The following is a 144,179-nucleotide window of genomic DNA, read 5'->3' as shown; positions in this document are numbered from 1 at the left end:
GTGACTGATCCAAGGTCACCCAGCTGACTTCAAGCGGAGGAGTGGGGAATCAAACCCAGCTCTCCAGATTAGAGTTCTGTCGCTCTTAACCACTACACCAAACTGGCTCTATTTCAAAGTTTTACGCAGTGAGAGCAGCAGGGTAAAAGCTCTGGAAGGGGAGACAGTCTGGAATGTTAGAGGAGGCAGAGGGCTGTGAGAGAAACCATCCCCTCTGGAGCGATCTCTGCCGGCTCTGTCTTTCAAAACTATGCTTCCCAGCTAACATTGTGTCTCTTGACACTTGACGAACGTGCGCTCCGGCATCTCGTGCAGAGAGACTCTAAGTGTGGCGGAGGTGAGATTGGTACAGAATTGGTTCCAAGACTCAACAGCTTTCCTTCTCGGTCACCTATGCTGCATAATCTTTTCATTGGTCTGTTTCTCACCAGATCTGTATATTCATACAAGAGATCATGCAATATTCATTGTGGAGGGTGCGTTTGCCAGCGGCCTTTCTGGAGACGGATTCTCATTCAATTCACAGCTTTGCTGTCAGCCGCCGGAGCGGATGCTTCGTTTCCTGATCCGGCTTTTCCAGTAATTAAGATCAGTCCTGACCTTGGGCTTTATGTGAAGCACTAGGCAGGCGCTCTCTCCCTCCTCTGGAGGAGAACACCCCCACTGTAATGAGGATTGCTGCAATCCTCCTGCCTCGGGGCTTGATTTGTGGCCTTACTGGGTGTCCGCTAAGGACTGGCCACTTGTTAATTTTAATTGATGGCCGTGATTTACATCGGAGCAGGGCCGCCACACAGGCATTTTCGGGGTTGTGGACTGAGAATCAAGGGGCTTTACCTTTGCAAAGCGGCTGGCTGGCAAATGATTGGCAATAAATAAGAAACTCATCCGGGAGGGACAAAGGGCCTGTTTGAGAAATGGGTCCATTCATTAGATGCGATTGCATAGCTGCAAAGGGAGGGGGAGGGAGAGAGAGCCTGGTATAGATTGATCCAGAGGAGTTAGCCGTGTTAGTCTGTAGTAGCAAAATCAAAAAGAGTCCAGTAGCACCTTTAAGACTAACCAATTTTATTTTATTGTAGCATAAGCTTTCGAGAATCAAGTTCTCTTCATCAGATGCCTGGATCAGTTCGGATCAGGCATCTGATGAAGAGAACTTGATTCTCGAAAGCTTATGCTACAATAAAATAAAATTGGTTAGTCTTAAAGGTGCTACTGGACTCTTTTTGATTTTGGTATAGATTGAATAACTGGATGCTCAAAACTTTGCTCTGGATTTCTTTGGCAAGAGCGGAGCAGGAAAACGTGCATGCACGCATGTGCCCACGCACACCGTAAAATCTTTTTGCCCCCTGCCTTATTGAACTTTGCAATGCTGTCCCTAAGGAAAACCAACATCTGGGATGAGAGATGTTGCTGGGTTACCATCCTCCAGGTGGGACCTGGAGGGATTGCAATTGATCTCCAGATGACAGCGATCAGCTCCCCTAGAGAAAATACCTGCTTTGGAGGGTGGTGGACTCTGTGACATTATACCCTGCGGAGGTCCCTCTCGACTCCAAATCCAGCGCTCCCCAGGCTCCACCCCCCCCCAAATCTCCACGAATTTTGCAAACCGGAGTTGGCAACATAGATGCTTGCAAAGTGCAGTTGGCAACGTAAACTGTGACTCACGAAAGCTCATACCCTGTCACAAATTTTGTTAGTCTTATAGGTGCTACTGAACTCTTGCTCTTTTCTACATTTGGCAGAATCGCCCAGTGAACTGAATGAGTCTCCCTGTTCCATGTTTGACCCAGTCATCTTCAAAAATAACATACAAACATCCCTTTAATTTTGGGCAACTGTATAGTACTTTCGGTGATGCAATTGCTTCACACGCCCTTTGATCGAATCCCTGTGTTATTGGGGAGCTGAGTTTGCAACCAGGGACCTAAAAGATCACCGTTCCTTCTCTTAGTCCCTGTCTTGTAAAACAAGCTACACAAACACAAGCAGCAGGCCATCTCATATTAAAACAGGGACAACTAGGTCAGAAACCAGACTGGGATTAAAAAAAATTTTTTATTGGTGCGTATACTTTTCAAATTTGATACATACATTCCCTCAATATCTAATTAACTCTAACCCCCACCCTTTTCCTCCCCCCTCCCTATTGACTTCCAACAGCTTTCCAACCCCTAACCCCTCTTGTTACTTAATAAAATCCCTTACTCTAAGCACATTCTAATTTTTTTCCAGGTATTCTATTATATATATCCAATATCCTATCAATATAGTATACTTCTATCAATTATACTATCAAATATTCTATCAATATAATATATATATAATATAATATACATCTATCGGTTATACTATCAATATAGAATAGGTCTTATACCCCTCAATATAGCAGACCAGTATAATATAATATAACGAAAATCTTAGTTTAAACATATACTATATCTCTTAAACATATATTCTATCAAATATACTACTGTCAATATAATATGCATTAAAAACCCTACTGTGTGCCCTGCCACCAATGTGGCACAGCACACAACACCATATTACACATTCATTATATAATATACAATCTGATCCACTAACCTAATAGTATATATAGTATACCCCATCAGTATATTTATTTAACTGTTCCCTTATTCATATACTCTGAAAAAGAATTCCCCTTATACTAGCTTAGATTATAGTTACATTTCCCCTATATGGTAAGATCCCCTCTCTCTCTCTTATCCTTATTTTTCTTTAAAAGTTCTCAAACTGCCACAGTTCTCCTTTTACATCCCATTTTTTTTCCAAAAATTGTTTCAATTTCCCCCAATCAGTAGTATATGGCCCTAGGTCAAGGTCTTTAAGTTTCCTTGTCATTTTGTCCATTTCTGCCACGTACAGCAATTTGTAAATCCAGTCTTCTACAGTTGGTATTTCTTGTGTCTTCCATTTCTGCGCATACAAAAGTCTTGCCGCAGCAGTCATGTAAAATAACAGAGTCCTATACTGCACTGGAACAGTCTCCATTCCAAGGTTTAGTAACAACAGTTCTGGGTTCTTATTAATTTGGATTTGCAAAATCTCATTAATTGCTTCAATTATTTCTCCCCAGTACTGCTTGGCTACTTCACAAGTCCACCACATGTAATATAGTGAACCTTCCAGACTGGGATTAAAATGCCTCCATGCGTCTCCTACCAAATGCAAATGAAATTGTTCAGGGTGGTGAAAGCCAGAGAGGATTGTGAGGCACTCCAAAGGGATCTGTCGAGGCTAGAAGAGTGGGCATCCATGTGGCAAATGAGGTTCAATGTAGCCAAGTGCAAAGTAATGCACATTGGAACCAAAAATCCAAAATATAAATACAAGTTGATGGGGTCTGAACTGGCGGAGACTGACCAAGAGAGAGATCTTGGAGTCATGATAGATAACTCACTAAAAACGTCAGCACAGTGTGCGACTGCCATAAAAAAAGCTAATGCTATGCTAGGGGTTATTAGGAAAGGGATTGAAAACAAATCAGCCGGTATCATAATGCCTCTGTATAAATCGATGGTGAGGCCTCATTTGGAGTACTGTGTACAGTTCTGGTCGCCACACCTTAAAAAAGATATCATAGCACTGGAAAAAGTACAGAGAAGGGCAACTAAAATGATTAAAGGGTTGGAACACTTTCCCTATGAGGAAAGATTGAGGCGCTTGGGGCTCTTTAGCCTGGAGAAAAGACGACTGAGGGGAGACATGATAGAGGTTTACAAGATAATGCACGGGTTAGAGAAGGTAGAGAAAGATGTGTTTTTCTCCCTTTCTCACAATACAAGAACTCGTGGGCACTCTATGAAATTATTGAGCAGTCGGGTTAGAACAGATAGAAGAAAATACTACTTTACACAAAGGGTGATAAACACATGGAATTCGTTGCCACAGGAGGTGGTGGCAGCTACAAGCATTGCCAGCTTCAAGAGGGGACTGGACAAATATATGGAGCAGAGGTCCATCAGTGGCTATTAGCCACAGGAGATAGATGGTATTCTCTTTGTGGGGAGGTGGTGCTCTGTTGTCTTGGTGCTGGAAGGAAGGCAGTGGGAGGGCTTCTGGTGTCCTGGCCTCACTGACAGTCCTTTAGATGGCACTGGATTTCTAGCCACTGTGTGTGACAGAATGTTGGACTGGATGGGCCACTGGCCTGATCCAACATGGCTTTGCTTATGTTCTTATGTTCTTATGTTCAAGACAAAGAGGGTTTGGTTAATTTTCACAGGACTGGCATGGCCCTGTTTGGGAGTGAACTAGTCCTAGCTCAGACAGAAGCGGCAAGCAGAGGCAGGACATCCTTAATATAATAATTGTGTGCTTATGTGCCATCAAGTCGCAATCGATTTATGATGACCCCAGCAAGGGGTTTTACAAGGCAAGTGAGAAGCAGAGGGGGTTTGCCATTGCCTTCCTCCGCAGAGTCTTCCTTGGTGGTCTCCCATCCAAGTACTGACCCTTCTTAGCTTCCGAGATCTGATGAGATCGAGCTATATCATGCTGCCTTCCTTCCCAATATAATAATTAGATGCTGTCAAGTTGCAACCAACTTCTGATAACTCTCATAGTGTTTCCAGGGCAAGAGATGAGCAGAGGTGGTTTGCCATTGCCTTCCTCTGTATAAAAACCCTGATCTTTCTTGGTAGTTTCCTGTCCAAGTTACTAACCATGGTTAGGTGGGTAGCCATGTTGGTCTGCAACAGAACACCAGGTTTTGAGTCCAGTAGCACCTTAGAGCCCAACAGGATTTTCAAAGTGTAAGCTTTCAAGGGGTAGGTGTCTGAAGAAGGGAGCTTTGATGCCTGAAAGCTTACACTCTGAAAATCCTGTTGGACTCTAAGGTGCTGTAACCATGGCTGGCTTTGCTTAACTTCCAAGTTCTGATGAGCTCAGGCTAGGAGCAGAAAAATGAATGGCATCAATCCATCATTCAAAATCCAAACCTTCCAAGGCTCCCCCCCGCCCCACACACACACACTTCATTTCTTTTTAAAAGAAATATTTGGGGGTTTGTTACATCTATTTTGTATATACTGATCTGTTTAGCCTGTTGGGTCTGTGGGCATCGTATTTGAGCTTATCACAGACCATTTGGGACTCATCCTGCCAGTAGACTGTCCGCTTGGCTATAATTCTGACAAGATTCGGTTTGCCACTTCCACTGTAAGCACCTGTAAGTGTCAGAAGTCAACAGTCAGGCACTGACGGTCCAATGTGGTGTGGTGCAGTGGTTAGAGCTATGGACATTCCCAGTTGCTACCCTGCTGGGTCTCTTCCTCTTTAGCTCAAAGAAGCTGGAGCAAAGCTCACAAGGGCCTACCTCCAAAGCTGTGGTCTTTTGCCTCTCTGAGGGAAAACCCTGGGGATGCGTACATACATACACACAAAAGGTCAGAAACCTGGAAGATCTTTTGCGGTAACTTGGGGGGCTGTGGAGTCCTGACAAATTCATTTTGGCTGAGCTTCCAAGAGACATTGTGGCTCATTCAAGGGGATCTGTGGGAACTGGAACCATTGGGGAAAATATGATCCAGCAATGCCGCCTCTCAAACTGCTATACAACGAGGAGGGAAGGCGAGGGACTGCCGCTTGAGAAAAACAAGTCTCTTTTCTCTGTTCTTTGGTCTCCTGGCCTTTCCCCCTTCCTTCTCCCCCTTCTGCAGACAGAAGAATCCATGTTTTTAAAAACCTTCAGAGGCTTGGAAATGAACATTGCCTCATGCCTAGTGAAAGAAAGAAAAAAGCTCTTGGAAATCTCTTCTTCTTTACCTCAAGTATAATATGCTGTTTTGTTAAAAAAATAATAAAAGGGAATGCGAGACCTGAGGAAAAAAGAAACAACAAAAGAGCAACTTTTAAAAATTTCTCCGTCCCCTCCTGTTCCTCTTAAAAGAAGCTTATTTAGGTGGGTAACTGAAAGATGCACCACAGCCCCAGAATCGAGAGATTTCTTTTCCGAAAGCCCAGAACTGTGACTCATAATAGGCAGAAGAAAATGTTTGTGGTATCCTCTGAGGCAACGTGCACTGAGAGTGGTCAGTAATGACAACTTTAGGGGAACCATGATATGTCCTCCATCGCCCACAAAGTAGATCAGGGGAGGGCACGGGTGGCTGTGAATGGCTTTCTGGCATTAAAATGGCAAATGTTCTCTTTTAACCAGATATTCTGTGGACTCCCAGCAGGGAAGTCCTGGCTGAGTTTGGAAATAGTTCGATAGTAATACACAACGGTTTAACTTTGTCACTTTTTTTAATCCTGTAAGTGGCCAAAGGCCCTGTCCTGGATAGCCCAGGTGAGCCTGCTCTCGTCAGATCTCAGAAGCTAAGCAGGGTTGGCCTTGGTTAGTAATTGGATGGGAGACCTCCAACGAAGACCAGGGTTGCGCAAGCAAGGCAATGGAAAACCACTTCTATTAGTCTCTTGCCATGAAAACTCCACCAGGGGTCACCATGAGTCAGCTATGGCTGGAGGGCACTCTCTACCACCACAAGTGGCTAAAGAAATCATTTACACCAGCCGCTAGGTGGCAGAAAGCTATGGTATTTCAGATGGGGCCTCCTTCTGAAAAGAGGCTGCTGATATTCACCTGGAAATACACATCCTTGACCTGAGATTCCTTCTTATAATCACAGAGGTGTGTGGTTTCGTTGGCACACTAAGGGCCAGAGGGAGGATTCAGAAAATGCAGTTCTCACTGCCAAATCTTAAAATGTGGCCCCTGGTCCAGAGCACAAAATTCTAAAAACAGCTGTCCACAGGTGCTGGAAAACTTTTGAAATGAGCTTTGGCTGCTGGAAGAAAGAAACTGTTGGGTGCAACTTAACTTTTTCAGTTGTGTTAGGAGAGCCAGTTTGGTGTAGTGGTTAAGAGCAGCAGGACTCTAATCTGGAGAGCCAGGTTTGATTCCCCACCCTTCTGCTTGAAGCCAGCTGGGTGATAATGGGTCAGTCACAGCTCTCTCAGAGCTCTCTCAGCCACACCCACCTCACAGGGGGATTGTCGTGAGGACAATAATAACACACTTTGTAAACCTCTCTGAGAGGGTATTAAATCGGCAGAGGCTTTGGGGAGGTAAAGAGGAAATTAACAAACCCTCTGAGGAGCAATCTTTGCCAGCTCTGTATTCTCTTTCGTTCTGTCTTATTAAACTACTCTTCCCACCTAGCACCGTGTCTCCTCATACTTGAGTGTTCTCGTGTTAGATGTCTCGTGTACAGAAACTCTCGGTTTCAAACCAATTGGAACCCGCTGGGCTTTTTCTTTCCTTTTCTGGCAAGTCATTTAGGCAGATGATGAGTGATTTTGAGATGAATACCCTTATTCCCACATTTGTGCAGAACATCTGTTATGAATTTTTTTTAACATCTTCAGTTCCAAGAACTCGAAGGCAGCAAGCAACCTTTTCCAAGAATGGGTAAAGTCTTAATTTGTCTGCCCTTAGATGTCAGGCGGATGACACGCTAGTCACTAACATATGGGGACTGTTTGGAAAACAGGGAATAAAGCGAATATATGAATTGATAAAAATGACAGAGGGAATGTTTTAGATTTACGGGAGGCTCTACAACCGCCTCCAAATTCCATAATTCCAGATCGGGCCCAGAAAACCATATGAGAGCTCCTGACACTATAATAGATCCAGAGAAGTTAGCCGTGTTAGTCCGTAGTCGCAAAATAGTAAAGAGTCCAGTAGCACCTTTAAGACTAACCAACTTTATTGTAGCATCAGCTTTCGAGAACTACAGCTCTCTTTGTCAGCTGCATCGTCAGCTTTTGAGAACCACAGCTCTCTTTGTCAGATGCATTGGTTCTCGAAAGCTGATGATGTGTCTGATAAAGAGAGTGGTGGTTCTCGAAAGCTGACAATGCATCTGACAAAGAGGGCTGTCATTCTCGAAAGCTGATGATGCATCTGATGAAGAGAGCTATCGTTCTCAAAAGTTTATGCTACAGTAAAGTTGGTTAGTTTTAAAGGTACTCTTTACTATTTGACATTATAATATTGTGGAAAGGGAAGAGGTGTACATTTGAACCATACCTGGATAAGAGGCCATCCAGAGACCCACGGAAGCTGTTTTGAGGTCTTAAATTGAAGGGAGGGATACGTTTTTTATAGCAGAGGGTCTGAACAAGATTGTGTTTCTCAATGGTCTCCGCTATACAATATAGTATCTTTTGAGTTTATTTTAAACAACTTTTACTCACATATTCTCTGGGTTCTGCTGATCCAAAATGTGCTGTGATTTCCATGTTCAGAACTTAGAATGTACTGAGGCATGTGGGGGCCAGCGGGGAGCATGCCCACGGCACATGGGCATTAAGCCTCCCCGCACATTATTTTCTCAACCTGAAAGGGTCCCTGGTCCGGGGACGTTTATGCACAGCACACCTGACTGCATTACCTGTCATTAGGGCAACAGTTATGAAGCCTAATGAGTGATTTCCGGCCAGTCAGGGTCACACTACAAGTGACGAATGACACTTGCCTGGCAAGTGAACAGACTCATGTGTATTCCTCCCTGTTCACTTGCCATCCACTTGATCACGTAGTGATCGTCATTCGTCACTTGTAGAGCGACCCAGTGTCTCTCTTTCTCAGCCTACCTCACAACAGTGTTGTGCGGAGAAAATGGGAGGGGAGATTCCTGAATTGTATCCTCAGTTCCATGGAGGAAAGGCAAGATAAAAATGCAATAGAGACATCGTGCAGAACTTTGGGGAAACCCAAAATGGCCTCTGAGAACAGAACGTCCTTCCAAGAATCCCCTGCAAAACTCTGGGATTCCCATTTGGAAAAGATTTCTGTTGCTGGTATGCTTAATGAACCCTTGGCTTCAAGCGAGTAGATTGCTTCTCTCACCCGGTCTGAAGTGTGGGCTTAACTGTACAGCGCAAGGCTTGCCGCCGCATAGTTGCAGCTTTGTGTAATGGCACAAGAACTCGCTTCTGTGAATGATAGGCAGAGAAGTTGCAGGACGAAAGGCCTTGGTGGGGGAGGAAAATGTTCATTCAAAAGGCAGGTGTTTGTTTGCTGCAGCTGCAGGACATCTCAAAGGGAGCATGTCTGCCTAGGGAGGCCCTGGGTGACGGAGCATGTGCCAGGATTAACGGAGGCATTGCTGGTTTGATGGATTATCTAAATGAAAGGGGAAGCGTGCTTTATTGAGACCACCATTTGCTTGATTACTAGATACAAACAGGCTGGCCCCCACCACCTTTTGCAGCAACTCCCTGAAGGCTAAGCTGCACCAGTTGATTTTTGCAAGTTAAAAAAGAAAAGAAAATGTGACAAAACTCTTGGGAGTCTTTACTACATTGCAATGAGTGGGCCTGTAGGTTTTACATAACATGCAAAAATTTTATATGTTTTAGTTTGTATATATTAGACAATTTAGGTAGGACCATAGCCAACCTAGATATGGGGGGGGGGGCGTATATCTGTCCTGGGCAGGAGTACGCTCATAATTTGGAATGTTCGCAAACCCAGCATTTATAATTTGGAATGTTCACTTGTAATTTGGAACATTCATAAGCCCAGCATTGATAATTTGGAATGCTCATTCAAAATGTGGCATGTTCATAAACCCAGTATTGATAGTTTGGAATGCTCGCTCATAATTTGGAATGTTCGTAAACCCAGTATTGATAGTTTGGAATGCTCGCTCATAATTTGGAATGTTCATAAACCCAGTATTGATAGTTTGGAATGTTCGCTCATAATTTGGAATGTTCATAAACTCAGTATTGGTAATCTGGAATTTTCGCTCATAATTTGGAATGTTCGTAAACCCAGTATTGATAGTTTGGAATGTTCGCTCATAATTTGGAATGTTCATAAACTCAGTATTGGTAATCTGGAATTTTCGCTCGTAATTTGGAATGTTCGTAAACCCAGCATTGATAGTTTGGAATGCTCGCTCATAATTTGGAATGTTCATAAACCCAGCATTGATCATTTGGAATTTTCGCTTGTAATTTGGAATGTTTGGAAGCCCAGCATTGACTCTGTATGGCTGGGGGTTGAATGGTAACCTGTAGCCAGGAATATTTTTCAGCCACTTCTGCTGTTGGACGGACTGTCCTCACACTCTCATATTTTCTCAGTTTAGTTGCTTGAAAGCCAGGGTGAGGTAGTTATTAGGCTGTTGGGCAAGGAAGATCTGGGTTCACATCCCTGCTCAGCCATGAAGCTACCTGGATGACCATGGGCCAGTCACTCTCTCTGAGCCTAACCTACCTCACAGGGTTGCTATGAAGAGGGAATGGAGGGGGGGGAGACCCATGTACAGACCACCCTGAGATCCTTGGAGGAAGGAAAATATGATGGATAGACTACCGATAGACGTTTTGTATGGGGCTGCTCTTGAAGGCAGTCCAGAATGTCATCTTGTCTGTTATCTTGTAATAACTGCAGCGGTCTGAGTGGGGCATGAATCTGTCTACAAGAGCAGTATATAAGTGCACAGCAATTTCAGCGGAGTAGAAGTATTTCCCCCAGAACGTTTGTTTTCTGATCCTGTCCTGTGCCATTCCCCACCCCCACATCCACCAGCTGTTTTTTTCTGCTGCCTGGATAAGTTACGTAGATTATCCCAAACCATGAGTGAGCACATCGTGTACTGAATTATGTCATGATGTTCTGTAGCAAATCATATTTGGCCATGGGGTGACATTACTGAAGAAGGTATTGAAAGTGAAGGCACCGTTCTCCTTATCCTAAGGATCTTTTCTAGTTCCTTCATAGCTACCCTTCCCAGTCTTCATCTCCTTCTGATTTCTCGGTTGCAGTCTTCCATTCGGCTGATGACGGATCTGGATTAGTAGCGGAGAACAACCTGTGTGGCCTTCTTGTACAGACATGCGCTCATATTCCTTATCGGTCTACGCTAGATCCAGCCCCCCCCCCTTGCTTGTTTGAATCTGGCATGCTCTTTGCAGGCACCATGGCTCCCAAACAGATGGTGAAGATTGCTGAGAAGCCACGGGCGCTGAGGCGTACTTCAGCACTGGAGCGTCAGAGCACGGCAAGAGGTCTCGAATGGCCGTCCAAGCATGTCTCACTGGCACCTGAGGCAAAAGGGTTACGTCAGCTCTGGCAGAGATGACTGCAAAGCTAAAAATACCTGTTGTCATGGCCGTGCCTAGTTTGGAGCAGGGCAGAATGAGGCAGAGTCATTTGGGTCATGGGGTGAATGACCTATCGGCAGGTTGTGGCTCAAAAGGCGGAAGTTTGAGGTTGTGCTTAGTTCTAATTTCACTCCTTTGGTGCTCGGGTTCTACTAGTGGATACCCAAGGAACGTATCTCCCTTTCAGGCGAACGGGTGTCATACCTCAGAAGGATACAAGCCTCGAGAGTGCTGGCCAAGTAAATTCAGTGCAAATTATCACTGGCATGTCTTTTCAGGCGAGACTCAGGCAAGGGAATGTTTCCAGGGAAGAGAGCCAAAGCTGAGAACAGCAAGCCAACAAGGGAAGGGAAGGAGGCCATAGAGCGCATGGTTTCATGCGAGGAAGATTCCCCTCTTGGGCTTTGGCAGCTCCAGTTACAAAGGTCTCAGCGAGCTCGGTGGGGAAAGATATTTCCCTGAAATGATTAAGAAGACAGACTGGATTAAGTGGTCTTCAATCTTACTGTTAGGTTATTTTCGATATTTTCTACCTCATATTTCTCCCCAATAGGGACCCAAGAAGGCATATAATGTTGTTCTTTCCCTCTTCCATTTTATCCACACAACTGATAAATAAATCGTTATGTAGGCCCCAGAAACCTAATTAAAGGATTCCATGTTTGGGCCATTAGCAGAGTCTATTGTGTGGCATCGAAAGCGTGATTATAGGTGGTTGTGAGCTTGTTCTGCTGGCTGGTGTGTGTGCAGGAATGAAAATAACAAAAGGATACACTTGGTTTATATTTAGAAAAGAAGTAAGAGATCTTTATTGCAGGAACTCCATACTCTGATAGGAAAGGAGGAGAGACAGATCCTAACTACCTATCTAGTCTAAGGATGGGCATGGATGCTAGGACAAGGCCTGCATCCCTGCTGCCAAGATGGAGGGAGGAGAAGGAGAGAGATGGTGCCTGGAACAAAGCCAGGAAGAGGAGGAGTGAGAGGGAGGAAGTCAGGAGGAGGAAATCCTGAGAATAGCAATCTGCATATTAAAGGACAGTCAGAGCAGTAAACAATAGTAAAACAGTAAACAAACGGCCAAACTACAAGTGACGAATGACACTTGAACAGCAAGTGTATTCCTCCCTGTTCACTGGACCTCCACTTGCTATCCGCTCAATCCACTTGCCGTTCAAGTGTCATTTGTTACTTGTAGCTTGGCCCAGAGTGCCCTGACCTCTCTATCTTTCTAACTCTTTGGTTTGTCCCCCTCTGAAACCTGAGGAGAGAGACAGCGCTGGATTCTCCCCTTCCAATGACAACCACCATCCTGTGAATAGGGAAACCAAGTCTCTTGCTATAACCTCCCACCTCCAGCTGCCTACTGCTACATGGCAGGAGCAAATTGGGATAGTTCCTTGGCCACATAATCAGAAGTGACATCACGTGTTGCCACGTTGTTCTAGCAATCATAGAGATTTGGGAGCTTGCTATAGCATCGCCACAACACTGTGAAGTCACGTACAGTTACGTGGCCAGAAGTGACATCACAGCATCTTTGATGATGAACCATGCCTTGCCCCATCACCCAAACGTCCTGGGTTGTGAGGTGGGTTAGGCTGAGAGTGTGTGAGTCGCTCAGGGTCAACCAGCAAACTTTCATGGCAGAGTTGGGATATGAACTTGGAGTCTCCCACATCCCTGTTTCAGATACGTAGCCATGTTGGTCTGCAGTAGAACAGCAGGATTTGAGTCCAGTAGCACCTTGGAGACCAACGAGATTTTCAGAGTATAAACTTTCAAGAGTCACGGGAAGAGTCACAGGATCTTTCTTCACTTCTCCCTGTATCTGAAGAAGGGAGCTGTGGGCCAAGCTACAAGTGACAAATGACACTTGAACGGCAAGTGGATTGAGTGGAGCGCAAGTGAACAGGGAGAAATACACTTGCTGTTCAAGTGTTATTCGTCACTTGTAGCTTGGCCCTGTGACTCTCGAAAGCGTATACCCTGAAAATCTTGTTTTTGTTTGTTTGCTTGTTTCGATTTCTATTCCACCCTCCCCACATTAGCAGGCTCGGGGCGGATTACATTTATGCACATTAAAAATGTACAGTTAAAAACACAAGAAATACAATATAAATATTTAAAATACAAATACAGCACAGCACTAAATTAATTCAGTTACATCATTTCCACTTTCACTAAACTTTCTTTGGAGGGGGATGTTTTGATAGGGAGGGCTCCATTCTACCCTATTCGGCTGGCAGGGGCCACACCAGGGATCATTTCATAGAAAAAGAGCTGCAGGAACTCATTAGCATAATTCATTAGCGTAACTCATTAGCATATGCCACGCCCCTTGACACCACTAGAAGTGTGTCATTAGCATAACTGAGTTGTATATGCCACACACTCCTGACACCACCTATCCTGGCTGTTTTGGACCCAATCCTGGCCATTCAGGGCCGAAATTGGGCCCAAAATGGTCAGAATTGGGCTGCTGCAGAGTGGGAGAGTGATCCACTACCTGTCAGAGGCCCAATCCTGGCCATTTGGGGACCAATCCTGGCTGTTTTGGGCCCGATCCTGGCTATTTGGGGCCCAATCCAAGCTGAAACAGGCCCAAAATGGCCAAAAATCAGATGGGTGGAGCCACCTGACGTGACCTCTGTGGAGAACTACCAGAACTGTGTTCCTGCATGTTCCCCTTCAAAATGAGCCCTGGGCCTGACCCAGCATCAACCATACGCCTGGCAGAACAGCTCCATCTTACAGGCCCGGAGGAACAATAACAGATCCTCCCGGGCCCTGGTCTCATTAGACAGAGCGTTCCACCAGGTTGGAGCCAGGACTGAAAAGGCCCTGGCTCTGGTCAATGCTAGGCGGGCCTCCCTGGGGCCAGACCCCGTTTTTCACTAGATCGAAACATCCTCTGGGGCACATATGGGGTCTCTAATGTGCTACTGGGCTCAAATCCTGCTGTTCCCAGTTCCCAATCCATCATGCTTTGGTAGACAGATGGGGACTGTAGACTATACTACTAGGTGAACAAGAGCTTTTTCAAGTGAATCCCCCCCAATGTACATCTGACTGCAAGTCCAGTCGTGCACCTGACCAGCATATGTCAGGCTTATCATGTAGCTTGACCCTGAGTGATGGATTTAAGAATGCAAGGAGAATCTCCGGGTTGCCACCTGGCATTTCTTTCCCCAACCCAACTGCAGTGCAAGCCCCCCGTCAAGGTTTCTGCCTTTTGGACAGGCTCCTGTTAACTACAGACTGGGAGAGTTTTCCCTGGGTTGAAGTTCGTAGATCGAAAAGCTTATGAAATCTATGGCGATGCGGTCTGTTGGCTTCCAAGTTATGCCGTCGCTAGAAGGAAAAACATAAATCCATTTCTCCCTATAATGAATAATAGAGAAAAAGCCATAAAGAAGATGGTGGAGAGGGGTGGGGGGAATTAACCTTACTAACTCTGGAGACAGCAGGCAGCAATTCCTGCAGTGTAACCATGTTATAAGAACGGATGAGAAGCCTCGGACATAAAGGAGTAATGAAGTCGAGGGCCGTACTTTCTGACCGAGCGCTGGGGAGCAATACCGGTGACGGACATAAATCTCTTGCAAGGTGAAAAGCAGCAATGACATTAAGGTGAAGGTGGAAATGATTCTCTTTAATATGCCGCTCAAAGGATGCCGCAGATGCCTGATGTATTGGGAAGGGAATTGCTCCGAGAAAGAAAAATGGACGGCAAAGTAAAGTAGGAATTCCTCTCTCTCTCTTTCCCTCTCTCTCTTTCCCCCCCCTCTCTCTCTCTCTCACACACACACACACACACAGAGGTTTTCTTCGCAAGAACATCCTACTATATAAAAGGCAAGCCATATTGGTGACGACTCACTTTTTATCCTCCTGCAGGCGCACCCACAGTCCCCTCTGCGGGGATAAAATACGAATTGTCGGCAACACGGCTTGCCTTGGAGCCCCCTGCAGCTGCAGGAAGACCTGGTGTGGCTGTCTGGAGGCCCCGAGGAGGCCGCCATTGTGGGGAACAGGCCTGGCTTAGTGGCACGGCCCTCCGTAGGCCCTAAGGAGGCCACCGCAGTGGCAGGAAGGCCCAGCATGGTGGCATGGCTGCTGTAGGGCCATGGTAGTGCCGCATCACCACACTGGGGCTCCCTGCCCCCTGCACCAGGCCTCTGAGGGGAGGCTCGGTGCAGCAGCGCAGCCCTCTGAAGGCCACGGAAGAGGCCTGGAAGCCTGGCATGGCAGCGCAGCCTTCCTAAGTCCCCACAACATGGGGGGGATCAGTTTTCTAGAGCCCGTTGTATTTTTCCACACAAAAGCCTCTGTTGCTAGTATGAAAATAAAATGTTACCTCTTTATGACTCGTCCCAGTTCCCTGAACAAAAAGATCTAATGACTTTTTCTCCCTCTCGTAACATTAGAGCTTGGGGGTACCCAATCAATGGGCAGTGTATTTCGGTTGGACAAAAACATTCAATGGTGCACTGCCAGCAGATTGTTGCCAACCTCCAATTGGGGCCCGGAGAACTCCCAGAATGACAACTAATATGTTTCCCTGGAGTTAATGGCAACTTCAGAGGCAAACTCTACGGTATGCCATAGATTCTAAGTGAAATCCTTCTCTGGATTTCCCTCATCAAATTGCCAGGAATTTCCCCAACATAGAGTTGGCAATGAAAAGTGGGTGTTGTTGAAAGATGAGGATTCAGCACTGTTCCTTTCCTCAGGTTTCAGAGGGGGACAAACCAAAGAGTTAGAAAGATAGAGAGGTCAGGGCGCTCTGTTTACTATTGTTTACTGCTCTGACTGTCCTTTAATATGCAGATTGCTATTCTCAGGATTTCCTCCTCCTGACTTCTTCCCTCTCTCCTCTTCTCTTCCTGGCTTTGTTCCAGGCACCATCTCTCTCCTTCTCCTCCCTCCATCTTGGCAGCATGGATGAAGGCCTTGTCCCGCCACCCATGCCCATCCTTAGACTAGATAGGTAGTTAGGATCTGTCTCTCCTCCTTTCCTATCAGAGTATGGAGTTCCTAAAATAAAGAACTCTTATTTCCTTTCTAAATACAAACAAGTGTATGATTTATTATTTTCTCTCCTGTACACACAGCAGCCAGCAGAACGAGCTCACAACCACCTTTAATCACACTTCCTATACCACACGATAGACTCTACTAATGGCCCAAACATGGAATCCTTTAATTAGGTTTCTGGGGCCTACATAATTTATTTATCAGATGTTATGATGGCCGTGAGCCTGGGCAGCTGGGGTTCAGTGACAGAGCATCTGCTTGTCAAACAGAAGGCCCCAGGGTCAGTCTCCGGCATCTCCAGTTAAAACGACCAGACAGTAGGTGATGGGAACGACCGAAGACCCTAGAGAGCTGCCGCCAGCCTGAGTAGACAATATTGACCTTGATGGGCCAAGAGTCTGATTTGGTATAAGGCAGCTTTACATATATATGTGTGTGTATGTGCATGCCTCCAGATAGGGTTGCCAGGTCCAGGTTGGGAAATTCCTGGAGATTTGGGGGGTGGAGCCTGGAAAGAGTGGCGTTTGGGGAGGGGAGGGGCCTCAATGGGGTATAATGCCATAGAGCTGACCCTCCAGAACAGCCATTTTCTCCAGGGGAACTGATCTCTGTGGCCTGGAGATCAGTTGTAATTCCAGGAGATCTCCAGCCACTACCAGCAGGCTGGCAACTCTGCCTCCAGAGTGGTCTGTGGCGGCAGCAGCAAGGAGTGCCAGAATGGATGAGAAAGGCGTCCCGTGCCCTATTCCCACACTGCTTTCTCTGCTCCCGTACATCCAACCACTGCTCCTCCCTGTCATGCCTGTGCATTCTTCAGGGGGCATCTCAGAACTCACACAACCCCCTTCTAGAGAGCTTTCCTCCTTTCTTTTCCCCAGCCACATAGGGTTGCCAGCCTCCAGGTGGGGGCTGGAGATCTCCTGGAACTACAACTGATCTGCAGCCAACAGAGATCAGTTCCTCTGGAGAAAGTCATAGATCCAGAGGAGTTAGCCGTGTTAGTCTGTAGTTGCAAAACAGAAGAGTCCAGTAGCACCTTTAAGACCAACCAACTTTATTGTTGCATAAGGTTTTGAGAACCACAGCTCTCTTCGTCAGATGCATCTTACGAAGAGAGCTGTGGTTCTCGAAAGCTTATGCTACAATAGAGTTGGTTAGTTTAAAAGGTGCTACTGGACTCTTTACTATTCTGGAGAAAGTTTGGAAGGTGGACTCTAAGGCCTTATACCCTGCTGCGGTCCATTCCCTCCCCAAACGCCAGTAGGGATCCCAGGGTCAATCTCCCAGCTGCAACAATGTCATGGAGCTTAGACCCTGAGCCTTTTAAAGTCTGTACAGCAGGCAAGAGGGTCACCACCTCTGGCTTATTATCACTGCATTTCCTTGCTGCAAAAAACTCCACCTTCTGAGACTCAGCTTGCTGCAAAGCTGTTAAAGGCATGAGAGCTCAGTTCTGTAGGGTGTCGGTGGTGCTGCTGGGCGGTTCCTTGTTCGCCATATCTTAAATGAAGATGCAGTGCCAAAGAGACTTACGAGGGGGGGGGCGGGATGTCCCACTAAACTCAGTAGAATGTCCCTCAGAAGATATATCCTTCGGATTGCACCGAGCAGGTGCAATATAATGGCTAGAGCATCAGACTAGAGATGTGCGAGACCCGCGTTTAAATCTTCATTCAGCCAAGAAGCTCAGTGGGTGACTTTGGGCTAGCTGCGCACTTCATCTGAGCCTCAGCCTACCTCCTAGGGTTGTTGTGGGGATAAATGGAGGAGGGGAGAACCATATACACAGCCCTAGGATCCTTGGAGGAACAGCCAAATTAAAACAAAAGTCATAGATAGATGGCTGGGAATCCGCATGCTTACACAGAAGTAAGCCCCAGTGAATGCACATAGTTCTAAGTAAACATGGTAGGATCAGGTGGGAAGAGACAGTCGAACAGCAAACTTGCAAATGTGTTACCACATCAGCACAATTCAGCTGTTCTATTGTTTCCAGGGCACATAGTCTCTTACAGGCATAATTATATCTTCCATTCCGTTCCCCCCCCCCTTTTTTTTTTTTGCTTCTTCCCTTTTTTCCATTTTCAAATTATGGTATTTGCAAAGGAAGGCAGAGGCTGACAATTCAGTAAACACAAGAGAAGCTGCAGGTGTTGTTGTGAGTCAAAGAAAGGGGCAGTTTTGTCTGTATCCACGCACACAGGATCCTCCGATTTGCTCTCATTGCCACTATAAAGGAAGGCAAAAGAAAAAGAGCCGGCCACGGTAGCCAGATCTAAACAAAAACAAGAATCCGCCGCAGCGGCACAATGTTCAACAGTATGACCACAATACACATACCAATTGTGATTCAAAAACACGCTTGATACAAATGGATAATTAAATCCAATCCATAGCTTCCAAAAGTAAAGATAAAGGTATTTATGTCATTGTTCTCATGACCTAGTGTAAAGTGACACGTGCAACAAACAAGGGCCCTTTTCACACGACTTACCTGCTTCTGGAACATCACAAAATGTCGTGCAAAAAATGCGGAAGATAGTGTCTTCTCGCAAGAGTTTTGCGCGATGTCGCGCAAAACTCTTGCGAGAAGACGCTATCTTCCGAGGTTTTTGCGCAACATTTTGCAATGTTCCGGAAGCAGGTATGTAGTGTGAAAAGGGCCCAGAATAATGATAAATACATAATCAAAGTTATAACTATTCAAAAGTTCTAGTCAAAATTGATCAGGGTGATGTACACTCAAAGAATCCACCCTTCACACAAAGGTCCAAAATCAGAACGTTGAAATAGCCAACAATCAAAAGTCCATTGTAAGCAGGTAAGTTATAGTCCATAAAGTGTTGTAGTGCAGAAGAAAATTTTATTTTTATTTTTTGCAGAAAACCTTCCAGTATTGCAGATGGTGTTTCCACGGTTCTCCCAACGAGGGGGGCCAGCTTGTGTGAAATCTCGTTTCAACTATCTTCCTCAGGAATATACTGCACCCGTACCACTTCAAAGGATGCATGGTTCCATTCTAAAGTTAAGTATCTTCTGCAGAGTGCATATCTCAAGGGCCATCTTCAGATGCCTCCACATTGAGACGATCTGTAGGGGGTATTGACCATCTACCCCCCATATATGAGCGACCATGCATAGTTAAGCTGCACCTCCACCTCTGTCAGATGTTAAATGGTTTTTATACGGTGAGCAGGTGTTTTATTAGAAAGCTGTGTTAATTTATTGTGATAAGGGCCGTTTCCAGACGGCTCCCCGCTGCTCGGAAGAAGTCGGAAGATCACGAAAAAAACGCGGAAGATCGTGTTTTCTCGCGCGAGATTTGCGCGACGTCACATGACGTCGCGCAAATCTCACGCGAGAAAACGTGATCTTCCGTGTTTTTTTCGTGATCTTCCGGCTTCTTCCGAGCAGCGGGGAGCCGTCTGGAAACGGCCTTTATCTTGTATATTTTATCTTCTGTTGTAACCCGCCCTGAGCCCGCTTGCGGGAAGGGCGGGATATAAATATAATAAATAATAATAATAATCCTTCATTTTGCTCTCACTGCTACCACAAATGCAGTGGTACTAGCACTGATACAGAAGCATTCATGTGGGTGTTTTATGTGCACTTTCCTTCCTCAGTCATTCCCCCCTACTACATCAATGGTGGGTGATTGCTGTGTCACTGTAACGCACTAACATTATAACAATGTGTTGCCTTGATCTACTAGCACCCTCTGAATTTCTAGCTTTCATTTAAAGAAAAATTGCTCACCATTTTCATTGCAGATCTTTAGAATAAAAAGCTCTGGAAATTTGCTTTTAAAAAAAGAAAGAAAGCTGGGAATTGAGAGGAAGTAATACATCACCGCAACTGTAGTTCCTACAGCGGGCTAGGAATTTCAAGAGAATTCTCAGCGTTGTCATCAAGGTACAATCACTAGGATTCCTGGAGAAGGGGGAGCCATAACAGTTAAAGAAGAATATATCAGAGGTACAAGCATTCCTAAGAGACAAATGAAGTCTGCTGTTGTAGAAGAAGAGCACATATTTTTCAATTACACTTTAAAAAATTGGTTCACATTAAGTCTCTAAAAGCCTATAAACACACAACCTACGCCAGTGAACCCAAAATAGAATCAATGGACATTTCAGAGAGAAACATGGATTAACTTTAAATTTAATTCTAATACATTGCAGGTGTTACCTGAACACATGTTGCATCGAACTGAGGCAGTCATTTCAGTTTTTCACAATGTTGCAGTCTGAAAAGGATGGAAAGCTCTTCAGGGCCTTGGTCCAGCATACCTACGGGACTGGCTCTCCCCCCATGTTCCTCCACAGCAGCTTCACTCACCTGAACAGGGTCTCCTGCAGGTGCCAGCCTGCACATGGGTGAAATCAACAGCTGCCCATACACGGGCTTTCTCTGTGGTGGCCCCTGCCCTGTGGAACGGCCTGCCTGAGGAAGTCAAGAGAGCCCCCACTCGCCTGGTTTTCTGCAAATTATGCAAAACTGAATTTTTCAAAAGGGCCTTTTACACAGATAAAAAGGCTGTATTGTAGGGAGAGGATCTCAAAGAGATCTTTCACTAACAAGTTCGGGACCATAGACTTGAACACTATGTTGCCTTATGTCCTATCTGTCGCTTTAAGTATGTGCTCCTATGTACTACCTGCCGCTTTCTTTCTTTGTTTCTTTGTTTCTTTGTTTCTTTGTTTTGAATTTCTATTCCGCCCTCCCCGCAAGCGGGCTCAGGGCAGATAACAACATATTAAATTACAAAATACAATAAAAACAACATATTAAAATACAATAAAATCCATACACATTTAAAACAGGATGGTGGACAGCCTTCACAGGGAGGGTTAAGATTTTATACACCCCTTTTTTCAGGCCGGCGGAGGCCCAGCCTCAGCCATATGCCTGGCGGAACAACTCTGTCTTGCAGGCCCGGCGGAAGGATAGTAGATCCTGCCGGGCCCTGATTTCAGCAGACAGAGCGTTCCACCAGGTGGGAGCCAGGACCAAAAAGGCCCTGGCTGTAGTTGAGGCTAGGTGGGCCTCCTTGGGGCCAGGGACCACCAACAGCTGTTTGTCCCCTGATCGGAGTGTCCTCTGGGGAATATATGGGGAGAGACGGTCCCGTAGATATGCTGGTCCCAGTCCGCACAGGGCCTGATAGGTCAATACCAGAACCTTGAATCTGATCCGGTACTCCACTGGCAACCAATGCAGCTCGCGTAAGAACGGTGTTATATGCACCTTATTTGGCATTCTCATAATGATCCTACTGGTTAGTTCTATGTTGTCTAATGTCAGTCTTAGAATTGTTGATGCTCTGTTTCAGCATTTCTTCATTTTTGTACTGGATTCTTGCTAATGTTGCGTCTTTGTAAACTTGTACTAATTCACCCTATGGCATTGTTTATGGAAATGTCTTTGATATTGACTGTACTAATCTCACACTATGTAATCCGCCTTGAGTCTCAGAGAGAAAGGTGGACTGTAAATAAATAAATAACTCTCAATTCATATCCTCACAATGCAAAAAGTTAATGCAGGAACCAAATTCTGTGCGAGTCAAAAGTGAGATTCCGCTTTCAATCTCTGCTTTCCTTGGTTCCAGGGGATAATTCTGGTGCCAAACCGTAGGGGATACAAATTTGCTCAAGGGATTTATTTTGAAATTTTCACATTCAGCGTCTTTCCATTGGAACCACTATGTGGATTTTTATCTATATTTCAGCTCTGTACTCTGGACAAGAGGCTACTGTCAGGACAGAATATGGGGAAAGAGAATGGTTTCCAATTGGCAAAGGTGTCAGCAGGGCCGGCTCCAGCATCGCCGGCACCTGAGGCAGCTTAAGGGCTGCCCATGTGCACATGCGCGTGTGCACCGGACTACGTGATGATGTCACTGCGTGTGATGTCATCACGCAGAGCTGGGTGCACGCACGGGGAGCCTTCCAGCCCTCCCGTTCAGTTGCTCTGCGGGCCAGGCACAGCTGGCCGCCCTGGCTGCCGACTGCGCTTGGCCCGCAGAGCAACTGAACGGGAGGCTTGCCCACTCATTCCCCCACACTGCTGCCGCCAGCATGCACTCCTGGCTGGTGGTGCTGGCGGTGGCGGAGGCAGCTCCGTGGGGCGCGCCCCTCAATGGGTGGGCTGGCCCTGGGTGTCAGACAAGGATGCATATTATCTCTCTATTATCTGTTCAACCTCTATGCAGAGCATATCACAAGGAAAGCTGGATTAGATCTAGAAGAAGGTGGAGTGAAAATTGGTGGGAGGAACATTAACAATTGGAGATACGCAGACGACACCACATTACTAGCAGAAAATAGTGAAGGCTTGAAACGACTACTGATGAAGGTTAAAGGGGAAAGCGCCAAAGCAGGATTGCAACTGAACATCAAGAAGACAAAAGTAATGACTACCGAGGAATTACACAATTTTAAAGATGAGAATGAGGAAACTGAAGTTGTTCAAGATTTTCGATTCCTTGGCTCAATCACCAACCAACAGGGAGACTGCAATGAAGAAATCAGAAGAAGATTGAGACTTGGAAGAGCCGCTGTGAGGGAGCTAGAGAAGATCCTTAAAGAAGTCCCTCTGGGAACTGAGATCAAGATAACCCACACTATGGTATTTCCCATTGCCATGTATGGATGTGCAAGTTGGACGGTAAAGAAAGCTGATAGGAAAAAAAATTGATTCGTTTGAACTGTGGTACTGGAGGAGAGTTTTGCAGATATCATGGACAGCCAAAAAGACAAATAAGTGGCTACTAGATCAAATCAATCCTGAATTCTCCTTAGAAACTAAAATGACAAGACTAAAGCTATCGTACTTCGGTCACATCATGAGAAGACAAGATTCTCTGGAAAAGTCAATAATGCTAGGAAAAGAGGAAGGTCTAAAACGAGACGGCTTGACTCAATAAAAGAAGCCACATCCTCCAATTTGCAGAATCTGAGCAAGTCTGTTAATGATAGGATGTTTTGGAGGTCTTTCCTTCATAGGGTCGCCATAGGTCAGAGGCAACTTGACGGCACATAACACACACACAACACACACTGCCAAGAATGGATGGGTTTGTGAAACAAACATTACAAGAGGAAACTAGATAGGAGTATGAACATCAAACGATGAAAGAGATACAGTTTAAACAAATCACTAATTACCAAATTATTCTGGCAGATGATAATTCGGAATGGCACATTACAAAAGCCATCTGCTGGCTTGCCTACCCTTTCATGTCGTAAGGCTAACGATCTTTGTTAAACTGCCGTGAGAAAATAATTAAAAACTGTATAACAAGATATTTTATTAATGACACACTCTTAACGCGCTGCTTTCGGAACACAGGGGCCTGCTGCTTGCCGGCCGTCTCCTGGGGGGCTGTGTTTGCCACTGTTTTAATAAAAACATGAGAAACAGCTGTGTAAACTTGAGATAGGGCTTGCGCGGGGAAGGAAGACGAAATCCCAACACAGAGTCATATGCAGATGATACCATCTTTTATTTATCAAAGACTTCCAGCAGAGAGTCACTTTCCATGAGAGCTTATTCAAAAAGCACACACCAAGAGCTGCATAGGACGTAGAATTCCATTGAAGCACTCTGATCTTGAGGATGATTCTAATATAGGACCCCCAAGCTTTTCTTGGTGATAAAGCAAAAGATCGGGCCACAATATTACTATACGGTGTATGCTTGCACAGTATCTAGGGAAGTCATATTCCCGTTTATCTCCCCTTCCATCTCGCTGGTTTTCTCCTACTGCACAGCTGAGATGGGGTGTGTGATTGGTGTCCCTGACACAATGACACCAATTCTGGTGTAACCTGAAAGTGATGTCATCACATCAGGTGATGCTCTAGCATTTGCCCCAAACTCTATGGTTAAACTATAAAGTTTGGGACAAATGCTAGAGCATCACCCCTGGAGCGATGACATCTCTTCTCAGTGGCACAAGCAGTGATGTCATTGTGCACCCCAACCGACCTGAAAATTCCTGTCTCCCCCATTTCCCTCCAGTTGACAGAATGCAGTCTTAGCAAAGTCCAGCCCTACCTGGGATGTAGAGATCCCCGTAGCCTAAGCTTTCTACTTCTCAGATGCTAAAATTCATTGGGTGAAAAAGGGATGGTGTCAAGGGGTGGACCATAGTGGGCTAGGCTCAGAACCTCGTGGCACCTGAGGAAGTCAATAGTTGGTACCTAGTTGTGTTTGGTGATGGGTCAACATGTAGGGTTACCATTTACCAACCTCCAAGTGGGGCCTGGAAATCACCTGAAATTACAACTGATCTCCAGTTCCCCTGGAGAAAATGGCTGCTTTGGAGGGTCTAGAACACCTTCCCCCCAAGGAGACGCAGATGGTCCTTTCACCGATGGCCTTCAAGGTGTCAGTTAAAACAATTTAGATCTGAACAGTCTTTGAGGGTGGGGGGAAATAGTAAAGAGATAGAGCTGTGTCAGAGAGCTGTGGTTCTCGAAAGCTTGTGCTACAAATAAGTCGGTTAGTCTTACTTGCAGCATAAAGGTTCTACTGGACTTAAAGTCTTAAAGGTGCTACTGGACTCTACTGTTTTGCAACTGCAGACTAACATGGCTAACTCCTCTGGATCTATGAGGGTGGGGAGTTATTATCCCTTAAAGTTTGTTTCCTACCAAATTTTATATTATATTTTTGGTATATTAAGACAGGTGGGTTTTTTTTAAGGAGGGATCTTCTGTAGTAGTGCTGCTTTTCAGGTTTTTCAAGTAAGCTGGGACAGGTCCTAGACGTCATTCTGACTGCTGTTTGTTGTATTGCTTTGCTTTTGCTTTTATGGATTTTAATGTAAAGGCTATTGAGGTTTTTGCAAAACTCATTGTAAACTGCCACGATTTTGAAAGTAGAACGGTCTCAGTCTTATGAATAAATTCATTAAAATATTGAAATGGAGATTATTTCCACTGAGTTCAAGAGGCTGTATTAGTGCCAAGCATACTGTACCATCTTTAGATCTAAGAACACATCGGTGATCTCTGAGAAGATGCTATGGGAGTGTGAGTGTCAATAGGCAACCGTTTGCCTAGAGAGCCAAATTCCTTTTTGCTTTCTACCAAGCAGGGCTTTTTTTAAGCCAGAACGCGGTGGAATGGAGTTCCGGAACCTCTTGAAAATGGTCACATGGCTGGTGGCCCCACCCCCTGATCTCCAGACAGGGGGGAGTTTAGATTGCCCTCCGCAACGCTGGAGCGGCACAGAGGGCAATCTAAACTCCCCTCTGTCTGGAGATCAGGGGGCGGGGTCACCAACCATGTAACCATTTTCACCTAGGGTAATTTAAACTTTTAAAAACTCCCCACTTGTTCCAGCTGACCCAAAGTGACGTCATTGGCCCTGGGAGCATGCATGCACTTTGCCCACACACACGTGGTACCAGGGGCACCAACTCCCGCCAAGAGTTGCCCCCTGTGCTGACAACCCACTAAGTTCCACCACCTCTTTTCCCAGAAAAAAGCCCTGCTACCAAGAGACTGCAAGCAAAGACTCTCCTCGTCACTGGTCATGTTGAAAGTTTTTCCAGTTGGAAGCCGAAGTTCCTTGGGCATCAACGTCCCCGCAACGGCCAAATCCTTTTAAAAATATCAACAACAATGCTTGATTTATATACTGCCCTTCAGGACGACTTAACACCCACTCAGAGCGAGTTATTATTATTATCCCCCCAACAGACACCCTGTGAGGTGGGTGGGGCTGAGAGAGCTCTGAGAGAGCTGTGACTGACCCAAGGTCACCCAGCTGGCTTCAAGCAGAGAAGTGGGGGATCAAACCTGGCTCTCCAGATTAGAGCCCTGCCGCTCAGCATAACCACTACACCAAACTGGCTCTTAAGGTTGTGAGATAAACATATGGAGCAGAGGTCCATCAGTGGCTATTAGCCACAAGCTGGTATAGATGGAACTCTGTCTAGGGCAGTGATGCTCTGTATTCTTGGTGTTTGGGGGGGGGCAATCAGTGTTCCTTCCCCACTGATAGACCTCCTGAGGACACCTGGTTTTTTGGCCACTGTGTGACACAGAGTGTTGGACTGGATGGGCCATTGGCCTGATCCAACATGGCTTCTTATATGTTCTCTTATGTTCTTATGGCGAAGACTTCTTCCCTCAAACCAGGGAGCCCATGGTAGCAGAAGAAGTTCCCTGCCCCTCCCCAGGGTGGTGTGAGAGATCCTGCCTCATTGCATCTCAGAGATCTGGAGATCTTCCAGGGTTACAACTGAGACAGATTACGGAAGTCAGTTGCCCTGGAAAAAAATGGTTGCTTCAGAGAGTGGATTCTCTGGCGAATACCATAGGATCCTGTGTTTCCAGGCTCTGCCTCCAAATCTCCAGGAATTTCCAACCTACGGAGCTTCAAAGTTACCTCAGCATGAGGCCTCTTTCCGAGCTTCAGTGCTAGCCACTCTTTGCCACACCGTTGAGGTGCTTCTCCCCAGCTGAGCTTCTGACGGCCATTTTACATCTGCCACATTGAGAGGGGTTACATCACTTCCTGCCTAGTCTAAAGTGCTTTGAAGCACACTGTATAGATAATACCTGAGCTATTGGCAATTGTCACTAATGCTTTAGCTAGCTGTGGATTTCCTTTAACCAGGAAAGGAAATATGTAAAGGAAATAATAACAACAACAACAACAACAACATTCGATTTATATACCACCCCTCAGGATGACTTAACACCCACTCAGAGCGGTTTACAAAGTATGTTACTATTATCCCCACAACAAAACACGCTGTGAGGTGGGTGGGGCTGAGAGAGCTCTGAGAGAACTGTGACTGACCCAAGGTCACCCAGCTGGCTTCAAGCGGAGGAGTGGGGAATCAAACCCGGTTCTCTAGATCAGAGTCCTGCGCTCTTAACCACTATACCAAACTGGCTCCCTGAATCCACCCCGGATGAGATTACACACATACCCCGCACGTACATTTTAAAAAGATGGAAACATTCATATTCTAAAAGGGGGGACCAGTGCAGGTGTACGAACAAGAAAGATTGCATGCCTTCCTTCTGTTTTGTTCTCCACATGAGCAAATAACGAAATTTCGGTCTCAACGTAATTATCATGCCCAACACGCGTATTCGGTAGCTTTGATGGCTTACCAGTCTGAAAAGCTGAGGTCATTGATGTCTGAAGTCATCTGGAAGCTGCCCTGTTGTTTAATTGTACAGAGATGCAAATGATTTATGGACAGAGTGATTATTTATTGAACTGCAGGTGGGGTGTGTGTGTGTGTGAAATTAATAAAGCTGAAAACCAAACCGAACAAGATTTACCAGAACTATAAATCTCAGGCTGCATTTCACCGAGGTCAACAAATTGGACAGACTGAATGAGAACAAGGGTTCACCGAAGGAGGGGGGAGAGAATGGACATTACTTTCTGGACGCCCCCCCCCCAACTCCACATGTCCCCTGGAGCCACAGAATGGCTTACTTTTAACTAAACAAGGTGGATCCTATTAAAACCCACTTCCAAGCAAATCTGCCTGTTCTTTAATGCCCAGGTGGGTGTGGTTTGGGCATATGGGTGGTGAAGGGACTATATGGGTGATAAAGGTTACTATTCCCCAGCTCTGACTAAAGACCACCCAGTTTCTAGGACTGCCACATAGCCAAGAATTTTTTATCAGATTCTGGGCGTGTCTCCCAGTACACATTAAGTGGCCCAGACTCCCACATTTATTTTATAAAAACATGCATGTTTCTAGTCCTCTATAGACCCAGTGGTGGTGTACACACTCTGATGCCCAAACCCATTCCTGCCATCCACAAACCTAGGGTCCCCAATGTAGCATCCATGGGCACTATAGCTCCTGATGACACCTTTCCTGGCACCCAACAAGTGTATTTAGAAAGTGGGCGGGGCCAGGTGGGGCTTCTGCCCAGCAGGGCTTCTGATTGGTCATTGGAGATCTGATTGGCTGTGCAGATTAAAAGGCCTCCTTTTTAACAGAACTTCTGCCTGAAATGTTGACCAGTGACTATTACAGTTATGCATGACCTCAGCCCCTGATATTTGTGGTCGGGTCCGCTTCCCGTGGCAGCCATTTTGTAGCTGCGTCCACAGACTCAGCCAATCAGAGAAGGCACAGGAAGAATCGAGATGTTTGCTACATCTCCCCCCAAGACAAGCTGTTGCTGTTGTCTCAGAAAGAAGCACGAGCAAGTCGTGATATAACACCTCAGCTAAAGGGATGCTTCCTTGGACCTTTCCCCAATTTTTTGTTGCAGCTGCAAACTCATAGACAACACGGTGATACAGAGAAGTGGTTAGAGAGAGTAGACCTGACGTTAGTTGGGTTTGAAGTCTTGCTGGGTGTTAGAGTTGTTGAATCTCGGAACTAAGCTACGAGAGATGAATTACACGAGGATGTGCACGTGAAGGGAGTCACAATGTTAGCCGGGAAGCTGAGTTTTAAAAGAGATCGGAAAGCTCTGTCAATTTCCCCTCTCTACAGAGCCAGCAAAGATCACTCCTCAGAGGGTTTGTTAATTTCCTGTTCACCTCCTGAAGGCTCGGTCAGTTTCACTTCCCCTTCTAGGAGGCAAAGAGGAAATAAACTCTCTGAGGAGTGATCTTTGCAGCTCTGTAGAGAGGGGAAATTGACAGAGCTTCTGATCTCTTTTAAAACTCAGCTTCCCAGCTAACATTGCGACTCCCTTCACCCGAGTCTTCTCGTGTAATTTGTCTTTTGTAGTTTAGCTCTCAGCCTTAGCCTTCCTTTGTCAGCTTCTAGTTTGGCTGGACAGCCTTGTTTTTTCTTCTACAGATTCCTGATTTCAGATTTGGGCACAGAACAGAGATTGCCCAGGTTCAGAATTTTAAGTGTTTTTTTTTTTTTTAACCAAGGAGTTCCACAGACTCAGGTTGTCAGTCTCCACGTGGTGGCTGGAGATCTCCCAGAATTACAGTTGATCTCCAGGCCATAGAGATCAGTTCCCCTGGAGAAAATGGTTGCTTTGGAGGATGGATTATACCACGCTGAGGTCCTTTCCCTCCCCAAATCCTGCTGTCTCCAGTCTCCAGTCCCAAAATCTCCAGGAATTTCCCAACTTGAAGCTGGCAACCCTACCACACCATCCTGGGTTTGATGTAAAGGGCTCCCTTTATCTCTGCAGAAGGTATTTTTTATAGAGGGGTTCTCTTTTTGCCCCACCAAATGCTCACATATGATACTGTTCTGAAGTGACTTGAAATCCTTCAGTCTTTCAGGGATTTCTGCAACAATTCTGTGACAAAAATTCCAAGGGAGATAGCAGTATGAAATGGCGGGATCTAAGCTCATCAAGAAATTTGATTGCATTTCTCGAGGCTTGAATAAAGACCGTTCTGTGCTGACTCCGACGCTGGGTGGACACTTTCGGGAAATCAGTAGCGTTAGCTGTGCTCTCGCAAGGCTTAGCTGTCCAAGGGGAAACAGTCCACTTGCTGTCAATTTCCTCCTTAGCAAATTAAAGAGAGGTTTATGGGCTCCACGGTATGATCACATACATTACGAACCAGGGCTGGGTTTCAAATAAACTTTGCTCCCGTTAATTAATGTCCTGTAATTGCAAAGCAAAAAAAAAAATAAAAATCCAGAAGCTGCTGGCGAGGACTTCTGCAGTGAAGGAGAGCCGTGAATGAAAAATGAAGTGTTTCTCTTTTTGCTCACTCACTGCTGGGTTTGATGGATTTAATTAATTAAATCCATCCATTTAGATTTATAAATATAACTCATTCCAAGAAATTAGGGCAGGCAACAATATTTAAGATGTTAATTCCCCATCGGTATCTCAGAGCCCTTTTATGCACGGGGGAAATTCTGTTAGCAGAGTGTATAAGAGGCAGAGAAACGTGGGGTGTAGGAACTTGTGTGGTGTGTGTGTGGGAGACAGAAACTTACACTCCGAGGCTTGCTTAAGTTTTAGAAAAGGAATGAGTTCTTTAGTGTGTGGACTCCATACATGATAGGAAAGATGAGATAATAACAACAACTACAACTACAACAACAACATTCGATTTATATACTGCCCTTCAGGACAACTTAATGCCCACTCAGAACGGTTTACAAATTGTGTTGTTATTATTCTCGCAACAATCACCCTGTGAGGTGGGTGGGGCTGAGAGAGCTCTGAGAGAGCTGTGACTAACCCAAGGTCACCCAGCTGGCTTCAAATGGAGGAGCGGGGAATCCAACCCGGCTCCCCAGATTAGAGTCCCGTACTCTTAACCACTACACCAAACTGGATCTCCCTTATCTAGTTAGACCCTTATCTAGCTATCTAATCTAAAGATGCCAAAGGATGGCGGGATGGGAGGTGCTGCATCCATGGTGTAAGGTGGAGAGGAAAGAAGGAGAGCGTGACAAAGAGAGGAAGATGAAGAGTTGCGAGGAATCGCAACTTACACATCAAAGGATAGTGCCGGGGCAGTAAAGAGCAAAGTGTGAACAGATTCCTAACCTCTCTGTAAACTTTCTGGTTTGTCCCTCTCTGAAACCTGAGTAAGGGTCAGTGTTAGTCATTCTCTTCTTACAAATTCATTTATTTGAAGTACTCATCCCCAGAAGATCCTACTTGGTATGTCTCTGTATGATTCACTGCAAGAGAACCCTGTTGGGGCCACAGACAATTCTGCTACTTTTCTGTGTCAGGTGTCGTCGGATCCTTCAGTCGCTCCCAAAGGAGTGATTCACACAGCCACAAGACAGCCAGTGCGGTGTCACGGTTAATGTGCAGGACTAGCACTAGAGAGACCCGGGTTCAAATCCACAACTCAGCTGTGAAGCTCGTGCAGTGCACTTGGGACAAAGGCTCTCGTTCTAACCTAACTTGACAGCAGGAGAGGGGAGATTTGTACACTGCCTGAAGCTCCTTGGAGGAAGGGTAAGAAAGAAACGTAACAGACCAGTGGTGGCTGCAGAAATATACTCCTTTATAAACTGCACATGGCGGCCATACAGCTAGGGTTGCCAGGTCCCCAGTGGGAGGGGAGTCCTGGCACTTACTTTGTGCTTTGGCCGTGGTGCGTGTGTGCACTCCCGGTGCTTGCATGATGACGTCACTTCCAGGAAGTGACACTATCACACTGGCCACGGGCATGCTCCCATGCTTTGTGTAGGGCTAATTCTGCCCCATCTGGGGCCACAGTTGGCTCCAACAAAGTGCAGGAGCATGCCGGCAGCCAGCATGACTATGCCGCTTCCCACCTCCCCTGGGAGTGCACGCTCCATGTGTGTCTCCAGGGTGCCTGCTGATGGTTGGTGATACCTGCGAGCAGCCCAAAAACTTCCTGCCAGTTGCCGGGACTTGGGATCCCTACATACAGCCCAGAGCAAAATCCTGGGCAGAACTGAGTTTTCAATGTGCGCTGAAGAAATGATCCCTTAGTCATGTGCACTGAAAGCCGGAGCCCACAGGGGATGGTGGGCTTGCACACTCCGCTTTCCGCTGGCTGGTTCCGCCATATGTATGCTTCCTCCTTTGCCTCAACACGCCTAGAACAGAGCTGTATCTTGGGTTGCCAGCAGCCAGGGCAACCCAAATCCAGCGGCGCCCCTGTATCCACACATGCACATGTGCATGTGTGCATGCAAAGTGTGTGCAGGCTCCTAGGAGTGCATGATGATGTCACTTCCATGACGTCGTCACACAGGGTGCCCCTCCCCGGGAGCATGCTCGCCATTCTGGCTGCCACAGCTCTCGCAGCCCTGCCGCGCAGCTGCCTGTGCTGCCGCCAGTGGGCTGAGAGCGTGAAGCAAGCAAGCTGCCCCGTCAGCGTGGCAGGCAGCCAGGGCAGCACAGGCGGCCTCCCAGCCCTCCTGTACAGCCACCCATGCTGTCACCGGAGGGCCGGGGGTGCACACTCCCGGCCAGCAGCCACTCCCAGCACCCTCTGTTCGGTGGTGCCTGGGGCACAAGCAACCCCCCTGCCCTCTCCCCTAAATCCAGGACAGGATTCAAATGTTTCCCATGGCAATTCTCATGTCAGGTGGAACAGAAGTGCAACCAAGTATTCACACACTGGCTTTGTATGCAGAAGGTCGAATCCTTGTCCTGTTTTTTAAAAATCTCTGGTAGCAGATGTGGGAAAGACCCGTCTCTGCTGGACACCCCCAGACAGCAGCTGCCAGGTAAATGCACCAGTTTTATGACTCAACGTAAGGCAGCTTCATCTCCTGTCTGGGGCAAACCAAAAGAGCTGGACCCCCCTAATATCAGCACTAACTCCCACAGCCATTGGCTCTTCCACAACAAGGTGTGGAAAATCCTACGAAGTATACACAATCAGGTTTCCCCCCCTGCTAACTTGCACATGCTCAGAGTGCACACTGGAAATCTGTGGCACCAAAGGTCTGCTTATGCCAGAAGAAGAACGATGGGGAATTGGCTGAACCTCGTAGCTCTACACAACTTGGCAGCTTTTTCTAGCCAAGCTGGTCACTGGCTAACTGAAATGGGTCTGCTGCTTTTTCTAGCCAGCCTGACCTGGATGGCTGTAGCCTGGTCTTGTCAGATCTCTGGAGCTAAGCGGAGTCAACCATGGTTGGTACTTAGATGGGAGACCACCAAGGAAGTCCAGGGTTGTTATGCAGAGGCAGGTAATGGCAAACCACCTCCAAACATCTTTTGCCTTGAAAACCCTACAGGGTCACCATAAGTCAGTTGTGACTTGATGGGACTTTACACACACACAAGTTGCTAGCCACCACCAATGCTTAGGGTCAAGCGTCACATGATAGGAGGCCATGTTTGTTTATCCCCATGGCTGTTTCCACACGCCCTTGAAAGGACGGCCCACTCACTGAACGCTGGCATCTTTTATTTATTTATTTATTTTATTCGATTTATATTCCACCCTCCCTGCATCAGTGTGTATATATATATACACACAAACACACATATGTGTATATATACATATGTGTATATATAACACAGTGGCACATAATCTAGACGACCACCTTTTTAGCCATCTCTGAAGCATTTTGGCAGGGAAATATGAGAGATGGAGGTATCACTGGTAGGAAGGGCATATGTTGTACTACCCTGGCTAGGGGGCACCGCCTCGCATCAACCAAATGCCTGGCGAAACAGCTCTGTCTTACAGGCCTGGCGAAAAGCTAACAAGTCTCTCCAGGCCCTGGTCTCATTGGACAGAGCGTTCCACCAGGCTGGGGCCAGGACTGAAAAAGCCCTGGCCCTGGTCAATGCCAGGCGGGCTTCCCTAGGGCCAGGGATCTTTAGTAGATGTTTATCTCTAGAGCGAAGAGTCCTCTAGGGTTCCCCAGGAATACAGATGCAAAATGCTTTTGGGCTGTTTGGCTTCCATTTTTTCGGCACCTTTTCTGGAATGCCATTTCCATGGTCACAGAAAAGGCGCCGAAAAAAATGGAAGCCAAATGACTCACAAACATTTTGCAAATGGAGACGTTGCCAAAGTTCCATGAGTTGGCCGACCTTTTAAGGGTACGTGGAAATGGACCATGTCGGCTATGTTCGTATTGGAAGCAGCAGGATGGATGTAATCTTTACAGCGAAATAGGCATGTGGGTGAGAGAAACTACTCCCCTCTTTTATTTCACAGTTCTTGTTATCCCAGCTCATTGCTGGTATCGGATGCAGGCTGGGTGAAAATTTTCTGCAGTGGCGATGGAGTGTAGGGAGGAAACGAAGGGGAATAGGCAGGGTTCGTTTTCTCTCACTCGCCTGCACATTTTATCCTAAAATTGAGAGCCACCCCATGCCCTCCTACAAATATGAATGAAGCAGACATGATGGAGAAACATTACTCTTTGGTGCTCCCACGGTATACGTTAACCTTTTTTGAAGTGAGAGGTTACTGGTCCTAAATGTCAAGCACCACTGAAGGACTTCAGGTGACTGCTGAATTACCAACTGGGAAGGTGGAGAAGCCAAGAAATCCACACATTCTAAGCAACATAGCCCAGGCCAAATAAAACAAGTCCAGTGTAAAAAGTGGCCATAAGAAGTTCACATACTAGGAGGATCTCTTATGCCAAATCACACGGCAGGGGAAAGGAGACCCTGGGATTCGGCCAGAGCTCTGGTGGGTCAGTTCAAGGGCCCATCTGGCTAGCATCCAATTGAGCAATAGCCAGCCAGACAGGGACCAGAGTCCCACACAGACCACGTAAAAACACGCTTCTAATTGACTTTGCAAATTGCAGCAGCCTCTTGGCCCGCTCTTGTATTTCCCTGCCAGCGTCCCTGTGAATTCCAGCACAGATTAAAGGTAGGCTTGGCACAATCTCCTCTTGGCTCTTTCTGTGCATCTGAGTGTGGTTGAGATAAGGCGGCTGCTTGAAGTTTTTCACCCGGCTCTGCAGTTGGGTGACTCTCCTAGGAGAACGTGCTGATTGTTCGTCTTCTTGGGCCAAGCAAGTGCAGAGAGGGTAGCAGCTGCTGATCTCTCGCCCTTCTAGGTGTTGTCACTTAATCATACCTCTGCTTATCTCCAGAGACGTGGTGGAATGTGCATTCCTGGTGTCTGCGGACCGCTACAGAGCAAGAACTCTTTTTCCCAGTCACTCCACAGACAGTGGCTCTCTAAAAAAGAACAAAGACATCTGTCTCTAAGACGGTGCTGGTCAAGATAAGGCCCGATTCCAGACGGCCCTCCGCATCCCGAAATGTCACGCATCATAGTGCATCGTCGCGCGGAAAATGCGAAATATCGCGTTTTCTCACGCGAGTTTTGCGCGAGGTCGCGCAAAACTCGCGCGAGAAAACGTGATATTTCGTGTTTTCTGCGCGATGACGTGCAACGTTTTGGGATGCGGAGGGCCGTCTGGAATCGGCCAAGGTCTAGGAAATCCATGCAGTACCACTGTTTCGACTGTACGAGAGTCAGGGATCATTTCGTAGAAAAAGAACTAGAGGAACTCATTAGCACAACTCATTAGCATATGCCAGAAGTGTGTCATTAGCATAACTGATTTGCATATGCCACGCCTCCTGACATCACCTATCCTGGATGTTTCGGACCCAATCCTGGCCATTCAGGGCTGAAATTGGGCCCAAAATGGCAAAAAGGGGCTGAAAATGTCTGAAAGGGGGCCCAAAATGGACAGGATCGGGCCGCTGCTGAGTGGGAGAGCGATCCACCACCCGTCAGAGGCCTGATCCGGGCAATTTCAGTTCCAATCCAGGCTGAAACGGGCCCAAATGGCTGAGAGTCCGGTGGGCGGAGCCACCTGACATGTGACCTTTTTTGGAAGCTGCCAGAACTGCGTTCCTGCGCGTTCCCCCTCAAAATGAGCTCTGATTGTGACTCAGGAAATGTGGAGCCCTAGAAAGGGGCTAAGAGGGGTCTTCCGCAACTGTTCCTGCTGCTAAAAACAACACGGGAAGGAAGCCTGCAGCCCCTCCTATTCCCCTCGCAATGGTCGGAGCTGCACTGAGTGATGGTGCACTTTCTAAGGTGAGTCCACCTCTGGACATGTGCGTGGCTGTAAAATGGGATGGGGGAGGCCCAACGCAATTCATGACACTTGTATCCTTTCACTGGGCTCTTCTATATGTGCTTACGGTGAACTCTCGAAGGAATTGGGTGCCAGGTCCTGCTCTGTTGCCCTTGGATAGGAATTTTCAGGATTATTCCACAAAATTAAAGCATGGTAGAAGCAGACTTGCAGGGCTAACCAGGATAAGCCTTAGCAGTTAAGAACCAGTTGCTAGGAAGGTCAATTGAAATGGCCAATATTTCCCTTTGTAGTGAGTAGCGACGTCACCTATAGACGCAGGCACATTATTGGCTCAGAAATGCCTCGGCTTCCATTTCCTTCCCATGCCCTTCTTCCTTTGCACAGTCATCCTCAGCCGTCCCCCTCCAACAGAGATAATTATTCCTGCTCTATATTAAAGCATGCTTGCCTTCCGCATCTATAAACATAGCCAATATCCATTTCCAGAGAGCAGAGTTTTTTAATTAAGGCAATGTCCTTTAGAAAGGCATTTCATAACAACCAATTAGGTTTTAACAAAGAAGGCAACCTCACAAAATGGGAACGGCGATCAGAGAAACTGTTCAAAGAAACTGACGTCGCACAAATTTCTGTCCCGTAAGTCTAGATTAATCAGTTGGATCCTTTTTCTATTGTCCATTTGGAGCAAGGAAGGGACCCAGCCCAACATTGCCATATAGGATGCACAAACACAGCCAGTGGTAATATGGGGAGTTTAATTATATGCCTTCACTGTAGGGTTGCACTGGATAAGAACACGGGACTCTAATTTGGAGAGCCAGGTTTGATTCCCCACTCCTCCACTTGAAGCCAGCTGAGTGACCTTGGTTCAGTCACAGCTCTCTCAGAGCTCTCTCAGCCCCACCCACCTTACAGGGTGATTGTTGTTGTAGGGATAATAATAACATACTTTGTAAACCGCTCTGAGTGGGCATTAAGTTGTCCTGAAGGGCAGTATATAAATAGAATGTTGCTGTTGTTGTTATTATTATTGCCAGCTGAGAGTTAGGAAATTCCTGGAATTTGGGGTGAGGTCTGGAGTGGGGTGGGGGGGTGCAAGGGGAGAGGAGGGTCCTTATTCGAGTAGAATGCTTAGAGTCCACCCTCCAAAGCAGCCATTCTCTCCAGGAGAACTAATCTCTATGGCCTGGAGATCAGTTGTAGTTCTGGGAGATCTCCAGCCAGCCCCTGAGGATGATTATGAAGAAGATTTTTATTATTGCTGAGAAAGTGATTCATTGGACCTAGGTTGTTGCCCCTGAGGAAGTATGCTTATGAAACATGTGGTTTAAATAGCTGGCCCCTTGTCGGGCGGGGGGTTCGCGGCTCCGCCGTGCTTCTAGTGATTCACGGTCCAATCTGAAAAAGAAAAAAGAAACAATGTGATTATTCACAGACCTTATGGAAACCAGTGACTAGTGACTTACCTTTGTCTGATGGTTTTCCACTTCAGGAGTTCCTCCATGGCACACCTAAAAAAAAAAAAAAAGGAAGGGACTTATTTCGTTGGACTTGACAAATAGTGGCCAATGTTTATTGAATGTGGAATATGAATTTGTAATACATCATTGTTTATGTGTATACGGTTTTTGTACATACTGAAATGTTAGACTTTGTATGGATTTTAAGAATATTTATAAGTGTTTATATAAGCACATAGTCACTTTGTATAATTAATTAATTGCATCTATAAGCTCATACTTGGATAATTATCAATTATTGTCAATTGTCAATTGATATCCATTTCGGAGCTGGAGGAGAGAGTGCAGCTTTGTGGAACTGCACAACCACCAGTATATAGCACTCTTGACAAAGAAGATACGAAACAGGAGCTCAACTTGCGCCCTGTTGAGTGCACGGTGGCTTTCTGTCCTCCCTGCAGGGTTGGCGTCCTCCTTGCGGAATCTCCTGACTGAGGGCTGGTCATTGGAATGTGTTCATCATTTGACCACCGTGATTAAGAAGAAAGGAGTGACTCGCTTCATTAAGAGACAATTTTGGGACGTCTTCCCCGGAGGGGAGTGTGGACTTTTTGTTGTGCAGTCCTTGTGTTCATTTTGTATTGAAAAGGAACAGGCTAGTGGCCTTTATGATTAATATTGTTCATAAAAGTGGTCAGTAACTTACACCATAATTGTGTGTTGTACTTTGTAGACTTTATGTTAAGTTGCTAGTCCTTACTGTTGTGGGTCTTTTGATTTGTTATCTCTGTTACCACACAGTGTTCCCCTCTGTATTTTTTTCCACCTGGAGGTTGGCAACCCAACAGCCCAAACTCCTGATGCTTGTTTGGCACCCAAGACCCATTTCCCCATAGGAAGGAGCTTATTGAATTGTTGGCCCTGACTGGGGGTATCTTGTAGTCTATCTGCCCTTCTCCCTGGCACTACTAAATAATAATCTTTTCCCGTATTTCCATTCTCACTTCCCTTTTGTGCGCAATCCATGTCCCTAAGATTACATCTTTACACCATGGCCAAAGAGATTTGCTTTCCACCCTTCAGTCTTTTAAAATCTTGTAATACCCAGCCTGATGAAGAATCCTGGTAGACTTGAAAGCTTGCACAGTGTTTTGTGCTAATTTGGTAGGCCCAGTAAAAGGCACGCCATGGATTTTTTGTTTGTTTGGGGGTTTTGCAAGGACCGATATGGCTGTACAACTTTTTCCCAATGTTAAACACCAGGCAGCATCTCTCATTTGCTCTTAGATCCAGAGGAGTTAGCTGTGCTAGTCTGTAGTTACAAAATAGTAAAGTGTCCAGTAGCACATTTAAGACTAACCAACTTTGTTGTAGCATAAGCTTTCGAGAACCACAGTTCTCTTTGTCAGATGCATCTGACGAAGAGAGCTGTTCTCGAAAGCTGACGATGAGTCTGAAGAGCGCTGTGGTTCTCGAAAGCTGACAATGCGTCTGATGAAGAGAGCTGTGGTTCTCAATAGCTGACGATGCATTTGACGAAGAGAGCTGTGGTTCTCGAAAGCTTATGCTACAATAAAGTTGGTTAGTCTTAAATGTGCTACTGGACTCTTTACACTTTTGCTCATCGCTCTCTTGGGGTAAGGAAGGAACCACCTTCTCTTGAGCCCTGGATCCAAGCACTGGTTGACTACTTGGCACCACTCTTGGGAGCTGACGGAGGTCTTATAACCTTCTCTAGTCCTGGTGTGGTGACGCCATCACGCTGCCCTCCTAACTACATCTGGACATCACTTCCAGTTGTTGAGAATCCCCTTCCAGTTCGGTTAGCACAACAGTCTCAGGCTCCGGGGTAGTCTCACCTAGCTCACCCCCACCTCCATCACAAACATGCGCCCAGAATACAAACAGAACTGCTGAATTGAGAGCACAAAGCAAACTGGTTTAAAACTGCCAAACTGAGAGCCAAAAACTGGTTTAAAGTATGATTGAAAGCAGGGCTTTTTTTCTGGGAAAAGAGGTGGTGGAATTCAGTGGGTTGCCCTAGGAGAAAATGGTCACATGGCTGGTGGCCCCGCCCCCTGATCTCCAGACAGAGGGGAGTTGAGATTGCCCTCCGCACCGCTGAGCGGTGCGGAGGGCAATCTCAACTCCCCTCTGTCTGGAGATCAGGGGGCGGGGCCACCAGCCATGTGACCATTTTCAAGAGGTTCCGGAACTCCGTTCCACCGCGTTCCCGCTGAAAAAAACCCTGATTGAAGGTAAAAAGACATCACCGTGACCTGGATAACCCAGGCAAGCCAGACCTCATCAGATCTAGGAAGCTAAGCAGGGTCGTCCTTGGTTAGTAGTTGGATGGGAGACTTCTGGAGAAGGCCAGGTTGCTACGTAGAGGCAGGCAGTGGAATATCACTTGAAAAAAACCAACAGAGGTCGCCATAAATTGGCTACAGCTTGATGGCACTTTTCCACCTTCAAAAAGAAATCAAATCTGCTCCTCCGTAGTAATAAGGAAAGAAGGACAGCAGCAAGCAGTATGACAGTTCAGAGACAATCCTGAAAGTATAACCTCACCCTTTATGAACAGTTTCCCCAGTGCAGATACCATCGGGCTCCTCCGTCTTCAATAGGCATTTGTCTGCCTATTGCTCTCATCCCACCTTCCTCCGAAGATCCCAGGTTTACATGCAGGGCCTCCCTTTCTGCATTTTGCCCTCACAACAACCTTCTGAGGTAGGCCAGGCTGAGAGACAACAACCGGCCCAAGGTCACCCAGCAAGCACCCAATGGCAGACTGGAGATTTGAACTCTTCCAGATTGTAGACCAACAACCTAACCACTTACTTTCCACTCTAGCCTCCTCACTAGTTGACGATGGCTGGGTCAGGAATCTTGTACAGAACTGAAGACCAGAAAGTCACTAGGAGAACTAAGGTGCTTTCCGTAGTCATAGATCCGGAGGAGTTAGCCGTGTTAGTCTGTAGTAGCAAAATGGAAAAGAGTCCAGTAGCACCTTTAAGACTAACCAAGTTGACTGTAGCATAAGCTGTCGAGAACGACAGCTCTCTTCGTCAGATGCATCTTTGTCAGATGCATCATCAGCTTTCAAGAATGACAGCTCTCTTTGTCAGATGCATCACCAGCTTTCAAGAATGACAGCTCTCTTTGTCAGATGCATCATCAGCTTTCAAGAATAACAGCTCTGTTCATCAGATGCATCGTCAGCTTTCAAGAATGACAGCTCTCTTTGTCAGATGCATCATCAGCTTTCAAGAATGACAGCTCTCTTTGTCAGATGCATTGTCAGCTTTCGAGAATGGCAGCTCTGTTCATCAGATGCATCGTCAGCTTTCGAGAATCACAGTTCTCTTTGTCAGATGCCAAAGACGAAGCGAACTGTGATTCTCGAAAGCTTATGCTACAGTAAAGTTGGTTAGTCTTAAAGGTGCTACTGGACTCTTTTCGATTTTACTAGGAGAACTAAGAAAGTGGTTCTTCTCCATCCCGTTGTGTTTTCGTTTAACATGCCAAAGATAATTCAGGGCCGAAAGTATTTGGAATATCTCGTGGCACTGGAAGTACAAAGGTCACATTCCAGCCCTGACCACTCGGCACCCTTTGTATCTGAAAGTTAAATAAATTGAGTGCCATGTATTTTTTGGGGGGAGGGGGGGAGAAGGTGGAAGGAAAAGAAGGGAGTTACAACACTCCTGTGTCATTTTCTTTTAAGGCTGGAGAAATGAGATAGAGGGTTTTCTTCTTTTTCTTGTAGAGATCCTAAGGCAGTTTGGAAAATGAGAGATTGATGAACAGCCTCTGTTCACTCATCCCATCTTTGCCTCTGGTTTGTAAGCTCTTCATTTTTTCAACAACAACAACAACAACAACAACAACAACAACAACAACAACAACGTATTGTCGAAGGCTTTCACGGCCGGAGAACGATGGTTGTTGTGGGTTTTCCGGGCTGTATTGCCGTGGTCTTGGCATTGTAGTTCCTGATGTTTCGCCAGCAGCTGTGGTTGGCATCTTCAGAGGTGTAGCACCTCAGTGACACTGAGAGATCCTTGTCTTTTGGTGCTACACCTCTGAAGATGCCTGTCACAGCTGCTGGCGAAACGTCAGGAACTACAATGCCAAGACCACGGCAATACAGCCCGGAAAACCCACAACAACCAACAACAACAACATTCAATTTATGTACCGCCCTTCAGGACAACTTCACACCTCAAAAAAGATATTATAGCACTGGAAAAAGGGCAGAAAAGGGCAGCTAGAATGATTAAAGGGATGGAACACTTCCCCTGTGAAGAAAGGTTAAAGCGCTTGGGGCTCTTTAGCTTGGAGATACGACGATTGAGGGGTGACATGATAGAGGTTTACAAGATTATGCACGGGATAGAGACGGTAGAGAAAGAAGTATTTTTCTCCCTTTCTCACAATACAAGAACTCGTGGGCACTCCATGAAATTGCTGAGCAGTCGGCTTAGAACGGATAAAAGGAAGTACTTCTTCACCCAAAGGATGATTAACACACGGAATTCACTGCCACAGGAGGTGGTGGCAGCTTCAAGCATAGACAGCTTCAAGAGGGGATTGGATGAACATATGGAACAGAGGTCCATCAGTGGCTCTTAGCCACAAGGTATAGATGGAACTCTCTGTCTAGGGCAGTGATGCTCTGTAGTCTTGGTGTTTGGGGGGGGGGGCAATCAGTGGGAGGGTTTCTAGTGTTCCTTCCCCACTGGCAGACCTCCTGAGGACACCTGGATTTTTAGCCACTGTGTGACACAGAGTGTTGGACTGGATGGGCCATTGGCCTGATCCAACGTGGCTTCTCTTATGTTCTTACGTTCTTAACACCCATTCAGAACAGTCTGCAACATTATCATCATTAAGAAGCTGAAAAACCTCTTTGACAAGAGGTGATTAAAAATAAATCTTGCTTTTGACACCATGCAACCACTGAGGCTGCAATCTGAAGTGGAAAACTGGTGTGTGGGGACATAGTTGCGAATTTCCTGCATTGTGCAGGGGGTTCGACTGGATGACCTTGGAGGTTCCTTCCAACTCTATGATTTTATGACTCCTTGATCTCCTTCTCTCTCCCCTAACATCATTTTTCTACTGAAAATCCACCCCATTGAGCTGTTTTTACTCCCCTTGGGGAAAAGACAGTGCTGTATAGTGGTTAGAGTGTCAAACTAGGATCTGGGAGACCCAGATTCGAATCCCCGCTGTGCCATGGAAGCTTGCTGGGTGATTTGGGCCAGTCACACACTCTCAGCCCAGCCTACCTCACAGGGTTGTTGAGAGGATAAAATGGAGAATGGTGCCAGCTATTCTGAGGCTACATTGGGGAGAAAGGTGATAAATGAGGTATAATAACATAATATCATGGAGAGTTGCTGCAGCATAGTGGTTAAGTGGTCGGGTTGTGAATCAGCACTCTGCTGGTTCGATTCTCACCATTGCCATGAGCTCAGCAGCTGGCCTTGGGTCAGCCACTCCTCTCAGCTCCAGCTCCCCAGCTGTATTGTGGGGATAATAACAACACTGACTTTGTTCTCCGTTCTGAGTGGGGTACTAGTCTGTCTGGAAGGGCGGTATAAAAATATAATATCATTGAGAGCTGCTGCAGAATAAGTGGTTGGGGTGTGAAGCAGCACTCTGTCGGTTCGATTCCCCCTACTGCCATGAGCTCAGCAGCTGGCCTTGGGTCAGCTATTCCTCCCAGCCCCAGCTCCCCAGCTGTATTGTGGCAATAATAATAACACTGACTTTGTTCACTGCTCTGAGCGGGGCACTAATCTGTCTAGAAGGGCGGTATATAAGCACACCATTGTTATGAATAATAAGGATGGATTGTATCTGAGGATACTTCCTATGCATGGATCCAGAGGAGTTCGCCATGCTAGTCTGTAGTTGCAAAATAGTAAGGACTCCAGTAGCACCTTTAAGACTAACCAACTTCATTGTAGCATGAGCTTTCAAGAACCACAGTTCTCTTCGTCAGATGCATATGTTCTTGAGAGCTTATGCTACAATAAAGTTGGTTAGTCTTAAAGGTGCTACTGGACTTTTTCCAATGTATGTAGACTCCTTGCTTGGAAGCCAGGAATTGCTTTTAGGCACAGGCAGGGCCGGCACCAGAGGTTTTGGCGCCTGCGGCGGCGTGCGTGCGCCCTGCGCGCGCGCGCCACGGACTGCGTGATGACATCATCGCAGACGTCATCACGCGCCGCAGTGGGGCTGGGCAGCACGCAGAGGACCGCCGAGCGCAGAAGCCGTGAGCTGCTGCTGGAGCGGCGCACGGAGGCTGCTCCGTGCGCCGCTCCAGCAGCAGCTCACGGCTTCTGCACTCCGCTGGGGCGGAAGAGCGCGCAGTGGAGCTGGCGTGGCTGGCTGCAGTTGCTGCAGCCAGCCAGCCAGCCAGCCCCATGCTTACACCGCCACGCGCCCCAGCCGGGCGCAGAAGCTGCGAGCCACTGCTGGGGCGGTGCATGGAGGCTGCGCCCAGCTGGGGCGTGTGGCAGCGGCAGCGCGCCGGCCCTGTGCAGAAGGCACGAGCCGCTGCTTGAGCGGCGCACAGAGGCTGCGCCTGGCTGGGGTGTACGGCGGCAGCGGCGGCAGCAAGGGGCTGGCTGGCTGGCTGGCTGCAGCAGTAGCTGCAGCCCAGTCATGCCAGCTTTGCTGCACGCGCCTCTGCCCCCAACACCCCCTCCAGTGCCCGTGCGCCCGAGGCCACCGCCTACCTGGCCTCCATAGGCGCGCTGGCCCTGGGCACAGGGCTGGGCCGGTGCACTTGCGCTTCCCCCCCCCCTTTGTATCTGTTGCTTTCAGCACACATACTGTCATGTGCAGAGCTTTTTTTCTGGGAAAAGAGGTGGTGGAACTCAGTGGGTTGCCCTTGGAGAAAATGGTCACATGGCCGGTGGCCCCGCCCCCTGATCTCCAGACAGAGGGGAGTTGAGATTGCCCTTCATGCTGCTCCAGTGGCACAGAGATCAATCTCAACTCCCCTCTGTCTGGAGATCAGGGGGCGGGGCCACCAGCCATGTGACCATTTCCAAGCGGTTCCGGAACTCCGTTCCACTGCATTCCAGCTGACAAAAAAAGCCCTGGTCATGTGTATGGGACTCCTACGGGGAAAAAATCAGGCGACTTCCTTGGCCACACGGCCCTCTGGAATTTGATGCCCCTAGTCCCCCTCCCTCCATACATAATGCCATTTCATAGTTGTGGTTCAGAGCAATTATATTAGTGATGAGCTGGACTCTCCCCCCAATGTACAAAAAAACAACCGAGGAAAGTACTAAAAGCCATGGGTTGATTCCAACATGTTGCCATGGCGTGATAAGTACATTAGATAACCTCCCTGCTGATCAGCACGCCCTGCACAGTAATTTGCTGAGTACATGCTATAATAACTGCAGCCAGGTGGCCATTATTTTTCTCCTTAGGAAACACGACACGTGCCTTGACTGATGTGATGCAAAGTACATTTATCAGCCTTGCATCCCACCTGCTCGAACAAGCGCATTTGGGAAATTAAGTGGCAGTGCCAGGAGAGAAGATCTGCTTTCACTCAAAATCCTTTCCCCTCGGCCTCCCCCCCCCCCATTTCCTGCCCTCCACCATGACCTTCAGAAAGCACTCCTGTGGTGCTCCAAGGGTCACAAATTAGGGACCAGGAATGTCAGTTCTGTTCCCAGAGGGTGGTGCTGAAATGCCCTGTACTGCTCTGCCACCATCGGAGGTGGGTGAAGGGCGATATTGCAGCTACCAGCTGAGCGAGGGTCAGGTGATACCAAGAACCAATAGGATCCCTCCTTGCCCTATAAAACTACAGAATGGCCAGGCTTCTCAGTCTGAGCAACGTTGTGCTTGGGCATCTTTTGAGCTGGTTAGTCATAGAATTATAGGGTTGGAAGGGATACCTAGGGTCATCTAGTCCAACCCCATGCACAGTGCAGGAAATTCACAACTACCCTCCCAACTGCTGCAGGAGATGGGAAAACACCTCCAGGATCCCTAGCCAAACTGGCCTGTGGAAAATTGCTACCTGACCCCCCCAAGGTGGCGATCAGCATTACCCTTGGCATGAAAGAAGGCCACGAGAACTAAGCTCTGATTTAACCCAGGGCAGAAATTGAAAGCCACTCTCAAAAAATTTGGCAAAAATTAAAAGCAACTCTCATTCGCACCTCCACTTACTTAATATTGGTAAATATTGACTCGGAGGGTCAGAATGGGCTTCGGTCTGATAATGGTTACTTTGTGAGCAGAGAGGAAGGTGGGGCAGAATGACACTCCAGCATAATTTTTGGAGGCTTAACGCTTGACTGCAGCTCCCTCTGCCAGCAGCGCTTATGAATGAAAGAATGTCCCCTCTGGATGGAGCAACATTGTAAGTGGCCATATTCAATAACAGCCTAGGGATCAGTTGGTCAGATGGCCCTCGGAAGGCTGGGGCTTAAGTGGGGCCAAGCCACATCCCTTGCTCCGGATTGGCTCTGCGATGCTCAGACTGGACAATCCGCTGCTCAGATGGCACTCGGAAGGCTGGGGCTTAAGTGGGGCCAAGCCACACCCCTTGCTCTGGATTGGCTCTGCAATGCTCAGACTGGACAATCCGCTGCTCAGATGGCACTCAGGAGGCTGGGGCTTGATCCTGATTGGCTGTGCGATGCTCAGACTGGACAATCGTTGCACATTATGGATTACCATCAAGCCCACCTTTCAGGACAAACCCAAGGATTTTTGGTACTTTAGGAGAATAATTTTGCCAACTCCCCATGCTGCGGGGAAGTTACCTCCCACTTGCCCTCCGCCTCCTTACCCCCCTGCACTATGGGGAAGCTGCCCCCACTCATGCCACCTTCACTGAAGCTGTGTCTTGCCACCGTGCCATGCCTCCCAACAGGAGTGGACTGGAAGGACAACGGCTAGGGTTGCCAATCCCCAGGCATGGCCTGGCATTCTCTCAGAATTACAACCGATCTCCAGACTGCAGAGTTTCCCAGGAGGAAAATGGCACTTTTGGAGGGTTGAATCTGGGGCGTTATACCCTGCGGAGGTCCCTCCATTCCTCAGAGCATCCCATCCCCAGGATCCACCTCCGCATCTCCAGGAATTTACCAGGATGGAGTTGGCAACCCTAATGGAATCACTTCCCTCCCCCCCTCAAATCTGCCCTCCTCAAGTACCATCCCCCAAATCTCCAGGAATTTACCAGGATGGAGTCGACAACCCTACAGACAGCCCTGGAAAGGGGCTCTGCCCTGGCCCATGCCTGTGAATGGGGGAAAGGAAGACGGAAGAGGGTCTTCCCCACTCCCCTGACTGAGGGAGGGAAGGGGGGCTCCCAGTGCGGCCTGGGTTCTGCTTGGGGATACTGCTTGCCACGGCAGACCCCACCAACATGGGCAGGCGGGTGAGGCAGTAACCGGGCTGGTTTGGTCTCCCCTCCAACCCTGTAAAGAGTCCAGTAGCACCTCTAACACTAACCGACTTTATTGTAGCTTAAGCTTTCGAGAACCGCAGTTCTCTTCGTCAGATGCAATGTCAGAAATCCAGAGGTCCATAGCTGTGTTAGTCTGTAGTTGCAAAATAGTAGAGTCCAGTAGCACCTTTAAGACTAACCGACTTTATTGTAGCATAAGCTTCCGAGAACCACAGCTCTCTTCGTCAGATGCATCTGACGAACCTGTAGCATAAGCTTTCGAGAACCGCAGTTCTCTTCGTCAGATGCAACGTCAGAAATCCAGAGGTCCATAGCTGTGTTAGTCTGTAGTTGCAAAATAGCAGAGTCCAGTAGCACCTTTAAGACTAACCGACTTTATTGTAGCATAAGCTTCCGAGAACCACAGCTCTCTTCGTCAGATGCATCTGACGAACCTGTAGCATAAGCTTTCGAGAACCACAGTTCTCTTTGTCAGATGCATGCATCTGACGAAGAGAGCTGTGGTTCTCGAAAGCTTATGCTACAATAAAGTCGGTTAGTCTTAAAGGTGCTACTGGACTCTTGACTATTTTGCGACTACAAACTAACACAGCTAACTGCTCTGAATTTATCTCCCTCCAGCACTGACACCCTAGGCGATCACTTAGGTGTACATAATGGGTGGTCCAGTCCTGCTCCCTCTTGTTTCTGATTGGTTCTATGATGCTGGGATTGAGGAACTCTGGCACGTTGCGAAGCCGCCCTCCTTTTTCTAGATTATTTCTCTCCTGCTGAAACCTCCGGTAAGAATCCCGCCTCCACCGCTCTGTGCATTTGTTCACTGCTGGCATGTCCCTTTGCCAACACAAACAAGTACAAATTTTTCCCTCGCTCCAGAACAATGCCTCGCTGTGATCTGCCAATAGGTGCTTCGTTAAGCACTAAATCTTATTTGCCTGCGCTGCAAAAACAGATCTACGGTACGATATGCGCTGCAAACTGTTTTGGGTGAGCTCATAATCTTGGAAGGGGTCCAGTTGTTTTTTCATTCCCATCTTAATTCATTGTTTATATTTGTGCCTGGCAAACTGCGAACCTGTGGAGAAAGAATAGAAATGGCTGCCTCTGGGAGAACGCTGTGAGTCAGAAAAAATGGAAGTCCGAATGGAACTTCCGTGTTCAGAGACAGTGAGCAGGTGCTGGGGAGGGGCAACAACATATAAATATATATAAGTATATAAATCAAATATTGTTATTATATTATTAACAGGGGAATGTTTAGGCGTTCCACAAGCACCTGAGCTGTTACTGTTGGAAAGAGAATGCTGGCGTGGGTGGGCCGCTGTTGGCCGCTGTTATCCAAATTCAACAGAATTAGGTACGCTTATAGACATACGCAGGGCTTTTTTTCAGCTGGAACGTGGTGGAACGGAGTTCCGGAACCTCTTGAAAATGGTCACATGGCTGGTGGCCCCGCCCCCTGATCTCCAGACAGAGGGGAGTTTAGATTGCTTTCCGTGCTGCCAAGTGGCGCTGAGGGCAATCTCAACTCCCCTCTGTCTGGAGATCAGGGGGCGGGGCCACCAGCCCTGTGACCATTTTCTCCAAGGGCAACCCACTGAGTTCCACCACCTCTTTTCCCAGAAGAAAAGCCCTGGGCATATGGGAGTGGAACCTATTGGAAGAGGAAGATTCAGCGCTGCCAGGTTTCAGAGGGGGACAAACCAAAGAGTAAGAAAGAGAGGTCAGGGCACTCTGTTTACTGCTCTGACCATCCTTTGATATGTAGATTGCTATTCTCAGGATTTCCTCCTCCTGGCTTCCTCCCTCTCACCTCTTCCTGGCTTTGTTCCAGGCACCATCTCTCTCCTTCTCCTCCCTCCATCTTGGCAGCAGGGGTGCAGGCCTTGTCCTAGCATCCATGCCCATCCTTAGACTAGATAGGTTGTTAGAATCTCTCTCCTCCTTTCCTGTCAAAGTATGGAGTTCCCACAACAAAGAACTCTTATTTCCTTTCTAAGTATAAGCAAGTGTATGCTTTGTTGTTTTCTCTCCTGCGCACACACCAGCCAGCAGAACCAGCTCACAACCACCTATAATCACGCTTCCTCTGCTAAATGGTAGACTCTGCTAATGGCCCAAACATGGAATCTTTTAATTCGGTTTCTGGGCCAACATACGATTTATTTTATCAGAACCTATGCACACCTTCCATTGAAACACGTGCACTGCAGTTTACTGTTGCATTCCCACTTCCCTTACACTCACATTCATTCTTCCCTGAGCATCATGCAAAAGGGCCTTTGACTTGCCCACAGTGCCCCAACATCTCTCATTGCCAGCCCCATTTAGAAAATGCAAGCGTCGCCTCTTCGGAGCCCTGCTTGAAGTGGCTTATCATTAAGATAATGAAACAGCCATCAAAGCACAGCCATTCAAAACATAGCCATTAAAACACAACTGTTTTAAAAAAAAACACTCCGGCTGACACAATTAGAAGAAGCCTGAGCATAATAACAGTATCAAATATATACGGGAAATAAGGTACCCCAAATTTGCTCGTGATCTGTGTTCAACAGGAGGATTGCAAAGAAAAGGCTGGACTGAGTCATAATAGCCACATATTGGTTCCTTGGCTGCGCATTTATTGAGCGATAAATATTTAATTTAATTTATGTTCAATCCCTGGGCTTGTTTTTCCTTGTTTTGTTCTTGAGTCCAGTGTTTTAAAATCCTGTTTTTTATTCTAGTTCCTTCCTCTCTACCACACCCACATCTCTCCTCATGGGGCCTTTCCTTTTATAGCTTTAATTTTTAAATGGAAAGGGGTTCTCATAGACTAGGGTTGCCAGCCTCCAGGTAGTGGCTGGATATCTCCTGGAATTACAGGTGACAGAGATCAGTTCCCCTGGAGAAAATGGCTGCTTTGGAGGGTGGACTTTATGGCATTATATAGCATTCTGAGGCCCCTCCCCTCCCCAAACTCCGCCCTCTCCAGGTTCCACCCTGCAAATATCCAGGAATTTCCCAGCCTGGACCTGGCAACCCTATCACAGACAGACAGACAGACAAGAAAGTTATATTTTATAAATAGTGTGAGCCACTTAGAGGGATTCTGGTTGAGAAGTCAGATTCTAACCACCACCACAAGTGTGCTTATATACCATTTTGCTAGACAGATTAGTGCCCACTCAGAGCGATGAACGAGGTCAATAGTATTATTATCCCACAATACATTTGGGGAGCTGCGGCCAAGAGGAGTGGCTTGCCCAAGGCCACATACTGAGCTCATGGCAGTAGTGGGATTCAAACCAGTAGAGTGCTGATTCGCATCCTAGCCATTTAACCTCTACGCTACAGCAGAGAGATGGATGTTTCTGGCCAAGGCCAAATTCTGATCTCGTTTGTATTGCTTTCTAGGTACCTTTCAAGTGCCTACAGTCCCAGCTTCTGTTTGCCCACTTGCTTCCTCAGCAGTGCCCAGGAACACAAGATCTACCAGAGCCAGTTTGGTGTAGTGGTTAAGAGCGGCAGGACTCTAATCTGGAGAGCCAGGTTTGATTCCCCACTCCTCCACTTGAAGCCAGCTGGGTGACCTTGGGTCAGTCACAGCTCTTCCAGAGCTCTCTCAGCCCCACCCACCTCACAGGGTGATTGTCATTAGGATAATTATAACACATTTTGAGAGCCAGTTTGGTGTAGTAGTTAAGAGCGGCAGGACTCTAATCTGGAGAGCCAGGTTTGATTCCCCACTCCTCCATATGAAGCCAGCTGGGTGACCTTGGGTCAGTCACAGCTCTCTCAGAGCTCTCTCTCAGCCTCAACCTCACAGGGTGTTTGCTGTTATGGAGATAATAATGACATACTTTGTAAACTGCTCTGAGTGGATGTTAATTCATCCTGAAGGGCGGTATATAAATCAAATGTTGTTGTTGTTATTATTATAGCATTTCTGACAGAGTTCTGGCCCTATTCTGCTGGGACTGAAACCACAAAGAAAGAATGGTGGGTGGATTAAGTTTGGCTTTTCCAACCTGAATCAGACCAACAAGGCCATTATTTTTTCCACTGGGGCAAACATGTCATGGACCCATACTCCGGCACCTGGTGATGGAGCAAATATTCAGGTGCGCAAATTCAGTCTGTTTTCCCCTCCTTGCTCAGACCGGCTTCAAGATCTCCCACCAGATCTCTGCCACAACTCTGGTCTAATTCCGCAGGGATATGTATCTCTGCTTTGCCGCTGGCTGCCCACAACACAGCATTGGCACTCTGTGATATGTGCTGTCAGGGAGAGGTAGTGTAACATCACCACCAGAAATCATAGAAGGCATGCACCTTTCCTGGGCTATTCTCTTCCACTCAGGGAAACAAAGTGACCAACCTTGAAAAGAGTAATTTAATGAATCAGCCTTCATTTTAAGAAAATTAAGATAACGGCAGTCAGAGCCATTAAAGATAAAGGCTTGTTGGACTCGCATCAATCAGCGCAGTTAAAAGCAATCAAACGCACAGCCCTGGTTTGCAATTCTCTCTCATTCATCCTTGCCTCTAACGTTTCCATGCAAATGCTACCCCTTTGATGCGCTTGGGTGAGGCCACCTAATGGACTTGCATTTCAGATCTTTTCCTCCCATATTATCTCCTCCATGTTTTCATAAAAGGATTTTTCTCCCCAGATTATGCACTTAGATGACAATTGCATCTTCAACGGCTCGCATTAGTGGCGCGAACACTTCATTACAAAGAGGGTCACCGTAAGCATGGCTTGGTATCGGGCAGTATCTCATTACCAATATACACCACCATAACAGGACTGGGTGGGACCCAAAGAATGGACTGCAAATGGAAAATTAAGAGATCATCCCTATCACTTTGAAGTGTTCAAAAACCATAAACAGCCGCCAAGGCTCATGATTTAATAGCCATGGCAAAGCTGGTAAGCTTAATCTATCAAGCTATTTACTGGAAAGAGTACGGCAATATGCATTTGTAGTGACGTTTATGCGCTTTTAGAGCTTTTCTTAAAAAAGGAACAATATTTTTCTTTTTGTAATTGGCAATGCTGCGTGGTGTGAAAAATTCTAATAAAGATGGCATGGATCTATTTATCTGGCTTAGTATCAGGGCTTTTTTTCAGCTGGAACGTGGTGGAACGGAGTTCCGGCCCCTCTTGAAAATGGTCACATGGCTGGTGGCCCCACCCTGATCTCCAGACAAAGGGGAGTTTAGATTGCCCTCCGCTCCGCGGAGGGCAATCTAAACTCCCCTCTGTCTGGAGATCGGGGCAGGGCCACCAGTCATGTGACCATTTTCGCCGAGGGCAATTTATACTTTAAAAAACTCCCCCCTTGTTCCAGATGACCCAAAGTGACGTCATTGTGTGGTCCTGTGCTGGCAACCCACTGCTTTTCCCAGAAAAAAAAAGCCCTGCTTAGTATTATTGCTGTTTATGAATACGCGAAGCTGCCTGGCGCAAAGACAGACTCCTGGCCTGGCCTGTTCGATATTATCTGCTGTGACAGACAATGGCTGACTAGGGTCTCAGGAAGAGAACAGTATTCTCCAGCCTTGCTGCCTGAGACCAGCCCGGCATGCTGTGAGCTGTGACACAAACATGACCACCCGGTGAACTGACCTTGCTTGACTTCCACGATTGCACACGAGGTGAGCTCCTGATCAAATTGCCTCGACGGTCGTTGCTGGAATTCGTCTCAAGCAACCTGTGAGGAAGCTGCTTGCTCTACAGGCCAGGTTGCTGCACCTTGTAGAGGATTCCGTCCAGTCTGAGAATTAAATTTTCTCAATGGAGGGCTTTCCTTACAGAGGTATGTATCCCTCTGAGTCATGGTCAGTTTACAAATAGTGACCTATTTGTATTGCAAAACAGAGAATCACTTGCAGTCTGTCTCTTCTGGGCATTCACACAGTCAGATGCATCTTTTAAATGACCCGTATTGACTAGAGTGGTAAGCGGCAGTACTGCAGCCCGAGCTCTGCTCGCGACCTGAGTTCGATCCTGGAGGAAGCCAGGTTCAGGTAGCCGGCTCAAGGTTGACTCAGCCTTCCATCCTTCCGATGTCAGTAAAATGAGTACCCAGTTTCCTGGGGGTAAAGGCAATGGCAAACCACCCGTAAAAAGTCTGCCAAGAAAACGTTGTGATGCGACATCCCCCCATGGGTCAGTAATGACTCGATGCTTGCACAGGGGACCACCTTTACCTTTGTACCTATTGACTAGATAGCATTGGCTGCTTGTACCTGCATCTGTAAGAAATATTCACAAGGTATGTCTCGAGGAATCCTTGGTAATAAGTTTCCATTCAAAAATTTCAAACTGAAGTTTTGAGAAACGTCATGACTTTGAGAACTGGAGGCAGGAGACTGGTTGCCATGTGATTGTAGAAGAAAGCAATATTTACATGAAAATGGGCATATACGACTTCATATGGACACATCTGATTGGATCTGAGCAAACAGACAGAAAAGTAAGCAATAGAGACCATTAAGGATAGGGAGTTTCTAGTGGCTGTAGAAGGGGATGGAAAACAAGGGCAGGGATTTGAGAGGGGCATCGTGTAAAAGAAATGGGGTTGGGGATCTAGCTGAAGGATGCAGCACGCGCTCGATATGCTGAACATCTTGGGTTCAATCCCCCATTTCTCCAGTAAAAAAAAAAAATCACAGATATCACAGGTGTTATGTGCTGTCAAGTCACCTCCAACCTTTGGCAACCCTATGAATGAAAGACCTCCAAAATGTCCTATCATTAACAGACTTGCTCAGATCCTGCAAACTGGAAGACGTGGCTTCTTTTATTGAGTCAAGCCATCTCATTATAGGTCTTCCTCTTTTCCTATTGCCTTCCATTTTTCCTAGCGTTATCGACTTTTCCAGAGAATTTTGTCTTGTCATGATGTGACCAAAGTACGATAGCCTCAGTTTGGTCATTTTAACTTCTAGGGAGGATTCAGGCTTGATTTAATCTCGTACCCCACTTATTTGTCTTTTTGGCTGTCCATGGTGTCCACCAAACTCTCCTCCAGCACCACATTTCAAATAAGTCAATTTTCTTCCCGTCAGCGTTTTTCACCATCCAACTTTCACATCCATACATGGTAATGGGGAATATCATAGTTTAGATTATCTTAATCTTGGTTCCGAGAGAGACATCTTTATCTTTAAAGATCTTTTCTAGGTCCTTCACAGTTGCTCTTCCAAGTCTCAATCTTCTTCAGCAGAGACCCTGGAAAACTGCTGTCCATCACAGTAGTCAAGGCTCAGCTAGATGGACCATTAGCTGAACTCAAGAGTAGGCACCTCCTATGGCCTGAACACTGGAAAAGGTTTTGGTACATCTGCATGAGCCGAGTGTCATGCAAACCCACTGTAAGTCAACTAGAATAAAAAAAAATCCAGAGGAGGAGGAATTGGCCTGCATTGTGCCAACAGGCTCCTGTCAACCCTGAACGTATCTCATGGATCATCAGCACCTAATAGTTAATCTAATTGCTAAAAAGTATGCAAATTCCTGGCTGCTGGCTAATAACGGCTACCCACCTCCCTACACCCCTGTGCTTGGAATTCAGATTAAGAGGAACAGGGTAGGGATCAAGTCGTATCAAGTACTAACTTATTTATTGTATTTCAGGCATTTTTTTTCCGATTTAATTTTTACCGTATCTCAAGACCCAGGGCATGTTCTAGCACTCCACAACAGGAGAAAGTTTCTCTTTTTCTTCGAGGTTCACACAGTTGAAATTACCCAACATTGTCTGAGTAAAAAAAAAAATACAATTTAAGGCAGGTTTTTTTTTTCTGGGAAAAGAGGTGGCGGAACTCTCAAGAGGAAAATGAGGAAGAAACACATGGGATTCTTTGAAATCATATTATTTTCAAGCACTATTGCCGAGTATTTTCAAGAGGTGCCGGAACTCCGTTCTCTGCTGCCTTCTGCAAAATGCTACAGTCACCCCCGGCAAACAGCACCCGGTTTGCTTCCAGGCTCGATTCAAGATACTAGTATTGACCTTTAAAGCCCCCATCCAGCTTGAGGCTAGCATACCTTCAAGGGCCACGTCGGAGGTGACTTGACCGCACATAACACACACACACACTCCCATCTGAATCTACCAGATCACTACCAGATCAAGGTCCCTCCTTCAGATGCCCCCGCCATCCAAAGCTAGACAAGGAGCAACCTGAGAAAGGGCCTTCTTGGTCGTAACACCAAAATTATGGCATTCTCTCTCTAGAACAATTTGTCGATCTTCCAGTATCATCGTCTTCCGCCAGCAGGTGAAGACTTCTGTCTGGCATTGCCTCACTGCCGGTCCTCCTGCTCATGTGTTTTAATTGTTTTTCATTTGTTTGTGTGTGTGTGTGTGGTTTTAATGTTGTTCTTGGTTGGTAGAAAGGAGGCTTGGAAAGGTTTTAAATAAAAATCAATAAATACTCTCAAGTCTCTGCTCAGCCCTGATCTGTGCGGCACAGTAGTTAATACTGAGGGGCCGTTCGCCCTCTCTCAGTCAGCCCAACCTACTTCACAGGGCTGTTGTGAGGATCAAAAGGGTAAGGGAGAGCCATGTACCCCCCAACTTAAGCTCTGAAGAGGAAGGGGCAGGGTAAAAGTGTAAAAATTATTCCAGCTGTTCGTGTACTGCTTGCCTGTTTCGAAACCATAATGACACAGCAGGCAAGGAATTGAATCATGTTAAGTTTGGCTGGAGATTGTGTTTGGATGGAAGTTCTCAGCAACCCTTCTATAAAAGGGACCATCCAACTGATTCCTTGATTGTTGTACAGCCAAATAGGTCTCCCGATCTGAGTTCAACTTCCTTACTATTGCACACTGACTCTCTGCTACTAAGATCGACTAAGCGAACACCGCTGAGGAGCCACCGTCCAAGAAAACGTTTGCAAATACGTCGTTCCTTAGATTGTTAGATCCTGAACAGAAAAGTGTCGTGCATCCTCTCTTCCACTACCACACTCCTCTGTAGCACCACTCGCATTATGTGATAGTTCCATAAGAGATGGGTGCTTACAATATCCCTTCAACCATGTGAGAAGAATCATATAACGATTACTGTTGTCATTGTTTATTTATAGTCCACCTTTTTCACCGAGATCCAAGACAGATTACAATACTGCAAGTGAATACAATATAATCAACAGGACATTCACAGAGCAAAATACAACATGATCAACAGAGATAAAACATTGTCTATTTTTATGCGGAAACCCCTTATTGACTTTTTGCCTGACACACACACACACACACAAAATGAACGAAGGATTTGTGGATTTGATTTCTAAGAAGAAAATAAATTTGGGAAAAATAAATAGAAGGGGGGCAATAATGAAAAAGTAAATTCTGGAGGTATCAGAACTATAACTACATTGTTTGTAAAAGATATGATAGGTTGTCAAAGGCTTTCACGGCCGGAGAACGATGGTTGTTGTGGGTTTTCCGGGCTGTATTGCCGTGGTCTTGGCATTGTAGTTCCTGAACTACAGGAACTACAATGCCAAGACCATGGCAATACAGCCCGGAAAACCCACAACAACCATAGATATGATAGGTGTTGTAGAGAAAAATGGAAAATGAAATACATATTATTTTTCTTTGTTTTCTTTAAATTGTTGTTCTTGCCTTTTCTTCTGCTCTTTTTCTATTCTTCCCCCCCCCCTTTACTTCCTTTTTTTCTCTCTGCCCTTTTTATTGGGTTTTTATTCTTATTAATAAAACAATAAAGTATTTGCCAAAAAAAGTCCCACAGGAAATTCAGTGAAAACAAATACAACAGGATATGGTAACTGCAATTTTGAAAAACTAGCAGAAAGCCAAACATATAGATGAAATCTTTCTGAATTTAAGCATCAATAATTAACATGACATCTTTACCAATGTGGGACTGCCCACATTGAGTAAACATTACATTTTATTCATATTTATTGTATGCTTTTATGCTTTTATTTGTTCACTGTATTATAGATTTGTGTTGTGACCCGCCCTAAGCCCGCTTGCAGGGACAGATCCAATTAGCTGAACTGAACTACTTATGACATAATCCTATAATCTGAGTAGAAAGCCCTCCTGAATAATTCAGTCTTGCAAAGTTTGCAGAAAGCCAGGAGAGTGGGAGCTTCCCCGATCTCCTTGACCGGCACAGCAAGTCAGCTGAAATTATAGCTTGGTTTTGCATCCTATGAATGAGAGTCTCTCTACACAAAACGTCTCGGTGCGTGTTCTTCAAGTGCAGGGAGACACAATGTTAGTCGGGAAGGGTAGTTTAAAAAGGCAGAGCTGGTGGAGATCTCTCCTCAGAGGGTTTGTTAATTTCATCTTCACCTCTCTGAAGGCTCTGTCAATCTCACCTCTCAAATCTAAAATGGTGAGGGATGGCAACCAAAGGGCAGCGACGAATGGAAATGGGCTGGAGCTGCCTTCCAGAGCTGGGCGTGGACCTGGAGAGGTTCTAATGGGCTGAAGTTTCCCTTCTGGCATTTCACAGCCCCTTCACACAGCTCCAGTGTATAGCGAAGCCTTTGCCCTGCCGCTGGCTCTATTAAAACTACCCTTCCCAGCTAACATTGCATCTCCCAATACATGTTCTTCACATGTCAGATTCATGTGTCGAGAGAGTCTGAGTTCCATGTGCACTAGATAGCCTCAACCATGGAGCATACTTCCTGTTGTAACACCACTTCTGTTAGCTCAAGCTTTATTGAAAACCACTGATCGTGTGCACTGATCGTTATCCTTCTACCCCTATTTATTTACTTCATTTATATCCTGCCTTTCTGCCCAGTGGGGACCCAAAGCAGTTTACATTGTGTCAGGGCTTGTCGCTGCTGCCGCCGCTGGGCGGGGCCCCCGCTGGGCCAGTCCTGACATCAGAGGGGCACCAGGGATGCTGCAGGACCCTGCTCTGTGGAAGGAGGGGCAGTATACATCACCCAGACTCCCTCTCAGTCCACTCGCTGGCCTGCTCAACCTGGTCTGCTTTCCCTCTGCACCCTCCATCATCTCCTCCTCCCAGAACTCTCCTCCAAGCCTCCACTCTCACTCTGCTCTCACTCCACACCATCACTCCTTACTCACACCCACCACCTCAGAGCTCTTCCCAGCCACCTTATATAGGGTTTCCTTTCTCCGCCCCGCCCTCCTTCCAGGCTTGTTCCCTCTCCTGACTTGGCCCAGCTGTGCCTCCCCTCAGGTGTTTCCCTCCTACCACTCATCCCTTCTTGGCTTCCGTGCCTTGCTGGCAGGGTGGGGTTGAATGCGAGCCATCCCCAGCTGAGGTCTCCTTGGCCTTGCTCATGAGGAGCTGCCCCAGCCGGCTTCTGTGCTGCTGAACCTGCCTGGCCTTGCTCACGAGGAGCTGCCCCAGCCAGCTTCTGTGCTGCTGAGCCTGCCTGGCCTTGCTCACGAGGAATTGCCCTGGCCAGCTTCTGGGCTGCCTGCTCATTGCTGCCAGGCAGGGATACCCATCTCCTCCCCCAGAATGCCTGTAGCAGCTCCACCTGGAGGGGCTTGGCTCCTAGCACCTCCTGAGCCAGGCTGCTGTCCTCTAGCCAGGGTGTGGCTCTGGGCTATAGTGGCTGCTTCCCCTCCTTGGCAGGTAAGGGCTCTGTTTGGGCTGTTGCTGGGTCCCTGTTCCCCCTGCCTTGGCCCTTTTCCTCTAGCCTGCTTAGCCCCCTATCCTCCCCCTGGAGGGTGGGACTAGCTGGTCTCTCCCTGCTCCCTCCAGCCTTCTGAGGCTTTGGCCTTTCGCCCCTTCCCCTTGGAGTAGGCAGGTTCTGGCTCTGTTTGCCAGTCAGAGCGGTTGAACTGCTGTCTCCCGGCTGCCCCCTGCCGCTGCCTGTCAGCAAGTCCGGGGGCTGGGCTGCTGACCCCAGACAAATTGTTCCTCTTGCCTTCATTTTAGCCTCACAATACACCTGTGAAGTAGGTTAGGCTGAGTGTGCATGAGTGGCCCAAGGTCATTCAGTGAGCTTCCATGGCAGAGTGGAGATTCAAAAGCACACATGCACTCTCCCATACAATTATGTCCTAGAGATAATTTCCTAAAAAGATGAATTACAACTTTGAAACTGCCAAACTCGTCCAATATTGTATCAACAATGGCATCCATTCATTGCTAGTGGTTTTAAGAAACATTGAAGCACCTTTAGAAATGAAAATGTCAGGTTCTGCCATGGGCGTGGCCGTGCTCAGCAGTCCAAGCTTCTGCTCGGTTAGTCCCAGAGGCATCCAGGTTCAGCATAGGCTCCCGCCTAGTGAAAGGGGGGTATACACCACCCTTGCACCCTCTCCACCACTTCTGGGCCTACTTCGCTACTTGCCTCCACTCGCTTCCACTCCTACGCTCTCCACCCCTGGCTCCTTACTGAGCCGGCTTATATAGGGCTTCCTGCTCTGCTCTCCACCCTTCTTCTCCTGGGCTGATTGCTCTTGATCTTGGCCAGCTGGGGAGGCTTCCAGGTGTCTCTTGCTAGCTCCAGCCTCTCCTTTCTCCCCTATTCCCTACTTGGAGGATAGGGCTGGCAGGGCCTTTCCAGGCAAGGTGGCCTGGTAGTTGCTTTTCCATGGGTGTGTGTGTGGCTAGACAGGTCCCCAGGGCAGGCAGCATCTCTGTGGGCCTGACGCCCAGCTTGCCGGCTCCACCCAGTGTGTGCATGGGTGGGGGGATCTCCTGCCTGTCCACTTGGCTGCTCGGGCATGTGTTTTGCCCTTCAGTGCCTTGCGCCCAGAGACAGGTCTGGGGCTTGTTTTTGGCTGCTCCCCTGGAGTCCGCTGGCTGCCTTCTTACCTGTCAGTGGCTCCCCCCGGGCACCAGTGTCCCACTCAGGGCCAGATCTAGGGTTGCCGGTGCCCAGGGCAACCCAAGTCTGGCCTCCCTCCCCCTGTGCGCAGCGCGCGCACGCTCCCGATGCTGTGTAATGATGTCACTTCTGTGACATCATCACGCAGAGACCAGAGGAGTCAAGTCAGCCACCCCGGCCCACAGTGTGCTGCAGCGCTGGTGGCAGTGGATGGCTGAATGGAGGGCTGGGAGACCACTCACGCCATTTGCCTGCCCCACTAATGGGGCGGCTGGCTTTCTGCGGAAGCGCTGATGGTGCCATCAGCTGAGCAGGCAAATGGCGCAGGCGGCTTTCCAGTCCTCCGCTCAGCCACCCACTCAGCCGCCCATGCGCTCCCCGCAGCCAGCAGCTGTGCCCAGCACCCCCTCTTTGGTGGCGCTGGGGGCAGACTACCCCCCCTGCCCCCCCATCGATCCAGCCCTGGTCCTGCTGCCCTCTGTTTGCTGGGGCTGTGTTGTACCTCCTCCGTATGCCAGCGTCCAGCCACCCTCTACCCACTGTGGCGGTGGTACGCCTTTTGCAGGTGCTGAGTGCCGTGGCTGCAGTAAGTCCGGACAGGAAAATTTTCCATAGAAAAATAAAAATGTGTAAAATTGTTTAGGGAGAGATAAATCACTGGAAAAGTTTCCATTCCGTAAAACTTCCCTTCCCATATCTCTGCTTCAAAGATTGAACAAATTCAATTCCCATCAGTGTTGTAGAAATTGTGGCTTTAAAATATGTATTGAAATGGTGTTTCCACAGAGCACTTTTAGCTTCAGTTGTGAGACAGAAAGAGAAGGAAATTGTGGTTCTTATTACAGGGGAGAAAATAATGAGAATTTTGGATTGGGGTCCAAAGTATGTCCCTTCTTCACAAAAAAGGTGTTTCTTAAATATTATGGAAGAACAAAAACACCTATGATATGCCCGAGGAAGAAGGCTTTTTTGTTATTTTCGAGGGACTTTATGTGTTGAAAGATATTTGGTGGCTGTTATTAGAGTATATCACTCAAAAGGACTTCAAAAAGATTTCCTCAATAACGCACCCTTGTTTTCCTCTTCACATTTTTCAAAATTATCACAGGTGTAACCCAACAAAAGGTTCCTGTGTTTTGTGTTTATAGACATTATTCTTAAACAAAAGTTATATTAAAATGACATCCTCCCAATCCAGGAGCAGCATAGAGTATTATTTATTAATTGTTATTTACTAGCACCATCTCTGAATTTTGAACTTTACAGAAAAGAAATGTATCGGAGCAGTTTACAATCGAAGGACAGAACTGTTGTGAAAAAATCTTTGGGTTTTAGGAAGAAACAGGCCTGCTTTTTGAGTCTACAGTAAACAACAACAACACCTCTGCTACACCTCTGAAGATGCCAGTCACAGCTGCTGGCGAAACGTCAGGAACTACACTGCCAAGACCACGGCTATACAGCCCGGAAAATCCACAACCAACAACAACAATCCTGTATTTATTTATTTATCATTTATTTATTTTTATCCCGCCTTTCTCACTGAGACTCAAGGCGGATTACATAGTGTGAGATTAGTACAATTAGTGGCAAGGACAAGGGCAGGCATTTCCATACAGTGTCAAGGACATTTCCATAAACAATGTCATGGAGTAAAAGCAGGGCTTTTTTTCAGGGGGAACGCAGGGGAACGGAGTTCCAGAACCTCTTGAAAATGGTCACATGGCTGGTAGCCCCGCCCCCTGATCGCCAGACAGAGGGGAGTTTAGATTGCCCTCCGCGCTGCTCCAGCGGCGCGGAGGACAATCTCAACTCCCCTCTGTTTGGAGATCAGGGTGTGGGGCCACCAGCCATGTGACCATTTTCTCCAAGGGCAACCCACTGAGTTCCGCCACCTCTTTTCCCGGAAGAAAAGCCCTGGATAAAAGAATATAAGCTTACAAAGGTATAATATTAGCAAGGATCCTGTATGGGGTTGAGGAACTGCTGAAACAGAACATAATCAAGATTAAGCACAGCATGTAGCCATCCAAGATTTTGGGGGGCTGTGGAGGGCTGTGATTATATACTGGTGAAAGAGAAGGCATGTCGCCCATTTCAAAGTATAGTTAGATGGGCGGCCACCTGAAAAATGGGTCGAATCCACATTACTCATTCTAAGTCGCATGTTCCCCGCATTCCCCACGCAAGCCCGAGTGCCGGTCACATTACCTCATTAAACAGACGCATTTCATTCACATTTCTCCCGAATATGTGGTCACAGGTTTTCAACGGGAGTTTCACGGTGGCCGTGAACGGGCCAATGCGCAATTTATGCGTTTTTTTAACCCCCCCCCCACTTCCTGTCTCTCCAGCCGTTCTGAGAGTTCCTATTGGCTGATTCAACTTGCAAGTGCTCCGTAGTCTGCAAAGACTGTTTTTGACTTCATAGCGTTGGATTTATTGATTATGCTGTTTCTGAATCAAATCTGGTAGTTTGAAAAATCATTTTGGGGTGAATCCATTCTCAGAACGGACTCGTGAAACTTCCTTTTTAACTGTTTTTTATTTTTTTATTTTATATTACTGTAATATCGAAATTATGAAATATCGAAATAATGACACTCCAAGGAAGTGAAACTTCAGTAAACTTCAGGCACTGAACTGTCCTGCATAGGAAATGCCCACGAAAGCTTCCCACATGCTTCCAAATTTCCAAAAAAGAAATGGGAGGGAGCCATCAGTGCTGTCAGTGGGGGAAAGAGAGGCATCATTATCTTCAATGATGTTTCTTTATAAGGCAAGATCGAAATAACGGAAAAGTGTGCTAAAAAAATTTTTAAAAAAATGGGCGGGGAAAAAAGGTCCCGCCCAAAAAAGCGGTTTTTGAGCGGCCATGTGACCGGAGGGACGCGCAAGAAAGACGGATTGGAAGCAGGGATGTGAACGAAGAGGAAAAAATCACGGATTGGAGGCAAACGGAAGATATCCGATAAACATGCGGGTAATGGGTGAATGTGGATTCGACCATGGTCTTCGGGGTCATGGTTCCAAAACCCTGTCTATTGTTACCTTCGATCAGCAGGTGAAGACTTTTTTTGTTCTGTCTGGTATACCTCAATAACTGTCATTGGCCTCCTCCCTGTTTTTTGGGTGCTATATGTTTTTATTAAATTACTTTCTTTTGTGTGTGTGTGTGTGGGGGGTGCCCCTCAGTCAGAGTTAACTTATGGCGACCCCTGGTGGGGTTTTCATGGCAAGAAACTCTTAGAGGTGGTTTGCCATTGCCTGCCTCTGCAACCCTGGTCTTTGTTGGAGGTCTCCCATCCAATTACTAACCAAGGCCGACCCTGCTTAGCTTCTGAGAGCTGATGAGATCAGACTCACTTGGGCTACCCAGGTCAGGGCACTGTATATCTACTTTATTTTAAATGTTTTTAATATTGAAATGTTTAATGTTTGCTGCCTTGGGAACCGTGTTTGGTTGGAAAGGTGGCACAGAAACGTTTTAAATGAATAAATGCTCATTGTTCACATGGAAAGGCAGTTTGTGCAAGGTGGGTGGGTGGCCTATTATTATATGGGGGAGACATACTCCGCACATGTTCAGAAGCACTCATAGAAGAGCAAGATTTGGGTCCAGTAGTATCTTAAAGCCCAACTAGATTTCCAGGGTATGAGCTGTCAACAGTCAAAGCTCCCTTCTTCAAATACCTTTATAAACACTCATGTTTCCCACAGCTGAGAGGCTGAAGAGATCATTTTTGATGAGAACCTCTAGGAGGTTGGCAACGGTGGAACTCAGCCCTCCCAGCCTCTTTCCCGAGAGGCCACGCCCACCTCTTCCCCTCACCTCTTCCCGTCCCGCCCACAGAAAGCGCTTCTCAGGGAGGCCCCTCCCCCTTCTCGCGCCCATCGAGTGATTGACAGCCGTGCGGCCCGTTGTTTACCAAGTGCCACCGACCCTCCCATGACCCACTCTTAATTGACCTGTAATAATCAATCAATCAATCAATCTCACAGTCAACATCAAAAATAATCTATTCTATTCTCTAAAGTGCAATAAGTGACCCCCTTTAAAATGCTTTATATATGCACTGCACGTAAGTGCCTGAAAAGCGTTCACTTATTACACGTTACAGAAGAAAGATTCTTTTCGCTGCGGACCCCCCCCGGGAGGTTGGCAACCTTCGAACCCAGCCCTCCCACGCCTCTTTCCCGGGAGGCCCCGCCCACCTCTTCGCTCCCCCCCTTTCCCGTCCCCGCTCACAGAAAGCGCCTCGCGGCGAGGCCCCGCCCCTCCCCCGTCTATCGGCGAATCCCGCCCGGGGTGATTGACAGCCCTCGAGGCCCCGCCCCGTTGTTTACCGCTCGACGGGGCCTGGCCGGGCGGGCGCGCGCGGCCTAGCTTTCCCTCGCCCGCCTCCATGTCATTCCCTCAGGCGGCGGCGGCCTTCTCGCGCGCCCCTTCTCTCCCCTCGGAGGCCGCGCGCGCGGGGCCGGGCGGGGAAGGGGCCGGGGAGGCGGAGGCGGCGCTTGGCGGGCGGCGCTGACAGGCGGGCGAGGAGCGCGCCCGCCCCGCCCCGCCCCGCCAGCCAGCCAGCCAGCCAGCGGGCTGAGGAGGGAGGCTGCTGTGGCGCAGCGCGGAGAGCGACGCCGCAGGCAGGGCCCCCTCCCGCCCCGGGCTGCCTCGGACTCCCCTCAGAGCCGCCGCGGGAAGGGGGCAGGGGCGGGTGGGGGCGAGCGCGATGAGGTAATCCCCCCGGGGGGGGCGCCAGCAGGGGGAGGGGCCGAGGGGGCAGTTGCACCGCTGGAAGGGGGTCTTGGGGGGGGGTAGGTGACTTTAGGGCGAGGGGGGGATGAGGGGGCAGGGGCGTCGTTTTTTAGGGGGGGCTTATGTGGAAGGGGATTTGGGGTAGGGTCTTTGGGGGAGTGTGAAGGCTCTTCTGAAGGACAGGGGGCAGCTTGGGGGGGATTTAGGCAGCGGGAAAGGGGGGGTTGAGGTGGGCAAGCATTCTTCTCCCCCAGCCCCCTTTTTAAAATATTTTTTTTCAGCTATCCTATGGTGGCTGCTGAAGGTTTTTTGACAAATATTTTCAGCTGTCCTATGGTGGCTGTTAAGGAGGTTTTAAAAACATTTTCTGCTGTCCTACAGTGGCTGTTTCAGAAGGTTTTGGACAGATTTTTCAGCTGTCCAAAGGTGCTGTTGGAGGAGGTCTTAAAAAAACATTTTCAGCTGTCCTATGGTGGCTGTTTCAGGAGGTTTTGGGGAGATATTTTCAGCTATCCTAAAGTGGCTGTTTAGAGAGGTTTTTAAAAACGTTTTCAGCTGTCCTAAGGTGGCTGTGTAAGGAGGTTTTCAACAGATATTTTCAGCTTTCCTAAGGTGGCTGTGTAAGGAGGTTTTAGAAAATCATTTTCAGTTATCCGAAGGTGGCTGTTTAAGGAGGGTTATTTTATTTTATTTGGGTGGCTGGCGTAGGGATTTTGGAGTTGTGCCAGGTTTATTTTTCTCGTTCGGGTTGGGACAGGGTTTTTTGGCTTTTGGTGGTGTAAGTCTTTTTGGATTTGGGTCCCCCCCCCAACCGTTCCTCTCTTTTTTAAAAAAAACTCCCTCTGCCTTTGAAGAAAGAAGAGAGGACTAGGCGCTACAGAAGGGACGTGAATGCATGCTGCCTTTAATTGCAATTTTTTTATGTTTTGGGAAGAGAGGGCTTGGATTTGTTCCTAGAGTGTTTTTTTCATGTAGAAATCCGCCTATTGATTTCCTGAAAGGAAAACAAATAAGAGAACCCATAAACGCACACCGAACCTGCCTCTGGGAGGGAGATAGTCAGGTGAAAACGCGCTCTGTTTCCATGGACAACCCGTCCATTATCACCCAGGTGACTAACCCCAAAGAGGAAGAAATCCTGTCTTGCTCTCAGGATAAAGGTGAGAAGCTCTAATGTACGGGTGCATCATGCTGTTATAATGGTTGCCTACAAATGTTCATAAATGACGTTTGAGCATGCTCCTATAATGCTGCTGTCAGCGGTGTGTACGTTTGTGGCTTGAAGTTTCTGGATTAGCAGTTGCACCTTGGACCCCTTTCAGTTGGAATTTATGTAACTTGTATCCAGTGGTAAATCAAGATGTGGCTACAGTTACTGAAGTGTCTCCGTCTACATTTGTTTCAACTTCAATTGGAGGCTTGCATAAGGTTGCTGCTCTTTTGCCAGCCAGATCCTGGGCTGTTTCCAGGTTCTAGGGAGGCAGACCCTTATTGAACTTATTTGGGTGGTTTTGAAATCTCAGCATTTGGCCATTGAGGAATTGTCTTTAAGGAAGACTCTGGTGTAAACATCCCTCCCAAATAAGGATAAAATGATGGGGTCTGGAGGTATTTTGCTTTAAGGTTTGTATTGAATCCATAGTTTAGAGAGAGTGCATATATGTCATGGGTGGGCAAAGCCGATCATTTTTGAAGCAAAGATTCTAATCCTGAACAGGCAAGCCTGATTTGAAGTTGTTTCTCCAAAAGGCAGGACAGAGCCTTGATTTTTATTTTCCCTCAGCAGGAGGGAGACTTAAACTAAGAATAAGGCTGACAGATCAAAACTTCAGAAGTAAGGGACAGCTTAAAGCTGAGAGACCTGAAAAATAATGAATGTGTGTTTCAGATGCATATGGAATGATAATCCTTGAAAATTAGGGGGTTGAAACATATCTGGCTCTGACACCCACTGTGACTATGATGAAGAACGTTTACTCTCTTGAAGGGAAGAAAGAATGATAGTTATTGATCTTTCTGGAGCCTTTAAGCATTCAAAGTTATTTTTCCTGTTTGTGGATACTCATTGAAACTCTTTGCTGTAGTGTAGGTTGTCTGCTTGACTGTTTACAGTGCAGTTGAGTCTGGGTTCATGTGGGCTGGCTAGAGACAGCGGGTACGGGCTCGAGTATCCTGCCCTGTCCTAGGTCTTTAGATTTCATGTCATTTTCATCCTTATTGACCTTACTGATTTTGTAAGTTTTTTGTTTTTGCATGCCATTTATGTGAATGTGTTTTTAAACAGGGCAATAAAACTGTTATCTTAATCCAAAATTTCAAATCTCTGTAATCTGGCAAGGCTTGCTTAAAATGTGTTCCTTTCACATTGGACACAGTTCTCTCCTTTTCTGTCCTTGGAGCAAGGGGTGTTTTATATTCTTCATCATTGATGCTTGTTAATTGTGTTGGCTGTTATAATATAAAAGAATCTAGCTTAGTAAAAAGTTTGATGTTGGGCTTACTATATTAGAAATGTGTGGAATGTTTTTGCTTTTTTGCAGCCTATGCAACTGCTTCCTAACCCATAAATACTTGCTGTGGAAGAGATCATGGAGCTCATAAATGCTCACATTTGTTTCTTCTATTTCAGTGCAAGGGTGTTCTTTCCTAGAATATAAATAAATAGTGTTTACCTCATCAGTCAATTTTTGAAATCTGAGTGAAGTCTATGGGATAAGTCCCAAGTTGCCAACAGGCCTGGAGAAAAATTTCCTGTTCCTTTAATAGAGGCTTAGTGTATGGAGTTTATAAAGTTAATATGGCTGTATTATAAGGGAATGGTTCAGGAAGGTGCTTTTATAAAGGGAACAGGGCTATAAACTGTGCCACTATATATGCTATATTTTATCTGTTTGTATGAATTAATCTACCAACTGTATTGTTTTCTGCTTTTATAACACCATTTTTGCATTGTTTGCATTTCTAATACTTCTGCTTTGTTTACAATATTTGTAATCCTAGTCCTGTTGCATTTTTTATTAGTTTACAATTACAGTCAACCTGTTGATTGTATGGATTTACTCTGTGTAATGTGCCTTGAGTCTCAGTGAGAAAGGGGATCTCTAAATAAATAAATGGAGGTAAATGAAGCCTCTGTTAAAGGGAAAGCAATCTTTTTTTACTGCATTCATATTGGCAACCCTAACTATGATAGAGGGAATGATCCTCAGCTCTCTTTATCCATGGTTAACTGGTTATCAGGCTATGGGATTGCAGGCTTCAGTGACTTTCCCACATGGTCCTAACCATGGTGAAGGACTGTGTTGGAACTCGCTAAGAAAATGAGTACTGCTAAACTGGGTTCTCTGTTATGGCTGAGACAGATGTCAAGTTCAGTTTGAGTGGGAAGCGCGTGGACATGCAATCCCATGACCTGCTCCTGATCTGTCAGCTTGGTGTTGGTGTTAAGAGTGGCAAGTTAAAAGATCTATAAACCAGTTGAATATCAGCAACTCAGTATTTTGCACATTACATGAGAACAGCCTGCTCTGAGGCAGGTTAATTGGTACAAGAGTTAAACAAAGGCCAGAATGGGAGCTGCTTTTCATTGGAGCTCCTCAGATGTTTCGGACAAAGAGGGAAAAGTTGCTGTCTTTGTGGTCGTGGAAGTTTGACATGAACCTGGATGGCCACTGTAAGAAACAGAATTTCCAATTCAACGGACCCTTGGTGTGATGTGGCAAGGCGACCCCAGCATTCTTGGGATTTGCTATGGGTGCTCACTCTGAAGTAGTAGTTAACTATTCCAGGCATCCCTAGATTTGAGTGCCCGCGTCCTCCCATGAGCATGATAATCGGCAGTGCACGCACATCTCTTCCCTGGGATTGAACTGTGGTTTGGCCGTGGTAAGAAATAACAGGAGAGGCAGTCGCTATTCCTTGCCTTCTCCCAGCTACGCATATGACAAAGAGAGAGCCGCACCTCCCATTCCCTCTAAACATGCCAGAGGATTGGGAAGGGAGGGGAAATTGGTGGCAGCTGCAAATACTAGCTGGCTGGTGAACCAAGCTAATGTTTGTGGACCCCTGACCTTTATTTTTTAAATCTGCATACAGGCGTAGGGTATACAGTGAGAATATACATGTCAACAGTATGTTGCGCATTAAACGATACATGCTGCTGTTTTTGCCACATGTGTATCTTGCCACTAAGAAGCTAAAGGTGACACATTTTAGCTTTACTACAGACACGTAAAATAGAATAGGCTGAGAGAGAGACTAACTTGCTTAAGGATGCCTACTGAGTTTCATTGCTAACTTGGATTTAACAGATTCCAATCTAGCATTTTAGCAAGAGCAGCACACCAATTAATAATGTGCTTGTGTACCTGGCCAGTGTAGCCAATTCTGCCTGAGTCCAGTAGTTAGTTTTTGTTTTTCTCGTGCTGTGGTGTCATTGTACAGTGTAAAGCAAATATGGTCTGGTGTTGAAAAAGGGCAAACTTGTCAGTAAATAATGGTCAATTTTATTTGATCAGTGGGAGAAATGAATTCTTTTCAGCCAGTGGAAACAGCTGACCGCTGTTGATGTGTACTATTTCAGTTGCCCACGTCGAATTACAACAAGCTTCTATTAGAATCACACTTTAAAAATAACTTCATAAAACAAATCACTATGCATCTTCATTGGGAACATGCTTTATTGGATTTTTCAAAAACATAGATTGTTGCTAAAGTACTGAACAGGAAATCTATACATTGGAAAATAAGTTCTGAAGAAAGTTATTTTATCTTCGTATTTCTAACGGATTTATTTTTTAAAAAGTTATGCTTGGTAGATGAATGTTAACTGTAATGATCAGGTAAAGTAGGTATGTAATATGTTTGAAAATTAGGTAAATTTGGAGGTGTTGCCCATGAGAGATGATGTCAATGGGCACAGCCCCAGTCTTAAAACTTACTGTGCCAATGTGTAGGAGCTTAAAATGGGGTACATTGGGAATGTTTGCTGTGTCAGTATGAAAAATGAGTCTTGGGCATAGTGCGCTAAAGTGATAATCTTTTGGACTGTACTATCTGTGCACCAAGTTTGATCAGTAAGGGTACAGTTCTTAGTTTTTGCCTTACTCTTTGGAACTCTTTCCCCCCTGCTAAAGTCAGATCCTGAACAGTTTCCAGGAATATGGCAAACATTACCTCTCTGGGCTGATAATTAGCAATCAGGATTAAGCAAGTGCAGGGTACTTTTATCATAACAGTTTATTTTTACTTCTGTGTATATTGAGTTTTTCTCTGTTCCAAGCAGTTGGGAAGCAGGAATAAAACTGAGCTAAATAAATGCATCTAGAATTTCATCTCTTTGTGTATAAAGATAGTATATTTAAATAGAACTGTAAATGATTAAGTAATCCTCAAGTATAAAGTGAGTTTTCTATTCTGTTTATAAAACAAATTTATACACATCTTCATTACTGTAGCTCCTATAATTCAGTGGATGTCAAGAAGTCACAACTCAGATACAGCTTTCATTCCATTATGGAAGTACAAAAATGATAGCTTGTTTTGTGTGTGTCTTCCTTGACTCAGTGCCTTTTGATCAACTTCTGCATTTCTCTTGCGCTTAAATTCCAGCCTATTGGAATTTTCTTAATTGGCTTAGTATCTTTCGAAAGAACTGTCTTTCCAGAAATTGCTATATAATTAAGAACTGCTATACTGTTATTTTTTTTTAACCTGACCTTGATAGACGAGGCTAGCCCAATCTTGTCAGAACTTCCAAGTTAAGCAGGGGCAGCCCTGTTTAGTACTTGGATGGGAGACCACCAAGGTAGTCTAGTGTTGCTACACCAATGCAGGCAGTGGCAAACCATGGGCAAATCCACACTTACCGGCACAGCGCTAAGCAGGCAGAGTGAGAGCGTCTTTCTGGCGCGATTTATGACATCATCGCACCATGATGCCGCTCTCGTGGCGCGATGACGTCATAAAACGCGCCAGAAAGACGCTCTCACTCCACCTGCTTAGCGCTGTGCCGAGTAAGTGTGGATTCGCCCCACCTCTAACTGTCTCTTGCCTTGAAAACTCTGTGGGGTTGCCGCAAGTTGGCTGCAACTTCATGATAAAAAAATACTGTTCTGTAATGTGAATAACATAATTGTATGTAAATACAAGTTGTCTTTGCAAAATAAATATGCTTTCTAACAACTGAAGCATTTAAGCATAAAACACACAGAAATAATCTATGCTAGCACCTTTACGCGTTCTTGATGTCGTCTCTGATCTATCTGAAATAGAAAATTAGTGCTGTATACTACATTATAAGCATAGCGTTTTATAACATTCAGACCGAATTAAGTGTGGAGGGAATATTCTTTCCTGGCACTTTCTAGAGAGGCTGTTGGGTACTCAAAGTACAAGAAGCCTTAATCTGAATGAATTGGAGTGCACTGGAGTTGGGGAATGTCTTGAGCTAAAGAAGTTTAAATAGGTTTTCAAAGTATATACAGAAATGCCCAAGTAAATATTGAGGTACTGATTTTTTAATGATCTCTCAAGATGTATACTGCAAGGCGTAGAAAATATATTACCATAAAATGTCTTTGAGAGGTAAAAATGTATACAAATCTTACGCATTCTCCTTTTTCAGTTTTTATGTGGTTAGGAGTTTTGCAGATGGCAGTTATCAGTTGTGAGGAAAAGCAATTGTAGATGTGTGGTACTTAACTTTTGTGTTTAGTAAGAAGATCTACACTGTCGTTTAGTATTGACTAGGAGTCAAGCTGTTCCAGAATAGTCAAAAGTGCCCTTCTTTCTAGGCTGTACTTACCTTGCATTAATGTTTACGATTCATATAGAATATTCTTAATTCTTTAAATAGACATAACTAACAGATTGATTTGCAATAACCTAGAAGTATAATCCAGTAAATAAATCTTAAAGCGATTGGTCGTACATAGATTTTTTTTTTTTAAGATTATTTACTTGCCTACCTACTGATACTATATGATTAACATGTAGGAGCTTAAGACGTCAAACGCTCTTCAGTGGAATATGGGTCTCATATAATATCCAGAAAATAGAGAGTTGATGGATGAAACTTGTGAAAAGGTGCGGATAGTTTTCATCTCAACAGTCTTAAAATTATATACAAAACAGAGCTCTCTCCTAGCGACTTTCTGCAAACTATACAAAACTGAATTGAATAAGAGGGCTTTTTTTCACAGGTTACAGGACTGTGCTGTAAGGAAGTGGTTCAGAGAGATGCGCTGGTAAAGGGCTAGGTCTCTAGACTATGTTACTGTGTACTGTCCATTGGTGTAAGTATACTCCTATTGGATAATTCCACATGGTTTAATATGTTATATCAATTTGCTCTGTTTGTTTCAGCATCGTTTTTCAGCTCTGTATTTGATTTCCGCTTTTTTCAGATTCCTGTATCCTTATCCTGTTGTGTTGTTTATTGTACGTTCTAGCTGGTGATCATATTAACTTGTACTGTGTAGTCCGCCTTGAGTCTCAGTGAGAAAGGCAGATTATAAATAACAGGAATAAATGTATGCAGTTTTGCAAATTTCTATGCTCCAGAAGGCACAATCAGAGCTGGGATAAATGGAAAATGCATAAATGGGGTGGGGGGGATGCAGTAATTCTGCCTGTTCGGTTCCCAGGAATCTGAACAAGCATGAAGCCAGGGAGCTCTCATCTTACCAAGCTGTTGGGGAAAGAAGGGGGAAAACCACATTGCTTCCTCTCAGGGACTTGATCTGACAGGTCCCAAGCCATTGTGGCTTCCCCTTGTATCTTACTGAGGAGAAGAGAAAGGGAAAGCCCCAGACATGTAGCTGCGGCTCTTTCAAGACTGCCAAAATGAAGTTGTGTTAGATACACGCTGTTGTATTTACACGCCCATAGCTTGTTAACGTTAAAGTGGCTTCAGGATTGATATCACTGCACAGTTAATCCAGCTATTATGTGAACTTGGTATTCTTCTCATGATATAGTTGGTGTTTCTGAAACTGGCCTCGTTTTCCTGCAAAACAGTCTCCCCTTGACTTTGTATCTTAGATTTTGAAGTACTTACCCAGCTTTTAAACACACTCTTTTATAGTTACCAGATTGAGGGGCAGGGAGGGTCTCTAAAAATATCTACCTTCTTCTGAATGTTGAAAACAAAGTCACAACACACTTCCATGATAAGTAATTTGCGGCGGGGGGGGGGGAGGCCTTTAAAACTGTAATTTGCATATTTTCCACTGATTGCATTGCATGCTTAGCACTGAATACTTGTTTTGTGTCTTCACTCCAGCCCTCAATAATGCTGCTTCTGAAAAGCAAGTGTGAATCTGTTGTAAGGAAAGGGTTCTTTTCTGTCTTTTGTCTCAAGTCCCCTTCCTTGAATGCAGATCTGATTGGTTTTCTTGTTGATAGATTTGTATACAGTGTATGATACGATATGATTTCAGCATTTGGAAATCTGCCTGAAGCTGTTAGAAGCCACCCCACCCCGCCATGTTTTTGTTATTTCACAAAATGCACAAAACATAATTGTTCAAGAATTCATTCTTACAGAGGGAGCAGAGCTGTGGTATAATGGATCAGCTCAGGAGGTGACCTCTATTAGGGATAATCTCTCCCCCTCCCACTTCCCCCAGCCCCACTGCATTATGTTGTTTTACTATTAGACGCAAATATTATCGCATTTTCAGTGCAATGCTAAATTGTGTTACTCCAATCTAAGCACATTGGTTTCAATGGGTTTAGACTGGATTAACTCTTTTTAGGATTGCACTGTTTGTCATCCACTTGCTGATTGACCAAATGGTTTTGTTTTACTAGGAATCATTGCTGCTTAAATGTTATCATTCAGAGGTTACCATACTTTGTCATTGGCTTGCTACTGATTGACAGAATAGTTCTGTTGTAATCCTCCTTGGGTCCCAGTGAGAAAGATGAAGTATATTGGATAAGACTAAATGAAACAGAATACAGAGCTGAGATCTTGTGCTGGTTGTAACCAGGTTCATATTTGGAACAAAGTTGTGTAACAGAACAGAGTTGGAAAAATATACTTTGCAGTTCTGTTTGCGGTTGGCATAACAGTGCTTAATTAAAGACGGCTAATTTGGATGTGGTTGTGTTTTTGATTTTTGTATCCATTTATTTTCCATGGGACTGGCATGTGCAACTAAACACTGTTTTTGTGCCTCCCCTGAGCGTGTTTTAAGTGGGTATTCAGCTGTAGTCATTTCAATCTAAGAAAGCAGAAAACTTGGAGAAAATTTGCAGTACTTTCCTATTGGGGAGTAGTGGAAGTTTCAGGTGGGTAGCCATGTTGGTTTGCAGTTGAACAGCAAGATTTAAGTCCAGTGGCACCTTAGAGACTGAGAAGATTTTCAAAGTGTAATCGTTTGAGAGCTTACAGAGCTCCCTTCTTCAGACACGAGTAGGAATCTCAGGGATCTCTATTCCTACTCTTGTCTGAAGAAGGGAACTCTGTCTCTTGAAAGCTTACACCACTGGACTCAAAGTCTAGTAAAAGTAAAGTAAATTTAGAAATTTCTAGAGAGATGGGAAATGGGGAGTATATGGAAGAAACTAAATTATTAAACTGGATAAACTGTATTGGATAACACTGTAAATTGATCTGTTGTATGTTGTAGAAGGGATTTGATTTGAAGACTAACAGTACAATCCTAACAGTACAATCCAGTACAAGGTGTCAACCTTTTGAAGCCTATTGGCGTCAGTGGATTTAGGTTTGTACTGTAAGTACTGGAAGCATACGTTCATGCATCTTACCCTCCCTAGCATCTTACCTGGCACTTTTTTTATTCTAATGTACTAGCATTGAATATGATGTGTGTGTGTGTGTTCATCTTCGTTCTTCTGTGCAGCCCCATGTTGGGACTGTGCATGTGCAGGCCTTCTTGGGAGAGAGATTTCTAGCTCTAAAAGCCTCCAAGGGGCACTCCACCAGGGCCGTGCATGCACGGCAGTTTCTCACCCGAATGCTGCACCGTCTAACAGCGCCCCCGAAGTCCCTCAGTTCTCTCTTCGCCACCAGTGAGAGAGGTCTTCTTGCTCCATCGCTTTGCTCTGCTTACCTTGATAGTTGATAGTTTTCATAGTTCTTTGGTAGTTTAATAGTTGTTAGTTAGTAGTTTCTTCATAGCTGATAGTTAATAGATTTCTATATATATATATACCATTATGTCACAGGAAGTGCTATTCAGAAAATGTTCTAAATGCAACACTAAGATGTCGTACTCTGACGAGCACAATCTGTGCCTACCATGTTTGGATGAATCCCATAATATAGCAGCTTGCCACCGCTGTCAGTGCTTCACTCCCAAGGTGCACAGTGATTGGGCAGCACTTTGGGAAATGGTCCTGTCGGGCTTCTCCAGGCCAGCTAAGTCTTCTGCTGAGCAGGACCCAACCGCCTGCCTGGAGACCTCAGTTCTGAAGGCAAAGTGTTCTGTCCATCAGCAGCTTCTGTCCATTCCGTCAACTTCATTGGCTCCAACAGTATCAGGAACCGACACAGAACCTAGACACAGTTCAGGCTCTAAATGGTACTCCTTGGAGTCCAGGGCTGAATGCGCCTTATCGGAGCTGATCCCTACGAAGGCTAAGGCCAAGACTAAGCATCAGAAGAGGCCTGAGTCCACCCCCTCCCATCAGAGCAAACACCATTCAGCTTCATCCACTCCTTCACTAATCATTGAGGAGGAGATTCTGCACCCCCCACCAACTCCATCACCTCCACCTACTCCTACCCTGCATATTGCGGAGGAGGAAAACGAGACCCCAGGAGACAACCTGGTGCATCTATTCACCCCAGATCCATCTCTGGGTCCACAGTCACATACAGATCTGACCCTACCGATTCTGACAACTTCCTCGGTTCCAATGCCCAGAGCCTCAACACAATCAGTTCAGATGCAGCAGCATGTGCTTGTTTTGTGGGCACCACCTTTGGTTCCACCCAATCGGTTCTGATTCCATGGCAGTGTGTTACCCAGTATTAACAGCCAAACTGGCAAGATTTCATGGCTTGGCTTCAGTTTGCCCCACTCCTACCGATGACTTCGACTCCGCCAACAATGGCTCCAAGACTACCCTCGGAATCCATGGGATCATCATGCCACTTTCTAGCACCTTCAGTGTCAGAATATGAAGAGGAATTAGACACTGTGTCACAGTCAGGCAAGATCTCTGACCTGGCCTCAGACCCTTCGCCTGAAGAAGTAGTGGGCGGCCCAGCATCTTCATCACCTATGGAGGTCTTTAGGCTCTTCTCCAAGCAAATGCTCAGGATGGCCAAGGCTTTGGAGTTGGATGTGTCCTCATCCACACAGAAACCAAATAGCAAAGTGCTTCATGCTCTCCACTCTGACACTCCTGCATCAGTGGCCTTCCCTGCGGTGGAGGATCTTCTAGACGCAGCCCACAACATATGGGAGAAGCCGGCATCTACCCCTGCCACGTCACGCAAGATTGAGGGCTACTACAAAATGAAGCAGCAGGATTGTGCGTTCTTATTCAGTCACCCACACCCCTCCTCCTTGGTGACGGAGGAAGTCCAGACAAAATACAAGTTCGGTTCCCATTCCTCTCCAAGTGACAGAGAGGGATGCAAGCTAGACACATTAGGGAGAAAGATCTACTCCTCAGCCACTCTGAACTTCCGAATTTCCTACCAGGCCATTATGGGCTCATATAACTTTGGGACAGACTCTGCTTACGCCTCCACTCTTCCCGAGGACAAGAGGGCCTTGGTAAAGGTGCTTCAAGGTGAGGCCTCCAGGCTGGCCAAGCAACAGATGTCTGTGGACAAATATGAAGCTAATTGTGCTGCTAGGACTATGGCCTCTGCTGTAGTCCTACGAAGACACTCGTGGCTAAGGTCCACCACACTGACATGCAGAGGTCATCATCTTGTTAATTTTTGAACAGATTAGCCCCCTTTACTGCACAATGGGAATAGACCACAGAAACTCCTGGGTGCTTGCCATCATTAGAAATGGCTACCGGTTGTACTTTACTGAACTGCCCCCTCCCCCGTTTTTTCCAGGGAGATCGACATGACCCTCCACTGAGCTCCAGTCAGCCATTTCCAAGTTATTAGACACAGGAGCTATCCAAAGGGTGTCTCTTTGAGTCTCAACTTGGCTTCTACTCCAAGTATTTCTTAGTTGATAAGAAAGGAGGGAGAGTCAGACCGATCGTGGACTTAAGACATCTAAATTCTTTCACTGAAGTTGAAAAGTTTTGAATGCTTACAGATTGATATGTTATATATGTAATGGTTATTGTTTATTTGTTCTTTGTTAATAAAAGTTAATAAAACTTGGAAAAAAAAGTTTTGAGTGCTAATGCTGTCTAGTGTCACTCAATTTTTGGAAGAGGGTTCATAGCTGGCAGGCTTACACCTGAAGGATGCCTATTTCCACATCGCAATTCACCCCGCCCTTAGGAGATACTTAACGTTTCCAATATGGTGATGAGACCTTCCAATATGCAGCACTATCTTTTGGCCTTTCATCAGCCCCTAGGGTATTCACCAAATGCATGGCAGTGGTTGTAGCCGCCCTCAGGTTCCGGGGTTGCATGATCTATCCCTATCTGGACAATTGGCTCCTAGTCACCCAGTCCAGGGATGATCTGACGAGGCAGATTAACCTCACCACGCATACCCTAACCACACTTGGTCTCCTGATCAATTGGAAGAAGTCATGCCTTGTTGCCACCCAGAGTATACAGTTCATCAGAGCCCTATTGGATGCCTCAAAAGGGTAGGGCCTTCCTACCAATGGATAGGGCTGCCGCCTTATGCAATCTGGAAGAAAGATTTAAAGTTAGATGCTTTCAACCAGTCAAGGCAATACAGAGGCTCTTGGGCCTTATGTCCTCCATCACCTGCATTGTCCCCTTTGCACGCCTCTTTATGAGGCCTTTCCAAAATTGGTTCATCCAGAAATTTGATCCTAATAGGCAACCTCAGTCCTTGCACATTTCCATTCCCCATACCATATTAAGGTCTCTGGAAAGATGGACTGTATGGGATAACCTGCTCAGAGGTGTCCCCTTTGGTTTCCAGGCTCCAGAGGCCATTGTCACGACTGACGCTTCACTCCTGGGGTGGGGAGCACGCTGTGGGGAATCACCGATACAGGCTACTTGGTCTCCAGCTGAAACCTCGCTCCATATAAACATCCTGGAGCTGAGGGCAATACACTATTCACTTCTTTTGCAGGTCTCCTACGAGGGAAGAGGGTCCAGGTGCAAACAGACAACACCACAGCGCTTTATTACCTCAACAAACAAGGAACCATGTCACTGACACTGTGCAAAGAGGCTACACATTTTTGCCTCTGGGCCATCCAAAACAATATGCCTCCCCAAGTCATGCACATCACCAGAGCTACCGACTCTTTGAGCAAACTCTTCGGACCACATCACGAATGGTCGGTCAACAACAAATAGCTGCACAAAATTTTTTCTATGTGGGGATTTCTGGAGGTTGACCTTTTTGCCACCTCAGACAACGCCAAGGCCACAAAGTTTTGCTCCCAGGCTGGGTCAGATCGCAACTCCTTGGGACAGGGGAACATTTTCCGCCTTTCCGCCAATCCCCTTGCTACCCGAGGTCCTCTGCAGGATCAGACACTATCATACATGTTGCATCCTGATCGCCCCTTTTTGGCCCTGTTGAGACTGGTTCCCTCTCCGCTGGGAGATAGCTGAGGGTTGTTTCTGACACTTCCCACGAGCACCAGACCTCCTGCACCATGATGTAGCCTCACTCAACCTCACAGCATGGTTACTGTTTCCAGATCATTCCAATTCTCTAATTCTAAGGAAGTGACAAGAATTTTACTAAATGCTAGGAAGCCATCCACCAGGGTTTCCTGCAAACACAAATGGGATAAATTCACGGCCTGGGTGAATCAAAAGGGACGCTCTCCTTTCACCTGTCCCATACCAGTGGTGGTTGACTATCTGCTCTCCCTTCTACATAGAGGTTTAATGGCTTCTTCCGTTAAAGTGCATTTGGCTGCAGTTTTGGCTTTTAAGAGTTTTCTAAGCTATACATTTAGGCTTCTCCTTTCTTTTGACTACAGGAATAGTCTTTGCACATTCTTCCTAGATAATACCTCAGGTTTCAGCCCATAGTTCTTCTGGCTCATGATCAGTTAATGCAATCCTAAGCAGAGTTACTCTACTCTAAGCCCATTGAAGTCAATAGGCTTAGACTGGAGTAACTCTGCTTAGGGTTGCACTGTTAGTATTGCAAATCTGTTCCTTACCTGGTCTTTAAATTTTTCAGGAATATTATTTAGATTGTATTTGGCACTACGATTCTTTTAGTGTTTCTCTTCAGCAACTCCTAATTTGTATCTCATCAGTTCCCGGTCTTGTTTTAGCAGAGAGAATAGAGCTTCTCCATCTTCTGCTTCCAATTATGTAATCTACTTGGGTCTTGTATTGGTCACCCGGCGATTTCCATGTATACAATCATCTTTTGGTTGCCTGAAGCATGTGTTAGCAATGAACAGGTCACTGGCTTCACAAAATTCTGTGATTGTTGTGGATTTTCCGGGCTGTATTGCCGTGGTCTTGGCATTGTAGTTCCTGACGTTTCTCCGGCTGTGAAAGCCTTCGACAATACATAAAATTCTGTGAGTTGCTCTCTTGCTTCATTTCATGATCCTAGTCCAAATTTTCCCACTAAGTTTGATTCTGCTTTGTCTCCTACTTTTACGTTACAGTCACCTATGATTATGAGCATATCTTGTTCAGGTGTATGATCAATTTCTTCTTGGACATTTGTGTAAAAGTTTTCAATTTCTTCCTCCTCTGCATCTGTAGTTGGAGCATAAACTTGAATGACGGTTATGTTAACGGGCCTTCTTGAAGTCTGATTGATGTTACTTGGTCAGACTTTGCATTGTAGGTCTTAACTGCTTGTTCTATGTCTTGCCTTACTATTAGAGCAACACCATTTCTTTTGAGTTTGTCATTTTCACAGTGAAACACTATTGTGTTTTTCTGACTGATAATGTCCTGAGTCAGTCCACATTTGTTCACTCACATCCTGAACTGCAATTTTTAAACATTCCCTTCCTTGTTTTATGATTTCTAGCTTACCTGGCTTCATGCTTCTCACGTTCCATGTTCCTGTCATGTGTGTCGCACGGCTTTGGATGTGCCTTTTGCATCTCTCTATTCACTTCCACAACTGCACATTCTTTAATTCAGTCCTATCATTAAGAATAACGCTATTCGTACTTGACCTCAGCTCCTCCCCAGTAGCCAATTGAGTGCCATCCGCCCTGGGGGTCCTGTCTTCCAGCACTATATCTTTTTTCATTTTGGATTGTCTCATCATAGGGCTTTCAAGGTAAGAGATTAGCAGAAGTGGTTTACCATTGCCGCCTTCTGCTGTGCAGTACTAACCAGGGTTAGTTGAAGTGACACAGCCGTTGTCTGTGAAAGATCCTCCGCCAGTGTCACCTTCCACTACTGCTGCTGCCCAGTAGCTAACGTTCAGGGATTCCTCCGCTCCCATCTCCATTGGAACATTCAGTTCTCTTCTGCTGACGTGACCGTTGATTCCTGAAGGTGGTGGATGCCTCTTAGTCTGGTGTCTCAGCTGTGACCATTCTGCCTTGAGTGACTCTTCCAGGAGTTTAGACTCTTGACCAAGCCTGTGCTCCTGATGGCGCTGCTCTCAGCTTCATTGACACACTCAAAGCCCCTCACCACATTAAGGTGTGTATCCAAGAGGAGTGTGATATAGGCAACTATTTTAGATTTTTAGCTGAAACAATGGAGTAATGTTCAAAAGTAGTGATGATAACCTACCTCAGTTCTATGTATTCAATTCCCACTGAGATATTCAGGATTTAAGAACATACAGTTCTCCATTAGATCGTAGACAGGCATTGCTATACAGTAACTGGAGCTGTGAAATGTCACATTTTTCACCATATGGAGGGATATTTTGCCATTCTAGCTAAATTTGTGTGAACAATGATATGCCTAGTGGAGCACATATACCTAATGTTAACAGAGTTCATCACCTTTCCCCACATTTTTGTCTGACATCCCCCAAATATATTTGAATAGCCAACAGTAGTATAACTGCGCTTATTTACTGCTGTTCTAGACAGATCAGTGCCTCACCCAGAGTGGTGAACAAAGTCAGTGTTACTATTATCCCCACAATACAGCTGGGGAGCTGGAGCTGAGAGGAGTGGCTTACCCAAGGCCACCTGCTGAGATCATGGCAGTAGTGGGATTCGAACCAGTAGAGTGCTGATTCTTAGCCGAATCTCTTATCATTGTGCTACAGCAGCTCTATTACAGAAGATTTTGTATATCATATTTTAAAAAATCATACAAATGATAATGGACTAAAATCATCATTTTTATTACATGAAGTGGATCTCCCTGTGGACTGTGGCAATTCTTGCTAGATGTAATATTACCAAGCCACTGTTGTTTCTTTCCTCGATTAGGGAATATCTTTTGTACTTCTGTGTGGATAAAATTTGCACTCCTTTTTGGTTCTTCCTTGTTATTTTCCAAAATGACATGGGTTAAAGATACAAACAAGTTGTTTTTGAGCAGGTTTTTGAGGTGTTTCACTGTCTTCAGCAGCGACTCCTTCTTTAATCCAATGGTGGGGAAGTCCCTGTATGTGCTGAGAGGGCCACTGATTTGAAGGACAACAGTTGGATTATAAGAAGAGCCCTACTGGATCAGACCAGTGATCCATCTAGTATAGCATTCTGTTTCATGCTCTGACCAACTGTCTACTCTAGAGGGCCAACAAACAGCATAGATACCAAGGCTTTCCCCTAACATTGCCTCCTAGCGCTAGTATTATGGGCAATGTAAGGGCAGCATCAAAGAATTCACCATGTGGGTAGCTCACCCACGTAGCTATGCAAACTGCACGCAGTTTGTTTCATGTGGCTTATATGCATTTTCCAGCATATGATTTTTGGTGCATCATGTTTGTCATGTTCTGAAGTGGCCCTGAGAGTACGGGACTAGGATTCTTTTCTCTTGAGCTTCTTTGTATGCCGGAGAATGTTAATGTCAATGAATTACAGGGCTGACTATCTCTCCTCCCCTTGCGACTAAAGAAACTTAAACTCTAAGGTGAAAAAAAATGTTATACTTATGCTCAAAATGTTAATGTAGCTTGCATTTTGTTTGATAGGCATTTGTTAAACCTTGTTATGACCCTTGTGCATACATACATTTGCACATAATTGCAGCCATTTTTCACCATTTGTCTAGTGCATCTATTTTAGGATATTCGAGCACGGACTGTGTATCGTTGATTTTTGAAAATCCAATGCGTATCCAACTATACACTTTTGAAGACTTGATGACAGTTAAATCTTTAGAAGATTGAGTTCTGCTAATCCCCTCCTTTCACTACAGACCACCCCCCTCTGTCCTCTGTGCTATTCCTGAGAAACTGAACAAAATTCATGAATGTGTTTTAGAGGACTGCAGCGGGAGGGAGAAGCAGGGAAGTCCTGCCCCTCAGAGTGTGAGTTGACTGGGTACACGCTACCCTGTTTAACTTCAGTAGAGGCAAATTTAAAGTTTAGCCAGGTGACCTGAAGAACTTTGCCAGTCCCTATCTTGTGTGCGGTCAGAACATAAGGTTTAGGAGTTTTATATGGCATATGAATTTGTTCAGGCCAGGCAGTGCAAATTATAGGCTGTCTTGGTTTGAAAATCTAAATCAAGACCCAGAATATGGAGGATGATGGCACCCTTGCCTTCAGATGTGGATACTTCCCAGGCACATCTGAAGCAAGCATATAAAAGGCTGTGTGGGTTGGAGCAGTGTCTCAAATCCTTCTGTTGCTTTTACCCCCTCCCCTTTCCCCTGAATCATCCTTCTATCTAATCGTGAAAGCGAAGCTGGCTGGAGAAAAACTGATTATGGGGATGGGAGAAGTGAAGAAAGCTGTATGGTTCAGGAATGGAAGGTGGGAAAGGGCTGCTCATCCTGTCCACAATGCTAAGTCACTTCACTGCTTTGCATGTAATTGGGTTAGAGTTATAGATAGAAGATGCTACAGCAGGTAGGCAGCTGGGTATATTCTGGATCGCCTTGCCCCTACTCACAGGGAAATTTGGTACTGTTGTAGTGGAAGGCTGCAGGCTTTTTAAAGTGTATATGTATAAAAGGCAGAGTTAATAATTGTAAAATTATACTTCAGAAGGGGGTTTGAAGAGGTGAGGGCAGTGGAATCAATAAATGTAGTGAAGCTGGAGCTTATTCTGCATACCTTATACTACTTAGATGATAATCAGTGGTGTGACATGCAAGAATAACAGGTGCCACCATCTTGGAAGGATCTGGCGCTAGGGAGTGCTTGATCACAATACAAAGAAATCAGTTGTATACCAGTGGAGGTAGCTGTGTTCATCTGTAGTAGCAAACATAACAAAGGTATTTTATCAAGGTATTGCTCAGTCTACCTGTTACTCCCAACTCTTCGTCTTTTGCTCCTGGATATGTAGTTCCTCAGCTCTCTTGAATCTCCTACAGCGGGCATTAGATTTTACTTGAATTTCCATGAATTGTTGTTTGGTAGCATTCCAGGGGAACCTGCCGCTCAGCTGATTTGTTGTAGGTTTCATAGCCAGCTCTTCAACTCTTCCAGACCCTGTCTGACAAACCGCCAGATTCTCCAACACCAGTTTTCAGTTGGCTAAGCCCAAAGTTCCATGAAGGGTCATTATAAATTTTACCTACAGCTTTGTTCTTCAGTGACACCCATCCCCACCCTTTTTCTAGGAAAAAGCCATTCCAGTCAGGTTGCTCTGATTATCTTGGAACATTCACAAACCATTGTATTTCCTTCTATGCGATTATAAGGGCTTTCTCACAAACTCATATTGCTGAAAAATGAATACACATTTGCTGCACATAATTTATATAAGTTGAGGTTTTGCTTGCATTGAGGGGAAATACTGCATCTTCCAAGTGTGCTATTATGTACCTTGGGAAATTATAATACTTCCCTTGGAGAATTATCGCAGAACTGTGATGCTATGCACCGACGAGCTAGGCACCAATAACCAATTCCCCTCTCCCCGCATGTATTTATTTTTGTGACTACTGTGTTCTAACATTGTTTTTAATTCTGTGATGACGCTCACCTACTGTGTAATACAAGTTTACTTCCTGCCTCAAGCCATTGTATGCAAAAGGTGTATCACATTGTCACTGGACCGCCGCTTCTAGGAGTATTGAGCACGTTTTGTCTGTCCTCGGAACCCTGTCATAGCTGTGCACTTGTAAGATCTCGGCTTCCTTTCTTTAAAGTAGTTGTCACTGCTGCTCTGGGCATTGCGTGTTTCTGGCAGCTTGACAAGAGGAAGCTATTGACTGGACTTGTAAGGATCTGGGCAGAAGTGCTATGAGATTCCTACAAATGATCAGATTCCTTGCATGTTTTGAGTGTTCCTTTTTAAGATGTCTGGAGAAGAGTTTTGGACAAAATAAGTAAATGACTGCAACTAGATTTTTTATTGTCTCTGTTTCCCCCTTTGTTATGAATGTGTTCATGATCTGGGGTACCTTTTGTCACGCTTGGTTCACATCTTGCAAAAAAGGAGCATGTCCTCAAGCATCATCATCATCATCAACAACAACAAAAAAAGTCCTAGACCTAGATGAATACAGTGGATAACAGTTAATACAGTGGGTAACAAATACCATAATACAAAAGTGTACGATACCTGATAATGCGTAGATCTATTGTTGTTGATTTTGTTATTTGGTTCACATTTTGGAAATATGAGCTGCAAATCTCTTAACACATCCCATTTCTGTCCTCCCTACCATGTATCTTTTAAATATTGCTGCACAGCTCTGACTATAAAGTGACCTGATGTTCCTTAGCTTGCATCTTTCCTCTTAATTTTGTTTCTTGCTCTGACTGCATAGGGAGATTTTTTTTTCATTGACAGAATCATTACTGCTCCATTAACATTGTTCTTCCTTTGACCCCTCTCTGCAGGAAAACTATGATGTTAGTGTACACTGCTGACTTACAGGTTATCACAAATATTAGCTGTTAGAAAAACGCTTTGAATGGATGTTTGTGTATGATTATATTCCATAAATTCTGCTAAGTTTGATCTGGTTGTGGCAGATGTTAGTGTTGTATACTTCACTTAGCAAGCCAGATTGGCTTTGGAAAACAGACTATGACTTAATTTGGATGAGAGCACCATAAAAACAGGATATTACCATGCACTCCCAGCTGCTGCAAGAATTATCCATTGTTATACCTGTCTCACAGCATGGGGTTAAATTGTTTACCTGAATAATTTAGAGTGGTACAGTAGATTATTTAAATGTGTGATGTCTACATAATATGAAGAACTTTTGATGCCTCCCCTCTGCCAGTGCTTATTTTTTGTTTCAGGGCCTGAAAGAAGTGCAGGTAGAAATCCTACTTCAAATGTGTGTGTTATGTGCCATCAAGTCACTTCTGACTTACAGCTACTTTATGAAACATCCTTCAGAACATCCTGTCATTAACAGACTTGCTCAGATCTTGCAAACTGGAAGACCTGGCTACCTTTGTTGAGCCAAGCCATTGCATTTTGGGTCTTCTTTTCCTACTGCCTTCTACTTTTCCTAGTATTACTGACTTTTCCAGAGAATCTTGTCTTCTCATGATGTGACCAAAGTACAATAGCCTCAGTTTTGTCATTTTTGTTTCTAGGGAGAATTCAGGCTTAATTTGATGTAGAACCTGCTTATTTGTCTTTTTGGCTGTCCATGATATCCATAAAACTCCTCTGGCACCACATTTCAAATAAATCAGTTTTCTTCTTGTCAACTTTCTTCACTGTCCAGCTTTCACATCCATACATAGTAATGGGGAATACCGTAGTGTGGCCTATCTTGATCTTGTTTCCCAGAGAGACATACTTATCTTTAAGGATCTTTTCTAGTTCCCTCACAGCTGCTCTTCCAAGTCTCAATATTCTTCTGATTTCTTCAGTGCAGTCTCCCTTTTGGTTGATGATTGAGCCAAGGAATAGAAATCTTTAACAATTTCAATTTGTTCATTATAATTGTGTAATTCCTCAATAGTAATTGCTTTTGTTTTCTTGATGCTCAACTGCTTTGGCACTTTCTCCTTTAACCTTCGTCAGTAGTCATTTCATCTTCACTATTTTCTGCCAGTAATATTTCAAATTGTTCATGTTCCTTTCACCAATTTTCACTTCAGCTTCTTCTAAATCTAATCCAGCTTTATTTATAGTATTTTGTCCTAACAGTAGCCAGAGTACAGGTTGCACATTAAAACAAATAGATGTTGTGGCACACTTGTTACATTTAACACCACCCATAGCTTTTCCTGATCCACACAGTCGAAAACTTTGCTGTTATCTAGAAAACACAGGCTTATTTTCTTCTGAAATTCTCTGGTATGTTCCATTAGCCATTGTTAATTTGCAAATGTGATCTCTAGTGCCTCTTCCTTTTCTGCATCCAGCTTGAACATCATGCATTTCTCATTCCATATATGGTAAGAGTCTTCATTGAAGAATTTTGAGCATCACTTTGTTTGCATGGGATATTAATATGATGGTCTAATAGTTGCAGCTCTCTTTGGCATCTCCTTTTTTTGGAGTTGGAGAGTTGATTGAGTGTTTCAAGTCTGTGGGATATTGTTTTGTTTTCCATATTTGTTGACATATCCTTGTTATGAGTTTGATGGACCCAGTTTCTGTAACTTAAAATAGCTTTATTGGTATACCGTCTAATCCTGGTGATTAGTTTCAACTAATTTCTTTGAGTGAAACTTCCACTTCACTTTCTAAGATTGCAAGTTCTTCACCAAAAGATTCTTCTCGAGAAATCTGTTATCCTTCAGTTTCTTCTAAGTAGTTCTTCTGTGTATTGTTCCCACCTTTCCTTTATTTTGTCCTGATCAGATCCAGCATTTCCATGTTGAACTTTCAGCATCCCTAGCTGGGATTTGAATTTCCCTTTGATTTGCTCGATTTTGTGGAATAGATCTCTAGTTCTTCCTTTTTTGTTGTTCTCTTCGATTTCTTTGCACAGCATGTTATGTTAGATCTTTGTTTCTGCAAGCAGGTCCCTGAAAAGCTGCATTTAGAATTTCTGTCTATTCTATTTCTGTCAGCTTTTACTTTTGCTTCTTACTTATCTTTAGCAATTTTAAAAGTCTCATCAGTCATCCATTGAGGCTTCTTTTTCTTTCAGCTTCCTTGGTAATATCTGGTTTTAGCCCACAGTTTTCTAGTTCACAATCAACTTAACAGTGCAAATCTTATCTTTACATGGTCTTTAAATTCTTCAGGAATATTATTTACATAATGTTTTGGCAATATTGATTCTTTTAGTGTTTCTCTTCATCTTCTAATTTTTGATATTACAATTCATGGTCTGTACCACATTCCGCTCTTCCATCTTCTGCTTCTGATTGTGTAATCTGTTTGGTTCCTGTATTAACCATCCAGTGAATTTCACTATACAATCAGTTATTAGGTTGCCTGAACATGTGTTTGCATTGCAATGAACAGGTTGTTGGCTTCACAAAATTCTGAGTTGCTCTCCTGCTTTTTTTCATAATCCTAGCCCGTATTTTCAAACAATGTTTGATTTTACTTTGTCTCCTACGTTTGTGTTCCAGTCACCTGTGGTTATCAGTGCATCTTGTTTAGATGTATGATCAATTTCCTCTTGGACACTTGTTTAAAAACTTTCAATTTTTTCCTCTTCAGCATCTGTAGTTGGGGCGTAAACTTGAATGGTGGTTATGTTGATCGGTCTTCCATGAAGTCTGGCTGATATTAATCAGTTAGACTTTGCATTATATATAGCTTTTGACGGCTTGTGCTGAATCTCGCCTCACTGTTTGAACAGCACTGTTTCTTCTGAGTTTGTCATTTCTCAAGTAAAACACTTTATCCTTTATGACTGAAAAAGTCCTTATCCATTTTACTTTAATTCACTTACTCTCAGGATTACAATGTTTAAACATTCCATTTCTTGTTTTATGATTTCAAGCTTACCTTGATCTATACTTCTCACATTCCATGTTCATATTATGTGTGTCGTACAGCTTTGGATGTTCCTTTCGCATCTATTCCCATCTGCAATAGGACATCCTTTCGTCTTTAATCAAGTCCCATCATTAATAATAACACTATTCATACGTATCCTCTGCTCTTCCCCAGCAGCCATCTGAGTGCCTTCCGATCTAGAGGTTCTGTCTTCTTCCAGCACAATATCTTCTTTCATTTTAGATTGTTTCATCGTAGAGTTTCAAGACAAGAGATGGTCAGAAGTGGTTTACCATTGCCTTCTTCCGTGCAGTACTAACCAGGGTTAGTTGAAGTGTCACTTCCATTGTCTGTGAAAGATCCTTTGCCATTGTCACCTTCCACTATTGCTGCTGCTGCCCAGTAGCTAACCTTCAGGGATTCCTCTGCTCCATCACCTTTGGAACTGTCAATTCTCTTCTGCTGATGTGATCGTTGATTCCTGAAGGGGGTGGATGCATCTTAGTCTGGTGTCTCAGCTTTGGCCATTCAGCCTTGAGTAACTCTACTAGGTGTTCAGACTTACCAAGTCGGTACTCCTGATGGTACTTGTTACGACCCTTTTCTTTCTCTTGGGTAGATTTTGTCTTTATGCCTTTTATTCTTGCCCCCTCAGGGTAGATTGCTGCCACCAGGAATTAACTTAAATTTCTCCTTTTAGTAATGTGCCTAAGGGTCAGGCTTTTTCATGGTACTGTGTGGCCCTGAGGAAAGGAATGGGATATAGGAATAACTCTGGGATTTAAAAAAAAACAAAATAAACTTTTATTTTTATAAGAAGTATATCGGTTTCATATTATTTCTAAAACTTGATGGTTTCAAAAGAGTAGTTCTCAATTCTTAAAGTTGCTTTACTTAGACTCAGTCACACAGATCTTCTCTGAGGCTTCACACACAGTTTGCCTGCTTTTGATATTAATTTCTGACTCAATTACAAGTAAGACCTTTTCTCAGGCGCACGCGCAGTTTGCCTGCTTTTCCCTGACTGAATGTTCTTTCACAAACACACAGTTCAGGCTTCCACACAGGTTATATTTCTCTCTGACAACATACACAAGCTCAGGCTGCACACAGCTTGCCTGCTTCCTCCTGACTGAATCTTTTCTCTCCACTCTCAGTCTAAAACTGCCTTCACTCCACCCACACTCTCAGTCATCAACCAATCGTATCACTCACTCATCCCTCTTTCACCCCCACTCGTCATCTATACCACACCAAGCATTTAAAGACACATACATACATTTACTTAAAATCATTACAGTACTGCCCTCAGCTTCACTGACACAATAAACTCCATGAGGATAGGTAGGTGGGTAGCCATGTTGGTCTGCAGTAGAACAACAGGATATTCCTCCAGTAGCACCTTAGAGACCAACAAGATTTTCAGAGTATAAGCTTTCAAGAGTCAAAGCTTTCCTCTTCCAGTTCAGGGATGAGTGGAGATCCGTGAGCCTTTATATCCCAGTCGGGAGGTGGGAGGGGGTGAAGCAAAGAAAAGAATCAGGATGTAAAGGTCCAGTGCAGCTGATTAGATCAGAAATTAGCATCTGTAGTGAGATAATCCTATGGTGAAGTCAAAAATCTTGGAAATGTTAAAGAAGAGAATAGTAATTAGTCTAATACTCTCTCAAAATTCTAGTTAAAAGTAAAGTTTGAGATGCCTGGTCTCCCTATATCCTTGCCTTTCTCTTACCCTACCTTTACCTTTCTTCCTCAGCCAACTTTCCAGAATTGCTCTGCGTGTTCTTTCCCATGCAGCTCTTGACGAACATCCTAAAAGGGCTAGGACAATTACCCTAGGGCCTTATGTAATTGGCAGATGTGGTACAGTTAAGCTAAGGAAAAATGCTGGAAGCTGGCTGCTTATACATTCATTAGTATTGCAGTAATAAAAGTGAAGGACACTGCAGTAGCAGGAAAGTTAAACTTGGTCTGAGAGGTTTCAGCTTAGTCATCACTTTGAGGGAAGATGAATTACAGAGTTAAATATCTCTGTTTGAAAATACTATTGTTTTAAAGGCGCTTCAGACTGAATTTGAGTAATCTCTGTAAGGTGGCGGCGTAAACAGTTTGCGCAGTAAGTGCTGGAATTCTTGCATGTGCTTTACTATTACTAACTATTACGTTAAAATTCAGCATGATGACCCTTCTGAGTACATGGACACTTGGTTTAGTTTAAAATTTAAATAAGGAGGACTGTGAGCAGGAAGGGAGCGGCTTCAAATGCAACTTTTCCAGACTTCCTCCCCTGTTATCCCTGTGTGGTGGTTCTCATGGCAAACTAATTCCTGTCTGTTTTGTGTTTCTCAGAATTTAAAATGTTGCAAGTTCTAGGACAGTAGGGGGAAGTGGCAGTTTTCCAGTTCAGTGGTGTGTAGGGACATCATAATATGAGAACTTGGTATAAATAATTCATACTGGGAAATTTTTTAACATGTCTCGACATAAATGAAATGGTTCAAGGCGTATAGTTGAGGGTCCAACCCTGCACCCCTCCATACCAGGCCTTATGTCTTAATCTAAGTGCATTTTATCTCTTGGAGACATTAAATATATTGTTGTCCTTTTGTGATTGTTGATTAATTATGTATTAGCGAATACTCTTTGTTTTTTTCTGTAAGCTTAATACTATTTATAATTCTTAATTTTAAAAAAGTTGGTAGCTCTAACCAAGAGGAGCTTTCAGTATACCCAATTAAATTTGAGGCCTCAGCTTCCTGAGCGAGGGAGCTGAGTGTGTATGTGAGCAAAGGCAGCCAAAAATGAAAAAGGGTAATTGGACAAACATAGACTGTTCAGCTTCTCTGGCATTGGCTAGCTACTGCTGTGTGGACTTCCTGCCTTGGGAGAAGGCTGACATTTGGGGCGTGTGCTGTCTGTGTAAAGCTGTTGTTTAAATGACCAAGGCCAATTAATAAGTGTATTTGGCAGCTTATCTTTTAAAAGCAGTCTGCTTTTATTTCTTAAAAAGAATGTGGATGGGAGTTTCAAACATCAGAACTGAAAAATTCTGTTTTGTGTGACGATACACACACACACACACACACACACACACACACACACTGTGTAAAACAATTGTGGTTGATTAGGGAGCTCAATATGTTTTGGTCTAATGACACAAGGATTGGTACACTTGGTCTGAGAGCTTAGAGCCACGTTACACTTTTCTGCATTGTTGATTGTGATTTCTGCATTAAAGTGGCAATTATAAATGTGTGGTTTAAGAGTTCTTTAGAAATACATTCTTATTGAAACTCAGTTCTGTATGTCATTAATACTGTTCATTTTCTCCTGTGATCTCAACGACCAGATATTTATCTTATGTATAAAAGCTCAGATACCAGTGGTCCTTCTGCTATTTTCCATTTCAAATTCAGCTCACCAAATTCTAATGCAGTTTCTCTGTCTCTACACCAAAATCTTACCTACCTCTGCCTTTTTATACCTTGCCCACAAGTAACTTTAAGGAGGACAAACAGGGTCAGAAGATCAAAGAACACTGCAGTCTGGTGCCGAGAGGTGTTCTAAAAAGATGTTCGTTTATAGTGAATAAGCTTCCATATACTGTAGTTGATAGCACAGCCACTTCTACCATCTTGTTTTCCAACTGGCATTGTTGGATATATTTATGTAGTTTCTCCCAAGGTCCTCCTAAACATTTCTGCTCTCGATAGAACTGAAGGGGAAATACCTCAACAGGATTAACACATTTAGGGGCTGAGATAACTTCTAGTGCCCCTGCTCATCTCAGAATTGCTGTCACCTTAGGCAGGCAAGAAGAAGGTGACCTGGCATACAGAATTTTCTCACCCTTGATTTAGATCAGTGATTTGCTTGCCATTGTGTTTCTGTTCACCCACTTCTTTCTTTCCCAAAATGAGGAGATATTCCTGACTTGCTTCCACCTCATTGGAGCAGGGGATGCCTCAGAAGAATTGAAGAGGCATCACATGTGTGTCTGCAGGGAGCACCCATTCAGAAACAGCTGCCTCCATCAAAGCAGGATGCCTTGCTTGAACCTCCCAATATTTTGTGATTGGCCTCCGTAACAGCCATGTTGTGGCGGCAGCTGCTCAGCATTCTCAAAATTTCAAGAGAGGGTGTCTTATTGTACAGGCTTACAAAATTATATTTTTTTGCATTTATGTAGTTGGGCATTGGTGTTACCTTTTTATTAGAGAAAGCAGTTAATTATGTAGTAGCACAGCTTTGCTGAGGAAGGTTTCAGGCATGAGTGCAGCAAAATAATCCTTACTGCAGTGTTGTTCATTACTGAAACATTAGCTGGCTCTGTAGAGAATTGAGAAATTGAGGCTCAGTTAGCTGGCAGGAATGGGCATAATTTTCAGAAAGTTTTTCTGTAATAGTTTCCCAAAGCAGGAAAACAGTCTGGGCAAAAGGGTTGACCTACATTTTGAAAGGTCATTTTGAAAGGTCAGTTTGTGTTTCTTGCTTTTCAACCATTAGGTTTATGTTGTACAGTCTTTCCTAATTAAATTTTATGATCAATCACATTTTGCATTTTACATATGTTTTGTACGTGTCTACAATTTGACTAATATCCACAGCTGCTAAAAGCAAGGTTATAAAATATATCAGTGAAACAATTTACTGACTACCTAGTAATGTCCAGTGATGCTTGCATGTCTGCTGCTCTAGAAACCTGGTGGTTGTTTATGCTCCACCCAGGATTGCATGTATAGAAGAACAGCTTTCCACTTCATGGCTGTGTGTCTGCTGCAGTCTTCAGGCTGCTACCTCTTCGCTGTTACCGGGGCTTTTTTTCAGCTGGAACGCAGTGGAATGGAGTTCCAGAACCTCTTGAAAATGGTCACATGGCTGGTGACCCCGCTCCCTGATCTCCAGACAGAGGGGAGTTTAGATTGCCCTCCACCAAGTGGCGCGGAGGGCAATCTAAACTCCCCGCTGTCTGGAGATCAGGGAGCAGGGCCACTGGCCATGTGACTATTTTCTACGAGGGCAACCCACTGAGTTCCACCACCTCTTTTCCCAGAAAAAAAGCCCTGGCTGTTACCCTGTTTAGGATGGCCTGGCTGGCGTCAACCCGAGCCCATGCTGTTTTCCATCATAGCCCCCACCCTATGGAACGGGCTCCCTGAAAAGGTGAGAGGGTGCTGTCCCTAGAGGTGTTTAGGAGGCACTGCAAGTCTGTTTCATTTGCCAGGGTTTTTAATGGGATGTAGTCTACAGGCATTTTTAAGCGGAGGAGAGGGGTTGTGCAGGGTTTTTTGTTGTATATTTTAAATTTGAGTTTGTAAATATTAAACAACTAGATCTTAAGTCAACTTGTAGAAATGTTGCTTATATAAAACTCTTCTCACACATCCTTGAAACATTCTAACCTTAAAAATTAAGACCCTACCAGCATGCATCCACATGAGCTGCTTTTTGAGAGACAGGTGTACTACTCATTCAAGTTTTTAGGCTGGCATCTAAATTGGAGTGGTTTTGGGAAGTCTGAGTAATTACTATGATCTCGTAACCAAACTGGAGTTCAGAATCTAGATTGCTTCCCGGGAGGGAGTGTGGCTAATGCCGCAGAGTTGGCAAGTTCAAGCAGATGTCCTGGCTTTCTCTGGCTTGATGTTGAAACCTTGAAGATTGACTTCCAGGTGGTTGGATAAAAGCCTCCAAGGTGAAGTCTAGTCTGATGTTCGTTTGGAAACCCCAAACCACTTGATATTGCTGCTAAAGCAGGCAAGTTCATAACTGGAATGGGTAAGAGGTAGAGCTTTTGTCTGTGAAACTGTAGGACTTGCATTTTAGCTCCGTAAGTGCCAGTATGATACATATTTGATAAACACTTCTCTCCAGCCTTTCCCTGTCCTGATTATCTTCTTAAACTTGGGACAGTCAGCCATATAATAATCCCTCCAGAGTATAAATCTGTAAGATATCCCTCCGCCTGTGCATGAGCTAGGTTAGAAATGAAGGCATCAGTTGATTAGGAACAGTAGATCCCATGGTCAAGCTAGAGGTGAAGCCAGAGCTTTAATTAAGATTGGCCATGATTTTCTAAAAGGTTAAAGCAGCTAGGGGTAGGGTTGGTGTCAAAACCTGTTGGGATCAGTTGGAGGAAGGGACATGTTCTCATTCTGGGAATCCCGTTCTGTTTTGAGTGATGTTTGCTTGTTCACCTGTCAGTTTCGTTAATTCCCTTATCTAATCTTTTTTCTTTTATTGGGCTCTGTTTTGTGTAACGGTTCAAACCTTTTAGGGATTTATGTATCCCATCCCTTTTCCCAACAGTGCTTTCAGTTTCTTTCTCAGTCATCTTCTAGGGATGCTGTTGGAAACTTGAAAACTTATCCCTGCTTTTTACATTGTGACTGAATCTTTTGCTCCTCTTTCTGTTTGTTCTTGTTATCCTTTCCCATTTGAGCTTTGAGTTGCTTGTTCTTTGTGATGTCTTTGTTCATTTGCTCAAGCTGGAGAACATTTTTGGCACGAGTCCCAAGCACATTCTGACTTTTTCAATATAAATATGCATATCTCCTTTTTCTTCTGCTCTTTTCTCTGGTAAACAATGGGGGGTGGCAATTGATTCTTACTCTTCTCCTTGTTAGCTTTGTTGAGGCTGTTATCTTCTTGCTCCTTTTCTTCCAGCTCTTCTTCAGGTTTTGGCTCATTTCTTTCCTAATAAGTTATCTGCCGTTTGCTGGTCCAAAACCTGGAATTCTTGGTTTCCTTATCTTTTAATATTGGTTCTCAAGTTTCTATTAATGACCTCTTTTCTTCTTTTCAGCAACAGGATTCTTTATTGAGTTTTTTGCTTTGCCATTTCTGCTCTCTCACTAGCCTCTCCTGTTTCATTGCCATTTCTACAAGGCTGTCTATTCACTCATTTTAAGTTGTATCTTTCAAAGGTAGAGCTTCTTTTTTCCCTTCAGTTTCTTCTTCCTGAATTTTCATGTTACAGTTTCTCCCTAGTTCCCATCTAGAAGTGGTACTTTTGACCCCTCCCCTCCCCTCCCATACATTCTGGTATCATGTTCAGGCGTGATTACCAATTGAGATTGGGCAAGATAGTTTGTTACCATGCTCCCCTCATTCCTCCTACCTCTATGTACATGCAGCACGTGTATGAAAATTTCCTGGTTTGATCAAACTCCAATTTGTCCAGGTGCCTACCTTCAAATGTTACGGCGAATTGGAGCTTGATCAGATTGGGCAATTTTCAGTCAAGTTTTGTACACAAGCCATCTAGATGCAGCTGTTCTCTCTTCATATTTTGTTAATAGATATTATGTCACTGTCTGTAGTTAAGCCACTAAAATGAATTCCCTCCTCTCATATTAAGCCTGATATGGAGGGGAAGGGGCTTGCATTCAGCCACCCATCTTTTTCTGCGTGCAAATATGACTTCTCTTGCACTGGATACCTTCTGCATTTCACATTCAGTGTATGGCTTACATTTAAAAATATCCACACACTCCATCTACCTGTTCATCTCTTATTTTTCTAATTTTACTTACTATTGGTTCTCTACAGCATGTTAAGCATCATGTTTTTCTTTCATTTTGCATTTTTTTCCTTAAGGAATTTGGTGCCAGCCGATACTCAGTTAAACAGTTATTTCCTTCCTAATATTGTCAGGCCTCTCCTATTTCAGCTAAACTAAGTTGCTATAACTGTAATTTGAAATTCTTCTCTCTCTTTATGTATTAGATTGTAAGCCCTTTGGAGAAGGTCATGTCTTCTGTATATTGCTTACTTTTTGTTTGTAGGTATGACAAAATTCTTTACCAAATTTCCCCTTTCCCTTTTAATTTTCTTTTGTCATTTTAGCTTCTAGGTAGAATTCAGGCTTGATTTGATCTAGAACACAAATGATTTGGGGAATGTGGCTGTTTCTCAACATGCGAAGCAAAACAACACCAAACAGGAAGGGTTTCAGAAATACCAAAGCCCTGAGGGTAACGCCCCAGGAACCCCACAACTCTTCAAAAATTATATCAAACAAATTTAGTTATTAATAACATTCCCACCATGTGAATACCAAAATCTATAAGAATACATTATTGGAGAGACAGTGATTCTTGAAACTAATGTTCGTCCTGCACGCAAAGTCCGTATGCGTAATGAAGATGGAAAGATGGCAAGTTCAAAGTAGCTGTAAATGCAACTACAAATATTCAGAATGGCCAATTCCGAAGAGCAAAACAGGATCCCCCCTGGATCTCCCGGGAAGTGGCAACAAGCCCGCCAGCTTAAAGTTGCTCGTTTCGGTTTCCCTTCATCTTGGCCTCCTCTCTGATGCACATAACAGTCAGGATCACGCTTTCCAAATTGATATGCCCATAGCGACACTTTCTCTTTCCAATTAGTGCTAATTCACTGTCTCTCCAATAATTTGTACAGGAGAGGATTTGGCTGTATAAAGGAACTGCCGTTTGCTATTTGCAGAAATTTTGGGACATGTATGGATTTGTATATATGTAATTGTATGAATTTTGTAATATTGAATGAACTTTTGTAGTATTGAATGTATTCGTGTAGATTTTGGTATTCACATGGTGGGAATGTTATTAATAACTAAATTTGTTTGATACAATTTTTGAAGAGTTGTGGGGTTCCTGGGGCGTTACCCTCAGTGCTTTGGTGTTTCTCAACATGTTCACGCTTCATATCCATTTATAATTTTTATGGATTAATTCATGTTTTAGTATTTCTTTCCTTTATGGATAAGAGTTTTTCCATATTTTTTTAGCAAGAAATAAACTTGACAGGATTGGTAAACCAAAGGTAGTGTATTTGCCTCTTTGAATTAAATATGTTTTCTAGAGATATCCATTATAAATCTGCAGTGTAGGACAGAAAAACTCTCCTTCATGCAAAGAGAGTTGACCACAAACTTGTGGAGCAGAGGATGTTTCTAGAAGAATAGCAGTTTGCAGTGATATGTGAAGTGGTCATTTCTAGTAGCCATCATGGACTGCAGAGGCTTAAAGCAGAATTAATAGGCAGGCCTTTGATAGCCTCTTTGTCTTACCCTACAGATGCCATAAACACTAAACATAAACTCATTTTAAGAGCCCCCACCCCTTAATTCCAAGGAAATAAATTCTAAGATTATTAATCCTGGGAGAGAGTATCAGCCATACCCCTAAGGTAATTCAGGCTGCTTCCTTACTGCCCTCCCCAAAACCCAGTATCTTGTACTAGATGCACATTGAGCTGATGGGGGAGGAGAATAGGAGGAGCTGTGGGATTGTTGTTGTTTTTACTTTATTAAATATTGTTTGAAATTCTGAAAATACAGGTTGAAATTCTAACACTTGAAATAAATTGCCTGTCTTCCAATTTGGATATGCCTGCCCTAAAACAAATTTTATATGTACTGCAAAATTGCATTGAATGTTATAAAACTGAATTTTAGAAAACCACGGTATCATAGAGGAGAGGAAACAACATATATCTCATATGTTGTGTTTGAATAAAAGGGTAAATGATGTTTGATATCACAGTATAGGGTTATTCAGAAGTGCATAGGCCAGGATCCAAAGAGCTATTTAAGCTCTACACAAGGGCTTTGAGATGCTCATTGGAGGTTCCAACTTTCTTTTGCTTTTTGAGTGGCCATATCACTGTCTTTACATGTCCCCTTGGCTTCATAGGTGGGGGGGGGGGCGCTGATCATTGCAAGTCCAAAGCTTTCTCAAGAGCATGGGATTAGTTGCATAATTAATTCACAGTTCTATTACTAGAATTCAGAGGCATCCAGTGAAATTGATGGGCAATAGATTCTGGATTGAAGTAGTTCTTTACTCGGTGTTCAACTGTGGAATTTGCTGCAGTGTATGTAGTGAGAGCCACTACTGTAAATGCCTCTGAAAAGGGATTAGAAAGATTCATGAAGGATAGGCCCATCAATGGCTGCTGGCCATGACGACTAAAGGAACCTTCAAGTTCAGAGGAAGTTAACTCTCTGAATACCAATGCTAGGATGCAACCTCAGGAGAGGCCTTGGCCTCTGTGCCCTGTTGACCACATCAGGGTAACTGGTTGGCACGGGATGGTGGACTAGATGGACCACCAGTATGATCCAGCAAGCTCTTCTTGTGGTATGTTACCTTTTCTGCTGCATCATCTTACGCACATTGTAGTCGCCAGGAATGAAAGCATTATTCCATTTGATGCTAAGCAAGAAGCCGTTGACATTGTTTCGACAGGACAACAAGGCTCAAGTGTGCCAGTGCATCAGTAACCTCAATCACTATTTCAGTAAACATGAATACCTGAACGATGAATACCTGAACAATGAAACTGAGGTGATTTTTAAGTGTGGTGAATTGGGAAGTATCTTGTATTGAAGAACCAACTCAAATACTGCCTCCATGTCTGGCCCTGTATGCATTGTCTTTCTGGTCCACTTCCCCTCATAGAAAATGGCTTACATCACAGGGTAGGTTTTGTATCAGTCCCTTCATATTTATGGAAAGATTCATAATGGAAGAACAGTCATTTGCAACAGACAATATTTGGAGTGTTCGGTTCAGCTGGAGGCATCTGTGATGATAAAATTGTCATTTTTGACTTCTAGGAACTGCCGGCAAATCCCGTTGAGAATTGTGTCTCTGTTGGCGCTACTGCCTATTAGTATTTGTATTAATGGTATTGGTTATGTTATTATTATTAATATTAATGTTATTATTACTATTCTGGCCTAGCCAGTCTCCTGGGCCCTTTTACTGTTTCTGGAGATGCCAGCCCAACAGAGCACATAGAGAGAAGGGACCAACTTTGCCTCAGACATTATTGCCTTCCTGGACTGTGTGATTCAGTGTCTTGCGACCGTCAAGTCCACCACTATCTGTGGTAGTAGGGCAACTCTCTTGGGCTGAGAGCACAGTCCAAGCATGCCCTGTTCTGTTCTAAGCTTACTTCCGCGGGTGCATATGTCCATAAGAGTACTGCTTTGAGCTTCAGAAAAGTAAAGTATAGATCTATTAAATGCTGGCTGTTTAGTGGCAAACAGGGCTGTCAATGATATTGTGTAATTAGTAATGTTTAGGATTATAATATAATAGCTTTTAAAGAAGGCAGCAGAGTGGTTCGCCCTGCATGCCACCCTTCTTGTTATACCTGGTTGCCTGTTAAATTTCATGCCATTTTGGCATTTGCATAACGGGGATGGGGGACCATTGCTCTGATATGTATGTACAAATCTTTTAGCAATCTACATCGTCTTGAAAGGCTTAGACGATCATGTGTGTATTTATTTACAACCAGCCATTCGATATAGATAATTTCTGTGCATATACATACTGTAAAATTTGAGCACCATTCCTTAATTTTCAATCAAGGATTTGGTTGTCCTGCCTGGATTTTTTCCTAGTACATTGGTTTGGAACGGGAGTGTAACAGGAAATACTGCAGAGTCTGTGCATGCATTACATTCCTTTCCCGCCCCGAGAGAGAGGCCAACAAACAAACCTTTCTTCTAGTAAAAAGACGAGCAGCACAAAGTTCAGCAGCAGATGCTGCCACAGAATCCAAACATCCTTTTCTGCTGGTCAGAAGAATTCAGCCTGCTATGTTTAAATTGGTGGGGGGGCATTGCGATTTTGAGATCTGAAGCTGGCATATGTCCCTCTATACTCCCCCAAATACTTCATTGAATGCCTTATCTTGTGGCTATATGTTTGCTGTGATCAGGCATCCAAGATACTGTAATAAATACTAAGGGGACAAAGTGTCCAAAATATTTAAAAAGTCAAATAAAGGAGGTATAGATTAAATGGGTGGTATTGTGCTCAGTTTCAAATTCGGTGTTTTGGTGGCTGATTCTTTTTTGTCTTGCATGACAGCTAGAAGTTAAAACGACTCGCATTGCTGTATGGAATGCAGTTATCATTGAGAGTCAGAGTGACGTAGTGGCTAGAATGATGGACTGGGAGCTGGGTGACCCAGTTTTGATGCCCCGCTCTGCCGTGGAAGCTCTCTGGATGACCTTGGGCCAGCCACATACTCTTCACCTAAGCTACCTCATAAGGTGGTCATGAGGATAAAATGGAGCAGGGGAGAATGATGTAAGCTGCTTTGGGTCCTCATTGGTGAGAGCGACTGGATATAAATGAAGTAACGCTTTTAAAAGTTTTTAAAAATCATATATAATAAAAGCAACTCTGTCAATTTAAAGGTTTAAGGCTGTAGGACCCAGGCTAGTTTTCCAGAACTGTTTATTAACATTCTGATGGTAGCAGCTAAAAGTTTTGGACTTGGCTAGTTTACTCTCAGAAGTGGTTCTACTTCAGCATTTTGTCAGAGTTCTAGCCTCTCTAGCAGCCAGGAGGGAATTGCATAGGACAGCAGTCTCCCACAACCTGTGCCACACTCGCTAAAATTGTGTGCCTCTAGAAGGCAGGAGAAGAAATGAGCTTCTGTCCAAACTATAGAATCATCCTGCTTTTTGGAATGTGTGTTCACATGTGTGACTCTGCAGTAAATTCTTCAGAAATAATGGCTATAGGTAAGCAACTCATCACCGTAACGGTGATTAGAGCTTTGTAAAAGTTTTGCAACAGCTATAGTTTAAGATCTGCTTATGAAAAGGACTGTAAGTACTCTCCTGTTTCCAAAAATGAAATACGTTCTAGATCAAATAAGGCTCTTAAAACTTTTCCCCAGAATTTCAGAGAAACAATATTTGGAGAGTACTTAATATCCGTTAAAGTACAAACTGAATGGGAAACAGGAAACGCATACTGTTTCCTAGTTCTTTCATTTTCTATTAATCTGATTAATTTAGCCTTGAGAATATATTGCATTATTTGCCAACAATTTGACGGAAAAGAGGAAACGGAAACAGATTGAACATTACAGAACAAAATTGGGCTTTTCAGTCAGCGTTTATGCCTTGCTATGATGAACTGGAGTTGCAAAGCATTTTGCTGGAATTTTAATGTTTGTGAAGCAGAAGTAGGAGTCTTGATGTGTGCTTCTGTTCTAGTTCTGATTAAGGGTTGATTGCAATTCGGATGAAAACCAATTGTTTGCTCAGCCATGGAGTGATATACAGAATTTGGCTGCATTGTCTATGCAGCGAATATTTTTTAAAGCCTTCAGTTGTATTTAGTACCGAAGTTATATGACATTAACTATAGTAAGGTGCCATGTTCCTGCTCTAATGTTATGCAGAAAAGACAGCTGTATGTGGCTGATTGTTCTAAGGTATGGATTGAGAAGTGAACTCATCCCACTGGAAGCAGTACAGTACAAATAGCTTTGGCATGTTTTGAATATGTTTTTGGTTTGCTCCTGTGGTTCTTGATCCTGCAAGTGATATGCACATATTAGGCCTGAGTATGCACGCATATCTCCTTATCTGGATTGGAAGGAGAACTCAAGAACAAGTTCGAGTGCTCAGCCGTTATATTGTAATTCTTTGTATACATGGAGAGAAACCACAGGGATAACTTCTCTTCCAGACTTGGTAAAGTGACTTTAAATGCATCTTCCCTGCATCGGACAAGCAGATGCAAAATGTATGCAGCTAACTAATTTTGCAACTGTCTACAAGTTCCACTTTTTAAAAACGAGCTCCTCTGGTTCATGAAAGAGTTCACGCAAATGGGGGACCTGCAGGGACTTCCAAAGATATCTCATTTCCCCCTCCCCCACTATTTCTTCTTTTCCTTCCCTGAAAGCCCCCATAGTCTTTCCCACTTCCTTCTCTCCTTCCCACCCACACTATCTTTATCTGCCCCCCCCCCATTCTTCAGTCCCTGCCCCCCCCAGAGCTTCTGGCTGCAAAAACTATGGCCCAGTTGTGGAGTGTTGGCTGCTGGGCTGGGCCCATAACCACTTATCCCCCTCCTTCCTGCCTCTTGGCAACCCTTTCCCCGCCTCCTCCTCTCCTTCTCACTCAACTACAAGTCTACCTCCTATCTGCCTCCCCTCCCTATTTTAAGCTATATTTATTTTGTCATCCAGTGACAATCCACAGATTTGGCCATGTTGAGAAGTACATACATTGATCTATCTGGCTGGCATATTCACAGTAATTCTTACAAGGAATTCATTAAGGAAGCATAATAATAATAATAGTCAAGTCAAACAGATGGATGTGACAATCCCAGGTGACAAATGAATTGAAGAAAAAGAGATTGAAAATGCAATAAAATATCAAGATCTAAGATATGAAGTTTGGTGTTTCTGGGGAAAACATTCAATGGTCATTCCAGTAGCGAAAGGAGCTCTAGGTGAGATTCCAAAAGGTCTGACTAAATATCTAGACGATATCAGCATAGACAGGATAACAGTTGGACAGTTGTAAACAGCTGCATTTCTTGGAACATGCTGCATACTAAGGTGATTCCTCACTGACTCCTAGATTCTTGGATAAAATTTGAGTTGGAGAAGGACCAAAAATTCCAGCCCAAACAGCTGGTGGACTGTGGTAACATCACATCCTCCTCCTCCTCCTCATACCCCCCCTCCTGCAGATGGGGAACTGAAAGGGAGTGGCTTGAGATTTAAATCTGAGACTGCCTGGATCATAGTTCATCCTCTTAGCTGTTAATGCTGAGTTGCCAAATTTACTGCCTCTAGCTCAAAGGGTGCTGTTTCAGAGAATCTTCAGGAACGTTGTTTGAGTAACGGTACATTTTTGACTTTTATACTGGCAAGTTGAAGAAAGGCTGTGTTAATTAGGACTGATGTCTTAATCAGGTGCATTTGTAGGTTACTGTATTAAAACACGAGATGAATTTTGTATTAAAACAGAGACGAACCCTTCAGTCAGATAGTGAAAGAGAGAAGGAATCTGTGAAGTGCTTCTGATTGCAGCCGCAGTTGTGTACTGGTGCTGAAGACCTTACGTGAAAGTGTTTCTGCTTTGCCATTGTTTAGCACAAGGAATTAATGAATAACTGGCTTTTTTAGGACGGCTTTAGTTCTTAAGAAAGGTTCCCTTCAGTGTCCTTTCCATTTGCATTTTAACTTTCTTCAGTCACTGTGAGAAGAAGAGAGGTCTCTGGGGAATTTGCATTGAGGGTGTGGCCCAATACGCGTTGAGATGATCGGCTAAAGTGATTTGGGGAGGAACAGAAATGACGCTGTTTCAGAATCCATCCCTGATATAGCTGCACCTCTTTGTGGCTTCCTAGCAATTCATTTTGGTGTGGTGCTTTTCAGCTGTCAGGGATCCTATGAAAGTATTAACTGTCATCTCAAGGGTTAATAGTGTTTATGTTGATGGCAGCACGTAAAGTAATAGTTAAGTGCTGGAAATCTGCAGAATCTTTATCACTGCATTATTGGTACTCTGAGTTATGGCAAACAGCTATGACAGAAAAACTAACATATCAACAGAGTAGTTAAAGGTTATGCTAGAATGTCCAATTTCTATGAAACACAACAATACTTTATCTCATTTATAAATCAGAAAAGTACCCAAAACATCAACAGTTATCTGAACCCTTCCTCAAATTATTGAAAAGGAATTAGCTATTCAGTACATAAAGAAATGTTTTGGGGAAAAACTCCTCTGTGCCATTACAACTTCCTCTCTGAGTTTATATCATGCAACATAAACCTGAAAAATGTGTTTAAATACCAAGTTCTCTGTCAACAACTCAACATTGTTCTGTTCTGTTTTTTAAAAAATGTGTTGCTTTTTCTTTTCCTTTTGTAATCTTGTTTGTTATGTCTGTAGTTTAGAGGATGTTTGTCCTGTTATGTTCAAAAAATTAATAAAATTTTTTAAAAGTTGGAATGCAAAAAAAATCTCCAGGCGTAATCATGCAGGACTCTAGCATTGTGGGGTGACGAGGTTTCCCTTATTTGCTCTGAATGTAATTCTTAAGTCAGGGCTCTTGAAATTCTGACTGGGCTACTCAAAACTTATCATTAGCACCTCATTACACTGGGTATCGCTAAGTAGCTATTCCTATACGTGCCGCCTGGGAAGAGTGTCTGCTATGATGTCACTTCACAGTAATGAACTCCTGAGGTATTTGCTGAGCAGTGAGTTGGGAGTGAATTTACAGCAGCATCCTGCGAACAGCTGCTCTCGTAGCATAATGGAGGTGTTAATGGGGAAGTTCAAAAGGGTGTTCAGGAAGGAACACGTGAGTAAGGCAGTATAACAGTACATTTTCAGTGTATAGCAGTGACTGTTGGTAGAAGGAAAATTTACTTAATCTAGAGTAAAGTAATCTCTCGTTAGGGAGAGTGCCAGTTTGGTGTAGTGGTTAAGAGCGGCAGGACTCTAATCTGGAGAGCTGGGCTTGCTTGCCCTCTCCTCCACTTGAAGCCAGCTGGGTGACCTTGGCAGAGAGCAGAACCACAAGTGACAAAAGGCACAGATTGGACACTTGTCAGCTTCCCTCAAGTTTTGATGGGAAATGTAGGCAGCTTGGTGGAATGTTGGACAGTTGAAAAGTCCATTGGACAGCAGTCAGAGAGCCAAGCTGCAAGACTAGGATGCCTACATTTCCCATCAAAACTTGAGGGAAGCTGACAAGTGTCCAATCTGTGCCTTTTGTCACTTGTGGTTCTGCTCTCAGTCACAGCTTCTCGGAACTCTCTCAGCCCCACCCATCTCACAGGGTGTTTTGTTGTGGGGATAATAATGGCATACTTTGTAAACCGCTGTGAGTGGGCATTAAATTGTCCTGAAGTATGGTATATAAATCAAATGTTGTTGTTATTGTTGTTATTATTTTATTTGAAATAACTTGCTAGGAACAACAATGATAAGCAGGGGAAAGAGTTGTTCAGACCAGCATGCAAATTAATAAGGGAACCCTGTAAGCATGGATTAAGAATTGCAGCATAGGTAAGCATGTTTTAGAGAGCCCATAAAAATATTCAGATGTATTATAGAAATAAACCCAGTCATCAGAGTGATTTATTTTTTATTTCACTTATACCCTGCTTTTCTCCCCGATGGTCACCCAATGTGTTTCTGTGCATGTGTCAAGTGCTTTTAGTTAGTGATATCACAGCCAAGTGCCAATGGCCCAGAATTTGGAGCAGGGCTTTTTAGTGATCTTAAACAGTCTCTTATCTGTGAGAGAACCTGGCCAATCCAGAGATTCATGCTGCCATCTTCTTTTGAAGTGTCAGGAAATTGGCCCAGTGTGGAATCTGGAAGGCATTTTAGTCTTCAAGGCAGTCTTTGTTGTCTACCCTTGTGCCTCTAAAGTTCCTCTTGCAAGCATTAAAAACAGCCAAAATATTCTAAAGTGGATTTTCAGAATATGATCCTCTAGGTTCGTTGCACCCTGTTGAAACCTTGTGATCACCCCTCTGTGAACTTGGCTGTCTAGTAGCTCATTTCAAAGTCCTGAAATGTTCATCCCCGTCCTGGGGCTGCCCCACCATCTGTAGCTTTGCTCTTGTATGTGCACGTTATGAAGAGGGCTTCTTGAGCCCCAGCTTCCAGAGTGTCACTTCTTCAGGGGGGGGGGTATGGACTCTGTAGTGCTGGTGTAGTATAGGACCTTAGAGCCAGGAAGCTTCCAGTACTTTGCATCTTACAGTTCATTTGGCCTTAGGAAAGCCTCTCTGTCTTAGCCTCGGTCTCCCTTTCTGCAGCAGCACTTAAGTTACTTGTGTCTACTGTTTGCATTGTCATGTTCCTTACCACTCAAATCTACCATGTAACATCCTTTCACTGACACTACATAGCTGGATTTGAGTCCACCGGCACCTTAGATTTTCAGGGTATAAGCTTTCGAGGGTCAAAGCTCCTTTCTTCAGATACTCTCGCAAGCTTATACCCTGAAAATCTTGTTGGTCTCTAAGTTTAGTTAGTTTAGTGTATTCGGTGTTTTACCCGCCCTCCCCACAAGTGGGCTCAGAACAGAGTACAGCAATCATAAAATACAATTGCATACAAATTTTAGAGTAAAGTTCAGCAATTAAAATCATATATACATGAAAACCTCAGATGGTGGGCTACACATTCCTGCCCCCAGCGTACAAAGAGGAGGGAGGGAGACAGACAAGATGTAGTCGAATACTGGAGACCGGTGGGAGGCTTGATGATGGTCCTGACACTAGCCTCAGCCGTTTGCCTGGCGGAACATCTCCATCTTGCAGGCCCGCCAAAGTGATACAAGATCTCGGCGGACCTGGGAGTCTTCATTTAAAAAAATATATACATATATATATATACATACATATATATATATATTGGATGGGTTTACAAACATAAACATAAAAATCATTATCATTTTCCACCCCATTGCATTTTCCCCATCCTTCCCCCCCCCCCTTTTCTGGTGACTCCCAACAGTTTTCCATACCCAACTTAGTCTAAAGAATATATCATGTAAATTCTTAAAGTCTATAATAATATATATAATATATATCTATATAATACATACTAATCTAATCTAATTACTTGTATTAACTATCTTAATGTAATACTTATCTAAGAGTATAAAAATTATATAAGTATATAGTAAGTACATATACTAACTAAAAGAATATATATATATATATGTATGTATGTATGTATGTATGTATGTATGTATGTATATACTATTCCTTAAATACCTATTATCTATATTATAAATCTATTACTTCTATTACATCACTAAAATATCATATATACTCCCTATTACCTATACAACCTTATTATTCAATCTTATGCTTTCCCATATGAATATACTATCTTACTCTTAACTTTATAATACTATAATACTATAACTCTGTACTAATCCAATAAAATATAATAATATATCCCCTTTTAACCTTAAGTAAGTTTCTATCTCCCCTTTAACAACTATCCAAAGACCACAATTTCCCCTTCATGTCCCACTTTTTCTCCACATATTTCTTGAATTTTTGGACCTGGGTGTCTTCAGACAGAGTTCCACCAGGTTGGTGATCCCCATCCTTAGGGTTAGGGATCTCCAGTAAGTCCTTACCCACTGAATGAAGCGCTCTCCGGGGCACATAGGGGGAGAGACGGTTCCTCAGGTATCCCCCCGGATTCAAATCTTGTTCTACTGCAGCCCAACACAGCTACCTACCTGAAACTGACACTACATTCTGGTCCTTACTTCCACATGTAGCTCTTCATTCATTGCTTTACAGTGGACTCTGCGTGTTCTCTCATTTTAATGCTGCATTTAAAGAATAGGGACACAGAGGGTAGCTTGACAAGCCAATTTGTCATTGGGCTTGTAATTGCATTACCTGCTCATACAAGTATGCCTGGGTCACCACTGAAATATTTAGTATTCTTTCCTATGTGTGTTCATGTACACGCATATTTATTTTTTTAATTAATTTTTAATGTTATTTATAGTCCACCTTTCACTTGAGACTCAAGGCAGATTACACAGTGCAAGTCAATATGATGAACAGCTCAGGCAGTCGATAAACAGTAGTACATTCAATAAAGAGTACAATAGAAATTTGAAATCAATAAATCTGATACAGAGCTGAAGCAGTGTTGAAACGAAGCATAAGCAAATTGACATGGCATATTAAATGATGCAGAGAACTACCCAACAGGAGAATAATTACAGAAAAAGACAGTACAGAGTAATGTAGTCAACAGTCCCTATCCCTTTTCCAGTGCATCTCTCTGAACCATCTCATTACAGCCCAGTCCTATGTTCAGATGAGTGAAGCTGCCATGATGGGGCCTAAGTAGAGAGGTGGTTCTATCGATATGAGGATCCAGGACCATGAAGGGCTTTGTATGTGATAGCCAAAACCTTGAACTGAGCCTGGTAACTGATGGGGAAGCCAAAGGAGTGACTGCTGAATGGGAGTAATATGCATGCTTTGCCTGCCTCCAGATAATAATTGAGCTGAAGCATTCTGTACTAACTGGAATCTCTAAAGTTGACTTTGAGGGAAGATCTGTGTAGAGTACATCACAATAGTCTAGTCTGGAAATCACATGTTGTGGCTCCAAGTGGCCAGATCAGCTGTGTCAAGGTAGGGGGTCCATCATCTTCTAGGTCAAACTGAGTTTGAAGAAGGTGCTTTTTTGCAGCTACATTAACTTGCTTCTTTAGCAGCAGCACTGGGTCTAGTATCTCCAAGGCTCTTAACCAAGTCGGAAGAGTGAACCTCATCAAAAGTGAGGAACACAGTGCCCTTCAATATCTTTGCCTTCCCATCCAGCGTCACTTCTTTCTTGTCTGGGGTCAATTTCAGTTGTTTGCTTTCAGCCATTTGACCACCACTGTTAGGCAGTGGCTTCTGCCTCATCACCAGGGGCTTTGGGTAATGAACTACTGAGCGGGTGTCATCTATATATTGCCTTTTATTTTAAATCCTGTGAAGCATATTTGGAAAGAATGTCGTGTTTGCCATTTGGGAAGTGGAGCTGTAATCAGCTTTAAAAGTTGTGTTTGATATTTAAACACAGTCTCTCTCTAGTAGATTGTGAGCTGCTTATGGAGTGATAGCAAAATGTTCTTTGGAAAGAAAAGAGGCGGAAAAGGCTTGTATTGCTTACTGAGTACTTTCACTTGGAAGCTTCAGCCAAGAGCTCTAATAAGTGAATATATAAAGTGCTTGGCTTTTTTGGATTGTATATTTGTATGGAATAATGAGCTTCCCCCCATTGTGTTGCTGTTTATTGTAACTTAAACTGGAGCCCTTGGAAATTAAATTACTCTGAACATTAATCATGCAAATGTGTAAATAGAATAAGAAAGACAAAACAGTGTGCCAATATGAACTAAATTATTAGCATGACGATTAATACAGAATTGCAAACACTAGTAGAGCTTCTGCCTTGTTGAGTGCCTCCAAACAAAGGCAGATATAGCAGCAGTAAGACCAAGGCTGATTCCGCACACGTTGGATAATGCACTTTCAATGCACTTTATCAATCATTTGAGGTGGATTTTTTGTTCCGCACACGAAAAAATCCGTTCCAAATGATCTATAAAGAGGATTGGAAGCGCATTATCCAACGTGTGTGGAATCGGCACAAATCTGACTTCTACATGTCACCACCACTAAGACCACCACTGAAACCAAGTCATGAATTTTTTCTCTTCTTGTACTACATGGAAATCACGTTGCATCCTTGTCGGCTTCATGGGAGGGTGGGTCTCAGCATATCCATTCTAGTCGTTTCCAGCTTAATCAAACTAGCTCAACTTGGAACTGAAAATACAGATTACAGGAAACAAGGTGGAGTTTATGACTCTTGGTTACATGGACAGACAATAGTATCATTAGCAGTGGCCACACACTGATCAGTTTAATAGCTGTGTTTCCTTGGGCAGGTGCAATCATGTCAGAACACATTACAGCCATTTAAACGTGATACTGAAAACTTTTAACTTCTGTAGGTTCCCAGTGCTTTAAGGTGTTTGTGTTGAGAAACAGTGGAGAAAGGAGAAATTATATTGCATTCAAGGAGGCAGTGTTCAGTATTTGCTAAAAGATCAAATATGCCAAGATTATTCTGAACCAAAATTGCTAGTCACAACTGACAACTGGGAACTGATTTACATAATCCTGCATTTATATAATTGGTTGGTTGAGAATGTCTGGCCTGATTTTGTATAAATGTACAATTACTCCATGACACGCTCCAATCCTGATTGTTGTAGTATGTTGTATAATGTAAAGTGTTGCCATATCTTTAAAATATTTAGAGGAGTTAACTGTAGTCTGTAGTTGCAAAATAGTAAAGAGTACAGTAGCACCTTTAAGACTAATCAACTTTATCCTACTATATAAAAGGCTAACCGTGTTCCAGACAACTCCGTACCCTGGTGTGCCTCCAGAGGGAGCTGCTGTGGAGGGAAGCCCCAAAGAGGCAGCCCATCCCTCCGAGAGCCCACCGCAGTGGGAATCCCAAGCCAGGATCAGGCGTGGGATAGGTTGCAATGTCCAACCCCATTCACTTAGCTGGGATCAGGAGAGGAGCAGGTGGCAACGCTAGTCCCCTCTTCACCCAGCCAGGATCAGGAGCAGAGCTGGTGGCAATGCCCACTCCTCTGCCTTCACCCAGCGGTGATCAGTAGCAGAGCAAGTAGCAATGCCCGCCCCCACCTTCACCCAGCTGGGATCAGGCGCTGAGCAGGTGGCAATTCCCACCTCCCACCATCAGCTAGCTGGGATTAGAAGCAGAGCAGGTGGCAATGCCCGACTCCCACCCTCACCTGGCCAGGATTAGGAGAGGAGCAGATGGCAATGCCCAATTCCCACCATCACCTGGCCAGGATTAGGAGAGGAGCAGGTGGCAATGCCCACCACCCGACTTCACCTGGCCGGGATTAGGAGAGGAGCAGGTGGCAATGCCAGTTCTCCCTTCACCCCACTGAGATCAGGAGTGGAGCAGGTGGTAATGCCTGCCCCCTTCACCCAGCTGAGATCGGGGTGAAGAAAGTGGCAATACTAGTCCCCCATTCACCCGGCCGGGATCAGGAGTGGAGCAGGCGGCAATGCCAGTTCTCCCTTCACCCCACTGAGATCAGGTGTGGAGCAGGTGGTAATGCCCGCCCCCCTTCACCCAGCTGAGATCAGGGGCGGAGAAAGTGGCAATACTAGTCCCCCATTCACCTGGCCGGGGTCAGGAGTGGAGCAGGTGATAATGCTTGCCCCCCGCCTTCACCATGCTAGCGATCAGGTGTGGAGCAGAAGGCAATGTCCAACCCCTCTTCACCTGGTTGGGATCAGGAGCAGAGCAGGCAGCAATGCCTACCCCCATCTTCACCCGGCTGGGATGAGGTGCGGAGCAATGCCCGCTCCCCCTTCACCCTGTTGCAATCAGGTGTGGAGCAGGTTGCAATGGCTGCCCCCCTGTCACATGTCTGGGATCAAGCACAGAGCAGACGGCAATGCCCAACCCCCCCCCTTCACCCGGCCAGAATCAGGCACAGAGCGGGAGGCAATGCCCTCCCTCCTTCACCTGACTGGGATCAGTAGCGGAGCACGTGGCAATGCCCGCTCCTCCTTCACCCGGCCGAGATCAGTCGTGCTGGAGGAGAAAGTGCCCGCTTGCCCATCCTCCCCTTTCTAGACCTCATTGTAATTTTCCCTACAATGGGCTTTGTTACTATTTGTAGCATAAGCTTTCAAGAATCACAGCTCTCTTTGTCAGATGCATGCATGTGACAAAGCAAGCTGTGGTTCTTGAAAGCTTATGCTACAATGACGTTGGTTAGTCTTAAAGGTGCTACTGGACTCTTTACTATTTTAAAAATATTTGCAGAGCTAGAAAAAGTACAGAAGAGGACAACCTCTCCTGTACTTGGAGCACTTTTTTTAAAAAAAAAGTGGAGAAAGGATAAGGAATCTGGGACTTTTCATTCTTGAAAATAACTTGGTGGTCACAGTGAAGGTTTATAAAATTATGAACTGGGTGGTGTTCATAGCTGCAGAGAACTTTTTCTCCCTCTACCATCTTAGTTGAACACAGGGACACCCTTTCACATTGATGGGCAATAGATTTCATTCAGACAAAGTGAAGTACATGTTTACTCAATAGGTAATTAAATTGTACAGTTCACTCCAGTGGTCATAGTGATGGCCACTAACATAAGGCCTATTCACAAGTTGCAGTGAACATACATTTAGTCTGTGTACTCTTGATTGTCCTTTGTAAGTGCATTGAGTAATTCTTACATTACAGCCAGCACATGTACAGCTGAACGTATGATGCAAACCCCACCGTTATCCAGTTTAATTTGTAAAGTGAACAAGCTCATACAAATAGATTACACATATACATACAAGATGTATGTGTATTCACTGTAACATGGGCTATAGATGGCTTTAGAAACCATTGATCCAGAGGAGTTAGCTGTGTTAGTCTGTAGTCGCAAAATAGTAAAGAGTCCAGTAGCACCTTTAAGACTAACCAGTTTTATTGTAGCATGACCTTTCAAGAACCACAGCTCTTTGGTTCTCAAAAAGCTGTGGTTCTCGAAAGCTGACGATGCATCTGACGAAGAGAGCGGTGGTTCTCGAAAGCTTATGCTACAATAAAATTGGTTAGTCTTAAAATGCTACTGGACTCTTTACTATTTAGAAACCATTGTTAGCCATGCTCATTGAAGGGAACCTCTGACCAGCAGAGTGAGGGGCCTCTAGCCTATTTGCCCTGTTTTTGACTTTCCCAGGCAGCCGGTTGGCCACAGTGTGAATTAGGATTGTATAGATCATAGTCTGATCCAGCAGGGCTCTCCTTGTGTTCTTAGCTCACAGTGACCACATATTAAAATTAATACTTACTATAGAAATAACTTGGTAGTAGATCATTAGTAGTTTTCAAACTGCATCCTAGGGAATCCTGGAGTTCCTCAGAAGTATATTGGGGCATCCTCAATGTATACTCTGCAATATGCCCCAGAATCTGGCATGAACAAGAGTTCTGTGAGAGCTATGCAGAGATTCCTCAACAAGATGTCAGTATGGAAAAGTGTTCACTGAAGGCAGGCTAGTTGAAAACCACTGATACAAGCAGAGGTTTCTGTGTATATCTTATAAATAATATCTAACTCAGTGACATCTAACATAAGCTTTTCTGGCCAGTGTGTTTCCTGGTGACCACTTCCTCTTCCCCTAAAGCAAAGAGCTAGTTCTGACTTTTCTCTACCTCACTGGAACAGGAGTTGCTTCAGGAGAGTTTGATCCATTGGTCTTATTCAGCAGGGCTCTTCTTATGTTCTTATGAAACTAACTTTGTCACAGGAAGACTCTGGGGTTGGAATTCACCAGTATTTTGTAATTGGCCTCAGCCCCCAGAACAACTATTTTGTAGTTGGTGACAACTTCACCCCACCTTGGCAGCCGCTTTTATGGGAGCACGCACTACCTGCTCTCACAATCCAAAATGCCTACAGGCTCAACAGGATTAGAGAATCCTGATCTACTCCGTGATCGGTTCTGAAAGACTGATTTTTCTGAGGTAGAAAAGGACATTGCTTGATGGGGTATGTGAAATATAACAGCCTTGGAATTTGCTCCATGGAAAAGTTGATCACGGGCCTTTAGTGAGTCAGTAAGTTGGCTGCGTGCGTTTTCATATCAATAAATGTCATAAGTTACTTTGGGAATAGCGAATCAGTTCCTCTTTCTATATTCATTCTTTCCTTCCCATGGACTGTTTCAGTAATAAAACTATTTTCAGAATGTATTGTCGAAGGCTTTCACGGCCGGAGAACGATGGTTGTTGTGGGTTTTCCGGGCTGTATTGCCGTGGTCTTGGCATTGTAGTTCCTGACGTTTCGCCAGCAGCTGTGGCTGGCATCTTCAGAGGTGTAGACAGGATCCTGTCTTTTGGTGCTTCACCTCTGAAGCAGCCAGCCAAAGCTGCTGGCGAAACGTCAGGAACTACAATGCCAAGACCACGGCAATACAGCCCGGAAAACCCACAACAACCATATTTTCAGAATGTTTAGGAGACCAATACACCAGACTGCATCTCCCTAGCTTAATTAATCTGGAATAGATCTGTGTTATTCTTTGTGATAGATGTTACATCCATTGTCTGAGTTGGTGGGCACAAAAGGTGTTTGAGATGTTTTAAGAAAACTTTGAGATGCTAGTTTCAGGAGATGACTTTATGATACTTTTTTAAAACGAAAACTTGCTGCAGTAAGTGTTGACTTCGAACAAGTTTGGTCATGGCATTTTAGCAGGCACGGTAACTGCAACATTTGCTCATCTCTATCTGTCTTCTTCATAAACGGGATCTTAAAAGGACCTTCGACTAATATCAAGAGCCTCCATCCAGTGGATTTTTTCTTTGTATAACTGATCCTCATAGTGTATCATTTTTTGAAAACCCTCACTTTCATTACTGTTACAGAAAAATTAATTTGAAGCCCTCACCCCCTAGTCTAATGGAACTATTTCTCCAGTTTGTATCTTGGCTGAAATACCAGAATTGCTTACAGAGATCACAGCCTTGGGCAGACCTGTCTCCTGAAATAGACTCTTAATCACATGCCTCTGAGCCTTGAAATTTGTGTGTCAGCAAAGAGGATGTAGAGGCCCAAGTGGTTCTTGTATCTATAACACAGTACAGACTAACATATCATATTAGCCAGTTTGGTGTAGTGGTTAAGAGCGCAGGACTCTAATCTGGAGAACCAGGTTTGATTCCCCACTCCTCCACTTGAAGCCAGTTGGGGGACCCTGAGTGAGTCACAGCTTCTAGGAGCTCTCTCAACCCCACCCACCTCACAGGGTGTTTTGTTGTGGGGATAAGAATAACATACTTTGTAAACCACTCTGAGTGGGCGTTAAGTTGTCCTGCGGGGCGGTATATAAATCGAATGTTGTTATTATCACATTTTTGGCTGTGACAAACTGGTGGTTCCAGGTTCCTTTTACCCCCTCCCCCATGTAAATACAAGGACTGTTTTCCATTTCACATTTTTGCTTATAAATTCAAAGTAATGTGTGTTGTTCATGTGTCTGATGCTGTATAATGTTTGAAGTGCCTGCATTGGTCCATTTGGCTTAGCAAGTTCAGTTACAAATGGTCCTTCAGAGTGCCCTTTTGGCGGGTACTTTACCAAACACCGTAGTGTGGGCATTGAACAGGTTCCAGGGAAAGGTACAAAAACAACTCTGTGAGCTAAATTAAGACTGTTCCATTGTCCCACAGGCAACAAGGCCAAACATATACAGAAACCCGAACGTATGTTCCACTAGAATAAGCAGAGTGTAGATTGTCTGATTTTACATTGTGTTGAAGTTATCTGGACACAGGTATGAAATAACTTGATCTGTCAGTCTAACAAGCATTTTCACCTAATTTAAATGTTGTCTTTTCTTTATAGTGTCTCAATGTAATCTCAGTTTGAAGAAGCAGAGGAGTCGAAGCATCTTTAGCACTTTGTTCTGCTGCTTTCGTGACTACAATGTTGAGTCAACGTCTCCCAACAGCACCAGTGTTCTTCCTCCATTGGTGGAAGAGAATGGCGGACTTCAGAAGGTCAGCTTTTTGTTTGTTAGTTTGCTTTGGGACTGAAAACAAGCATGTCTGTTACTTCTTCCTTCCACGGGAAAAGTCCTTGTCTGTGAACAGGGGGGGGGAATGCTTCTAAGTTTAATTGAATGATAACATACTTCTCGTTCCTTGAAAATGATTGTATTCATGCCAAAGGCTGCTGAGGTGAAGATCTTGTTACTAATTGCACGTCAAACATAACATTATGTTTAAAATATCATTGGTCCCATACAGCCCCATCACGAAATGTGTAAGCATCTTGTAGATTTGTGTGCCCCCCTCTTCCTTAGTGTTCTTGGTTTGCTCTAGCTATAATTTGCTGTGAGGTCTGAATTGGGAAACCTGTGATTAGACATACCAGGAATTGGCTACAAACCATGGCTTGCATTGGTTTGCAACGGGGTGAAATTAAGCTGGTATGGGCTGCTAAAGAGTTACAATAAGAAAGTGGACAAAGTAATTCCTCTCATCTTTTGCTTCAAGCCTTTCTGTGCCAGACAGTACCAGTAAGAAATTTTTAAGTTACTTTCACCCCCAATTGCAGTCCATGGTTTGATGGCCTTCCTAGTTGACACCAACCATGGATTACCTGTTTTAGACATGGCAGTAGATTATATCTAGGACGAACATGAAAGGGAGGAATCTGTGTGTGAGAATGGAGAATGTGCATAAAGGTATGTGATGTTTGTGACTGCCAAAACACGACAATCTGAACCAAACTTCCATGTTGCTATGGAGGTGGATCCAACTCTTCCTGGCTTTTTTTGGAAAACAGGCAAGGAAATAGGATAATCTGATGTGCCCAGAGTCAGCATGATCTTTGTAGTGTTTTGCTAAAATATTTCTCTACCATCTTTAATAATAATAACTGTCCTTACATGCTGCTCTTCCAGGCAGATTAGAACCCTACTCAGAGTGGTGAACAAAGTCAGTATAGTATTATGCCCACAATACAGTTGGGTTGCTGGGGCCGAGAGGCATGGTTTACCCCAGGCCACCTGCTGACCTCATGACAATAGTGGGATTCAAACCAGCAGGGTGCTGATTGGCAACCCAGCCACTTAACTACTATGCTTTCGGTCCTTCAGTTCTACAAGGTAGCAAATGTTAAAAATCCCAATGAAGAAGAAAGCAAAAAATTTAAATATACTAAATGGTAACATAAAAGCACAAATTAAATGGTCTAGAAAAACAATTTGAAGTAATGTTGCAAATTTCAAAATTTGCTAAGCCGTCAAACTCTTCTGGAAGTGAATAGCCTTAAACTGGTACCTGAAGGTCAGCTAAGGGCAGGCAAGGAGAATCTTCCTAGGGAAAGAGTTCCACGTACTCAGTACTGCCTCAGAGAGGGGTCTGTCCCATGTTACACCCCACCTCCATTGCATTGCACCTCAGATGGTTGGGTAGCATGAATCAAGGCCTCCAAATGTGACCAGAGTATATAAATATGCTCATGTGAGAGTAGGCAGGCTTAAAGATACCCTAGAAGTTGTATGGGTTTATTAGTAAAAACCAGGACACTGAAATAATTGCACTGGCTCCCTGTTAGTTTCCAGACACAACTGAGAGTTGTATTCTCTGTAGGACCTTTCCCAGTTAATACTTTTCAAACATAGCTCCACGTAGATCTGGTTCCATGAAGACGATCTGATTATCGTTAAGCTAGGATTAACTGTGGCCACGTCCTGTGTGTGTGGTGCCCTCTCGGGGGTTGGGGAAGGGAGTCTGGCCATGCAACAGGGAGTGCAGCCACAGGACACGGGTGTTCCTCTGGCTAGTGGAGCAATTGAGTCTGCTTTCTGTTATGGTGAGGCCACGCCTGATCTTAACCACGGCCATGCCTGATTCATAACCACTTATGAATTTGGACTATAGTGTGTACCTGGTATCTCTTCCCTCCAGTTTTCCTTTAAACTGCTTCCATGCCAAATCCCCAAAGTAATTTAGACCTGTAATTTAAAAGAGTAGCTTAGAACCTGGGACCTTGTGCGAGCAAATACTGTGTTCTGTTGCTGAACCACAGAACTTGTCATTAAATTACACCTTTTTCACCCCTGGATAGAATGATTTTTTTCTTTGGCATGGCAGCCTAATTAGTATGAACGATTAACATCACTTGCAAAAGTTAAATGGCCCTCCTCCTAATCCAAGTCGGAAAATTTTTTGTCCTGCCAGTTCAAGGGCAAGATGCCAGAAAACCTGGCAGCCCCTCCCTCCTCCTAACCCTGGTTAGGCAGTAATAAAAAGATTTGGTGGGCTTCTGGTGGAGATCTGCTCAGTTTGGAACCAGCCTTGGACTACACTGATGATAATGCGTTCTCCTTATAAAAACTGGGAATTAACAATTGCTCTTGCATTTGAATAATTTGAAAATAAATCTCACAGATTTCCAAATTGTAAATTAGCAGAAATATAATCCCATTGCAGGTATTCAGTGAATGTGTAAGAGAATTAGCAAACACAGAAGAGATTAACTTTTCTATAATTGAGGATAAAATAGATTGAACTGTGTGTAATTAGGATAAGGTAATATTAAAGTTTAGGGTAATTACTGGAGAAATTTGGATTAAGAGTTCAGAGCAGCGATTAGGACACTTGATACCCAAATCCTCAAAGAGGCTCATGGTCACCATGGTGCTTTAAGATTCAAGCAGCAAGTCTTGACGTATTCCACTCCCCCCCCCCTTGGAAAAAAAGACATTTAAAGCACTCTTGAAGTAATTAACACTAATCCTACATAATTAATATTGCTAAAGTAACACTTAGGATGCAGTCTCCCAGGCTCTGTCGCAGAGTAATTGCATTGGTTCATGCCAACAGCATAACTGATAGGCAAGTCTGTGCAACTCTTGGACTAGTTCATTTCCACGTAGAAGTGTGTTTGCATAATTGGTTTATAACCAAGTAACTGCAGTGATTCCATGAACTAAAGTTTGAAATTATCCTCTAGTGTGTCCCTGCCATTTTGACCTGCAAGGTTCAAATATGACCCATTCCATTGACGGCATCCTATTTCCAGGGCTTTTTTTCTGGGAAAAGAGGTGGTGGGACTCAGTGGGTTGCCCTCAGAGAAAATGGTCACATGGCTCGTGACCCCGCCCCCTGATCTCCAGACAGAGGGGAGTTGAGATTGCCCTCCGTGCCACTCTGTGGCGCGGAGGACCATCTCAACTCCCCTCTGTCTGGAGATCAGGGGGCGGGGCCACCAGCCATGTGACCATTTTCAAGAGGTTCCGGAACTCCGTTCCCCCGCGTTCCCCCTGAAAAAAAGCCCTGCCTGTTTCCACGTGTGAACTTGTGGTAGCTTTGCCGGGAGCCTGCTCTATGATACACTGGAAGGATTTGCAATGTGTCCAGTACTGAGGTCCTCTGAATTTCCCTTCCTCAGGTGGGGAAATGCAGTTCAGGGGCACAGTAACTTCACTGGTGCATACCAGTCTTCTGCTCATTAACCTTTCTAAAGTAGGAGGAGCAGCCTGATGGTGGTCACTGATAATTGCTTGAGGGAAATTATTGCTTTCTTTGGACAAAGTGTATGTGGGGGTAGACCATTAACTGGTTTCTGTGTTAACATAATCAAGAAACGGGGGCATCCCTGAGCTCTAGAAAGTGGAGATAGATCGAGATGGGTAGCCATGTTAGTCTGTCCGTAGCAGTGGAAAAGAGCAAGAGTCCAGTAGCACCTATAAGACTAACAAAATTAGTGGTAGGGTATGAGCTTTCATGAGCCTCAGCTCACTTCTTCAGATACAGCTAGAATGCAAGTCTATCTGTCCTATCTCTCCAAGATATAAGGACAGATGGACTCACATTCTAGCTGTATCTGAAGAAGTGAGCTGTGGTTTAGAAAAGCTCATACCCTACCACTAATTTAGTTAGTCATATAGGTGCTACTGGACTCTTGCTCTTTTCCTCTAAAAAGTGAATATTGATCATCCTGGAATTGTAGCAGAAGCTAAAAGTGTATTTTGCCTTGTGTCTTTTGGGTTGCTTTAAGGATGGCAGTAATGAAAATGGGAAAGAAATGGAAGAGGAAGGAGACTGAAGTGGGTACAATGAGGTTCTGTTTTTTCTAGCTGTAGATTCAGGTACTCAGAAAATCATTAACTCATTGAAACTGACACGACTCGGTTTGTTTATCATATGTTGAAGGAGATTAAGGTAACTGCTTATACAGAGTTTGGAGGTGGCAGACAGTTGTAAAATAGATTTTATGACAAGTGAAGGAGCCACAGTTTACTCAAGTTAAGCCTGGGGACAAACGAGCCTGTAGGAGCGATGGAGCCTCTGTAGCGTGTCATTTCCTTCGTTCTGAGTAGGCGCCGCCTTCCGCACCATACCTCTGGAATTAGAGTCACAGCCTGTCACAGAGCCAGGCTTGAAGCCCAGCACCTCTTGTCTTACAAGGTCTGAAAATAACTTGAGTTCATCTTTGTGACTTCTGTGCGATCCCACAATGGGACTACGCGTGTGCTTGCCAGCTGCAGTAAAGATTTCCTGAGCTTTCTAGAAGGCTAGGAGCACCCCTCCTCTCTTTGGCGCTTTACCACCACAAACAGCACATGACCTCCATGAGGGGCCACTATTTCCTCAGTTTTTGCCACCACGGAGAGAGGATCTTCATTGCTGTTCTCTGCTTTACCCTTACATCGTCCTTGAGGCTGAGACTTATTTTTCTTCAAAGTTCTTTTTTTAAATCATCAGTAGTCCTTTTAGTGGGGAATAAAACTATGTTTAAAGAAGAAAAGTTTTCGTTTTTTTCCTTTGTTGTTATGCCTTAAGATTGGGAGCTTCTTCACGATTGTACCAGTTGTGCCTTTAAAATGACGCTGAAAGACGTCCATTCTGTGTGCCTTATCTGCCTGGGGAGCGCCAGATAGAGCCTCCTGCCCTTTCTGTCACCAGATCTATCAGAGCCTCCTCAAAACGGCTCTTGCTCAAAGGCTGCGGCTTCGTGCCAGCCTGATTAAACGCACCTGCCCGCTCCCTAGCACCCTCGGTCCCAAAGGGAGAAGACTGGAGGTGAAGCCCAACAAAGCCTCAGTTCTGAGGCCGACAGGCTTTTTTTCTGAAGGCTTTGATTGGGCGGCAGCCTGACGCAAAGAATCCCTCTTCCTCCCAGGCTGTCCTCGGTCCTTGATGAGATCGCTGGAGGCAAGGGTTAAAAGATCTAACCCAGTGACATGGCAGCCTCGGAACCACTGATGTCATGATTCGGGCTCTTCCGTTACTTCTATGATCAGTAGAGATGGTCATCCTGCACCTCTCAGCCCTAACCCTTCTTGAAGTCAGTCTTTTTCTTATTGGTTCCATGTATGCCCTTACTCCCTTTTTCCTAACAGGGAACGGGGTTGGCTCTCCCCAGGATTCTCCGTCTCATTGCTGTAAGATTCTGTACTCGTTCAGGAAAGTCAACACAGGTCTTTTCCACACAGGACTTTTTCGTCAGTTCTGGCCCCATACTGCATCGATTTCTCTCCAGACTTCTGCACACACAGTCAAAACACCCCAATTCTGTCTCCAAACTTTCCCAGTCTTTTTTTCATTTTGCACAGAGAAAGACTGTATTTGCTGCAGAATCGATCTTTTCCCAGTTTTTCCGTGGCTTTTCTCCCTACACGCATACCCCGATGGGTTTTTCCCCCAGCAAAGTCAAAGCTAGGGCTTTTTTGAAGTGCAGAATTGCTTTCGGTGTGTGGCTGTGCCCTGTCCCGGTCTTTTGTTTTCCCCTTTATTCCTCTGTATTCTGATTGGCTGAACAATAACCAAATCATTTTTCCTGAGTTTTTTTTTAAAAAAAATTAAATAGCATGTTGCAATGTTGGTGCCTTAAATAAAAAAAAACCCTACAACTGCTGGGGGAAGGGAGGGATGCTGCAATATTGCTAGCATAAAAACTCTGTAGCATAAAAACTCTGGTGCTGTGCTTCCTCTGCTTTTTAATCTATTCTTTTTTGACTTAAAAAAAAAAATTCAAACAGCAATATTGCAATGTTGGTGCTGTTAAAAAAATAGACATCACTTTGCTTTGACTCCCTCAAAGTGTAGAATTGAAGAATCAAAGCAGTACAGGGCCAGAACCGATGAATAAAGCGGATCCAGTCCTCGTGGATCAAATACGCAGAAAGACCCATGTAAAGTTCATCTTGCAGAAGAAGCCACGGAGTAACTTCATTCAGCAGGAATGAAGAAAAGAACAAAGGCCTAACAGAGGTCTTCCCTAGCCGTCCTTCAGCCTGCTTACACAGACATGAGTAAAACTTGGGCTGGGATTGCTCCACATTCCAGTATCTTGGGACTAACATTAAAAACATGAAACAGACTCCACAGCATGGCAATTGCTACTGCCTGGAGAGAGTTCTTATTAAAATTGCGTTTAGCTTGTCTCTGGAGTCATTCCTATATGACGCCATTTCTAACGAGAGCCAGTTCGGTATAGTGGTGGTTAGAGCATTGGGCTAGGATCTGGAAAATTCAGGTTCAAATAAATGCCTTTCTTTCTGAAAGGCTTGCCTGTGACCTTGGACCCATCGCATTCTCTCAGTCTGGCCTGCTTTGCAGGTTTGTTGTGTGGATGGAATGGAAAGGTATAAAATGTTACAGTCACTTTGAGTCTCCATTAGGGCTGTTTTGCACGTGCAAGAGGCCAGTTTCTTACTTTCTGAAAGAGTCTCTCTGGAAGCAGACTTGTGAAAAATCCTTTAAATTCATTCATCTCTCCTCATTGGTGATTTACTCTACAAGAGAAAGTAAAAGTTCATGGCCTGCTGCCCAGTCCACCACTCACAGATTTCTTACAATTCCTTTTAACATCTGTGTTGATTTGTGAGCTCAGACCCAAAGTCTTCCCCACCTCTCCTGTCAAGGAGGGTTGCCTGTCCTCCCATTAAGTGAACTTCAGCTCAGTACTCCCCAATAAAGGGGAAAGGGGTGTTATTTTTGAGTGCTTCTTACTTGTTAAGGAGGACAAATGAAAAGGCCTATTTTAGGTCCTGGTCGTCTAATTTGGTGTATTGTAGCCTTTATAGTTTTGCTTGGCTGTCTTATTCATACATCTTTCTGCCCTTCCTACAAAGAACCCCTCTGCAGTTGGGGGTGCAGACTGCTACTGGCTTCTGCCAGCTGTTTATAAAATATAAGGCAACTGGGTATCCCACTTGAGGCTGCGATATGATGTTAGTTATTGACCCTTTCCAGGGCAACCCCCTCTCCCATTTTTATCCTACTAGCTGAAATAGAGTTTTAGTCTTTTTAGTCTTGGTCGGCCCGGATTTACTAAAACGGTTCAGGTTTTTTAACATTCACAATTGTGCTTCCTGTGTTCTTACATACCTCCATATGACACCATGGCAGAATTTGGTCTTTGGTTTAAGTTTCACACTTAAAAGGATACCGAGATTCGTTTTCTTCTTTCCTAGATGCAGCGTATGTGCCCCATTCTCGTGCTCTCAGCATGCCGTTCTTTCCAGGGCACTCTTGTCACGCTGTGCCTCTGAGTCAGTGCCATCTCAGGGGCTGCCCCTGTGGTGTGGGGGCTGTACTATGAGGGTGTGTCTCCAGGTGCCTCCTGGTCTACTGCAAAATGACTTGTCATACTTTTACTACTTTCACCTAGAGCACTAGGCATCCTTAGTTTTCTCCTTCTTTTGTTTTAGTGCAAATGCATTGCAGTTACATTTTCCTCAACTAACTGGTACCAACTCCTAGATACTCTTGATTGGAGGCATAGGCTGTTTGGCCTTGCCACACGCTTGTGATGATCTAGGCCCTGCCCTTTTGCTCCTTTGCTGCCGGGGACCCCTGTAATTGGGGTACACCTTTGCTAATCTATTGGCAAGGTGATCTGCTTTTATGTTTTTCTCAGTGGCCATTTTTGCTGTGCAGATTGCTTTGCTAGCAGCATAAGGTTCATTTATGGTGCATGCTGTCTTTTTATTGGCCCCTTCAGGCCTGCTTTACTGTTTTCATTATTCTGGGGTTTATTCTGGGGCCAATCAGCTGCATTTTCACTCCCGCTGGTGACTCCAGCAGGTTTGGTCAGCTCCTTTTCCTGTGCTACCGCATTAGTCTCAGGGGTTTTTTTTTCCTGAGTGGCAACTGCTGCTCCTTGACTACCATATCTTGCACCTCTAAGTGGGTAAGAGTCTCCGCTGAGGATATAACAGAACTTGGATCCTGCTTCTTATGCTGTTAAGTCTGGGACTTTAAACACTCTAAACTTTACTCTTATTGGATTTCCAAAGACATTCCAAGCAGGGGTTTAACTCCTTGTTAATTTTTTGCAACACCGTAGTGCTTCATTTTTAGTATGCAGCACTTCAGCTTGTGGAATGAGGAGATTGTGAGTTCTAACCTATGTTCCCCCACCCCACCCCCATCACCATTCATAAAGTTTCACAGTGTTAATGTGTCCAGTGCCCTGGCCAGGATTCCCTACCAGGGGTTGGCTTTCAGCCCTCATGTCTCACAACACTATCAGTTGTATTAGTCATTCAGGCTTCAAGAGAGACCTGGCAGTGGGCTGGTAGGGCTGTCACTCTCTGTTTTGCGTGCATGACTGTTTAGTGCCCTTAACCTAGCACAGCTGTCTCCACTAGAGCACTGTTTTTCGTTGCCGCTTTTCTGCTTATACTTTGGTAGGGACACTTGGAGAGAACTCCCTGCTTCTTTATAAGCACCTGCGGGTGAATGTCAATGAGATGCTAAGCATCTGTTGGGAATGCAGTCCTCCATGGTCTCTTACTTTGAGAGTGTCACACCCACCTCCTTCAGTAAGTGAGCTTGCTACTCCCCCAATGAGGGACTGCACAGAAACCACAAAGATGAAACAGTTGCACTTCCCTGTAACTTGTTCATCGAGTGGTCTTCTGTGCAGGCGCACACCCCTCCCTCCATATCCCACTGTGAAATCTCTGGAACCCTCGCTTCTGTGTGTGTGGGGGGGGGGTCCTTCGGTAGTGACATGGAGAGAACTGAGGGAATAGCGCCCCTCTTCCTGGTCATGTGATGTTTTTGGTGGGAAAGCACCAAGGTTAGGAGGGGCTGTCTTGGTCTTCTAAAAAGCTCTGAAAATCTTTTCCATGGCTGGTGTGCACATGCACAGTCCCAATGTGTGCCTCCCCAGAAGACCACTTGATGAACAACAGTTACAGGTAAGCGCAACCCTGTTTTCTCCAGTGTTACCATGTAAAACAATACTTTGGCATAATGTAGGCCCAGCCTACCAGGCATGGCTTTGGACTGTCGGATAGGTTCATCCATACTTGTCCGATTGTTACCATGCTGCATATCGGTCGTCCTTCCCCGCCGCCCCAACCAGGTTGTACAGTCGACACCTCAATTTTGCATTTCAGTGGTGTCTGCAGCATTTATTAGGTCACGCAAAAAGGGATGCTGAGATAATTTTGAACAGATGGAATACTGGCAGTGTTTAACATCTGAGAGTGTAATCTTGCACATGTGAGAAGCTAGCGTATTGTTGGAAAATGACTGCATATAAGCCTGCCAATTACTTTGAATGCTAATTTTAATCGTTGTGCTGGGAGTTTTATGCACGGCAATTGCTAAGCACCTGTGCAGAAACGACATCTACCATTCTCTTTTTTTTCTCGTGTAGCACAATTGCTTTCAAGCAATAGCCATTGAGAACATAGGCATTACCAGCAAGGGAGCTACCAGTTCATTGTTCTTTTAAAAGCTTCTGTATGATTTTATGATGCAAACTGATGATTTTAGTTGCCATAGCACTGAGTCCTCTCTTTACTTAACTGGTTTCTGATATTTTTGAGTTTCTGTTGGAATGGTTTGATTACTAAATCTGATAATTTAATCCCTTTTGTGTTCTGTTCTTTCAAAAAACACTATTCTTACAGTGATTTTTTTCCCTCTAGGGTGACCAGATGCAGGTCATTCCCATACCAAGTGTATGTATTTTTTTAAATTATATGTTCACAGGTTTCTGGTGTTGAGTGTTGTATTCTGTATAGAGCTGTTCTCTTCTGTTAGCAGCCTAATAGCCCAGATTTGCTCCATCTTGTCAGAGCTTGGAAGCTAAGCAGGGTCAGTCACTGTTAGTAGTTGGATGGGAGGCCACCAAGGAAGACAGGGGCCGCTGTGCAGAGGAAGACAGTGGCAAACTGCCGTTGCGCAGCTCTTGCCTTGAAAACTCATTGGTCTTGCTGTTGCCATGAGTCAGTTGGACTTGACTGCACCCAATTATTATTATTAACTTCTATTAACCAATAGCTTACTTTTGAGAAAGATGCAGGCATAGATAGTCATACAAATAAAAACTGTATTTATAGGTCCCTTTGATTCCTGTTATTTTTCTTTAGTTGATGTGTCTTAAACTGATTGCTGAATGCCAATATCAACTTTTTAAAAAAATGCAGTAGAAATGCAAACTACCGTGTTTATTCGCCCTGGGGAGAATAAAATATAGTTTAAAAGACAGAGAGAGCGTGCATAAATATTCACCCTTCTGTTCCCACATGCACCATTTCAGGCTGTGATAAAGAGGATTAATCTGCCCTGAATGTGCATACCAAACTTCATTGCTCTGCCTTCAAGTCTGTAAGGGAGATCCCGTTACAGACAAATACAAAATAGTTATCAGATGAGGGAAGCCCAAAGTTTCGTTTTGTTTGGATAAACTCTAAATATTGAAATAAGCTCTGCCATAGTTCAACTAAGTATTTTAGCAGCTAGGTGAATGTTCTAACGAAACGGGATGCATGTGTACCCCCCTTGCGTAGAACAGAGATGTGCAAGAATTCTTGGTTCCCCACAGGAAGGCAGTCTTATGCACAACTAACCCTTCTAGGTGGGATTTGCGTTCTCCAATGGCAAAGCCTGAAATATTTTTTTGCTTGCTTTCCAACTTGATTCTGTCTTCAGACTTTTTATTGGTTAGCCTTAGTTTCGCTAGCATGGTAAGCGACAGGACTTCCATTTCTTTGTTTGGTATCATTTGTCATCTCTTCTTACCACCACCACCTCTTGTGCCTAAATACATTCCTTTTTTAAAAACTAATTAAAACTTATATCTTACATTTTTGACCGTTCCCTCTGGGATTCAGGGGCTTCTGCAGAAGATTGCATATCGTCTAGTGACTGCTTATAATCTTACCATATGATGCATGTAGACACTACGGGAGCTGGTTTCTTCTGCTTCCAAGCTGTGTCCTAAGGCAGCTTCTGCTCATGTCCTGACTGCCCCATTTTTCTCTGCACGCATGATAGAAATCTACTTGCCGCTGGCTATATACAGATACAGATACTTTTAAAAAGTTCTTGAATATTAGAACCAAATAATACAGCTGAGTATAGTGCATAACAGTAGGCGTATTCAGCTGCCCAGTGATGTGGTATGCTACACTGTTGTGGCTGCCAGGATGAGAACCTGTACTGCAAACATTTGGTAACTAGGAAATGAAGACCTTATAGCACACATCATATACACACTTTTAATATTTAGATTCTTCTATGAATTGAGCAGTTTGTGTAGCTGGTTCTGGTTCCCGCATTTCACCTTTGCAAGTTAATCCGTTTTTTCAATACATTACATACTGTTTATTCTCCATGATCACGTCCTCCCTAAGTTTTAGCTTTCATCACAGATGCCTTCCCGCACACATTATACAGCACATAGCCTGGGTTTGCCGTAGGATGTATGCTAAGCAGGGAGCAGCCATCAATTCCAGCCCCCCTCCCCCCAAGAAGTTTGCAAGCCCATTTGTAGCATTCCCATGTTAAGAAACGTGATGTGTGAAGCAGGCCACCAATATTTAGGAGACTTCTCAGCATTATTGGATCTTAGCAGAAGTATAATTTTAATTTTTTAGCCCTGAAAGTGACTTCTGAGAGATTCCATGCTAGCTCCCATATCTTGCATGAAACAGTCAGAGGCCTTAATATGCTACTAATATAGTTGCTTTCTGCATGACATGCAAAAAGTACAGCTGTTTATATTTATTTACAAAATTTATACTCGGCCTTCATCAGGGCCACCAAGGCTGCTAACAGATTAAAGATATGCATGATAAAAACATGTCTTAAATGCAATTAAAACCAAACAAAAATGCATCATTAAAATAAAATAAAGTTAAAAGACACATGAAAACAACAATTAGAACATAGAGCTGGAAGGAGGGAGGGGTCACTGAGGTAACGCCAAATGAAACAAAAATGTCCTCACTCATTGGTGGAAGACACCAATTAGAGGGAGACAGATGAATCTCCCTGCGGGAAGAGATCCAAAGTTTCATGCTGTGATCAAGAAGGCCTTCTCCCGGGTTGCCACCCGGCTGATCTTAGAAGGCAGGGGCACCCAAAGCAAGGCCTCAGAAGGACACCATATTGGTTGGGTAGGTTCGTGAGTAAGCAGTCCTTCAGATACTCTGGTCTTAAGTGTTTTAAAGGTCAACACTAGCACATTGAATTGGGTATGGAAACAGATTGGGAAACAGTGTAGGTAAGTCCAGGCTCCCTGTGACCCACACCAGTCAACATACTGGCTAAAGCATTCTGTGTGTTTCCCAACACTTTTCACATTGAGACTAATATACAGTACTTTATGTATGAAGTACCTAAAAGTTGATGCTACCTAAACCAGCCATAGCTACTTTGAGCGCATGTTTGTGTCGCTCTTTGTTGCAGATTACTACTACAGCAGCCCTAGTGGCGATGTACCTCTCATGGTGTTCCTGTGTTTTCTATTTAAGCCACCAGCTAAATACCTCCTGCCAGAAATGACAATATCGGATTATGGAAAGAAATGTGTGGTCATTGATCTAGATGAAACACTAGTGCACAGTTCATTTAAGGTATGTATACTACTCGCTGATACAACTAGCAGAATGCATGCATAGACTATGATTGTCAGGGGCGGCGGACCGTCTTTCAGAGCTTCCCAATCCTTATCGTCTTTTTACAAGATTGGTTCATTGTATAGACATTAGAACTCCATAGCAGGTGCAGTTGTTAAAAAGAATGAGGCCTGTTCAGAGCCCCTTGACAGCTGTTTTGCCTGCTAAGAGTTGGTTCTTATATGTATGGCAATCACCTGATGACTGCAGCATCAACTGACAAATTATGCCTGTGAAGAATCCATCACCCAACTTCTCAGTTCTCACAAGCTGTACTTTTCAATAGGGCCAGTTTGTACATTAAGCAGTTCACCATTGATAGTGGGATAACTGGATGATTAAGTGATGGGAATTCAGGTAATATACATGCACCTGTGAACCAGCCAGTAGACTTTCCAGTAAATGCAGATGCATAAGGCACTTCTGAATTCTCCTTCCAGACACCCAAAGATGAATGGGTTGGACCCCACTAATACGTTCTACTAACAGTGGCACCTTCCTCTTCTGTTAGCGGTAGACTACTTGTACCAGAGGAAGGTATTGCTGTTAGAAAATGGATCTTCAGGATCCAGCCCCGAGTCTCTTAATCAGCACTGGGAAAAGGCTGAAATGTTCCCAGGACTCTACCTGGTCTCTCGCCTGTAACTGACATTTTGATTTCGTGGCTAATGCTATTTCTTTCAATCACATTTCATAGCGTTAAGATTACAGTGGAGTTCCTTAATGTTGGGGTTTTGGGGGGTCTGGTTTTGGAAAGACTGTATGTTTGCCGTGTGTAGTATTGCATAGTCAAACATTTATGGTTCCTTCATAGTACCCATTTCATGCATCTCTTTGTTGCATGATGCAGTGGACTCTGTCACGGTGAGATTTCTAACGTCTGTTGACATTCCTAAAAAATAAATTCACTTAAACTGTGTTTGTGGAATGAAGCTTTGTGTTAAAGATTGATTTAAAGGTAGGTTTTTTACGGGAGTGGAAGGGATGAGTATTTTAACCATTCAAGTAGAAATTCGCATCACTGATTAATGCAGTATAGAATAGATGCTTGGTGGTGAAGTCATTGTTTTAGATAGTATAGTATATACTATACTATACTATACTCTTCTTTAAAAAGAAATTTCTTCCAAGAATTTTATTTTGTAAGCCACCTCTTGCAGGTTCCTAGAGGAGGCATAAAAATCTCTAAGTAAATGTTACAAATAATTTGTTTCATAAAGTTGTGTGTGGATTTTTAATTTTTTTAAAATTTATGTTGTGTGTAGTCTGCTTTTCTCACTGAGGCTCAAGGTGAATTACACACTGTAAGATTATAAATGACCCTATCCTCCCTGAGAATGGAGGAATAAAATGAAACTGTACATTTTAAGTAACTTGAATCCTGTTCAACCCTGTAAATATTGAGATGAGTTTCTCCTGTAGAGCCCCTCATCCTTATTTGTACTGGACTCTTCCTTTATCTATGCTTTGCGGGAGCACACTTTGTATAACTAGAGTACTTAACTGAGTGGTTAGTTTTTTTTCCCTACAACAGAAACCTCTATTAATTCCAAACATACAGAATTAGATTTGTGGGACTTTGGGGGAAGGACAACCATCCTGTTTTTTCCTGTTTAATAGAAGAACTTCTGGAATTATTGGAAACTTGTTTTGAGCCTTTTGGAAAGAGAGAACAGCAAGTTTTGCTGCTTTGGGTGATTTGGGAGCAGAAAAGCAGCATACAAATAAGTCAAAGAATGCATCTTTGCTCGCTGTTTTTCCAGAAAATGCCCAGGAGCAGCTGCTGATATAGTCTGTACCTCCTACCAGTAGTATGCTTTACTACGCTGTTTAGAAAAGTAGTTTCACATCTAATGAGTTACTCCATTTCTCTGTAAGGTTAATAGAAGCCACAAGCGAATCCTCTTACCAAGACATCAGGGTGGAGCCACAGTGTTCCTTGTGACTTAGACTTGCCGATGAAAAAAATTCACATGTGGCTCAGTGATGGGGGGAACGGGTTGCAGCCCTCATCGGCCTTACTCAGAGAGAAAGAGAGTCTCTCTGTCTAGCTAATCCACACAGCAGGCTGAAGGCCTTCTTTGAGGACAACTGTAAGTGAGACAAGGAAGGGCTAGGGATCTCCATCTAGTGGAGGAAAGCAGCAGCCCTTCCTTGCCGCTATGAATTCAAGAATGGGAATTTGAAAGCTGCTGTTTGCAGGCTGTAAAGTTGAAGGCACGTATATGTTTGCTTAATGAATTTGGGTATGTGTGTCTATTAGAAAGGAAAACCAAAAAGAGTCCAGTAGCACCTTTAAGACTAACCAATTTTATTGTAGCATAAGCTTTCGAGAACCACAGCTCTCTTCGTCAGATGCGTTTCCTTCTGCCCTCCATGCATCTGACGAAGAGAGCTGTGGCTCTCGAAAGCTTATGCTACAATAAAATTGGTTAGTCTTAAAGGTGCTACCGGACTCTTTTTGATTTTGCTACTACAGACTAACACGGCTAACTCCTCTGGATCTATGACTATTAGAAAGGAGGTAGTAAGGAGGTAGTGTTTGAACTGGATGACCTTCCTGCTCTTGGGGGTTAGAAAAGAGGTTATCTTAGATGGCTCTTTGGTTATCTTGAAAGAGTTTTCTGTGTTGGTTTATTTATATAATCTTCATATGTTGCTTTTCCTTTCTACAGAAATAAGTGATTATCGAGATCAAACTTCTGCAGGCTTCCGGGGGGGCGGGGGGCGGAATCGACCTCTTGCATTTTCCTCTGGTTCTCGTGTTGTGCTTGCCATCATATGAATTGTTCTTCTTTTCTAAAGGTGATCTCTTTTTCTCTTCGCCCCCAGCCAATCAGCAATGCTGACTTCATTGTTCCTGTTGAAATTGATGGAACTATACATCAGGTGAGTGTGGTCACTCCATTTGCCATTTGTTCTACATGCTAAAAGATTTGCCAGCTGTTTTTCTTGTCTGCATGTTTCACGGGAAGTTTGACATGTCTGTGTGTTCCTGTGCAGCACCACTTTTGTCCTATGTCTGGAAATTTTCAAAAGTGGTTGTTTGAGGTCGTAAGTAGGGACATCCACCTAACAATGCTTCAAAGGGCTGTAGGGAGGCAATATTTATGTCACCAAGCTCACTGCTGTGGCAGGTTGATATTCACCTCTGAAAAGGTTGGGCACCTCGAGAGCTGTGTTGAATTAAACGAACACTGGTTTATTTCCTACCACTGTGTTCAGTGAAGCAAAAGCTTCAAGCTTTGCTAATACTATGATGAGGTTTTAGCTGACAAAAAGTACCACGTCATCAGGTATCTCCAAAATGAATTATTAACTGAATATGTAAATAGTTACCGATATTACCAGAGGGGAAAAATTATACACATAATATCAGTTTGTTAAAAAGAGGATGTTATATGGCACTGCATATAAGACAAGCAGCTTGCTGGTAAGTGGTAATTAAAAGAAGCTGACTTGCTACGACACACTTCATTCTGTGATTCCATTGAGAACTCCAGTGTGTGCACTCTTGTCTGGGTAACCGAGTCATGTTCCAAAATCTCTGCCTTTGGCATTTGTGGCAGACACAAACTCAGTTCTTCTAAAGTATTTTTCTGGAAAGAATAATTTAGGTATGAGTGTGTGCCAAACAATTTTTGCAGCAAAAAAACAAATTTTAAGAATTTAGTTCCTTTTCAATTAACTTGTTTCCTGTGTGTCTCCTTTATAAAATGTATTTCAGTAGTTAATTTTAAATCAAAGGTGAATTCCTTTCAGTGAACATGCAGTGCTTGAAGCATTGTGGTTGAACAGAATCAGATTTCTGTGCCAATGATACTGTTTTCTGTCATTCAAAATGTAAACCTTGGTTGTGTAATTCAGTTGTATTGCATTGCGGTTTGGTGCAACGCTCATCTTTATTTCATGTGGCCTGTTTTTGAGATCATATCTATATTTTTTTTGCTTAGTTGATTGATGCATTTTATTTGTCAGAATCTTAGAGCCAAATGTCAGTGTTTAAGCGCTCCCTGTAAGATGTTGCATCGCACTCTTCAGAGTTTGATTCCTGCATGGTATATTCTTCGGAATTTAATCTTGGTGGTTCTCTCCTAGGTAATTTCAGTTGGGTTGGGAAGGAGTCTGCAATTCTCAGATATTTCACTAGTTCTTTGATGGAAGCCATAACAGTTAAAAGTGTATAAAAACAATTTAGGCCTGTAACTGATATGACTTGAGATGCTTACCATCCACAAATTCCACCCATAAATTCCAGTTTTTATTTATCTTTGTTCTCTCTGTCGAATTGATTATCATGTAAAGAGGCAAAAGAGACAAGCAGAAGCAAGATTGTACAATATAAAGAGAAGGGCCCTTTTTGTACTTAGCACATTTCCTTAGTGCTCCAAAGATTACGTGGTGGTGATTCTTGGTGATGATTTATTTAGCCTCTGTCAGAGACAGTCTCAGTTTTCTTAAACTGACACGCAGATGCACACTGCCAGGGTTCTTGGGCAAGCTGAGTGCCTATGCATTGTCTGTGCAAAAGCTTCAGTTTCTTCTCCAGCTCCGTGGCAAGCCCACTCACGACTGAATGATGTGTCCCTATGCATGCACAAACATCAGCTGGAACGCAGTTCCGGCACCTCTCGAAAGTAATCACGTGTCTGGTGGCCCCACCTCCGGATCCCATTTCCTCCCCACCCGCAGCCCAAGGCACCTGACTTGCTGAGCCTCAACTGTGGCAAAACAGGAGCGGGCCCCGCACATGTGGTGCCAAGGGTGCCACCTCCTGCCAGGAGTTGCCCCGGGTGCTGGCAACCCACTCTGCGCCACTGAGTTCCACCACCTCTTTCCCCAGAAAAAAAGCCCTATACAGAGTAACCCATTGGCGGTTGTACCACTCAATTAATATATGAATAGACTACAGTTACTTGCACATGCAGTTATTTGGTGCTCAGGATGATTTGGGAAAAAGCCACCACGCTTTGTGCTGGCGTTATAATGTGCATTATGTAACTGTGTGGCTGTGAGCAATAGCCAGCAGTCCTGGGCTTCATATTGAACAGCAACACTCCTTGGAACGTGTTAAGAGCCTGTTTATTTACACAGCATGTGCGTACAGTTGTTCATTTTTAGAAAATGTCGGAGGGAGGGAGTGGCACCTAAAAGAAGTAACGCTTGATTTAAAAGTTGTGTACGTGAATTGATTGCATGATGATACTTAACATACATTCTTTTTTAAGAGGCGTTATTCAAACTGCTCTTCTGGAAGAGGCTGTTGACCTAGTTCAAGTAATCCAGGATAGGCTATGTGCATTCTTAATGGCCTATCCTTAATTACTTGCACTGGGAGGGAGCCACCACACCATGAATGGGACTCCAGCAGACTTGAGAGTCTACGTGTCTTCTCCAACTTCTTATAGCAAGAGGGCTCACAACTAGAGGATTTAGGGTAAACAAGTGCTAAGGGTGCATTTACGTGCCTTGTAATTTTTTTTCCCCAGAGGATGTCAACATTTTGGAACAAAGATTAGGCACAAGAATAAATGTTGCATTAGGGTATACGTTGTAATGCATTTAATTTGTTTTTCCAATTGTAAAACCATCTTAAAAATTGTTTAATTGAAGTAATTGTGCAGCTTAATACAAATGTATTTTTGTCTACAACCATAAGAATTAGAAACACAGGATATGAGTCCGGTGGTACCTTAGAGACTGGCAAGATTTTCAGAGTAGAAGCTTTCGAGAGTCAGAGCTCCCTTCTTCAGACCCACCTAAACTAAGGACTAGAAATTTGACATGAAGTGTCGGGATTATGCAGGTCTTATGTAAGAAGCCAGGCAGGTTGCTCAAAGGCATTTTTGCCACCCAATCCACATGGCCCATATAACTTTTGTGCCTTCCTGGGAAGTCTTTGCAGCAGAAAGAGATGGGCAGTAAAATAACCCATGAGGTAAACAAACACAGCCTGCTAACTAAAGATGCCAGGTAGGGGAGGGGGAGAATAACATGGGCTGTTAAATGTAGGAGGGTTTTTTGTGATCTCTGGGAAGTATTCCACTCTGGCACTCTTTTCTACACAAGCAGGCCTAGCAACAGGTTCCCACAGAAAGTGAATTTAGAGGTTCACTAGGGCAGTTAACAGCCGTTCTTGCAAATGAGTCTTTTTAGTTCTGTGTTTTGGTTGATCTTGCTCAAATCATCTGCAGCCTTTGTTTTTGTTAGAAAAAGGTATCCATTAACAGTGGCAGTTTTCAAGGAATTGTTCATTATCAAGAAGCATTCGGTGATCACACCTTTCCTGAATTCTCTTGGCTTCGGTATGCAAAACAGTGAAGTCCAATTAGGAACTGATCCTCACTTAAAAGGAAAACACAACATCTGTATTTGATCTATTTATGATTCCTGTTGCTGTCCTTTGTGTTCCTTCTATCCAGACGTTCTAGGTGTGCCGTATTGAAGGTAATCTCATCCTCTTGGACCCATCTTCTAAGCCTCTCTTGAGTGCAGACTATTCCCACAATCTCCAATCGTAGCAATGCCTCAGTGTTTTTTAAATGCTTAGCTTTTGCTCAGACTCACCTGTTTTTTCTTTTCCATCCTTCCCTTCATGTAGGTTTATGTATTAAAACGACCACATGTGGATGAGTTCCTCCAGAGGATGGGAGAGCTCTATGAATGTGTGCTATTCACAGCCAGTCTAGCAAAGGTAAGGTTGCTTAGAGTCTCTCTTTGCTTTAGTAGGTTTGCTTCCCTTTAGGTGCCCCAAGATTGACTAAAGGAAGCTTACGACTTCAGGAGTTTAGGTCTGCTGGTTCTGTCATGATTATTACTTAGCAATATGGACCAGTTGGCTCGGTTGAGAACTAATTCTATATGAACTAGCCTGGGAGATCTTTGGGCTTGCATGCTCCCTGTTCCCTTCTCTCCCCTCATGCAGAGCCCACAGATTAGCTTTTTTAATGGTTCACAGCAACGTACTGTTCACCTTTATAGCTCGAACTAGCAAAGTATAGCTTACACTTCCACTGTAACCCAAATTCCAAACCTAGGTTTATTCTCAGTTAGGAATCATGGTTTTATAAACCATGTAGTTGGATCCTGCATATTCTTTTTTTTTTAGTGGAGGCACTTTCCTCTAGTGGACGGAATCTTCCCCTCTGTCCTGCAGTAGAGAATACTGCTCCTGTCAGAGGAAAGTGCCTCTACTAATAGAACTAATCCGTGGAATCTGACCCCATAGTTCAGACGTAACAGCAAAATAATGGTCCTCTACAAAAGGTGTGCCAAGGGGAGGGGGGAGGATGGAGCAAACTAATCTGAGGACCCCCCCAGGCTCATTCATGTAGAGGCACAAACCGTGGTTTACCATTTTGTCTGAACCAAGCCAGGATTGTGTTACAGAGTCAGTCCTCAGAATTGTGGAGCAAATGCCTAAAAGCATCGGAAGATCCATAGTCCAGGAATGAATGGGCCCTGGAACATCGCTGTGTTTAGCAGTCATGTCTCTCTAATATAGGTAGCCTTTTCCGTGTTGCCCAAAGTATTCTTCAAGGACCTCTTAGTTGGGCTTTCTTTACAGGTAGATTCAAATACGGAGAAAATAATTATCTTAATCTTCCCCCTTCTTCTTCTGCTTCTTTATCTGGCAGTGTATACTTTTGTCTGCTAGTGTGTGGGTAAGTGTTTCCATGGTAACAATATCACATATGGGCCTGTCTCATAATGTAGCCTCCATGTTTTTGCTTGTGATTCCAATATGAAAGGCTTTTTGGTTACCATGGTTTAGAGGGGCAGGAAAGAATGGGAATAAATAGCTTATTGCATAAGGCAGTATATTCAAGCTGGCACGAGTAAAATACATTCATTATAATGTAACGGCAGCATTTTTACTAAGAAGACCGAAGCAGACTTTTAAAAGAATACATATAGCATTCTTAACCAAATGGCATTTTATTATTTACGTATAGTGCTTGTAAAGTTTGATGATGATAACAACATATGTGATATTCGGAGGGAGGGGATGTTGGTATTTTGTGCCCCGTGAGTTGTAGAAATAGTGCCTCATCTGGCAAGCTCCACAGTAGACGTAGCTGTCTTAGTCCCGTGATGTTTTCAGTGGTGATTGTAGTGATGATTTAGATGTACAACCTGCAGACAGCAGCAGAAATGAATCTGAATGTTTTCTTTGGTAGAGAACGGAGTCACATATTTGCTAACTTTACAACATTGGAGAAATCAGGGGTCGGAAAAGCATGTCTCTCTTAGCAGATGGAGAGCTCAAGCAGCCTATCTGCAACTAGACAATGTACCTCCTGAGTCATTAGAGAAGAGAGTGTCTTGCTTGCAACAGGCACAGGGCGCACATACAGTGCTTCTGCAAAGCAGACGTTCCATTTCCTGGCTGCAGGTAATCCAGTTCTGTTGGGCCAAGTTTATGGGGCGGGGTGCTGGCTGGCAGGGAGACGAGCTTTTTAAAATTTGAGCCTTGTATTTGATAACCGTGTTTTCAACTCTGCATCCAAACCGATTTACCATTCAAAACGTTGCTGCTAAAGAATATTTCAGTTAAAGTGGTGTGTGGTCAAGATGGATACGAATGCTGTTTGTTTCGAGGAAAATACTCTTGTGCCCTTGGAATAACTACACCATGCACTTGCAGGGACTGCATCTACTCCCAACATTTGGGATGAGGAAGATAAGATTAGCTCATTCCTCCCTCTTCCTCCAATAGCTTTAGTATGCTGAACAATAACCAGTGAAGAATGGTCACCCCACTGTCGTCTTATGCTGCCTGCCAAGTCCCCTTCCAGCATGGGAGGGGCATCAGTGGTTCAGGAGACGAGGGCTGGGCTCTGCACTTGACAAGAAAGTGTTTTTTGTGAGCTAGGGGCGGAGCTTACTATGGACCAAGAGAGGAACCAGTGTTTGTCTTTACACTTAGCCCAAAATTATACTGTAGATTTCCATATCCTATACATATTTGACTCTAAATCCATTACGTCATAATGGCTATGTCTACCTTTTAAGATGATCCCACCACCTTGAGCAGGTGAAGATCTGTTTGAAATTTCATCTGCAGGAAGGTCTTTTGGGACACGATTAGGACACAAACTAACTATCTGCTCTGCTGCATTCCTAAATTTGAAATGTGATTTCAGACCATGCTACATTTTTACAGGCTTTTTAATGCTGCTGACTAGAAGTGGGCACAAACCGTGAAAATACCGACCCGTGCGCTTTGTGGTTTGTCATGTTTCATGAACCACAAAATTTCACAAACTTGCCCCAGTTCACTAACCGGTTCGTTTGGTTTGTGAGAACATCACTTCTGGGGCAGCAGAAGGTCACTTTCTGGACTGCAGAAAGCCCATTCCCCCCCCCCCATTGCCTAGGAAACTGATTGATCAGCACCAGGCTGTCTGTAGTGACGAACCAAACAAACCAGCCTAAAGTTCATGGCGGTTCGTCAGAAATGGGCTCTGACAAACCACCTGTTTGCAAACCAGGAACCAGCCCAGTTCGTGACGAATTTTGGTTAGTATTTCGGTTCATGCCTGCCTCTACTGCTGACCACTTTGAGAGCCTAGAGTTAACTTCATCCAGTGGAATCTAAATATCAAAATTCCCCCACGAAACTTGTTCAGGACTTGTTAAGAAGGCCCCAGCTATAGACGTGTCTGTGTCATTGTTTAGCTCCTTGGTAGTGCACAAACAGTCTTCAAACAGTGTTCTGTCAGAAGCTGTTCTTGCTGTTCTGCCTCTTGTGTGAGAGACCAAGAATGTGAACATGTTTGTCTGACACAGACGCTTGCACTAGAAATAGCATCAAACCAAGTTTAGAGGGGTCGTTTCTCAGAGATGCCGTGAAATTAGAAGGATGGCTCATTTCCCAAAATGAGGCCTCGTACCACACCTCAAGGCAAAATAGGACTCATCTAAATTATTGTGAAAGTTGTTCATGTTGATGATCCACCATGTAACCCAACAGATCCATTTGAGCGTGGGTTCCTATCCTCTTAGAATGGAAATTCTGTTTAAGAACTTGCTAGAACTATGGCTAGCTGTCTATGGAGTACAGCTACCCAACTTGTAGATGTTGCACATTTTTTTCATCTGTCATTGAGAAATTTTATATTCCTGCTCACTGCAAACTTCAACATCACTTTGTGAAGAAATGCCATAATTTTCTAGACAGAGTTGGCTTCTCTCACCAATGACTTTGGATCTGGGCTTGGCATAAGGAGAGTTGAGAACTGGCAGTATGACTGTGTAGCTATCCTGTATTACGTTTTTGTTGAGAATGAATTGGCAAGATTGCCTGGCTCACCAATGGAGCATAGCTATAAGATGGCTGGGTTAAACTGAGCCATGAAACTAATTCCCCAAGTGGGTAGTGGGGGGAGTTAGCAGCACCCTTTCACCCTCCCCCATTGTCGATAGCCAACTGCTTTGGGGGGAACTAAGGTGAGTTTAGATCATAGTTTTTAATATAGTATGGAAGATAGCTATTAAATTCTACTACGCTTGGATCTCACAGTGTGCAAGCAGAAACATAAATGGATTTTTCACCGTTCCGCTTGCACATTGTGAAATACTTATATTGTGCAATTGTGCAATGCGCATTGTGCAATACTTATATATTTCACAAGTGGAAATGTAAGTGGGGATACAGTAAGTCTGACTTAGCGTAAGCATCCTTTTTCTTAGTGTTTCCTCTTGTGCAAGAGTTCTAGCGCAAGCGGAAATCTCCCCCTGGATCAAGCCTAGTTAGTCAGGCCATCTAGCCCAATATTATTTTATATTGCTGAGCAGTGGGCTCCTCTCCTTGATTCTTTCTTTGGAGAAATGTACGTGGGAAATGTTGTTAAACAGGTATTTTGTTGCTCTTGTTCCTAAATCTAAAAAATGTTATTCTAGAGTGGTAGCTGTGTTAGTGTGTTGTAGCAAAATTAAACAGGAGTCCACTAGCATTTTAAAGACTGACAACCTCTATTCCAGTGTAAGCTTTCACGAGTCAGAGCGCACTTCATCAGATGCATAGAGTATCCATTCCACGCATGTAAATGTATATGTAAAATTCATGAAAGAGAAAGGGGTAGATAGAGGGGTGAAGCTGCGAGGACAAGGCAGCATAAAATAAGCATCTCCCTCACCCTTCTCTTGCTCAGATTCGTCATAGAAGTTTAGCTGCTTGGGATGGGATCTATGCGGAACAAGCTCTGGCACCCGAGAGATTATGCTGGAATACATTTTGTTAAGTGCTAGTGGGCTCTGAAAAATTCATGCGTATTTTCCAGTTCCAGTGTGACTACTCCCTTTTTGTATTCCTCCCTTCCGTGAAGTGTTGTGACATGAAAGGTTACTGGGTCGGAGGGTTCGTCTTTCATCTTTGACTCTTCTTGGTAAATCTGGCCCTTAAATATGTTTGGACCAGGCATATATCTGGTCTATTTGTATGATTAGGAAATCTGAATAACTACCCCTTGTGCTGACCCCAGATACCTTCCCTTGTCAGCAAACCACGACGACTCATGAAAGTATTCTAAATGAATGTTCAGTGCTTAGCCAAGTTGTTAAGTGTGTTTTTTTTTTAAAAACTCGTCCATTGTGGCCTATGTGCATTTGTGCATTCCAGTGACTGTCTCTGTGGGCGAAGTTTTGTAGCATCTCATGCAGGCAAATTGCAGAAGGGTACTTGCCCCATGTTTTCCCTCATGTGCAGAGCATTGAAAAGCCTTCTCCATGGAGACAGAAGGGAAGGAGTAACTCCCATCCCTCTCAGAGCGGCAGAAGGTTTCGAGTGCCGCCTGTGTGGGTGCTTAATAAAAGTATCATTGTAGCTTTATCTGTAACGGGAGGGGAGTAACATCTACACTGTAAAGGTGTGCTAATTTCTCTCACCAAAATGGAAGTGAGATACGTCTTAATCCTTTAATGTCTTTTATCTAAGTATGCAGACCCAGTGGCAGACCTGTTGGATCGCTGGGGTGTGTTCAGGGCACGACTCTTCAGAGAATCCTGCGTTTTCCACAGAGGAAATTACGTGAAGGACCTCAGCCGCCTGGGGCGAGAGTTGAGCAAAGTTATTATAGTTGATAACTCCCCTGCATCTTACATCTTCCATCCTGAAAATGCAGTGAGTAATAGTAGTCGCAGTACATAGAGTAACTCTTTTTCTCCGGGCTTGTGTATTCAGGTGCTTTACTGACTTTTTGAAATGTGAAAATGCTCATACCTGTTAATGTAAGATGCAGTGTATTCATATCAGTGTTGAGAAGTGGTAGGAAATGCTCAGAAGCAAAGGTTTCTCTGTGGTGTCAGCATTTCCATGCTGCTTCCAAAGAGCCGATGATGATGAACAGGTTTGTTCTGGATTTTCAGTGCTCGCTAGGCCTAATTTAAACGCTAAGGCAAAAGAGTTTCACCATGTGACTTTGTATGGTCTTGGGCCTTGCTTAAAACTGTGCTACAGCCTGTGCGAAGCCGCTGACTTGGCACACCAGAGATCCGTAGCCCTTGCGAATCTTTGTGGATATAATATTGGCCTGCTAACTGAGTGCAGGTAAAATGAGACACTGAGCCTGTGGAAAGTCCCTTGGGAAACTTCTTTGACTCACCAGTCTCACATTTTAAATGACCTTGGTCAGTACTGATTAAGATTTTAAGCTGGATGTGTGTTGATGCCTAGAGTCTTGCACCCTTTTATGTACACATAATTGCCCAGACCATGCAAATATTTGAACAATAAATCAATGCTGCTAAAACTGAACCTTCCACTTTTCATGAACCACATCATATTAACCCTGGATAACCCCAAACTATGGTCTGTATGAGTGATTTTTTTTTGCAGGAAAGAGAAGGGGCCTGAAGGGGCCCATCAGAGGAGGAATTCTGTTTTTGGTGGTGCACTCTGATCTCCTTCTCATCCTTGCCGTTGCTCACAGCCAGTCCTCTTATCATTGCTGTGTGTCTTCCAAAGCTGAGGTGCAGCATTAGCGCAAGTTCTTAATTTTTGCCCTGGGAAGCTTTTTGTCAAATTGAGGAAGAGAGTGGGGTAAAAGGGAGGCACCTAGAACATTATGCAAAGTATCACAATTGGAAGAAAGGGAATCCTGTTTCTTCCTCTGTCCAGCAACCTGGGTACTAAAAGCCAGGCCTGATTTTCTAATTGTCTGTAGCCTCAACTTTATGCATGCACCCCAGTTGAAATACCTTTGAAATGTGAAAGCTTGAGAACTGGAAGTGGATGAACAAAACTCATACATGCATTATAGGTATTCAGTCTTTCAGACATGCTATCCTCAAGGGAGTTAGAAATTATGTTGCTTGAATGAAAGTTGGAATATGCAGAATTCTGTAGAAATTGCTGAAATCATGGAGCATCTGCTCCGTCTTACATAATGGACCAACTGTTCAACAGAACTGTATAGAGCATACCAAATGATTAGTTCTCAGAACAATGAATGAAATCTCAGGGAGACAGGATGGTATGCAAAAACAGTGTCTTGCAGCTTGAGAGCCAGTTTGGTGTAGTCGTTAAGAGCAGCAGGACTCTAATCTGGAGAGCTGGGTTTGATTCCCTACTCCTCCGCTTGAAGCCGGCTGGGTGACCTGGGGTCAGTCACAGCTTCTTGGAGCTCTCTCAGCCCCACCCACCACATATGGTGATTGTCGTGGGGATAATAACAACACACTTTGTAAACCACTCTGAGTGGGCATTAAGTTGTCCTGAAGGGTAGTATATAAATCGAATGTTATTATTGGTTTACTGCTTGTGAGTTAATAGGACTGATGGTGAATTAATTGAGGCTCCTGCAATAAGGTCTGTAGTAGCAACCACGTGCCAACTCTTCTCTTCCTAATAAAGACCTTTCCTGTAATGCTGTATTTCTGCTTCCGTTTTAGGTGCCTGTGCAGTCCTGGTTTGATGATATGACAGACACAGAATTGTTAGATCTTATTCCCTTCTTTGAAGGACTAAGCCAAGAGGAGGAGGTCTATACTATGCTTCATAAACTTTGCAACAGGTAGCCAATCAAACCAGACTCGCTGCTTCACGGCAGCCACTCCAGGACACACAATTTCATGCAGCTTCAAGGAGAGGCAGCTCTTGTCAAGAGTTGCGCTGCTCTCAGATCTTCCTCTTATATGCTGGACATGAAGGACAATCATGGATTGACTCTACTCAGTCTTGGGAATACCAATGCCGTAAGGTGATAGAACTACTTTTTTTAAAAAAAAATTAAAGAAGCTATTTTGAATGGGACAGTTTTAATGAATTTCGTAAATGGACACATTTTACAGAATCAGCTTTTTTTCTTAAAACATGCCAAAAAAAAAATTAAAAAGCTTGATGTTATTTCAGCAAGTCGACTTACCCCTTTCCTACTTTCCCTGCCCTGCTATGCAGACCATTTTGGCCCCCCAGCCCACCCCTGCTTATGGAGCAGTTGACCTGACTCTGAACTTTCTTTCTTCCATAATGAAGTGCCTTTTTGAATGTTGTTTTAAGATTAAAAAAAGACATTTTTGTATAAGGCATATTTCCAGACATCTTTTAGTCTTGTATTGTTTAAATGCTTTAAAGAAGACAAAGAAGAAAAAAGTTGGAAAACTTTTATAGAGCACTGTAATATATGGAAACAAGGAAAAAGTTGACGCAGGCGATGGGTTTTTCTGTCTCCATGATGACACTTGAGTTGTATTGGCTACGCTTATTTCATGTTGGAAAGTTTCCTGATTGTAGTAGGAAGAAATCATCGGGGCTATATACAGGTTGGTGGTACAGTTTGGATGATGCTTTGCACACAGTTTAGACATTTTTTGGCTAAACATGGAAAAATAGAATGGGTATACATAGTGGCAAGTACTTCTTCAGCACTTCGTAAGTGGGGGAATTACTGTCCTCGCTCACGCACAACTCCATGCATATTTTTGATGAGGCTGGTGGTGAAATAAGAGATGGAAGATAAATTGGTTTATTTGTCATTCATGCGTTCCTTCCTTAACAAAAGAGGTATTCGTCAAGAGATACGTTGAGCTTTCAGAAGCATGGGCCCAAGCCCTGCTGAAAGTAGTGCGGGAAATAACTCAAGATGTGAAACTTTGAAGCCATGGGAAAATGAAATGGGGGGGGGGCAATTGAAATATATGCAGTAGCTGTCAAACTTAATTTCACTTTTCTAAGCTAGTAAAGTTTCATGTTTACCTTGCTCTTGTCTACCCTCTGAGCCTTCACATCTCGAGAGAGAACACAACAGTGCTGCTGTGGTCTCACAGAACTCCCATTGTGATGGATGGGGCATGCCCAGAAGATGGTTCCCCTTTTATCGTGCCCCGTATCTCCTGTTTTATTACCTGCTGTGCTGTTGAAGGTTCAACAAATGGAGTTGAATCCAGACTGTTACCCCGTTCTTCGCCACAGTGCCTGTGCTGCCAAAACTTGTGTAAGCTGCAAAACACGGACAACAGATGAAATGCCAGTATGGTATCCGGTAGCTCGGTCAAATCTGACCTGCACATTTTCTTCCTCCTAAATTTGGGTCATGTGCCCTGATCTCAGTATATGATCTCAGTACTTTTGTGGTTTCAGGCTCCCCACCCCGGCCCTTTTAAAATTCCAGGGAACGATGACTGAAAGTTTCTTGTTGCCAAACATTTGTTGGCATCTAAGATGTAGGATTCAGTCGCTTCTTACTGTGGGATCATGGGAAGTTTTCTGTATCCATTAAGTTGCTCTCAGGATCAAAAAGCTTATTCCAAGATTCCTTATTCGGCCTCAGTTGCTTGGATGCCGCCTCTTGCAACTCATCCCAGTTCTTTCAGGGTAACAATATCAGTGTTGTCTTTGGCAATTTGCAGTGTTGAAAACATGCCCCTCTCAGCTTTGGTGTGGTGTGCCAAAGAGACCCACTCAGCAGCACAGTCCCCTTTGAAATGAGACCATTTTCCCTTCTCTGTGCACCAACTAAAATCTGTAGTTGCTCAGATCAGCCATATCGGACAGGATTTGTCCAAAAATGTTTGGTGCTGAAACCCAGAACACTGTCGAATGCTGAAATGGCTCCTTGCCACTGCTTGCCTTTTTTTTTTTCTGGATACAGCCGGTAGGAGCTGTGAGAAGCCGAAACAAATTTATAGTCCCCAGCTAAAAACATCTAAAAAGCAGCTTACCCCACCTTTGCATAAGAAGGGCAGGCAAGCCCACCCCGGTGTGAAATAACTTTTATCATAGGCATAGTAGAAAACAAACTTGCCACCCCATAATGCCGTTTCACTCAGTGTTTGCAGAGCTCTTACAGAGAGGGTACTGTATAAGCAAGAATGGTCGCATTAATCCCAAAACTTGCCCATCTCTACCCGGTTGCCATCTCATTTATCCACCACACGTTCTTAACTTTTGTACTGTATGTTCTGTTTTGCTAGAGATCCAGCATCATGGAGAACACCAATAACTAGAGTGCAATAGAAAAGAGTCCAGGAGCACCTTTAAGACTAACCGACTTTACTGTAGCATAAGCTTTCGAGAATCACAGCTCTCTTCATCAGATGCGCATCTGACGAAGAGAACTGCGGTTCTCGAAAGCTTATGCTACAGTAAAGTTGGTTAGTCTTAAAGGTGCTACTGGACTCTTTTCTATCTTGCTACTACAGACTAACATGGCTAACTCCTCTGGATCAATAGCTAGAGTGCATTTCCTTTTTGAAAAATTGCTTTAAGTATGGGTTCTGGTTAGTCCATTGAGCTTGCACCTTCAGTCAGTGTTCTGTTGTTTCCTATTTTAATTCAGAATCGCAAAATAAATGTACTGCCAAAGCGTGTTCTCTGAGCAGTGTTTTTTTTCTGCTGTGTTTCTGGCCTTTTGAGCCTCGAATACAGCCTCGCAGGGAAAGTATTCAGGTTGTAGCTAGGGCACATCTGATGAGAATGGTTGGAATGAAAGGAAATAGCGGGCGGTTCTGTTTGCTCCATCTTCCAACTTCCTGTTGGCACTGGCTTGCCCTCCCTTGTGCAACACAACTTTCGGTTTTAAGCGATCTGTTGTACATAATGCAAACCATTTTCATTAGATGTTCACTTTTTTATTAAAAAAAATCAGCGATTTTATCTCTAACCAGCTGCCTTAAATGTCT

General features: G+C 44.3%; 1 protein-coding gene across 4 annotated transcripts; it reads left to right on the top strand.

The window, feature by feature from the left end:
- The first annotated feature begins 64,013 nt into the window (after positions 1 to 64,013).
- Positions 64,014 to 143,543, top strand: CTDSPL (CTD small phosphatase like). Of its 4 annotated transcripts, none has more exons than XM_054990879.1 (9): positions 64,014 to 64,133; positions 65,130 to 65,314; positions 114,023 to 114,177; positions 124,083 to 124,115; positions 126,915 to 127,016; positions 129,891 to 129,947; positions 133,660 to 133,752; positions 138,997 to 139,182; positions 140,952 to 143,543. In XM_054990879.1, exons 1-9 carry the CDS (start codon positions 64,129 to 64,131, stop codon positions 141,075 to 141,077), a joined length of 942 nt encoding a protein of 313 aa, XP_054846854.1. In that variant the 5' UTR covers positions 64,014 to 64,128; the 3' UTR covers positions 141,078 to 143,543. The 4 variants fall into 4 exon arrangements, with proteins under 4 accessions (XP_054846854.1, XP_054846855.1, XP_054846852.1 ...); XM_054990880.1 differs by having other exon boundaries at positions 64,015 to 64,133; positions 65,156 to 65,314; XM_054990877.1 differs by lacking the exon at positions 64,014 to 64,133 and having other exon boundaries at positions 64,347 to 65,314.
- The last annotated feature ends 636 nt before the right edge of the window (positions 143,544 to 144,179 follow it).

Source organism: Eublepharis macularius, chromosome 11 (assembly GCF_028583425.1).
Source record: "Eublepharis macularius isolate TG4126 chromosome 11, MPM_Emac_v1.0, whole genome shotgun sequence".
Classification (NCBI taxonomy): domain Eukaryota; kingdom Metazoa; phylum Chordata; class Lepidosauria; order Squamata; family Eublepharidae; genus Eublepharis; species Eublepharis macularius.
The sequence above is the reverse complement of the archived record's forward strand: the minus strand, read 5'-3'. Positions and strand labels throughout refer to the sequence as shown.

Bases quoted from the DNA above. Each gene is read 5' to 3' on its own strand.
- CTDSPL (XM_054990877.1), top strand. From the start codon at position 65,050: ATGCTGCCTTTAATTGCAATTTTTTTATGTTTTGGGAAGAGAGGGCTT. The intron at 127,017-129,890 runs GTATGTATACTA...CTTCGCCCCCAG, and splicing joins TAGTGCACAGTTCATTTAAG to CCAATCAGCAATGCTGACTT. The intron at 129,948-133,659 runs GTGAGTGTGGTC...CCCTTCATGTAG, and splicing joins TTGATGGAACTATACATCAG to GTTTATGTATTAAAACGACC.